Source organism: Barbus barbus, assembly GCF_936440315.1.
Source record: "Barbus barbus genome assembly, chromosome: 9".
NCBI classification, from domain to species: domain Eukaryota; kingdom Metazoa; phylum Chordata; class Actinopteri; order Cypriniformes; family Cyprinidae; genus Barbus; species Barbus barbus.
This window is the reverse complement of record NC_136737.1, coordinates 6,773,930-6,899,433: the sequence shown is the minus strand read 5'-3', so window position 1 is coordinate 6,899,433 and position 125,504 is coordinate 6,773,930. Positions and strand designations below refer to the sequence as shown.

The window sequence follows — 125,504 nt, the reverse complement described above, 5'->3', positions numbered from 1 at the left end:
ATACGCACATACCTGTGTATACTTACCTTATAGACAGTGTTGCCAATTTAGCTATTTTGTAGCTAGATTTAGCGACTTCCCCACCCCTTTTTAGGACTTTTTTTCAAAAGTTTAGGGACGAATATAGCAACTTCTTGGACAAACATTATCTAAGCTCTCATCTTGCCCACTGATCTCTATTCATCTTTTTATAGATCAGTGAATTTGGCATTATGATGTCATCTAGTGACATTTAGCTACCAGTTTTAGCTACTTTCAATTGAAAGCAGTTGGCAACACTGCTTATAGACTCTCCAGCGATTCTCCAGCGTTGACTCCTGTTTCCAAGACTCTCCAGCGACTCTCCTGAGCTCACGATTTCCATTGCTCTGTGGAAGAAACGCATATTGCCATTTCAGATGAAGTTGACAGTGTATAATAATCACTGACCAGCTTCTATTATTATCTGTTTAAATACCAAAAAAGATCCTCCAGCAGCTGTTGGTTTGTGTTTCAGGTGTTTCTGCTGCTGAATGAAATTGATTGAGACGTTATAGACTTTACATTTCACTTTACAATCTAGTCAAGCAAATAACACAAGATATTTAAAGACGTGGAACTTCAATGACATTCTCATCACTGAAATCATTGGACATCAGAATACAATCTGTACAGATGATCAGTGTAAAGAGAGATTTAGAGATAGACTGAAGATGAATCAGGAGACTGGATCTCTGACCATCACAAACATCAACATCACAGACTCAGGACTTTATGAACTAAAGATCATCATCAGTATCAGCAGTTTTTGTATCACCAGACTGAGGAGATTCAATGTCACTGTCTTTTGTGAGTATAGAATTCAGTCATTCAATGCGTTTTCCTTTGAGGAATCTTGTGAACATTGTTTCCTGTCCACTCTCAGACCTGTGATGTTGTTTTAACTGCTATTGCTAAAAACAACAGTTGCTGCCATTTATTGGTATCATGACCAAATTAGAAAGTTGTAAATATCAGTCCAAAATATTCTTAAATACTGGATGGATTATCATTCACTCTGTAGTAATAATGACTGACTGTCTCCAGTTCCTGCAGTAGGAATATGTGTTACTGTTGTTTTTCTGCTGATGGTTGCAGCTGTAGCTGCTGGTGTGATTTACTGTCGCCACATGAAATATAAACCACAAATAAAGAAAATGTAAGTATTACATACAACTGATTTAACAAGATATATGACTTACTGTTCATCAGTCCTCCTCATTACTTTTACCATTTGTGAATCTGTGTTTTCTTACAGAAGAATTATGTTAATTTGCCACTGATTCCGACTTGGTATGACGTTAAATCAGAATGTGGATGAGGATGCCATTAAAACAATGTAATGTCATTTATAATTTGAATAATTTCATTGACAAAGACACTAAAGAAAATTAGGAAATGATGGAGAAGAGCTAAACTGTACATTTGGAGAAATTAATTACTTATTTATAGCTGTTTTGAGTATTAATGTCAAATATTGTGTTTCTTGAACTCTTGGCAGAATACATAGGCATTCTCCTTTCAGTGTTCCTTACTTTTACATCAGCCATGGGAAAAAGTGTTGAAGTAAAACCAACAGAAGCACACTATTTTATGAATTTGAAATACCTTTGCATGTTTCTGTGATATTATTAAAAACATGACTCACTCATGACAGGTGGAGTCTGTGTTTCTAAAATGTGTGTGTGTGCGTGCGTGCATGTGTGTGTGTGTGTGTGTGCTATCAGAAATAACTAAGCTAATATTGAATCAGCGAGTTATAAATTATTTCAATACTGATGAACTGCTTTCAGTATGCTTTACTTGTTACATCCTGTGACATTGTGTGATGATCTGTTGACAACTAGTTTTTTGCTGTCTTTGCCATGTCCCTCTATATTGTTCTGGTTTCCTTTCTACTGCTGAGGGTATAAGGGGAAATTTCAGACACAGATAATATTAATAGAGGCCAACTGAAACAAAATTCACAGAGGCCTTTGAGAAATTTGAAAGAACTTGGCCACCTGGGGGCGCCAATGTGTTTTTTTCAGGTGTGTAAAATGATTGCATATTACACCTTTTTCCACCACACATGCACACTGTATTAATATCATATGATAAATATCCTCATTCTCAACAACTTCGCCTCTAGGATCACTGCTGACAATAGAAACATTTATTAAATCTTGGAGATTATTTATAGTCCTAGGTTGTCAACTCATCCTCATTCAAAAGCCTGCAGCACAGTTCTCTGGAGTCTTTAGGTCAATAATTATAAAGAAATTGTTGAACTTTGACGTTTGAACAGTTAGAAGTGTACCCAAAAGCTATCATTCCAAAGTGAAAACTCGAAATTAGGTTTTTTACATTTTTACGGAGATCAGACCATAGGTGGCGCTATAACTGTTAAAATAAAACATTGTATATCTACATAGAAGGTATGTGTTCTATGTAGATATCAGAGGACAATTTAAAATATTGTATCAATGCATTCTTAAATGTTTTTTTCCTGGTCTGACCGATTAGTACAGCCAAAACATGACAATAATTGACCATTTTCAGCAGCAATAATCACCAAAATATGCAAGTTTTGTTCGTTTCAGTGGCATTGTTTACGTTCAGTGCCTCCAATATGGCTGTTCAAAAAGGTAATCAATCACTGCTTTGGTTATGGTTTGTATATCAGCAGTCTAGTTTTGGCTTTGCTGTTTGAATGACAAAAATAGACTATTGATGCCATTTATAAAGTGTAGCAGATTCCTGAGTACCAATTTTTGAGGCATCTTTTTCTGGACTGACTGTTATTTTAGTTGACTTGAAGGTGACTTGTGGAGGCTTTTCTCAACAGTTAAAAGTAGGCACCAAAGCTGTTTGAGTTTGTCTACCCAGGCCACGTCAAAGTAAACATTATAAACGGATTGTCTTTCTGAACGGGTACATGATAATGCTGTAGCGAAGCATCCATTGTCCATGTTTCATTATAATGCTAAATTTTCTTTGATGTGTTTTTAACCTGTTTAATCTTTAAAGGTTTAAATACAGAGAATTTTGTCTTTCACTTTTATAACCACATCTGAATGTCTTTTAACATGCCAGACAGCCATGGTCCCATAGTGACTGAACAACCTCTGGCTCTGCCTTCTGCAGTAACCACACCCCAAACTCATGCTATCGGTTATATAAAGTGATTGACAGGTCTGAACGGACGGTCACAATGATTTGATGGTGTCTGGGAGGCTCAATGTTGGGGACAGAGAAACCCATAATAGTACAGACTTAAGGTACTGAATTAAGACTGTACTTCCGATACTGATAATATCACATATTTCTTTATGACTTACTATTCTGAAGTTTTTCTGGTCTGAAGTTTTCACTTGCAATGCAGTATGCTTTTTTTTGTGCAGCCCTAGATGTGTTTTTATATGCTGTACTACAACCATTATACTGCACAGTCGCTTCTCTTCTCTTATTTGCATTTTCTGGTTGCGCTGCAGGTGGTGTTTGTTTAGTGTGTTCTCTCTTTGTGTGTTTTCAGGGTGGAGTCCTGCTGCAGGGGCTGTGGGTTACATGTGATGAATTGACTAATAAAAAGGTCTTTGAGACCTCTTCAACACCAGGAGTTATCTTTGTCATGTACTGGGACATGCAACATTTTATTTATTTTTAATTAATTTCATTTGTATTTGTTATATATAGCAGCTTTAATTCATATTTAGTTCATTAGTTAGTTTTGTGTGTGTGTGTGTGTGAAGGGATATTTCCATAACATGGCATTAATAAAGAAAGAAAGGAAGGGACTTTTTTTTGTAGTCAGGGTGTGTAGCTACAACATAATGGACAGAAGAACATGCTGTTTTTCCCCCCTCTGGATTCAGATCATGTTTTTTTCCTTTATTCTTCACTTGAGCTCTGCCTTCCTAAACAATTGGCGTAAAGGTCATTCAGCCAATCTCAGTTTAATGTAATCATGATTTTTATTTCCACAAGACTACTCTCACATTTTAAAACCTCTTTGCTAAACGGGTGTCTTAAAATTATTTAAAATAATAGAATCCAGACTGACTGTTAGGAGCAAGCAATGTAATATACTAAAGCCATAATTACGTGGGCTATTTTGCAAACAGAAGATCATGTTTGCATATGCATCAGAAAAAAAAAAGGCAGGGACGTCACGTGATCGCGCTGCTACTTTGAACCACCTAGTTAAAGAACGGCATCGGGGTGAAAATGAAGCTTCTCTTTAATTTGCTCCCAGGTATCTTGTTTTTACTCGACAATGGTGAGAACTTTTTTTTTTTGTTGTTACAATCTCTTTTCCAGCTTTACACCGATTTCCGTGACTGTAGGCGCTGTAGTGAGGCTATGATAAGGTTATACACCTGTTAACGATCAAAACGAACCCAGTGGAGTGAAAATGCATCTCAATAAGGTCAAGCTATTTGGTATAAAAAAGTTGATGTAGTCAGTAAAGGTTGGTGTATTTTGAATCAGTGAATAAACTGATCAAATGTAGCTCGAATGTAAAGCGAGTTGTTATAAACAATTCTGCTGTTTTAGAGAGCAGCCGTTTATGTTGTTTCATTTTTTTCTTTTATATTAATTTATTTTTAATTAATTCATTTGCTTATTATAATTTATCATTATTAATAATCAGTTATTATTCAATTTAGTCATATAATCTTTTGAACCATTTATATATTAATTTCATTGATTCATTTATTGGTTTTATTATATAATTTTTTCCATTGTTGTTTAGTCTTATGATGTGTGGTTTCAAGGGATGTTTGTGTTCATGAATAAGAGATAAGAGGGAATGTTTATGGAAATGTAAGGTTTATAGGAAGCAGTAATTTTCCATTGCTTGTGGTTAAACAACACTTGCTGGATTTGTGCTGGTTGGAGGAAAGTCTGATCATTGAAACATAAGAAACTCAGTTTAATAAACTCTGCTTCTTTTGTAACAAATTCATCTCCTGCTTCTGCTCTTCTATGCTTTGCTCGGTTAACTTCTTGGCTGATAGTCGACAAGAAGACAAGACATACTGACTAGTTGTTCTGTCATCAGACAAAACGGTTATTTTCTGACAGGATCTGGCATCAGGAGTTGGATCTGATATTTCTGGTGTGGAATTGTTCAAGATCATCATTGTGTGATGAGTGAATATGTGAATCAATGATGTTCTTCCGTTGTTGATTTGCATGTGTTTTGAATCCAGGCATATTTCTCTACACGCAATCTTTGTGATGTATCGGGAAAAAAAAAAGTTTCCACAGCACTATTGTATATTTTGCTTGACTTATGCTAACTGTTTGTTCTTCAGGTGTGCCTGGTGTTGGATCAGATGTAGTCTCAGTGCCCGTGAACGATGGAGATTCAATCACTCTACACACTGGTGTTGAAACAAGCCAACAAGAAGATATTAAATGGTATTTTGAAGACACTCGTATTGCTCAAATCAGTGGAGATCTCATTCATACCTGTACAGATGTTAAGTGTGAAGATGGTGATGAGAGATTCAGAGACAGACTGAAGCTGGATAATCAGACTGGATCTCTGACCATCATGAACATCAGAACCACAGACTCTGGAGATTATGAACTGAAGGTCATCAGGAGCACCAGCAGCAGTGACAAAATCTTCAATGTTACTGTCAATGGTAAGTCATTAGTGCAGTTTATATACTTAAAGTATTGCTCATGTGTTTCTTGATTTTTCTTTTCCTGTATATTAATTTACACACAGTATTTTCACAATTCCAGGAGTGACAAAAGTCTGAAAATGGTTTGTGCAACTGCAGCGATGTTCACAAATCATTCATGTTGTGTATTATTTTTTTTGTTTTCCACATAAAGATCCTCCAGCAGCTATTGGTTTGTGTTTCAGGTGTTTCCGCTTCTAAACAAGATGAAATGCACAGGAAGTCAGTGGAAGAGGAAGAATCTGTCACTTTCAATCCTGGTGAAACAAAAAACCCAAATGATGTGATGTGGAATTTTAATGAGATTCTCCTTGCTGAAATCACTGGAGATCAGGGTAAGATCTGTACAGATGATCAATGTAAAGAGAGATTCAGAGACAGACTGAAGCTGGATCATCAGACTGGATCTCTGACCATCATGAACACCAGAACCACAGACTCTGGAGATTATCAACTACAGATGATCATCAGCGAAAGCAGTTTTAGTATCACCAGAGAGAAGAGGTTCAATCTCACTGTCACTGGTAAGTATAGAATTCAGTCATTAAATGCATTTTCCATTGAGGAACGTGTTGGGATGTGGACTTTTTTTTTAAAAAAAGGGAGCTTTGACTCGATAATGCTTTGACCAATGTTATTAACATGCAAAATGCATAATATCAGCCCGTTTTCCTTGCTGTTGCTAAAACAGATGCTGCCATTTCAATAGCATGCAACTGATGACCAAAGTAGAAAGATGTAAATGTCAGTCAAAGATATTGTGAAATACTGGATGGATTATCATTCATTCTCTTGTAATAATGACTGTCTGGCTTTAGCTGTTCCAGATTCAGGTCTGCCTTCAGCTGCTATAGCAGGAATTATTGGTGTTGTTGCTGTTCTGCTGGTGGTTCTGGCGGTAATTGCTGGTGTGATGCTCTGTCGTCACAGGAAATATAGCCAAGCACCACAGAATGTAAGTATTACAGCTAATTTACCAAAATAAATGAGATTTACTGTGTAAAAAAAAAAAAGTGGATACATTTTGAATATTATTATATAATTAGAATTCTGAGTGTAGCATAAATGTACACAATAAAAAGCTATTTGTTGTCCTTTATTTTTATTCTTAATTTTAATACCAGAGATACTCACTAAGGAGTGTCAAAACACTCAAAAATGCAATATTGTAATATATAGGGATATTGAAATCACATTACTTAGTTTATATTACTGGAATACAAAAAAATGACAATTTGATGCAGTATAAGATGTGTTAAATGTTTAGGGAAAGGAAACCTCTGTACAAACAACAGGAAAAACACAATTCCAACACCATTTATGAATCTGTTTTCTTACAGGACAAAGATGTTAAAAACTCACCACCTAATCCGAACAGCATTGCTTTGAGTGACACATAACATCCTTGAATCAGACTCCGGCCGAGGCTACAATGTAGAATATTTATAATTTATAATATATTGAAACGGACACTAAAGAGAATTAGGAAATGACTGAAACGTAGCAAAATGTTACTAGCAATGGAACAGCGAGGGGTGTTAAAGTGATCCAAACATCATCTGTTTCTTGCCTTTGCACTAGAACTGATCTGGTTTGACATTTCAATTATTTGGTCTTGCCTGCTTACATTCACTAATACCTGACAGAACTGACCGTGTTATCACATTATGACCAGGATTTTCCTCCTCATACACAGTCTCATACCGAAGGACAGTCTGCACGGTTACTGTAGGTGGTTTAACTGGTCTTATTGCTGTTTCTGAAAAAGATTGTATCATTACGTTGACATTGTGTATGGTTTAAACAACACTATCCCTTAGTCATCAGCCTTCATCAGAAAACACCTTCCACAAGTTACACTGGAACCAAAACCGGCCTTAATAAGCTTGGAAATGTGTTGATATATTTTAAAGTTGATGAAACACTTTGCTGAGAGTATGTTTAGTGCCTGTAACTGGACGCATACATGACACAGGCTGTGGTAAATTATGTTACTTAAGCTTGAAAAATATTTGTTGGTATGTTTGTCATGAGGAATGTGTGTATACTTGATAATTAAAGTGAAAGTGACATGATGTGGCCAAGTAATGCAATCTTCATCACTGAAATGTGCAAAACTATCTCAACATCCAGTCTTCTTACCTTACCTGTAAACAAATAATATGTGACATTTTATGAGGTGCTGATTCATTATTTAATTTTATTTATTGGCTGGGAGGAGATGTCTTCTTTTTCCATCCTGAGTATGTTCAACTGTGATTGTTGAGTGTCATTGATTTTTTTTTGTTTGTTTTTTTCAACTCAAGGAATTATTATATATAGCTGATGTTTGTTTTGTTGAATATTATAATTATTTGATGAAGACAATACCTTTCCCTTACATACTCTGCTTGGTCAGTCTAACCTTAAGCGTTAGTCTTACAGTTTTCAACACTTGGTTCAACACTTGTGTTCTCGTTTCTGTTTTTGGATTTGTCTTTTTGTCTGGTGTTCATTGTAAATATGATACTAACCTCAGTTATATTTTCAGAAATGTCACTGAAGTGTCAAAGCTAATATGCTAAACTCCTCTCAAAAGCCTGTACCACAGATTTTAACTAATATGACATGGAAATTAATGTTATAGTTTTCCAAACTCTAAAGGTTTTTGTTTTGTTTTTAATGAGTTGATTTTAGCATGACAAATATGGTGTGCCTTGCACTCTGCAAAATATTTTTATACATGTTCCTTTCTGCGATCCTTATGAAATGAATTTGAAAAATGTTTGTATGATTACGTGATAAATATTATTAAAACACGGTTTTGTGTCTCTCTAAAATAAGTTTGTGTGTTATCAGAAATAACTAAGCTAATATGGAATTGAGTAATATTGAATGATTTCAACACTACTGCACTACTTTCACTAGTAAGTTTACTGTGACCTACTGTAATGTGATAATCGGTTGACAACCGTGTTTGTTTTTGCTGCCAGTGCTGTCTACCTCTCTATAGTTCCATTGTATTTGGTGCTGCTGCTCTGACATGTTGTTTGCATACTGCAATCTATTTCCTGGTTATCAGCTATCACTCTATCCAGTGACTGGCTCCTGCAGGAAGAAGCCCAGCAATAAAAGCAGCCACAGCAACATAGTAACCCGAGACTTGGAGGTTTTTCCTCCCCATGAGGCTCCTGTCTCAGACAGTTCACCAATTGTTGCTAGTGATGGGAGTAATGAAGCTTTTCGAAAGTTCTAGTTAATTGAAACAATTACTTATTAAAATGATTGACTGTTTCGAATTGATCGAAGCGCCACACGCTGGTGACCCCTGCAGGAAGAACAGTGCAAATGCTGAGTAAACTCCCTACCACTATCTACTAGGCTACTACATTGTCCATAGCAAAATTTTGCTCTAACAATTAAATATATGTATATGAAACCACTGTTGTTGTAATTTTGGCCGCATCTGAAATAGGTCATACCATATTACCTGTGAAGCTGTCTTCGGAATGGAAATGGATAGGCCCTATTAAATTTATAAACATCATACTTTTTTTTGCCTATTTCAGTTAATGCCATAAAACTAGCAAGCAGAGCCGTGTTTCTAAGAAGGTGTTTCCCAATTTGAGGCCTATTTTTTTATTTTATTTTTGTATTAGGTATTTATCTCTTTCTTTTTTGTTTTGATTACCTTAACATCTACTTTTGGGTCAGTTTATTTACATGTGACCTGCTTTTATTTGTGATTCTGCCCTCAGCCAGGGGACTTATGTTCAAGGGTAAACTAGTTTTATTATTAGACAACAACAGACAGTTTCACTTCTGTAGCCTACATCATCACTATAGTTTCCATAGGGGTTACAGAATATTATTTTCACTTTTAACTTTGCTATGATTTATTGTTGATTTATTATGATTAGAGCAGAGGTGTCAAACTCAGTTCCTGGAGTTTGACACCCCTGCTTTAGAGTATACCATTATAAACCTCCTCAGGTGCAAGCAATCAACTTCCAGATTAAACACCAGGCTAATTGCCCCACCTGACATCAGTAGTAGTGGTGTTGATTACTTCAGAATAACACAAGCTGTTTCTTGAAGATTCCACAGGTAGTAGTGTATGGTACGGCAAAGAATTCACCATGGCTGGGAAAGTGCTTTCAAAAGATCTCCGGGATAAAGTTGTAGAAAGGCACAAGTTAGGAGAAGGTTACAAAAACATTTCAAAGGCTTTAGCTATTCCTCGGAGTACTGTATAGAGCACCATTAAAAAGTGGAAAGCGTATGGCACCACCAACACATGGCCTAGATCAAGCCATCCATCCAAAGTGGATGATAGGTATATATATATATATATATATATGATCTCACGTGTGGCCACCCTGTTTTTGTTATGCTGGTGGTTCATGTTTAAGGGTAAAATTGTTGAAATATTAGACAACAACAGCCAGTTTCACTTCTGTACATCAACATTATAGTTTCCATAGGGGCTACAGATTATAAGTGTCACTTTAACTAGTGAAATCACTGCATCGCCATCTGAGCAGAAGCGCAGAAAGCTTTTATGAATAAGAATCTGTGTTCGTGAGGGAAAAAGTGGTGAAAATGAAGCATCTCTTGCTGGCAGGGATCTTGTTTTTTCTCAACAACGGTAAGATTTTTATTTGTGAAGGATTATTTAAATATAGGATTAGGGTTCATGATGGGATTATGGTAAGGGTGACAACAGTATAGGACTAACAAAAAAAAAGCTCTTGTAGAAAAACAGTGGAAGGCAGTTTAGTGCTGTCAAACGATTAATCACATCCAAAATAAAAGTTTTTGTTGACACACACATATATATATATGTGTGTGTGTGTGTGTGTGTGTGTGTGTGTGTGTACTGTGTATATTTATTATGTATATATAAAAAACACACATGCATGTTTATATTCAAGAAAAAGCTGTTATATTTATATATTAAAAAATATTTATATACAATATAAATTATATGAATATAAATACATGCATGGAAATACATGGAAATATTTTCAAAATACATACTGTATGTGTGTATTTGGTCCCACTTTATATTAGGTGGCCTAAATTTATTTGTGTAATTACATTTGTAATTACACTGTTGACCCATACATTACACCTTAACCCACCCTTAAACCTACTCACACCACCCTAAACTGCCCCTAACCTTACCCATATCCCACCTCAATAGCAGCAAAAGTGTTTTACAATATGACCACAATAAGTACACTGTACTATTTTTTTTGATGTAAGTACAGAGTAGTTAAGACCACCTAATATAAAGTGTGACTGTGTATTTATATACATAATAAATATACACAGTATACACAGAAATATTACGTCAACAAAAACCTTTTGGATTAATCATTTGACAGCACTTTTCTGAAGTATTTTATGGGTAATATTCATCTTTGTAATTTTAGTTGAGAGTCTATAAATTGTTGATTATATAAATGCACAGATATATACATAGTGAAAGGAGGTAAAATATGCATCAGGATGTGTTTTGTTTGTTGTTTTAGATTATATAAGACTCATGAATGTTTGTCTGATGAGTGAATATGTGAATCTATAACGTTCTTCTGCTGTCTGATTGCATGTGTTACATTATGAATTTAGACAAATATTGGCTTATGATTTTTTGTTTTTCAGGTGTGTCTGGTGTTGATTCAGATGAAGTGTCAGTGATGGAGGGAGATTCAGTCACTCTGATTTATGCTGAAACAGATAAACAAGATGATACACAAGATGATATCAAATGGTATTTCAATTATACTCAAATTGCTGAAATAATTGGAAATCACACTAAGATTTATACAGATAAACAGGGTAAAGATAGATTCAGAAACAGACTGAAGGTGAATCAGACTGGATCTCTGACCATCACAAACACCACATCCTCAGACTCTGGACTTTATGAACTACAGATCACCAGCAGCAGCAGTGAAAAAAGCTTCAATGTTACTGTCAATGGTGAGTCATTAATGAATGTTTAAATGAAGTTTATATATGTGGTTATTGATTGATTTTATTTTTTTAATTTAGTTTTATTTATTTTTTTACAATGATCTTCAGAATTATTTTTGTTGCCTTTATCTCCCTTCACATCATTAAAGAGTTTGTTTTGATTTCAAAAGAAACCATTTCCATCTTCAAACTGTTAGTTTTAGATTTTTTTTCACAACAAACTGCAGTTGAGCTCAAATAAATATGACAGTGTCTAATCTTACCATCTCTGATCAGTTGGTAATCTGTTTAAATGAGGATTTGATATAAAATATGGATGTAAAATGTGTTTGAGCACAAACCAAAATGTTTCTTTCTGGATCAAAAGTCAAGAAAGAGTTTGTGCAATTGCATTCATGTTGACAGGTCTTTCATGTGTAGTTCTTTTGTTTCCCATTGGTTTGTGTTTCAGGTGTTTCTGCTGCTGAACAAGATGAAATGAAGAGAAAGCCAGTGAAAGAAGGAGAATCGGTCACTTTAGATCCTGGTGTAATAATAACCAAAAATGATACCATGAAATGGTATTTTAATGACATTCTCCTTGCTGAAATCACTGGAGATCAGAGTAAGATCTGTACTGATGATCAGTGTAAAGAGAGATTCAGAGACAGACTGAAGCTGGATCATCAGACTGGATCTCTAACCATCACAAACACCAGAACCACAGACTCTGGAGATTATACACTACAGATCATCAGCAGCAGATTCAGCATCATTAGGAGTTTTGGTATCACTGTTTCTATTAATGGCGAGTATATAAATCAATCATTCAACCTTTCATTATTTCTAAATCAACCCAATAACTGTTGGGTTATGGACCGTTTAAAAAAGGGAGCTTTGATTCAATAACATTTTGACATGTTATTAACATGAAAATGCATAATAGTACTCAGAACATGAGTACTATTATGAGTCCTGTGAACATGAATTGCTCTTGTGCTCTTAGTGATGTGATGTTGTTTTAACTGTTGTTCCTAAAACAGATGCTGCCAGTTAGCAGTTAAATCAATGTCATATAATATGGTTCAAAGATATTGTTAAATACTGGTTGGATTATCAGTCACTCTTTAGTAATAATGACCGTCTGTCATGTTCTGTTCCAGTTTCAGGTTTGTCTCCAGCTGCTGTAGCAGGCATTATCATTGCTGTTGTTCTGCTGAATGCTGTGTGTAGTGGTTTCGGTTTTCTGTTTTTCCAGTAACATAAATGTAAGCTGTGGATAGTCAACATTTATCCTTTATTTTTACTACCACAGAAGCAGATATTCATTGGTAAAGCAGTGGCAAAACAATCAAAAACATGAATAACCATCAAATAAACTAAATCAAATTTGGATGAATTAATACTTCAAATCTGTAATTCTGAAGTACTGGATAGGAAAAATAGGAAAAGCACTGCTCCACTTCTCTAGTATATTTTTGCTTGTGCAACTGAAACATCAATCCTCATTACTTTTATCATTTGTGAATCTGTGTTTTCTTACAGGATAATGATGTACTAGCCACCTGATCCAAATATTATTGCTTTGAGGAGGAGGAACCAGCTGTGTATCTTAAGTTATTTTGCAAGTAAATGTATCCTGATTTAAGAATGTTTCTGGATCAGCTGTGAATAGCATGGCTTTTAATATGTTGAGACAAACCAGAACCAAAATCAGCCTTAATGAGCTTGAAAATTAATTGATTTATTTTGAAGTTGATGAGTGACTTTATTGAGAGTAGTGATCATGTTCAGTGCCTTTAACAGGATGTATTCACAATAAAGGCTGTGTTAAATATTTCTCTGATTGTACCCAAAATTATGTTTTGGGTGCATAATCTTAACAAGATACATCATACGCTGCCACTATTTTGCGATTTATTTAATGTCAAATATTAAAATATCCCATTTAAAAACAACTCTGAAGTCCGAAATACTAATGATGTCCACCAGATGGAGTCACGGGATAATAAATCATTTTGTACCTCATATTGTAGTTTAAAACCTGTGCAAATTATATGTCAATTGACTTATATAGAAACCCACTGCAGTTTCATTCAAGTTTAATGTATAATCATTTTGAAAAGAAATCTGTGATCTCCACTTATTAGATCATTGTTAATTTATAGGCTATATCCTTATGTAGTGGTTCTCAACCTTTTTTTACTCCAAGCCCCCCTCCTCTCTGAATTAATACTGCAAGGTCCCTTGTTCACAAAACCTTTGTATTCTAGTGTTTTATATCTATGTGACCCTGGACCACAAAACCAGTCATAATGGTCAATTTTTCAAAATTGAGATTAATACATCATATGAAAGCTGAATACATTTCCATTGATGTATGGTTTGTTAGGATCGGACAATATTTGGTCGAGATACAACTATTTGAAAATCTGAAATCTGAGGGTGCAAAAAAATCTTAAAGAAAAAATATTGAGAAAATCACCTTTAAATTTCTTAGCAATGCATATTACTAATCAAAAATTAAGTTTTGATATATTTACAGTAGGAAAGTATAAAATATAAAAAGTATATATATCAAATATAAGTACAAAATATCTTCATCGAACACGATCTTTACTTAATATCCTAATGATGTTTGGCTTAAAAGAAAAATCAATAATTTTGACCCAACAATGTATTGTATGGGTCAAAATTATTGATTTATATATATATATATAAACACCCCTGATCCTCACAAATTTCTTTAAAACATGATTCTTTGGTGAGCATCTGTTTTTTTAAAACAGGCGCTGTATATTTTTGATAATCTGTATGACTGTGGATTTGTGGAGTCCAAATTCTTTAGAGATTGTTTTGTAACCTTTTCCAGCCGGATCAACATCTTTTTCCGAGGTCCTCAGAGATCTCCTTTGTTCGTGACATGATTCACTTCCACAAACATGATCAGACTTTGATAGATCCCTGTTCTTTCTATAAAACAGGGCAGGCAATGACACCTGATTGATGATGCCTGATTGACACCTCATTCCACTGAAAACACCTCTGAACAGATGGACTCTAATTTCACCTTCAAATTATCAGTTAATCCTAGAGATTCATATACTTTCGCAATGTACAGATTTGTAACACTGGATCATTTTTCTCAATAAATAGTGACAAAGAAAATATTTTTGTCTCATTTGTTTGACTGGGTTCTCTTACCTTCAGGACGTGTGTGAAAATCTGATGATGTTTTGGGTCATATTAATGCAGAAATATGTATGTAAAAAATAACTATATCATTGTGTTTTGTTTTTTTTTTTGGGGGGGGGGGGGGGGGGGGTTATGGGGAGGCCTAACTATACGTTAAATTATAACCATGATGCAAGATGAATTGGAAGATTGAGCATTCTCAACTATATGACTTTTACTCAAATATTTTGTACACCAACAATACAAAGATAACTGTAAAATGGCAAGAGTTGCATATATTTATTTAGGTCTCAGTGTTTGTATATGGAACTAAATCTGTCACATGGACTAAATAAATGTACAAAATCTGTCACATGGACTCTTTCAACAGGTACACATTTTTACCTTATTTTCCCCTAAATATATAGGTGCACATCAGAACCTGAAGCTAATGCTACACATTTGTACTTTTGAAAAGGTGATTCCAGTGACAGCTTTTTTACTTTTTCTCTCCTGCTACTATGAACGGATTTTTATTACTTTTTTAATCTATGAAAGAAAAGAAAAAAAAAACAAGATGAGGAACTGTTTGACAGAGAGAAACAATAACAAAATGATAATATTTAGATCAGCTTTAAAAGCTTCAGTGTTTCTGTCACTGATGAATATCATGCAGTCATTCACTGCATTTTCCTTTGAGGAATGTTAAAAAGGGGAAGTTGTGGCCTAATGGTTAGAGAGTCGGACTTGTAATCCGAAGGTTGCGGGTTCGAGTCCCCGGGCAGCAGGAATTGTAGGTGGGGGGAGTGAATGTACAGCACGCTCTCCACCCTCAATACCACGACTGAGGTGCCCTTGAGCAAGGCACCGAACCCCCAACTGCTCCCCGGGCGCTGCAGCATAAATCGCTGCCCACTGCTCCGGGTGTGTGTTCACGGTGTGTGTGTGTGTTCACTGCTGTGTGTGTGTGTTCACTGCTGTGTGTGTGCACGTTGGATGGGTTAAATGCAGAGCATGAATTCCGAGTATGGGTCACCATACTTGGCTGAATGTCACTTCACTTCACTAAAATATTGAGTCTTTTTAAAAGTTTAATATATTTTAAATCAGTCCAATAAATGAAAACCTGAGCTTTGACTCAAAACATAATAATTTGCACATTATGTCACATGAATCCTACAATCACCTGTTGCTGTGACGCTGATATTTAAAACCCAGCAGGTGGCGCCACTCGATACAGCAATGAAAGTGATAACAGTAGAAAGGTGTAAATATGAGTCAAAGATATTGGTCAAATCGATTATAAGTCAATCTATAATAATAATAATAATTTAATGTATGTATAATTACAGCTTCTGGTCTATCTCCAGGACCTCTTGCAAGAAATAAACAAACCTGTGTTTAATTGAGTTTTTATTATACAGCAGATTATCTACCTGAACAGCAGCATTTATTTATAGCGCTCCCTTTATTGCTGTTATTACATACATACATTATCTACTTTACACACTAACAATTATTTACATATCACATGTATGTAATACTGCACACATCTATTGGATATTTAATTTTGTTTATTTAAATAAGATAAAAAGACAATAATAATAAAAAATAATAAAATAAAACTATAAAAAATAATAAAATAAAATAAAACAATGTTACACAAAGAGGTGCGATCAAGGGCCCATATGAGTGCTACATTTAACCCAATAGATATGACAGCCTGTTTGATCACCGTTTCTTGGCGACATTTGCATACACAGGTTCCTTCTTTGATTTCTGCAAAGAAAAGACACAGTCATTATGATGCAACTGTGTTGAAACATTTTAAAACATCGGATCACTGTTTGCATCCCTATAGGTTACGCCCGTCATTTGCATAAAGATGCATTTGCATTGCCTGCTGACACATTCCCTTTTCGGCGGAAAACTTCAGCTTATCCAAATGATGTGCGATCGCATCGTCGATGGTAATCAGCCACTTGTAGCTAGAATTCAGCACTACAAGAATCTTTTTCACTTGCAAGTGCAAATGCATTAGGGCCTCCCAAATAAACACAGCTTTATTCACCTGGGGCCTGTACCATGATGGTAGATGTTACAGGATTAGTTTCGAGTTGACAAAACCAAACCACTCCAATCTGGCTTTGTTGGTACCTTGATGCTGATCATCAACTTTCTTTGTCAACTCAAGCTTTGATCCTGAGTTTGTGGAGCACGTGCACATGAATGTGTGACATCACTGGCGAACTGCCAATCACGAGCCTTGGTTAAAGGTTAAAAGTTTTGCTAAAGGTTAAGAGATTGAAGAATATGATGAATTTAATTGCATTTACAATGAAAAAAGTACTTGTTCATAAAAGAGAACAAATAAAAGAAACGATCTTGCTTTATCAGTGCAGTCACAAGTGAAACTTGTCAAGTTAGTTTAATAGCTGAAAATATACAGCGACAAAGACTCGATGTAAGGTCACGTAGTCATTTTTAAAGCTTTATCTATTGATTCTACAGCTTATTTATATTACATACAATCTGTATATTAACATTCATTTAAAATGAATGATTTATAATAACTGTTAAAATAAAATTGATTGTGTGTAATTGATTAATAATAATATAAATCATATAATTATATAAAATAACTAAGTAATTATCATTAAAGCCAGACCATTTTATTTTTAGTACTAGTGACCTTTAATTTGGAAACTGGGGAAGTTACTTTTTTGTGTCAGACATGTGTTACTTTGCTCACATCTGATTGGTCCAATTTCAGTTTGAAATTTCTAACTCAGAACATAACCTGCCCCAGAGCAGGTTAGCTGTGCAGTGTAAGTAAAAAGCCAAGTCACTTTCATGGTACCTAAAACCCAGGATTGGTGCAAACTATACTGAAACTTACCTGGCTAGCCAGCTAAACCAGCTTCATGGTACAGGCCCCTGTTTTCATGGGCTAACATAGACATATGCAACAAATGCCCATTAAACATTTTCACACACACTCTTTTTTTTTTTTTTCCTACGATGCTGCGTTTGATGAAGTCATTACACAAAATGTATTTGTGTCTTGCGAAGAGAAACCCGCAGTAATGTAAATAAATTACCAACCAAACAAAAACACATTATTTAAGCCCTTTTGTCGGGTTGTTGACTCGTCGGGACCAGATGTGAGATCCACTAATCAGAGAAGTTTCCGAATCTCAGTCGATTGTTTGATTGGCTTAAAATAATTAATAGAATTTTTATTGCTGAAGGTAATAACCAAGGCAGATCACCTGTCGACTGTCTGATGCATATTGCATACAAATAAATACATACATATAATGAACCAGCTTCAGTCAGCCTGACTGACTGCAACACATCTTGCAACACAGTGATAAATGATCTTACCATTTTTTGTGCTGTTGGATTACATGCTGAATCAGTTCTTGTCTCGGCTGTATAACAATAACAATAGTCACAGATGTGTTAAAACAACAAAGATTTCAATATTATACCAAAAATTGTGCCTTTAAAAGCTAAATATTTTAACATAGGCTATTACTGCTTTCTGTACTGACCTGTTATTCTACATTTTTTGCAGATGCAGACTGCAGCTACAATCAGCAGAGATCCAGCAGCAGCAGAAATCAACACTATGTACAATAAAGGTAGGCCCTGATCTGTAATGGACAATTCTGTATAATAGATAAAATTAGTCATTAACACAAGTTAATTTATTTGTCTGATCTACAGCAAACACTATAAAATCATAACCACTGTGTAACAGGTAAATCAATATTAATATCACCATACCTGAACATGTGTGACAGAGTTGACTGATTTCCAGATGTTGAGTCTGGTTGCTGATGGGATTGTTGAGCACACATCTGTAGGTGTTTTTATCCTGATATTCCACCTCCAGAGGTAGAGAGAGACTGATGCTGAGATCAGACACACTGATGCTGGACAATAAACTGTTTCCTTTGTACCAGGAGAGAGTCACATGACTCACATTCAACACTGAACACAGCAATGAACAATTCTGCTGTGATGATGGTGATGATGATGATGATGATGAAGAACATTGTGAAGAGTTACTGCTGATTACAGGATCAGGCAGATGAGCTGAAGACATGAGAGAATAAACAGGAACCTGGGTAAATCTGGTCAGCATTTCGTCTCAGTGTGTGTTTAGTGTGCTGATTATCAGTGAGAGTTACCTCAAACTATAATTAACTATATTATAAGCATTTTAATACTCTGTTTTCAGGAGGAGTTAAGCGTAATTTACAGCATTTGTGGCATAAAGTTAATTACCACAAAAGAAAATCCCCACTTTTCTAAAAAAAAAAAAAAAAAAAAAAAACACACAAAAGAGCCTGTCCATAAATGTTCAAATATTCTGTAAACAACGTGTCAAAAAAAAAAAATAACTTTTACCCTTTTATCAAGCTGAAATTTGCTGATCCACATTGACCTATAGGAATACTACGCTTATCTCAACATTCAGGACCTCCAGTATTATTGGCAGCTTTCAGGTTACTCAATAGCTAATTAAATGGCAAATTCGGCAGGCAAAACTCCATCATTTCACTAGGAATTGTGTAAGTGCGAATTTAGCGAGAGGAATTTGTTCCCCTTATGGGCTTCACCTGCATTTCATATTGGCAATGTGCGTTACTTATCTGTTGTCATTTGCAACATGCTTGTTGCTGCAACACCTATTAAGTCACGTCGACTTTATTTTTAGATCACTCTTCAGCACAGATTCAAGCAGTTTTGTGGTGATAGACAGGAAATAACATTCATGGTGCAAACTGAATCATTTCTGCTGTGGTGCAGCTCCAAAGAGAAAATGGTTAACGGTCTTTGCACAGCTGAAGGCAATTCAGTGTTGATTCTGTTTAAGTATCGAACATGCTTGTTGCTTAAGGCATTTAGATTTTCTGTATATATGAGGGGATATCTGCATATAGTTTGTTTTGGGTGGTTATCGCTGCTGTCCCTGGAGTTCTTGTCCAGAACAGAAATATACTGCCAATCAATTAAAACGGTATGCTAATTGTCAGTCATATTTGGCAGAATTATAACTTTGACACATTTACTCCTTAAACCCTAAATTAATAAAATAAATGTTTTTTTTTTGGTGACCATCATGCCACAAACACCACTGATGGAGCTCAACATGTACTTAATATTCCTTAAATAAAACAAGAATATGTGCATGTTTGGACAAATAATCTCTACTCACCATAGACAGAAACATTGAATGTTTTTGATGAGATTTTCGCTGCACTTATCCTTACTTCATAGAGTCCAGAGTGTTCAGTTGTGATGTTTGTGATGGTCAGAGATCCAGATTGATCGTCCAGCTTCAGTCTGTCTCTGAATCTCCCATCAGAACCATTAAATGTAAAGATATGCTTCTTTTGTTTTATTTTAGCTATGAGAGACTTTTCAGCTCCAAATTTCCACAGTATGTCATCATTTTCATGTATTTCAGCAACATCAGTGTATAGAGTAACAGTATCTCCCTCCATCACTGACACTGACTCACCAAACACACCTGAAGAACAAACACATTTTACACTGATTTTAATGCTTCTGAGAGTTTACAAGTTCTGAAATAAGCTGTAGTTTGTAAATACATGTGAACTGAAAAAAAACTGACATGAGCGTAAAATGAACATGATATTTATGGTGTAATAACTACATGAAACTACTACAGTTTAATTAACTTTTGACTAATGATTTTGTTACTTTTGTTGTTTTTCATGGTTACTACTGAAAAATAATTTCTAGAGAGAATCTGCATTTGTAATCTTTCAAAATAAGATAATACCACAGAACAATTGAAAATAAAATTTCAAAATGTCTTAATGGAGGATTTGCTCTGGTTTAAGTTACATTCTCTATAGCAATTTCCTTTATGTTCCATGACTGTTAAAATCTATATATTTTTATAACTTACCAATGAGACGCCACCAGCACAAACAGAACAGAACAAACATGTGGAACATTTCTTTTAAAAAGGCTAATGATGAATGTACTCTTACCTATATTGAAATGAGGCTTGTACTGGCAACCAGCCAATGTCTGAGCGAGCTGTTACCGCACTGCAGTAACCTTTAGCAGAGTAGCGTAGAGCAGCTGAAAGCCACATGGACTATTCATTCTTTCTTCACTTTATGGTGCATATATACAGTATCTCACATTTCGGCAATCAATTTAGTATATCTTTTCAAGGGACAATACTATAGAAATGAAACTTGGATATATTTTAGAGACGTCAATGTGCAACTTGTATGGCAGTACAGATTTACTGTCCTGACAATAACTCAACATACAGCCATTATTGTCAAAAAAGCTGGCAACAAAGTGAGTACACCCTAAGTGATAACAGCTATACATTGTTTAACCATGCAAAGCCACATGTCCTATTCATCATGTTCATGTTTTTGTCTGCTTGACAGGACCATACAAATTTGTGTATTTTGTTTTAGAGCAGTTAAATTTTGGTTCTTTAACAATACTCTCATACTGACCACTGGATGTTCAACATGGCAAAGAACTCTCTGAGGATTTGAGAATTAGAATTGTTGCTCTCGACACAGATGGCCGAGGCTATAAGAAGTTTGGTAACAGCTTGGAACTGAGTTACAGTACAGTGGCCAGGGTCATACAGAGGTTTTCGAAAATGGGTTTCACTCTGAACAGGCCTCGCAAGGGTCGATCAAAGAAGATGAGTCCTTGTGCTGTGGATCAGGTGCAGAAGCTAACAAAATGCTAATAACAGCATTTTGAACCATGTGCATCAATTTATTTAATTCTAATCATGTGTTATATTTAATTAATTATTTTTATTATATGCCACAGTTTCAAGCCACACACACCATTCTCCACAAAATTTTAAACTGTATTATATATGAACAATTAGATGAGTGTGCAAAACCTTCTTGATTTTATGCTAAAATGATCAAATTTACTTAAATAAATTATCAATTATTGCATATAAAAAATAACAAAAAATAGTTAATACTGTCTGTCTCACGCTGTGACTCTCTCAGCGCATCTGAGTCAAACTGAAAGCTGCTGTGGTTGGTTTTCTGTAGAGATGAGGTTTGATCTGGGCAAACAGCTTGTAGGTGGGAGGAGAATTCAGTGCGTGTGAGTTTAGTTAGTAGGTGAAGAGTTATTACCCTCACAAAACTGTTTTGGGGTAAAATAAAAAATGCTTAATTAATCAAAAAGAGTCAAATCTGAGTCAGAGGTCAAATTAGACTTTTGGAATGGTATTAAAGCATCTGGTTTGGTCTGCTACAGTAGCCACGCCCCAAACTCACGCTATTGGAAAGAGTTTGACAGATCTTAGCGGACCACTCTGAGTATTTTGAAGGTGTCTGAGAGGGTCAATGTTCACACTTTTGGGGGAGATAAACCCATGAATGAAAAACTAATTAATTAAGTTAAGAGGATGTATTTAAAAATGCTTCACCTTTAAGAAATTAACATTACTGGTATGGGTAGTACAGAAAGGTACTGAATTAAGTCTCCACTATGTCTTCATCACATTAATGCTTACACCGTACCTTATGTAAGCAAAGTACAAGATTTAAAAAAAGCATATATATATATATATTAAAACCAAAAATGTATTTATTTAATTAAATGTTCATTAAATGCTGTCCTTTCGAAAAAAAAAAAAAAAAAAAAAAAAAAAATCCTGACAGAGAATGTTCTAATGTAATATCCCTCATCTTATGCAGCTCACATAAAAACGGAGAATAGCAACTCTTCTCATCTGCTGTGTCATTTATTTTATTTCATTTTTATTTTTTTTAACACCATATATGATATTTCCTCACACACATACATATGCTTGTCTCTCAGCATGAGCAAACGTCTTTCTTTTTCGATGAAAAGAATTAGATCTAAAAAAATTTGAATATCGTGAAAAATTCACGATATTCAAAGTGGGGAAGTCGTGGCCTAATGGTTAGACTTGTGATCCAAAGGTTGCGGGTTCGAGTCTCCGGCCGGCAGGAATTGTAGGTGGGGGGAGTGAATGTACAGCGCTCTCTCCACCCTCAATACCACGACTGAGGTGCCCTTGAGCAAGGCACCGAACCCCCAACTGCTCCCCGGGCGCTGCAGCATAAAAAATGGCTGCCCACTGCTCCGGGTGTATGTTCACGGTGTGTGTGTGTTCACTGCTGTGTGTGTGCACGCGTGATGGGTTAAATGCAGAGCACGAATTCCGAGTATGGGTCACCATACTTGGCTGAATGTCACTTCACTTCACATCACATCACATCACATCATCACATCAAAACCGGGCTCTTCTGACCGGGAATATGAGCGAGTACAAATCATCGTGCTATGCTCTCCGACGCGCAGTAAGAGCCGCTAAACACCGATACAGAGAGAGAACTGCAGTCTCATTTCCAGCTCAATGACTCTCGACGGATGTCAAGTCAAGTCAAGTCACCTTTATTTATATAGCGCTTTTTACAATGCAAATTGTGTCAAAGCACTGCACAATATCACAAAAGGAAAATAATGTGTCAATAAGTTTAAATAGTGTCTTTGCAATAAGGTCGGCGATATCGCTCGAAATGAAGCGTCCCCAAGTAAGCAAGCCAGAGGCGACAGCGGCAAGGAACCAAAACTCCATCGGTGATAGAATGGAGAAAAAAACCTTGGGAGAAACCAGGCTCAGTCGGGGGGCCAATTCTCCTCTGGCCAACAAACCAGTAGTTCAGTTCCAAACCGCAGCAAGTCAGATTGAATGGGCTCAGCTGGTTCCAGTGGTCTTTTCCGATGGCTGTCTAAGTGGTGGGGTCCTCAATGGGGATCTGTCTCTGGCGTTCATCCAGGTGTTGGCCTCTGCCGACGATTAGGGACACATACGTCATCTCCCGGCGCTGATCCTCCATCTCAGGTGTTCGGTCATCTTAGATCATGTAGTGGTTGGATCCAGACTGAAGTTCTGTAATTCCTGGCTACCACGGGATGTTAATCCCGTGGCAGAAACGTAGAGACAAGCAGAGACATGATTAGCGTAGCTGCTGTTCCATCTAAGCAAAAATAAATTGTTCAACCCAAGCTAAAGAATAATAATAATGTACATTTGATCAGATATAACTGCAGTACAAGATTATAAAATGCATTATGTGTATGCTTGACTAAAGAGATATGTCTTTAATCTAGATTTAAACAGAGAGAGTGTGTCTGAACCCCGAATGTTATCAGGAAGGCTATTCCAGAGTTTGGGAGCCAAATGTGAAAAAGCTCTACCTCCTTTATTGGACTTTGCTATCCTAGGTACTACCAAAAGTCCAGAGTTTTGCGACCTTAGAGAGCGGGTTGGATTGTAGCGTGGTAGAAGACTAGTTAGGTACGCAGGTGCTAAATCATTTAGGGCCTTATAGGCAAGTAATAATATTTTGTAAATGATACGGAACTTAATAGGTAGCCAGTGCAGAGACTGTAAAATTGGGGTAATATGATCATATTTTCTTTATCTGGTAAGAACTCTAGCCGCTGCATTTTGGACTATCTGTAGCTTGTTTATTGAAGATGCAGGACAACCACCTAACAGTGCATTACAATAGTCCAGTCTAGAGGTCATGAATGCATGAACTAGCTTTTCTGCATCAGAAACAGGTAGCATGCTTCGAAGCTTGGCAATGTTTCTAAGATGGAAGAATGCTGTTTTTGTAACATGGGAAATATGATTTTCAAAGGACAAATTGCTGTCTAAAATAACACCCAGATTTTTGACTTTAGAGGACGTGACAGTGCATCTGTCTAGTTGCAAATTATAATCCAAGAGATTCTGTGTACTGTTTTTTGGTCCAATAAGTAATATCTCTGTCTTGTCTGAATTTAGTAGGAGGAAATTATTGGTCATCCAATCTTTTACACAATCTATTATCTTAGATAGTTGAGAAGTTTCATCTGGTCTTGTTGAGATATATAATTGAGTATCATCAGCATAACAATGAAAACTTATCCCGTGTTTTCTAATAATATTTCCAAGGGGCAACATGTAAATTGAAAATAGCAGAGGACCTAGGACAGATCCTTGTGGTACTCCATACTTTACTGGTGATAATTGAGATGACTCTCCATTTAAATGGACAAAGTGGTAGCGATCGGACAGGTAGGATCTAAACCATCTTAAAGCCTGTCCTTGAATACCAATATATTTTTGTAATCGATCTATGAGTATATTATGGTCTATAGTGTCAAACGCAGCACTAAGATCAAGTAATACTAGCAATGAGGTGCAGCCTTGATCTGAAGCAAGTAGTAAGTCATTCGTAATTTTAACAAGTGCAGTTTCTGTACTATGATTGGGCCTGAAACCTGATTGAAATTCTTCATAGAGATCATTTTTTTGCAAAAAGGAGCATAGTTGAGTAGACACAACTTTTTCTAAAATTTTTGACATAAACGGAAGATTTGAAATGGGTCTGTAATTTGCCAGTTCATTTGAATCTAGTTGTGGTTTCTTAATAAGAGGCTTAATAACCGCCACCTTGAATGGTTTTGGGACGTGACCTAAATATAACGATGAGTTAATAATATTGAGAAGCGGTTTTTCTGCTACGGGTAACAACTCTTTCAGTAGTTTAGTGGGTACAGGATCTAATAAACACGTTGTTGGTTTAGATGTACTGATAAGTTTATTTAGCTCTTCCTGTCCTATAGTTGTAAAGCACGGCAGTTTTTCTTTGGGTGCGGTGAATGAAGCTGAAATACTAGACGCAGTAGAATCTACATTTGATATTGTATTTCTGATGTTATCAATTTTATCAGTAAAGAAATTCATAAAGTCATGACTATTAAACTGTGGGGGAATATTTAGATCGGGCGGTGTCTGTTTATTTGTTAGTCTAGCCACTGTGCTAAATAAGAACCTTGGATTGTTTTGGTTTTTATCTATGAGTTTGCGGATATGCTCTACCCTGGCAGCTTTTAGAGCCTGTCTATAGCTGGACATACTGTTTTTCCACGCAATTCTACAAACTTCTAATTTAGTTTTTCTCCATTTGCGCTCAAGAATACGAGTTTCTTTCTTGAGAGAATGGGTATAACTGTTGTACCATGGCGCAGTGCGTTTTTCTCTAACCTTTTTCAGTTTGAGGGGGGCAACAGCTTCCAATGTATTAGAGAAGATAGTGCCCATGTTGCTAGTCATTTCGTCTAGTTCATGCGTATTTATGGGTACACAGAGCAGTTGAGATAAATCAGGCAGGTTATTTGTGAATCTGTCTTTGGTGGCTGGAACAATAGTTCTGCCCAGACGATAACGCGGAGCCATATAACTAATATCAGTAATAGGCAGCATGCACGATACAAGGAAATGATCAGTAATATCGTCACATTGAGGTACGATATCTATATCAGTAAGATCAAGTCCATGCGATATAATTAAATCTAGCGTATGATTAAAACGATGAGTGGGCCCGGTGACGTTTTGCTTGACTCCAAAAGAGTTTATTAGGTCAGTAAACGCAAGTCCTAACGCATCATTTGTATTATCAACGTGAATGTTAAAATCTCCGACAATTAGTAGTTTATCAACATTAACTAGTAGATCTGAGAGGAAATCTGCAAATTCTTTTAGGAAATCTGTATATGGCCCTGGCGGTCTATACACAGTAGCCAGAGCAAGAGATAGGAGAGATTTATTTTGCATATCTAACAGTGACACATTAAGCAGAAGTAGTTCGAATGAGTTAAACCTCCTGTATCCTGTTTTCTGAGTAACATTGAGAATATCACTATATATTGTTGCAACACCGCCGCCACGACCAGTCTGACGGGGCTCATGTTTATAACAGTAGCTTGGTGGAGTAGACTCATTTAGACCAAAATATTCATTTGGTTTAAGCCAGGTTTCAGTCAGGCAGAGTACATCAAAATTATTATCTGTGATCATTTCATTTACAATAACTGCTTTGGGTGCGAGTGATCTAATGTTTAAGAGTCCAAGTTTTAAAAATTGTTTTTGTTCATTTATTTTGCATTTTTCTGGTTTGATCACGGTCAGATTTTTTCTAGATCCTGCATTGAATTTATATTTTGATCTCGCTATTCGGGGAACAGACACAGTCTTTATAGATTGGACAACGCAATTACTTCTATTTTTTAAGTGGGTTGAACAAAAGTCATCATGGCAGTTATTTGAGAGTTGGCTTACTAGTCAGATGGAGCGTAGCATCCTGGAGATGTTGTCCGACAGGAGTTCCGCTCCGACTCTGCTGGGGTGCAGGCCATCAGCACGGAAAAGCCTAGGACGCTCCCAGAAAAGATTCCAATTATTAACAAAGAGCAGTTTCTGTTCTTTACACCATGACGATAACCATTCGTTTAAAGCAAAAAGTCTACTGAACCTTTCGTTTCCTTGTCGATACGTGGGAAGCGGTCCTGACACGATGATCGTCGCCGCGGGTGATGTGCTGCGTACCGTCTCGATCAGGCTCCTGTAGTCCCTCTTCAGTGTCTCCGTCTGCCGCAGCTTGATGTCGTTGGCCCCCGCGTGCAGCACGACAGCACCGATGTTCTCGTTGCCCTTCAGGATCGCAGGTATCTGCGCAGAAACATCGAGAACACGTGCACCGGGGAAACAGTGAGTGTGCACTTTACCTTCAGCTGACGTAGCACGGACGTGCCGGACGATGGAGCTTCCCACGACCACAGCATCGTGTTCCGTCTCGCGGAGGGGGGCGAAGCGGTTCCGGGTGGAGATGAAGGACATCTGGGAAGATCGCGTTCTGGGTGCACAGGGTCTGTGCAAAGAAACACACGGAGTAGGGGTGGTGGGGATGTTAGAAGCGTGTACTTTACCTTCAGCTAGCGTAGCACGGACGTGCCGGACAATGGAGTCTCCAACGATCACAATGTCGCGTTCTGTCTCGTGGAGGGGGGCGAATTTGTTCCTAGTGGAGATCTCGAAGACAGGGGGGGGGGGAAGTCGTCACCCGAGGCCTGGCTCGCGTCCTCCGCTGCTGCAGCACCCAGGGTCCGTGGCGTCCCGGCGCCGGAGTGAAGGACATCTGGGAAGATCGAGTCCTGGGTGCACAGGGTCTGTGCAGAGAAACACACGGAGTAGAGGTGGTGGGAGTGTTAGCAGCGTGCTGTATACTTACCCCGGACTTGTGAGCGTCAGCCCGGGATGTTTCCAGCGCGGCTCTCCGTTCCTTCAGCTGGGCCTTTTTCTCCAGCAGGTCGCGGATCTGTTTCTCCACGGCCTCCAGCTCCAGCTGCACCGAATGCAGCTCGAACGTGTCCTCACCTGCACTCAGAGGTAGACACAAATCCGCCATTTAAGCAAGTAACAGTGAAACGATAGTAATGTGTGTGAATAGAGGATTTGCAATGTAAGCGAGATTAGCGGTTGCCACGCTGCCGATGCTAACGGGCTATAAACTAATAGCAGATTCGAGAATCAGAATAAAACTAGTGATAAACAGGCGCTCTGATCGGATTTGTTATAGAACGCTATAGTGGATATATTCATACGTTATAGAAAAGCCGTTTGACTAAGGCAATCGAAGCCCCACTGTCGTCGTTAATGCAGGTTCAGTGGCAAACGGTTCAATATAGCGCACTAACTAACAACCCGACCAAACGCGCCAACCCGTTTGACTAAGGCAATCAAGCCCCACTGTCGTCGTTAAAGCAGGTTCAGTGGCAAACGGGATCACGTTAGAAAAAACAAAACAAAAAAGGCGAAAAGGGCAAGGCCCTGTGTGTGTGTGTGTGATCTCAGTCTGGGTGTGTCCCCGGAAGCGGAAGCGTTCTCTGGTGGCAAGCGTCCTCTGATCCCTGGATGTGGCAGGGACTGAGGACCATCTGTGCCTTCGGAAACAAATCCTCCGCGGAGGTGAGAGCAGATCCGTTGCTGGCGGACGAGTAAACATCTTCTACAGCCGCTTCGTTGGCAACGGCGTCCAGCGCGTCAGGAAGCAGCAGGTAGAGCAGCGATGATCCTGTTATCACCGTGTCGGAGGATGAGGTTCGGAGGCACTAAAGAAAGTGAACGTCAGGAAAGCATCCGGACCTGATGAGATAACCGGCCGTGTTCTGAGGTCCTGCGCTGATCAGCTCACTGGTTTGTTCACTTCAATCTTTAATGAGTCCCTTGCTACCTCCGTGGTTCCTACCTCATTCAGAAAATCTGTCATAATCCCTGTGCCTAAGAACAATAAACCCTCTTGCCTGAATGACTATCGCCCAGTTGCCCTCACATCTATAGTCATGAAGGTTTTGAGAGACACATTTGCTCCTCCATACCTGATACTTTGGACCCCCTTCAGTTTGCCTATTGCCCAAACAGATCTACGGATGATGCCATCTCTCACGTCCTTCACTCTTCCCTCACACACTTGGACAGCAACAATGGGAATTATGTAACGCTGCTATTCATTGACTATAGCTCAGCTTTCAATACTATAGTCCCCATCAAGCTGGCTGCTAAACTCAGAGACCTCGGCCTAAACTCCTCACTCTGTGACTGGATTCAAGACTTCCTCACCGGCAGACCTCAAGTGGTGAAAGTTGGCCAGTTCACCTCAAACTCCATCACCCTCAACGTAGGAGCCCCACAGGGCTGTGTCCTGAGTCCCCTGCTCTACTCTCTCTTTACTCATGACTGCGTGTCCTCTCACAGCTCCACATCTATTATCAGTTATCTCAGTGTGGTATGGAAACAGCTCCAATCAGGACTGCAAAGCACTACAGAGAGTTGTGCGCTTAGCTGAGCGCATCTCAGGGTCTGCTCTCCCCTCTCTGCAGGACATCTACCTCAAACGCTGCAAAAATAGAGCTGTAAAAATCATCAAGGACTCAAATCATCCTGGTAAAAGTCTATTCACTTTGCTTCCATCTGGTAAGCGCTTCCATAGCCTGATGGCAAAGACTGAGAGACTTAGGAGGAGCTTCTTCCCCCAGGCCATCAGGCTCCTAAACTCTAACTCTGTGTCATAACATCACATGACTCCATGTAAATATCACCATATCAATAAGCTATTCATAATTTTTCTCTACCTCATATTGCTGCTATTTAAAAACCCTGTACAACTGTTTTGCTTATATTACTATTTATGTCAACATATGACCTGCACTTTTATATTTATATTTTTATCTTTTATTTTATTTTATTCTTTTATTTTTTTTCTACTTTTCTTTTTCTTAATATTTGTACTCTATATAATTGCACTGTCCTTGGAGCGGACCTGACCTACATTTCACTGCTGGTTATACTCTGTATAATTGTGTATGTGACAAATAAAAATCTTGAATCTTGAAAAAACTGCATTTTTTTGTAACTTATTTCAAAAAGTGAAACTTTCATATATATTTTAGATTCATTACATGTAAAGACATTTCAAAAGTTTTTAATTTTTTTTATTTTGATGATTAGAGCTTACAGCTTATGATAGTCGAAATTCAGTTTCTCAAAATATTAGCATATTTCCTTAGATCAATCAAAAAAGGGATTTGCAAAACAGAAAAGTTCAAGTTCTTTAAAGTTTTTTAATTTATGCATTCAATACTTGGTTGGGGCTCCTTTAGCATCAGTGAGGTGTGGCATGGAAGCGATCAGCCTGTGGCTCTGCTGAGGCACTATTGAGCCTTCAGCTCGTCTGGATTGTTGGATCGACTGTTTCTCATCTTTCTCTTGAAAATGTCCCATAGATTCCATATGGGGTTCAGGTCAGGCATGTTGGTTGGCCAATCAAGCACAGTAATATCATGGTCAGCAAACCACTTGGAAGTGGTTTTGGCACTGTGGGCAGGTGCTAAAGTCCTGCTGGAAAAGGAAATCAGCATCTCCATAAAGCTTATCAGCAGATAAGTGCTCCAAAATCTCCTGGTAGACGGCATTGACTCTGGACTTGATAAAACACAATGGACCAACACCAGCAGACGTCACGACACCCCAAATCATCTCTGACTGTGTAAACTTCACACTGGACTTCAAGCAGCTTGGATTCTGTGCCTCCCCACTCTTCCTCCAGACATTTCCAAATGCAAAATTTACATTTATCTGAAAAGAGGACTTTGAACCCAGGGACGGATTAACGCACGGGATACCAGCCGAAATATCGCTACTCCTGGACCGCGAATTCCACCTCAGATCTTTGAGGCAAGTGGATTTTGAATGCAGCTTCCAAAAGACAATAAATTACGACGGCGTTTTTGTGCCACCTTAAAAAACAAAAAAAATATAAGATTACGAGAATAAAGTCGTAATATTTCGAGAATAAAGTCGTAATATTTCGAGAATAAAGTCGAAACTACGAGAATAAAGTCGTAATATTTCGAGAATAAAGTCGAAATGTTACGAGAATAAAGTCGTAATATTTCGAGAATAAAGTCGAAATTATGAGAATAAACAGTGACCCCAAAGTAATTGCAGACTACTACATTTCCACTGTAACCCGCATTGTCCCGAGCGACTGCGCGCCGACCCAGGAACAGAAAATGGACACGTCAAAGACATGCAGGTTTTCCTGCGCAGAAACCACACGGACAGTTACGCAGGAGAGAAAAGTTTTATGTATGGATGCAGCACGGCAAATCAACGCATAGAGGCATGGTGGGGCATACTGCGTAAACAAAGTGGACAACTTTGGATGGACATCTTTCAGACCCTCAAAGACGATGGGCATTTCTCTGGTGATTTCTTGGATAAAAATCTTATACAGTTCTGCTTCTTGAACCTTGTCCAGGTATGTAACAATTTATTAGGTATTTATTACGATTACGTCTAAAGGCTAATCATACAGTAATACCCACTTTGAACTGAAGTTCAAATACTAGATAAACAACTGGATTTAACTATTATGTGAAGTTCAAAGTGTTGTTTATGCAAGGATGTATTTTGTGCATATAAGTTGTGCAGTAAATAGTTATAGATAAAATGGTGAATCTTTGGTGACATTTTTAGTGTCACAATTCATGAACAATAACTTTTTTGGGGGGTTATATGTATATGTATGATGGTGATTCTGCAGCTCAGTCTACATCCAGTTTTAATAATGAATGTCTTTATTTGTCATGTAGAATGAGCTAGATGAAGTTGTGAGAACATGGAACACCCACCAAATAAGACCAGGACCAGGCCAGGGATTTCCCGCAGTTCGCCCAGTTCTGATGTTCTCTTTGCCAGAAATTCATGGTGCAACAGAAGAATCTGTTGCACCATGTTCTTCAGGAATCTGTTCTTCCTCAAGAAGTGGCTGCTTGCAAAGAGGAGTGCACCCCAAAGGGGCAGTACCCCTGTGACAAGACTGTATTTGAGCTCTGTGTTCTTCTTATGGAAGAAAAAGGATTAATTGCTCCTGTGGACCCATACCATGCAGCTGAACTGTACACTCTGTTAAGAAATGAGATACTAGAGAATATCTATAAAGAAAAACTTTACATGTTTGTATTTTAATGAAAGCATAATTAAATTTGAACTCAGATCTATATTACATTAGAGACCGTATTAAAATAGTATGTGTATTACAGTGTTATGCTAATATATTTTATTATTTTAAAATAAGAGCTAAGTGTAATAAATATTTTTAATGAACAGTTGTGGTGTATTCTTATACAAACAAAAAATTACAGTACACCAATAACTAACCATAATCAACGTAATACATGCAAAATATTTAATACATTTTTAAAGCTCATTTTTGGACGAGTTGCTACATAGAAACGCAAAATGGGGAGTTTGACAGTGTTGTAAATCATTCCAACTGAGACATCCTTGGGGAGTGGATTTAGCTTGAAATCCCAAACTTCAAATTCAAAATCAGACTCTTCTGACTCTTCAGTTTCCATTCTGAAAGAATAATGCCTTTCCTTCTTTTAGTATATCATCATATCTTGCATCAGCATTTATCTGTAGTTTTCTGGTCCCCCCACCTTGCCTTGCTCGAACCTGTTTTATTACACCATTTTCATCATGAAGCCACCCAATTTCAATATTTCATTTGCATGATTTTGCTTTGCAGCTTGCTTTTTTGTTTGATGTTTGTGGCTCCTCTTCATCCTCATTTGCCGCCTTTCTAATCTTCATTTTTTTTCTCTCAATTTGTCAAAAAGACCCAGCTTTCGCTTTGCAGATGGGGTCTGATGCCTGCAAAAATGTATCAGGGCAATCCTGTCTCCATACCCTCCATGAGGGAAGGTACTTGACAGGTCTGCATCTTCCATAAGCAGGATGACTTCTCTGTCAATATGTGAAAGAAGAGGGACATGCACGTTAACTTTTGGAACAAGAAAATCAATCATACTGTTTCATAACAGCTAAAAGGACATGTTATTAAAAAGAAGAACCAAATGTAAAATCTGGTCACTCAGATTTGATACAACTGTCAGGACAAATCCGGTCCTGCAGGGCCAATGTTATGCAGTGTTTAGCTCCATCCCTAATCAAACACATCTGAAAAATCATCAAGATTGCTTGAAAATTTTAAGTGTGCTAGACTTGCAAAATTTACATTTACATTTATTCATTTAGCTGACGCTTTTATCCAAAGCGACTTACAATTGCTATATATGTCAGAGGTCACACGCCTCTGGAGCAACTAGGGGTTAAGTGTCTTGCTCAGGGACACATTGGTGTCTCACAGTGGATGAGGTCATGCTGTGATGTATCAATCTTCTACTGGTCACACGGTTTCATATGAATTTGCAGGTTAGAGTTCACCAAACTTATGGTTTCCACTCTCTCGGATTTGCATATGAAATGTAAGTTAATGGAATGAAAAGTGTAGTGTGACTGCCCCTTAATTAGGTATGATGGAGGTAAACTCTGCAGGACAGTGCCCTCCAGGACTGATGATGCCCATCCCTGCAGTAGGCGCATGTTTAAAGGGATATTGGTTGTGACAGGGCAGAGAAGTTTAGTTAGAAGTTTAGAAGTACTGTTATTGTTTACATGACAGGAGGGACTTTCGCACTGCTTTAGTTCCAGAACTAAAAGTACAGTACTAAAGTACTCGGACGATTTTGCGCAAACTATTTCACAGTACCATTAAAAGGTTTCTGTGGTGCAAAAGGCCATAGGGACTGTCTTTTAACAGAAGGATAAAAGAAAATTGAAAAAAAATTGTATTCTTATTATTTGTGTTATGTGTTCATATTTTATTTTACTTGAACCATATTTTATTAGTTAGTTGAACCATATTCAATGTGCCTAATAACTTAATCAAATTAACCAAAACACCATACCTTTTGCTGCTTCATTGCTGTAATTTCTTCCTTAGGGATGCCTCGATCTCTTAGGAAATTGAAAATATCACTATTTTCCTCCATTCTTGGGGCTGCAAAGTAGTGCACAGGAGTGTTAAATTTACATTGGATAACTTTAATATAATTTATAAGACTAGTGGGAAGAAACAGTGATAATGCATCTTTGGACAAAATTAATCTTTATGCCTTCTGCATGTATTTACCCTTTAATTTTTTTAAACCTTCAACAAATCCTGAAAATGATATACAGTACAGTACTGTGCAAAGTGTTTGGAATGTTAGACTTTGCTAAAGGGGGGGGGGGGGGGGGGGGGGGTGGATCCTTAAAAAAACGTTAGCTTTAACATGTTTAATATGTCCAAATATTCATTAGGTGTAATATTCCAGGGACATTTTGTATGAAACAGCTGTCCGATAACAGGTCCACACAGAGATCTGATGTCAACTTCATTGAGCAAGTCTGGGATTACATTAAGAGACAGAGGACACTAAATCAAACCACATATGACACGCACATATGTTAACAGTTCTGCGCTGTAACGCATTATCAGAGGATAGGAAAAAAATCCATGTTTCGTGAACATGACTCGCACAAACGTTCACAAATTCAGCTCCGCTAACTTGAGTACTAAATTTCACTGCCAGTGTTTTCTCCTGATTATGATATTTACTGTATATGGTCAGTTAAGATAGTTAAAAAAAAACTCGATTGCTAGCATTAAAACTGCAATACTCTCGGTTTTAACTGCAACGTTATTGTATAGCCTATCTATTCAATTCCATCAAACTACATTAACAAATGTGTACTAAAGAGTTTTTAATTAAGCTTACCTTTTCAATGACCGCTGGTGTTTGCAAGGCCTTCCGTAGAACTAAGAACTAACTGGCTCAGATGACGTGCTTAAACATAACCCACTGCGCAATGTGACGTCGTAGTGACGTCTTTTCCATGTCATTTTGGACGTCAATTTCCGTCCATTGATGGGGTTGTTTTGTAACACCAGGTGACGTCTTTTTTCGACGTCTACCGCACGTCTAATGTGTATATCACAACTGCCATAGATGTCCAAATGACGTCCAAAAAAAATAAGCCAGATTAGGTCAAATGTTGAACGTCAAAATGACGTCCAAGTTGGGTCATGGTTGGACGTCCAAATAGTGGACCTAGTTTGGACGTCGAATAGATGTCCAGAATTGGTCATGGACCGACGGACCCAATATAGACATGATCTGCACGTCTATCCGACGTCCAATGTTTAGTGGGAACAAACTACAACATTCACAAAAAAAAAAAAAAAGACGACTTTATTCTCATAGTGTTTCGTCTTTATTCTCGTAACATTTCGACTTTATTCTCGTAGTTTCGACTTTATTCTCGAAATATTACGACTTTATTCTCGTAGTGTTTTGACTTTATTCTCGTAATATTTCGACTTTATTCTCGCAGTTTCGACTTTATTCTCGAAATATTACGACTTTATTCTCGTAGTGTTTTGACTTTATTCTCGTAATATTTCGACTTTATTCTCGCAGTTTCGACTTTATTCTCGAAATATTACGACTTTAATCTCGTAATCTTAGATTTTTTTTATTTTTTAAGGTGGCACTAAAACGCCGTCGTAATAAATAGCCGACTAATATTTTTTTAAGTTTAAGAAATGATCACACCGTTGTGATTAGTTCATTCAGTGCGCACATCATCAGCTGCTAAATTGTACGCTCATCTTCACTGGCTGGCACGTGTTTTTCTACAGCATTATGCATTATAACCAATCACACATGATTCTGTTGAGTTTATGAGTACAATCACCAATAAGAGGCATCCAGATGAGTCATCGCTGAAACAGCTGTCTTGTTCAGTGCGCACGCTCCTGAATGAATTCTGCTCTCTGACGATTTCTCTCATCAGAAACAACAAAGTGCAGAAGTTCGTACGATGTAAGCAATATATTAATTTCACAATGTAAGCAACTTCAGTGATTGATGGGAGTTTTTGAGCTTGCTTTAATTCTGTCGATGATAATGTTCTTTGATAATGTAAATTGAGTCTGTTTACAATTAGTGCAAATAGCCCACATTTTGGCAGAGACTATTTACACTAACTCCGCCCACCAACGTGTGATAGGGCCTGTCAAGATTATAAAAAATGGCTTTGAATCGTAAGATCCAGTGGCGCAGATGGAAAAGCACATGCTTTCGATGTGATTGACCAGGGTTCGATCACGCCTTTTGCAGAACTTTTTTTCTCCCTTTTCAAATCTCATATCACATAGTAAAAGCATTTATTGTCAATACAAATTAAAGAAATAACCACAAAGTTGAAAATAAAGTATGGGGTAGGGTTAGGGTAGGTGTCGGGAGGCCTTTATTGTACCAATAAGGTGGCATCCATTGAATAATTTGAATTATAATGATTAAAAATTTACACTCAATACGTTATTACTGCATACTGTTTTATAATGTAATACAATACTGAAGTGCAGATAATTGGCACTATTTTGCGACAAGTAGTATAAATAGCAGATTTAACATAGTGCAAATATAATCTATAGCTATTTGCACTAAGTGTAAATAGCATATCCCTAAAAATACTGCTATTTTCACTTAGTGTAAATAGAATCCATTACTATTTGAATTTAAGAAAAAATGAGGCCAATTTCAACTGAGGGGCGCCTTTAATCAGTCCGTGCCCAGGGCACCGGTGCGTCATAATCCGTCCCTGTTTTGAACCACTGAGCAACAGTCCAGTTCTTTTTCTCCACAGCCCAGGTAAGATGCTTCTGACGATGTTTCTGTTTCAGAAGTGGCTTGGTAGCCCTATTCCTGAAGATGTCTCAGCGTGGTGACTCTTGGTGCACTGACTCCAACTTCAGTCCACTCCTTGTGAAGCTCTCACAAGTCTTTGAATCAGCTTTGCTTGACAGTATTCTCAAGCTTGCGGTCATCCCTGTTGCCTGTGCACCTTTTCCTACCCAATTTCTTCCTTCCAGTCAACTTTGCATTTAATATGCTTTGATACAGCACTCTGTAAACAGCCACACCTTTCAGTAATGACCTTCTGTGACTTACTCTCTTTGTGGAGAGTGTCAATGATTGTCTTCTGGACCATCGCCGATTCAGCAGTCTTCCCCATTATTGTGGTTTCAAAGAACAAGAGATACCCTGCATTTATACTGTAGGGATGAAGCTCAAATATAAATATTGTAATATATTGAGACACTGGATTTTGACTTTCGTGAGCTGTAAGCTCTAATCATCAAAATTAAAACCAAAAAAACTTTTGAAATGTCTTACTTTACATGTTACGTTTGATAATCGGGAATACATCGCCGCAACATCGGCCCCTTATCGGAAATGCCTTCCGGCCAATGTTGGGACAATGCAGCTGCAAATACCGGCCACTCTGCTTGGGCGCGGTTCACCAGCGTTTTGCTGCCGCTGGTTTATTATAAAACAATACAAACCACTCTCAAGAACAGTTGCAACTTTATTAATTAATATTTTCATTTAACACATTACATATACAAATACATTTACATTTATCAGATGCTTTGATCAAAAGCGGATAACTCACTATTATTTACTTTACTTTTAGTCATTTAGCAGACACTTTTATCCAAACAGACTTACAAATAAGAAAAAGTAACTAAAACTACAAGTTAACATTAAGTATACTTTGGGTTACTTTCAAAGCGCTCTATAGCTCTAGCGCCATGCTTGCGCTCCAATGGCTTCCGCCATTGTTAAGCAACCTAGACCCCTGGTCTCCAAGAAGACAAATGATAAATGGATTTCCAGCACTAAAACTCGCTAGCGCTCTGCTACTAAATTTATTTAAAATGGCTATCGATTCCCTTATGACCAGCCTCCATCTCGGCCCCTAAAAGAACTTCTGCTGCAGCCTCTATCAATGTCCGTACGGCATTGTTGTGGATTATATATGTAGAATTCAGCACAGATACATCTTTTAAAGACACCAATCTCCGTTTACAACAATTGATCGAGTATTATGAAACCAAGGAATATGTAAGGATGGATATGCCGATGCTTATTTCGTGACTTATAAGCGCGCGAGCCATAGCCTATACTGTAGGCCTATAGGCAACTGATCACCTTATTTCATTACAGAACAGCGGCTATACATATCACATTAAAAATCATTAGAATTAGCCAAAGCTTAAACATTATTTACGAATAAGGCTGTATAGAAGGATTCAATTAAAGGTTTAGGGCAAACTTGTTGTATTAAATATAATGTTCACATTTTTCATGCGCTGACTTTATGATTTAAATAAAGAAATATTTCCAGCCATAGACCATAATTAAAAATAAGTTTGATCCTCTTAATCGAGTTATAGTCTCCGTTGCGTGCAACGATTGAATGTCATTATACTGTGAACAAGAACGGGAGGTTAACCACAATAAATATCATGAAAAATAAAAAAATAATAATATTAAAAATAAATCGGTCGGAGAGCCGCGTGCTCGTGTGGACGCGAGTATAAACCAGGCTTTCTGTCCTGCAGGCTATAAGCGCGCTGCTCTTCAGCTGCCACACGCCGAACAAACACTTGAAAATGCGTACATTTCATATTCACATATGACATTATAGCCTACATGTAATATAGAGCGGCCCCCTCATTATTTAACATGCCGCCCCAACATTAAAATTATGGCTACGCCACTGGTGTGGAATTATATTGTTTACCTTGTTTTATTATATATATATATAAAAAAAATGTAATATAAAAAAAGATATATATAATAATAAGCTATCATTAAAATCCGCTTACTCAGCAATAGAAACGTAGCCCATACTGTAGCCTACGCAAACGAAAAACATTTTTTGCATAGCCTATGCATATTAGAAAAAGACAGGAACGTTCACTACGTCATCGCTCTACCTTCCATAGGGAGCCTATCACAGGTTATAGTTTCACTTTAACTAATAACTCCCATCTGAGCAGAAGAACAGACCCAGCAGGCACACAACGTCATATGACGTTAATATTAGGTTGGATTTAGGTCGCGACGTCAGGTGACCAAAATTCAATGTCAAGCCAACGTCTAATGACAACGTTGATTTGACGTCCAAGACCGACGTCAATTGACGTTGATATTTAGTTGTTTTCAGGTTGTGTTGGGAAGTAACCAAAATCCAACGTCGAGCCAACGTCTAAAGCCAACGTCATATTGACGTCAAATACTGATATACAGTCGTCGGGTATGGCAACCAAAACCCAACGTCGCCTAGACGTCATAATGGTAACGTCCACACAACGTCAGATTCTAACATCATTTGACGTTGTTTTTAGGTTGTGGCATTAACTAACCAAAATCCAACGTCGAGCCAACGTCTAAAGCCAACGTCATATTGACGTCAAATACTGATATACAGTGGTCAGGTATGGCAACCAAAACCCAACGTCGGCTAGACGTCATAATGGTAACGTCCACACAACGCCAGATTCTAACATCATTTGACGTTGTTTTTAGGTTGTGGCATTAACTAACCAAAATCCAACGTCGAGCCAACGTCTAAAGCCAACGTCATATTGACGTCAAATACTGATATACAGTGGTCAGGTATGGCAACCAAAACCCAACGTCGGCTAGACGTCATAATGGTAACGTCCACACAACGTCAGATTCTAACATCATTTGACGTTGTTTTTAGGTTGTGGCATTAACTAACCAAAATCCAACGTCGAGCCAACGTCTAAAGCCAACGTCATATTGACGTCAAATACTGATATACAGTGGTCAGGTATGGCAACCAAAACCCAACGTCGCCTAGACGTCATAATGGTAACGTCCACACAACGTCAGATTCTAACATCATTTGACGTTGTTTTTAGGTTGTGGCATTAACTAACCAAAATCCAACGTCGAGCCAACGTCTAAAGCCAACGTCATATTGACGTCAAATACTGATATACAGTGGTCAGGTATGGCAACCAAAACCCAACGTCGGCTAGACGTCATAATGGTAACGTCTACACAACGTCAGATTCTAACATCATTTGACGTTGTTTTTAGGTTGTGGCATTAACTAACCAAAATCCAACGTCGAGCCAACGTCTAAAGCCAACGTCATATTGACGTCAAATACTGATGTACAGTGGTCAGGTATGGCAACCAAAACCCAACGTCGGCTAGACGTCATAATGGTAACGTCCACACAACGTCAGATTCTAACATCATTTGACGTTGTTTTTAGGTTGTGGCATTAACTAACCAAAATCCAACGTCGAGCCAACGTCTAAAGCCAACGTCATATTGACGTCAAATACTGATATACAGTCGTCGGTTATGGCAACCAAAACCCAACGTCGCCTAGACGTCACAATGGTAACGTCCACACAACGTCAGATTCTAACATCATTTGACGTTGTTTTTAGGTTGTGGCATTAACTAACCAAAATCCAACGTCGAGCCAACGTCTAAAGCCAACGTCATATTGACGTCAAATACTGATATACAGTGGTCAGGTATGGCAACCAAAACCCAACGTCGCCTAGACATCATAATGGTAACGTCCACACAACGTCAGATTCTAACATCATTTGACGTTGTTTTTAGGTTGTGGCATTAACTAACCAAAATCCAACGTCGAGCCAACGTCTAAAGCCAACGTCATATTGACGTCAAATACTGATATACAGTCGTCGGTTATGGCAACCAAAACCCAACGTCGCCTAGACGTCACAATGGTAACGTCCACACAACGTCAGATTCTAACATCATTTGACGTTGTTTTTAGGTTGTGGCATTAACTAACCAAAATCCAACGTCGAGCCAACGTCTAAAGCCAACGTCATATTGACGTCAAATACTGATATACAGTGGTCAGGTATGGCAACCAAAACCCAACGTCGCCTAGACGTCATAATGGTAACGTCCACACAACGTCAGATTCTAACATCATTTGACGTTGTTTTTAGGTTGTGGCATTAACTAACCAAAATCCAACGTCGAGCCAACGTCTAAAGCCAACGTCATATTGACGTCAAATACTGATATACAGTGGTCAGGTATGGCAACCAAAACCCAACGTCGGCTAGACGTCATAATGGTAACGTCTACACAACGTCAGATTCTAACATCATTTGACGTTGTTTTTAGGTTGTGGCATTAACTAACCAAAATCCAACGTCGAGCCAACGTCTAAAGCCAACGTCATATTGACGTCAAATACTGATGTACAGTGGTCAGGTATGGCAACCAAAACCCAACGTCGGCTAGACGTCATAATGGTAACGTCCACACAACGTCAGATTCTAACATCATTTGACGTTGTTTTTAGGTTGTGGCATTAACTAACCAAAATCCAACGTCGAGCCAACGTCTAAAGCCAACGTCATATTGACGTCAAATACTGATATACAGTCGTCGGTTATGGCAACCAAAACCCAACGTCGCCTAGACGTCACAATGGTAACGTCCACACAACGTCAGATTCTAACATCATTTGACGTTGTTTTTAGGTTGTGGCATTAACTAACCAAAATCCAACGTCGAGCCAACGTCTAAAGCCAACGTCATATTGACGTCAAATACTGATATACAGTGGTCAGGTATGGCAACCAAAACCCAACGTCGCCTAGACGTCATAATGGTAACGTCCACACAACGTCAGATTCTAACATCATTTGACGTTGTTTTTAGGTTGTGGCATTAACTAACCAAAATCCAACGTCGAGCCAACGTCTAAAGCCAACGTCATATTGACGTCAAATACTGATATACAGTGGTCAGGTATGGCAACCAAAACCCAACGTCGGCTAGACGTCATAATGGTAACGTCCACACAACGTCAGATTCTAACATCATTTGACGTTGTTTTTAGGTTGTGGCATTAACTAACCAAAATCCAACGTCGAGCCAACGTCTAAAGCCAACGTCATATTGACGTCAAATACTGATATACAGTCGTCGGTTATGGCAACCAAAACCCAACGTCGCCTAGACGTCACAATGGTAACGTCCACACAACGTCAGATTCTAACATCATTTGACGTTGTTTTTAGGTTGTGGCATTAACTAACCAAAATCCAACGTCGAGCCAACGTCTTAAGCCAACGTCATATTGACGTCAAATACTGATATACAGTGGTCAGGTATGGCAACCAAAACCCAACGTCGGCTAGACGTCATAATGTAACGTCCACACAACGTCAGATTCTAACATCATTTGACGTTGTTTTTAGGTCGTGGCATTAACTAACCAAAATCCAACGTCGAGCCAACGTCTTGAGCCAACGTCATATTGACGTCAAATACTGATATACAGTGGTCAGGTATGGCAACCAAAACCCAACGTCGCCTAGACGTCATAATGGTAACGTCCACACAACGTCAGATTCTAACATCATTTGACGTTGTTTTTAGGTTGTGGCATTAACTAACCAAAATCCAACGTCGAGCCAACGTCTAAAGCCAACGTCATATTGACGTCAAATACTGATATACAGTCGTCAGGTATGGCAACCAAAACCCAACGTCGGCTAGACGTCATAATGGTAACGTCCACACAACGTCAGATTCTAACATCATTTGACGTTGTTTTTAGGTTGTGGCATTATCTAACCAAAATCCAACGTCGAGCCAACGTCTAAAGCCAACGTCATATTGACGTCAAATACTGATATACAGTGGTCAGGTATGGCAACCAAAACCCAACGTCGCCTAGACGTCATAATGGTAACGTCCACACAACGTCAGATTCTAACATCATTTGACGTTGTTTTTAGGTTGTGGCATTAACTAACCAAAATCCAACGTCGAGCCAACGTCTTAAGCCAACGTCATATTGACGTCAAATACTGATATACAGTGGTCAGGTATGGCAACCAAAACCCAACGTCGGCTAGACGTCATAATGGTAACGTCCACACAACGTCAGATTCTAACATCATTTGACGTTGTTTTTAGGTTGTGGCATTAACTAACCAAAATCCAACGTCGAGCCAACGTCTAAAGCCAACGTCATATTGACGTCAAATACTGATATACATTCGTTGGGTATGGCATCCAAAACTCAACGTCGCCTAGACGTCATAATGGTAACGTCCACACAACGTCAGATTCTAACATCATTTGACGTTGATCTTCAGTTGTTTTTAGGTTGTGGCATTAACTAACCAAAATCCAACGTCGAGCCAACGTCTTAAGCCAACGTCATATTGACGTCAAATACTGATATACAGTCGTCAGGTATGGCATCCAAAACTCAACGTCGCCTAGACGTCATAATGGTAACGTCCACACAACGTCAGATTCTAACATCATTTGATGTTGATCTTCAGTTGTTTTTAGGTTGTGGCATTAACTAACCAAAATCCAACGTCGAGCCAACGTCTCAAGCCAACGTCATATTGACGTCAAATACTGATATACAGTCATCAGGTATGGCAACCAAAACCCAACGTCACCTAGACGTCATAATGGTAACGTCCACACAACGTCAGATTCTAACATCATTTGACGTTGTTTTTAGGTTGTGGCATTAACTAACCAAAATCCAACGTCGAGCCAACTTCTTAAGCCAACGTCATATTGACGTCAAATACTGATATAGAGTCGTCAGGTATGGCAACCAAAACCCAACGTCGCCTAGACGTCATAATGGTAACGTCCACACAACGTCAAATTATAACATAATTTGACGTTGATCTATAGTTAGTATTAGGTTGTGGCAAAAAATAACCAAAATCCAACGTCAAGCCAACATCTTAAGCCAGGTTCATATTGATATCAAATACTCATATACAGTCGTCAGGTATGGCAACCAAAACCCAACGTCTCCTAGACATCATATTGGTAATGCTCACTCAGTGTCAAACTCTAACATCATTAGATGTTGACTTCACAATCACGTCATACAGCCATCGAAAAATATTGGTATGTTATCTGATCAGAGTATACATTTGTTATTTGTGTGAGAGAAACCCTATATCTACTGAGAAATTTGAAATGAGAAAAAAACAAGAGCATAGAGAAAAGGGTCTGAGAGGACTGGAATGCATACATTCCATGCAATTTGTAGAAAACATACATTTAAATATGGAAAATGTAGAATCCTCAATTTGTCAAATGTGCATGTCTGCGTTATGGAAACACCTTGCTGTGAGGTGACTGCATAACCACGGAGTCATTTGCTGTTGCAAGCAATACAGTGATGAAATGAATAAGAGTACATTCATTATCATAGGCCTCAATTATTGTTGAATTAGTCGCACATCAACATTTCGTTTACATTTTCCCATACCACGAATGCTGTAACAGCATTGCCACTGCAGTCAACAGTGTAATCTGTAGACAAATGTTGCAATTATGACAGTGTTTTTAGTAAGTGTTACTGTGGACAAAGGAATAAACCTAAACCAACAGGTGGTGTAACACTTACAGCAAAGGGTCAGATATAGAAAATGCCACAGTTGTAGGCACAGCTGCATTTAGGCATAAGAGTTATACAGTTGAGGCAAGGGATTTGTTAAAGTTCAAAAGGGTCATCATTGGTCATGTGAATGAAACTGTAATTTACAAGTATAGCCAGACGTGTACACACCTTCTCTGTACTCCTAAACCTAACCCTATTTTAACTATAAATTCATATGGAAATTATAGGTGAATAGTGAATGGCACAGATGTGCCTGCCCCTGGTTGTGAGCATAAGTGAAAACACAATTTTACCAATTACTTACATGTAACAGCCTAAAAAAAAAAAAATCAATACATATTTGCTATCTTTTGTTTAAAACATTTTTTTCTACAGTTACAAAGTTGTTTGACGTCTCTCTATGTTGCTTTGTTCGTGATTGGTTAATCTGAATGTCATCCAGGAATCTGACCAATGACAGCAGGGCACGCCTCCTCCCGCTCAGATTTGAAAGTTCACCTCAGTCGTTACTGCAGCTCTGTTTATCTGCAGTCCTGCTCCGTTCAGTGCTCTAGGAATGGCTTTCACATGATTGTCTCATATCTGACAGATGAGTTATTATTTTGACCGATTTTGAGTTATGCGGTGTCGATTGAGAACACAGACACAATGGCTATGGACACATAATGGAAACACAGAAGGTAAGTACCTCTTATAATTGTTTTTTTGTTACTGTTAAAGTGATATGATAATCGCGATGACATAATCTGTTTCTGTGTTTTGTTATTATGTTTTAATACTGTCCAGATAAGGCTGTGTGACGATGTCTTGGGAATGATTAAAAGTGACTCGTTGTTGTTGTTTTTATATCGCGAAATGTAAATATATCCGCGTAGCGTTAGTACTACAAGTTCTGGAGGTTTATGTAATAGATACATATACATGAATGACAGAATAAATAGCGGGAGCTGGACCTTAATATGAGTTAAGTACTGAAGGCCGCCTTTTGCTGATCTTATTTTTAATAACAGAATGAAATAGTAAAAATAACAATATTGTTATTTTATTGTCAAATAAAATGTCTCACTCTGGAACATGAACAACTGACATGTGTTCAACAGAGAGATCATGAAACCACCTGAAGAATACTACCATGCTTTCGGATCCAATTTACTGCTAAGTGTTTGTATAAAGCTGGTGAGTAACGTTAGCCAAACTTTTTGTAAGCCTGTCTGTCTCTGTCAGTAAGTCAACAATTACTATTGTTTTATTAAACCTGTTAAATATTCGTGTGTGTGTGTGTGTGTGTGTGTGTGTGTGTGTTTCCCCTCTCATGGTCCAGAGGTTTTGGGATTGAAAATCTTCTGCCATATGATCTTCTGTAAAAGTGAGTATTCATAATACTTTAATGATCATGTGCCGTTATATGTGAACATGGGCAAAGCAGGCAAACTCTGCACCAAGGCACCACTCTGATTCAAACTTAATTCTTGAGTTTAGCTCACTCAAAATCAAAACTCCCTCATCATTTTCTAACCCTCATGTCTTTTTTAATCTTCTTTTGTGTTCCACAGAAAAAAAAAGTCAGTTATGCAGGTTGGAAAAGACATAAGTGAGTAAATGATGACATCATATTCACCTTATTCTTCACATAAAAATGGCCCATTTATAGATTTTATGGGTCTTGCTTCCAGATATTTTTACTTTTTTAGCTATACAGAACTGCTCGTTTTGCTGCTTGATATTGCAAATTGGTTTGTCATACCATATTATTTTAGTGTATTATCTTAATTATGAACACACTGGTTTGTAATACAAACAGTTTTACTATTTACTGCATGTTGTTATTGTTATTTAAGGCTAATGAACTTGAAGTCTCGCCCATAGGCTTACTTCTGCGTTTAGGAATAAGGTGGATGAAGTATGAAGATACTTGAGTAATTTAATGATCTCCTCAAGTACATTTGTTAGACATCACCGACGTGTGATAGAAAAGCAGTGTAAACAGATTAATAATTTTATTAGTTATAAATATACAGGTATTAGCATTTTAGCAATTGATAAAAATATTATATTTTTTTTTTTTAGTGTACTAATTGCCATTTTTTACATCTGGGAAAAGTTATTTGTTGTGAATACTCATTTCTTTATTTGTATTTCCTGTAGCTCAAATAGTAGAGCATGGCGCTAGCAACGCCAAGATCATGGGTTCGATTCCCAGGGAAAGCAAGAGCTGATAAAAATGTAGAAACTGTAACTTGAATGCAATGTAAGCCGCTTTGGATAAAAGCGTCTGCTAAATGTAAATGTGTTTATAATTACAAGTAGGTTTAACTTGTAACTTGCTCAAGGGTACCTCAAGCCCTGTTTACACTAGTGGGTTTCCTGCCAGGACTGAGACTCGAACCCATGACCTTCAGACTACAAGTCTGCCTCTCTAACCATTAGGTCACAGCTAAATAATTAAATTAGTCAGAATATCTCATAATGTCAAATGTTGTTTAAAGAAAAGGTACACAAATGGAATCCTCCTTTTTAAGGACTTTTCAATAAATCTGTTGTCTTTTTTTTTTGCATTTATTTAACCCCCAGATGCAGCAAGGATCCAGCTGATTACTTCAGATTTGGAGGACTGCTCTTTATCTACTGTGTCTGTCACTTCTGGTGCAGAATCATGGACCTTTATTTGTATGTTTTGATTTTACTTTTTATTACACTTGTGTAGCTAGTATTCAGGATTAAAATACAATGTAATTTTTTTCCACATATATTATCAGAGCTATATTGGAGCCCAAAAGGGTCAATAGAATATTGATAAAAACACTATAAACCTGATTGGGATAATACAAGCTAAAGTACAGTTCCCTGCACAATCTTTTTAAAATAAAAAAATTATGATACTAACCCTAATTTTTTCAATTGCTTCTCAAGAATTCCTCTTCAGGAAATTTGTTTACACAAATTTACATCTGAATAATGAAACAGTTTTAAAGAGATACTCCACCCCAAAATGAAAATTTTGTCATTAATCAATTACCACCATGTCGTTCCAAACCCATAAAAGCTTTGTTCGTCTTCTGAATACAATTTAAGATATTTTGGATGAAACAGCGCATCCCTGTGTCAAGGCTGATACAGAAGAGTGTATGTGTTTTGCGTCCAGGGCATAATCTCCAAAATGGCGCTGTGCTGATGCAGAGGAGACGTTACGGTGCCTAATTGTTGAATAAAGTCATTATTTTTGTTGTATTTCTATATAAAAAGTATTCTCATCGCTTCATAACATTACATAACATATTCTGACAATGTGTTTCATACTTTTCTGGACCTTGACAGTGTAATTTACTTGGCAGTCAATGGGACAGACACAAGCCTCCCGGGTTTCATCCAAAATATCTTAAATTGTGTTCCGAAGATGAATGAAGCTTTTACAGGCTTGGAACAACATGGGGGTAAGTGATTAATGACAATTTTCATTTTGGGGTGGAGTATCCCTTTAAGCCTGGAATACACTACACGACTTTTAAAAATCTGAACAGATTTTTAAATCACCAGGCATCATACACTTACCGATTTTGTAAATAATGACAAAGGAAAGCTGGGCATCATATATAATTAGGCCTGGAATACACTACACGTTTTTTGTCCTGATTTTCCGCCAATTTACAGTCTGGAGAAGTTGACACTAGTTGCCGAAAGTCAGAGCCAGTCTGTAGATTTGATAGTCACAGACTCCGGTTTTTTAGCTTCAGACTCAGATTCTATCCAGTTGGAGGATATCAAAAATGTTTGATATTTTCAGCCGATTTTAGAACGTATATTGTTTCCATTTGTCACGCGTCTCCAAGGCTCATGTTTCTGAGTGAGTTTGTTGTGCTCGGAACAACTTTAAAGTCTGGTAGTGTATGATCCTCGGTCATGTTGTGTATGATGCCCAGTTTTCCTTTGTCACGATTTACAAAGTCAGTATACAGCCAGGTCCATAAATATTGGGACATCAACACAATTCTAACATTTTTGGCTCTATACACCACCACAATGGATTTCAAATGAAACGAACAAGATGTGCTTTAACTGCAGACTGTCAGCTTTAATTTGAGGGTATTTACATCCAAATCAGGTGAACGGTGTAGGAATTACAACAGTTTGTATATGTGCCTCCCACTTGTTAAGGGACCAAAAGTAATGGGACAGAATAATAATCAAATCAAACTTTCACTTTTTAATACTTGGTTGCAAATCCTTTGCAGTCAATTACAGCCTGAAGTCTGGAACGCATAGACATCACCAGACGCTGGGTTTCATCCCTGGTGATGCTCTGCCAGGCCTCTACTGCAACCGTCTTCAGTTCCTGCTTGTTCTTGGGGCATTTTCCCTTCAGTTTGGTCTTCAGCAAGTGAAATGGATGCTCAATCGGATTCAGGTCAGGTGATTGACTTGGCCATTGCATAACAGTCCACTTCTTTCCCTTCAAAAACTCTTTGGTTGCTTTTGCAGTATGCTTTGGGTCATTGTCCATCTGCACTGTGAAGCGCCGTCCAGTGAGTTCTGAAGCATTTGGCTGAATATGAGCAGATAATATTGCCCGAAACACTTCAGAATTCATCCTGCTGCTTTTGTCAGCAGTCACATCATCAATAAATACAAGAGAACCAGTTCCACTGGCAGCCATACATGCCCACGCCATGACACTACCACCACCATGCTTCACTGATGAGGTGGTATGCTTAGGATCATGAGCAGTTCCTTTCCTTCTCCATACTCTTCTCTTCCCATCACTCTGGTACAAGTTGATCTTGGTCTCATCTGTCCATAGGATGTTGTTCCAGAACTGTGAAGGCTTTTTTCGATGCCGTTTGGCAAACTCTAATCTGGCCTTCCTGTTTTTGAGGCTCACCAATGGTTTACATCTTGTGGTGAACCCTCTGTATTCACTCTGGTGAAGTCTTCTCTTGATTGTTGACTTTGACACACATACACCTACCTCCTGGAGAGTGTTCTTGATCTGGCCAACTGTTGTGAAGGGTGTTTTCTTCACCAGGGAAAGAATTCTTTGGCCATCCACCACAGTTGTTTTCCGTGGTCTTCCGGGTCTTTTGGTGTTGCTGAACTCACCGGTGCGTTCCTTCTTTTTAAGAATGTTCCAAACAGTTGTTTTGGCCACGCCTAATGTTTTTGCCATCTCTCTGATGGGTTTGTTTTGTTTTTTCAGCCTAATGATGGCTTGCTTCACTGATAGTGACAGCTCTTTGGATCTCATCTTGACAGTTGACAGCAACAGATTCCAAATGCAAATAGCACACTTGAAATTAACTCTGGACATTTTATCTGCTCCTTGTAATTGGGATAGTGAGGGAGTAACACACACCTGGCCATGGAACGGCTGAGAAGCCAATTGTCCCATTACTTTTGGTCCCTTAACAAGTGGGAGGCACATATGCAAACTGTTGTAATTCCTACACCGTTCACCTGATTTGGATGTAAATACCCTCAAATTAAAGCTGACAGTGTGCAGTTAAAGCACATCTTGTTCGTTTCATTTGAAATCCATTGTGGTGGTGTATAGAGCCAAAAATGTTAGAATTGTGTCGATGTCCCAATATTTATGGACCTGACTGTATGTATGATGCCTAGTGTTTTAAAAATCTGTTCAGATTTGAAAAGTCATGTAGTGTAATCCAGCCTTTAGAATTAATAGTCGTTTGAAACTTGTAGATGTTTTGTATTTCTTGTGCTGAGAATATTTAATTCAACTCATTAACTTCTCATCAAACTGTTCTGTTAATTGGTGCAGTATTTTAAATGTTGAAATGTATTTGAAATGTATTTCCTTTCAAATTTGCACTGTTTTACTTCAAAAACTGAATGATTGCATTTTCAGTTTTGTACAGTATATGTAGAGACTTTGTATTTTGTCTTTCAAAATAAAACTTTTATTAATTTACAATTGTCAGCATCCTTTAACACTATAATTTTTTGTTTTTTAATAAGCTGTAAAATAAGAAGTGTTTCTCTGTAGAACGTTTAGGCTAGTATTTTACTTTTAGCACTTTATTGAATGCGTTTGATCATAATAATCTAGGAAAATCTGTGAAAGGACAGTGTTCCTCTGTACACGGTTTAGTGATATCACTTTATTTAATTGGTCAGTAAAAAATCCATAAAGTAAGTTTTACACTGTTAAAAAAATAAAGAAACGGTCAAATGACTGGCAGTAACGGTTGCCAAACAAAAAACATAAAACTGAAGTAAATAAAAAAATGGGACAAACCACGCTCATATCGATGTAATGTGGAATACCATTCATATGCCTTAAATACGGGATGATTCTATGTTAATGTCAAGCCTTGTTTGCAAATGTGTGCTAATATTGCCAACTTACAAAATAATGACAGACTGCTGATATTACTGAACTCATACTGTGAAATATCCCAAAACATTGCTTTTGGTACCATATAAGAGTCATAATTTGCTCAGTCAGTTGTTTGTTCTCTCACTTTTGTGTACATACAACAGACCCAAGTGAATGATTAGAGATTTTTCCTCACTGCCTTTTAGCATTAACACCAGGAAGGTTTTAGGTTTCGCAATATCAGTTTTGTCTTCAGAAGATAAAAGCATAGCAATTTGGGTGGGCCCATGATCTTCCATCTAGCACCACAGTACAACCAATGTGACATCTACATTAGATATGACAAACCTAACACAAACTATAACAAGCGGTTCATAATGTGTTATGTATAATTAATTATTTGGACATTTAACTCCTCTTCCTTTTGTATTCACAGGTTGATAACAAATGTGGTAATGGCCAGTTTCGATAGGGATGTAATGCAGTGTTTGTCCACTGTTGGAGGCTGACAAAAATCAGGTTGACATCAGAACTTAATGTAAGATTGACCTCAACCTCTAATGTTGGATAGATGTTGCATTTTTCATTTTCACCCAAAATACAACATCTGTCCAACGTTGGGTTCTGACGTTGGGTTCTGACATCAATTTGACGTTGGGTTCTGACGTCAACCTGATTTTCATTTTCAACCAAAATACAACGTCTGTCCAACGTTGGGTTCTGACATCAATCTGACGTTGGGTTCTGACGTCAACCCGATTTTCATTTTCAACCAAAATACAACGTCTGTCCAACGTCGGAGATTGACGTCAATTTGACGTTGGGTTTTGACATCAGTCTGACGTTGGATTCTGACGTCAACCCGATTTTCATTTTCAACCAAAATACAACGTCTGTCCAACGTCGGAGATTGACGTCAATCTGACGTTGGGTTCTGACATCAGCCTGACGTTGGGTTCTGACGTCAACCCGATTTTCATTTTCAACCAAAATGCAACGTCTGTCCAACGTTGGAGATTGACGTCAATCTGACGTTGGATTCTGACGTCAACCCGATTTTCATTTTCAACCAAAATACAACGTCTGTCCAACGTTGGAGATTGACGTCAATCTGACGTTGGGTTCTGACATCATTCTGACGTTGGGTTCTGACGTCAACCTGATTTTCATTTTCAACCAAAATACAACGTCTGTCCAACGTTGGGTTCTGACGTTGGGTTCTGACATCAATCTGACGTTGGGTTCTGACGTCAACCCGATTTTCATTTTCAACCAAAATACAACGTCTGTCCAACGTCGGAGATTGACGTCAATTTGACGTTGGGTTTTGACATCAGTCTGACGTTGGATTCTGACGTCAACCCGATTTTCATTTTCAACCAAAATACAACATCTGTCCAACGTCGGAGATTGACGTCAATCTGACGTTGGGTTCTGACATCAGCCTGACGTTGGGTTCTGACGTCAACCCGATTTTCATTTTCAACCAAAATGCAACGTCTGTCCAACGTTGGAGATTGACGTCAATCTGACGTTGGGTTCTGACGTCAACCCGATTTTCATTTTCAACCAAAATACAACGTCTGTCCAACGTTGGAGATTGACGTCAATCTGACGTTGGGTTCTGACATCATTCTGACGTTGGGTTCTGACGTCAACCCGATTTTCATTTTCAACCAAAATGCAACGTCTGTCCAACGTCGGAGATTGACGTCAATCTGACGTTGGGTTCTGACGTCAACCCGATTTTCATTTTCAACCAAAATGCAACGTCTGTCCAACGTCGGAGATTGACGTCAATCTGACGTTGGGTTCTGACGTCAACCCGATTTTCATTTTCAACCAAAATGCAACGTCTGTCCAACGTCGGAGATTGACGTCAATCTGACGTTGGGTTCTGACGTCAACCCGATTTTCATTTTCAACCAAAATACAACGTCTGTCCAACGTTGGAGATTGACATCAATCTGACGTTGGGTTCCGACGTCAATCTGACGTTGGGTTCTGACGTCAATTTGACGTTGGGTTCTGACGTCAACCCGATTTTCACTTTCAACCAAAATACAACGTCTCTCCGACGTTGGGTTCTGACGTCAATCTGACGTTGGGTTCTGACGTCAACCCGATTTTCACTTTCAACCAAAATACAACGTCTCTCCGACGTTGGGTTCCGACGTCAATCTGACGTTGGGTTCCGACGTCAATCTGACGTTGGGTTCCGACGTCAATCTGACGTTGGGTTCTGACGTCAACCCGATTTTCACTTTCAACCAAAATACAACGTCTCTCCGACGTTGGGGTCCAACGTCAATCTGACGTCATATTGACGTCCGGTGCCTGCTGGGGAAGCTTTTATGGATACGAATCTGCATTTATGAGGGGAAAAGTGGTGAAAATGAGGCTTATCTTTACTTGGCTCGCCGTGACCTTGTTTTTTCTTGACAATGGTGAGACCTTGTTAAAATCTCTTTTCCTCTGTTACATAGTTTTTTTTCTGAATCTGTATAAATGGTAGTAGCTATGGTTAGCGTGGCAACAGCGCCTACCGCGGTCACATAATTCGATGGGTAACACCTGCTAACGATTTAAAAAGCCGTAAATTGTGGGTCCCTAAATGATCAGGTCAACTGGCTTGATATAGAAACATAACATGGCATCATACCGTCAGTAAATATTGATGATATTATTGTACATCAGTGCAGACTGATCAAATGTAGTTTGAATGTAAAGTGAATCCCTTTGGATAAGCTTCTGCTATATTAATAAAAGTTATTTAACAGCGGCATATAGGCTATGTTTTATGGGTATTTTTTTGTGTAGGCTATGTCATATTTCTTATGAAAATGTTTATTTAGCCTATACGAATGTGCAAATGTATAGAATGTGGGCAGAAATATAAATCAGGATGTACATTGTGTGTATTATAAGATCACCCATGAGACATTCATTGATGTTTGCATGTATTACATTATGAATCCCATTTCTCTACAATCTTTACGGTCTATACTAAAGGTAATTCTGGAGGGCCGGTGCTGCAGAGTTTAGCACCAGCCCCAATCAAACATACTTGAAGAAGCTAATTAAGGTTTTACTAGGTATGCTAGAAACTTCCAAGCAGGTAGCTGAACAAAGTTTGTACTAAACTCTGCAGGACAGTTTTGCCCAAAAGAACCGAGCCTGGACACCTAGAAAAAAACAATTTCATGGTACTATTGTAAATGTTTGTTTGGCTTATGTTAACTTTCTTCTTCAGATATTTCTGGTGTTGAGACCGATAGAGTGTCAGTGTTATTGAAGAAAGGAGATTCAGTCACTCTACACACTGGTGTTAAAACAAACCAACAAGAAAAGATTAAATGGTATTTCAATGGCGTACGCGTCGCTGAAATCACTGGAGATCAGAGTAAGATCTGTACAGTTCAGTGTGATGAGAGATTCGGAGACAGACTGAAGCTGGATCATCAGACTGGATCTCTGACCATCATGAACATCAACTCCACAGACTCTGGAAATTATACACAACAGATCATCAACAGCACAGACAGCACAAAGATCTTCAGTGTTTCTGTTTATGGTAAGTCATGTAATGAATGTTTAAATTAAGTTAATATATTTAAAGTACATCGTTAATGTGTCTATTGGTGTTTTTAATGATATTCAGAGATATTTTCTTCATTTGTATATTAGATAGATAATTTCTTTATAAACTTGCTGTGCAAATGCAATATTTATGTTTACATCATTAAACAGTTAATTTTAGTTTGAAACTATGCCAATTATATTATCAAACTGGTAGTTTTAATAGTTAATTTCAATCATAAGAAGCTGCAGTTGAGGTCAGATGGAGATGACAGCGTCTAATCACACTGAACAGCTTCTATTATCTGTTTAAATAAGAGTTATAAAATAAATATGTAAAATTATTTTATAAGTACATTCCATACATAAATGTTTATTTTCAGACTGTAAGTCAAGAAAGAGTTTGTGTAATCACTTTCATGTTCAGAGTTATTTCATGTTCAGTTTTTTTTTTCCAAAAAGATCATCCAGCAGCTGTTGAACAAGATGAGTCAGTGAAAGAAAAAGAATCTTTTACTTTAGATCCTGATGAAAAAAAACCCCCAAATGATATGATGAAGTGGCATTTTAATGACATTCTCATTGCTGAAGTCACTGGAGATCTCAGTAAGATCTGTAAAGATGTTCAGTGTAATGCAGGTACTGAGAGATTCAGAGACAGACTGAAGCTGGATAATCAGACTGGATCTCTGACCATCACAAACACCAGAACCACAGACTCTGGACTTTATAAACTACAGATCATCAGCAGCAACAGCAGCTATAGCATCACCAGAGTGAAGAGATTCAGTGTTGCTGTTATTTGTGAGTATAATATTCTGTCATTCAATGCATTTTCTTTTGGGGTGTTTTGAAAGAGTTCAGTATTTTTGAATCAAGTTCACAGTGTGATTTAGTTTTGATTGCTTTTGCTAAAAACAACAAATGATGCTGCTTATTAGTAAAATCAATATGCAATTGATGACCAAAGTAGAACATATCAGCCAAAGATATTGTTAAATACTGGATGGATTATTATTCACTCTTTAGTAATAATGACTGTCTGTCTTTAGGTGTTTCAGATTCAGGTCTGTCTTCAGCTGCTGTTGTAGGAATAGTTATTGGTGTTCTTCTGGTGGTGGCTGCTGCTGCTGTAACTGTTGGTGTGATTTACTGTTGCTGCAGGAGCCATGCTGCAGTACCACAGAATGTAAGTATTACACGCAGCTGATGTATGAGATTTACTATGAAAAAAAAAAAAAATATATATATATATATATATATTTAACAATTAATGTTTATGTAATTTATAAAAATATACAGTGTAACTATGAAGAGTCATCTTCGTTTTTTTTTAACACCACAGAAGCAGATATTCACTGGTGATGTAGTGTCAGAACAATCAAAAACACAAATAACTACAAAATAAACTAAATAAAAATTAATATAAAAACAGTGCAGGTTGTTTCAGAGAGCAAGTGGCTCATTAGAAAACACCAATACAACAGTTCAAAGAATTTTGGATGAGGTATTGGAATCATTAATGCGTCAATTTTGTATCACTGAAGTACGTTTAATAAATGAACATTTCTGTATGAGCAACAGCAAAAAACACAATTCTGACTCTCTAGTATTTTTGTGTTTGTGTAACGTGTAACTGAAACTCCACATAATCAGCCTAATGCATCTCCAATTCAGATTCCTTTACGTGAAAGGAATCGGATTGAGGCTCATGAGGTTTCGCCTCGCCAGCGTCGTCAGTGATGGAAGTGGTGAAGAAGAGATGGAGAGAAGAAGATCTGAAACTGGCTTCAGAATAATTGTCACGATTAGGGATATGCACTACGACTAACTTCACGGATGTTTAAATATACATTTTATAACAGACTAGTTGGCCAGTCTAAAAGTAAGAAACCCTTAGAAAACAGTCCAAAACATTGTGTTTATATTTTAAATATGTAAACTACGAAACAAAAGTCAAGTAATTCCAGATACCTCATTATCTGAATTGTTCTTATTTTCCTTCAAGCGGTTAATTTAAAATACTGAAGGCAACAAACACAGCAAATGGGATGAATGAAAATGCAAATTCACTTTTTGACATGAGGTGACACGTTTTGGGCAAACAGAAATACAGCGTTTACCTCTGTAACCCTGATAGCACACGTACATCTCAGATGTCTATTTGATGTATAAGAATTTTTTTAGAGTATTTGCTCATCTACATGTCTATAGGACATTTCCTGCAAGATGTTAAATAGACATTAAAGACATAATCTCTTAAAGATGTCTATGATTTAGAATTTATGGAAAATTGACATCTTAAATGTTAAACAGATGTTTGTAGACAGCAGATGCTTTCCAGTTGAAATTCTCTTTAACAGACATCCTAGATATGTGTGTTATCTGGGAAGCAAAGAAGCGGTTCAGTGGTCAGTACCAATACCTGTCACATTTCACTTTTTACGTATCCATTTAAAGCTGCTAAAGTGATCTAGGACAGGTACAGTAAGACATTACCTGTTTCTTGTCTTTCACACTTTAAGACATATTAATGCTAACCTTGTTTGACAAAGCACTCATTTTATCCCATCTGTTCACATCCTTACTGATAGAACTGACTGCATTTTCCACAAAAACTCACCAATATATACTTTTATATACTAGTATATAAAAGTCCCTTAAAAACATCTAAAAATTATTAATTCAAGAATTATTTACATGAGCTTAATAATAATAATAATAATAACAAAGAAAGTGAATTTGTGTTTAATACAAGAATACAATACATCTGTCAGTGGGGTCAGAAAAATAAACTTCATTCAAAAAGAAAACCATTTTATTTTTTAATCCCATTGGCAGATATCTTCCCTTCTCAAAGTAAGAGAAGGGTAAAAAAAAAAATATATACATATATATATATATATATATATATATATATATATATATATATATTCCTGAGACACCCCCCCCCCAAAAAAAAGATTTGTGACTTTAGCATTTGTTCATGTCGTTACATTGTTTAGAGCAAGAAAAAAATGGAAAAATAACATTTATGAAAAATTTGATTTTATTAATATTTTATTCTTTGCCCTCTGTAGAGGACACTGGGACTCAGTTTTCAAAATAAATAAATAAATAAAATGTCATGAATATACATCAAAAAGGCAAAAATAATGTTTATTTGTTTTTGTTTTTTTTAATCACCAATCAATTTTTTAGTTTTCAGGGGTTTTTTATACTCAACTTTGGATTATTCTCAACTGTTTTATAAAATATATAACAAAATGATTTGATATACCATTTTGTTTTATGCAATATGTGTGTACAAATTTCCATAAACTGGTTTTCCCACTAAACACAGTGTATCTATACACTGTGTCTAATTTGCATATTAATGTGTTGCTGTTGGGACAGCATGTTGAAAAAAATAATTTTCATAATGGAAGTGATAATTGGCCAGATTTTCATAATAATGTCTAATATTTCATAAGAATATTTATATATAATGTATTTTCCTACTCAATTGTTATGTCTCCCAAAATGCATAGAAAACATGCTTTTAGTCATGGTGTCCTCTACAGTGGACATGTATGAAATTATGTCCTGTTTCATTACAGGAAGTCATATTTGAATTTGAAAACCCATAATATTTTCCTGAAATGTTGCTTTATGACAAATTATTTGAAAATTATTCAGATTTAAATGGCAATTACAAAATATAATCCTGTTTCCATAAGGATGTAAAAATGTTAATTAAATTAAATTTAGCCCTTTTTAAAGACCTAGGAGAGGGTGTGGCCATGGTCAAACTTCCAAACATTTAGTATCTCTACAAAGCCCTGAATGGGCTCTGTACAGGACATCCAGACTTACAACTGTGACATGTGAGGTCTAAGAGAAATTCACTAAAATATAATGTCCACTACAGAGGCAAAAACTCCATAGCTGGGTCTCAGGAGGATATACAGTATCTCACAGAAGTGAGTACAACCCTCATATTTTTGTAAATATTTTATTATATCTTTTCATGTGACAACACTGAAGAAATTATACTTTACTACAATGTAAAGTAGTGAGTTTACAGCTTTTATAACAGTGTAAATTTGCTGTCTCCTCAAAATATCTCAACACACAGCCATTAATGTCTAAACCGCTGGCCACAAAAGTGAGTACACCCCTAAGTGAAAATGTCCAAATTGGGCCCAAAAGTGTCAATATTTTGTGTGGCCACCATTATTTTCCAGCACTGCCTTAACCCTCTTGGGCATGGAGTTCACCAGAACTTCACAGGTTGCCACAGGAGTCCTCCTCCACTCCTCCATGATGGCATCACAGAGCTGGTGGATGTTAGAGACCTTGCGGTCCTCCACCTTCCATGTGAGGATACCCCACAGATGCTCAACAGGGTTTAGGTCTGCTTGGCCAGTCCATCACCTTTACCCTCAGTTTCTTTAGCAAGGCAGTGGTCGTCTTGGAGGTGTGTTTGGGGTCGTTATCATGTTGGAATACTGCCCTGCGGCCCAGTCTCTGCTTCAGTATGCCACAGTACATGTTGGCATTCATGATTCCCTCAATAAACTGTAGCTCCCCAGTGCTGGCAGCACTCATGCAGCCCCAGACGGTGACACTCCCACCACCATGCTTGACTGTAGGCAAGACACACTTGTCTTTGTACTCCTCACCTGGTTGCTGCCACACATGCTTGACACCATCTGAATCAAATAAGTTTATCTTGGTCTCATCAGACCACAGGACATGGTTCCAGTAATCCATGTCCTTAGTCTGCTTGTCTTTAGCAAACTGTTTGCGGGCTTTCTTGTGCATCATCTTTAGAAGAGGCTTCCTTCTGGGACGACAGCCATGCAGACCAATTTGATGCAGTGTGTGGCGTATGGTCTGAGCACTGACAGGCTGACCCCTTCAACCTCTGCAGCAATGCTGGTAGCACTCATACGTCTATTTCCCAAACACAACCTCTGGATATGACGCTGAGCACGTGCACTCAACTTCTTTGGTCGACCATGGCAAGGCCTGTTCTGAGTGGAACCTGTCCTGTTAAACCGCTGTATGGTCTTGGCCACCGTTCTGCAGCTCAGTTTCAGGGTCTTGGCAATCTTCTTATAGCCTACGCCATCTTTATGTAGAGCAACAATAATTTTTTTCAGATCCTTAGAGAGTTCTTTGCCATGAGGTGCCATGTTGAACTTCCAGTGACCAGTATGAGAGAGTGAGAGCGATAACACCAAATTTAACACACCTGCTCGCCATTCACACCTGAGACCTTGTAACACTAACGAGTCACATGACACCGGGGAGAGAAAATGGCTAATTTGGCCCAATTTGAACATTTTCACTTAGGGGTGTACTCACTTTTGTGGCCAGCGGTTTAGACATTAATGGTTGTGTGTTGAGTTATTTTGAGGGGACAGCAAATTTACACTGTTCTACAAGCTGTACACTCACTACTTTACATTGTAGCAAAGTCTCATTTCAAGTGTTGTCACATGAAAAGATATAATAAAATATTTACAAAATTGTGAGGGGTATACTGTATGCAATTTAATTTTTATATCAAGTAATTACAAAATGTCTCTGTTAAGTATGTAACCCTGAAGGAGGGAACGGAGACGTCTTGCCGGTGATCGATGAATTGGGATCTCGCTTAGAGAGACCAATCTACTTCGAGTGTAACTAAACAAGCCAATGCACATGTGATGATTGCCTCCAGCTACCTCTGATCACAGCCCAAGTGTAATTAGGCAGCAGGGCAGTGACTTCGGCTGCTCAGCGGTGGTACAGCAGCCGTGTCAACGGGACGTGACGTCTCCGTTCCCTCCTTCAGGGAATGAGGGTTACATATTTAACCGAGACGTTCCCTTTCAGTCGATCACTGACGAATTGGGATCTCTACCAAAGCGCCACGGGTGCTGCCCCTTCCAGTGTCCTGTGCAAGCCTCCTGCACCCCCTTTTCAGCATAGGACGGGGCACACAGTAAGAACACAGGCACTATTTGTCGTAGCACTACCCACTCAATGAGAATGGATAACACTTGAGAAGGAATAAGGTTGCGGAAGCTTCATCCTTCCCGAGGGAGGTTAGGGAGCACTTACACTACTGTAAGGTTAACCCTGCCTGCTTTACATGTTTGAAAATGATTAACAGTTGAAAACAATATACATTTAGAAAGGTAATCAAAAAGTAATCAAATGTAATTAGTTACATTACTTTAATAAAATAATTGAAAAGTTAAACTACTTATTTCATTTTAAGTAGGGTAACTTGTAATCTGTAACCTGTTACATTTCCAAAGTAACCTTCCCAACACTGCTCATTAGAAAACACCAATACAACAGTTCCAGAATTTTAGATGTGGTATCGGAATAACTAATACTTCAATGTTTTATTACAGAAAGTACATTTAAGAAATATCAATTTAAGAAAGGAAAACCTATGTATGAGCAACAGGAAAAACACAATTCCACCTCTCTAATATTTTTGTTTTTGTCTGAAACATCAGTCCTCCTAATTACTTTTACCATTTGTAAATCTGTTTTCTTACAGGAGAATGATGTTAATGCACCTCCAAATCGGTTACCTTTACTTGAACGGAATTGGAATGAGGCTCATGAGGCTGATGAGGATGGTGAGGCTCATGAGGCTGGTGAGGATGACGAGGCTCATGAGGCTGATGAGGATGGTGAGGCTGGTGAGGATGGTGAGGTTCATGAGGCTGATGAGGATGTCGAGGCTCGTGAGGCTGATGAGGATGGGGAGGTGAATGTGTGCTTAATACAAGACAAGACATCTGCCTGGGGAGTCAGACAAAATAAAGTGAATTCAAAAAGAAAACCTTTTTATTTTTCCAACCCCATTGGCAGATATACACATACTCATACACAGCCTCATACTGGAGGAAACAAGTGCAATTATCAGTTTACTCTACTCATGCTTTAGATGTTGCTATTATTGGAAAAGACTGTTATCATTATATGACTAAAGTTTATGATTTAACTACAAACACTAACCCTTAGTCAACCACCTTCATCAGAAATTCTTGCCAACTATGAATAGCGTTTTTTTTATATCTCCACCAGTTACATCAGAAATAAAACCAGCCTTAATAAGCTCAGAAATTCATTTAATTATTTTAAAGTTGGTGAAACACTTTTCTGAGTGTGTTGGTGATGTTTAGTGCCTGTAACTGGACATATACAAGACACAGGCTGTGTTAAATGATATTACTCTAGCATTAAACTTGAAAAATACTTGATGTGATGTTTGTCAGGAGGAATGTTATAGCACAATTCACACAAATGTGTCACAAATTTAATCACATGTTAAACTCAAATGTTTATTCAAGTCTCAAAATTCAAAACACGACAGGAGCAGAAGGCTGGAAGCCGTAATCCAAGGCAGGGGATGCAGACAGGAAGAGAGGGACAGTCCAAACTACCATCCAGACACTCCAGAGGGCAGAAAAAGGGAAGCACGGAGAGAAGAGGGCACAGAGTCCCAGCATCAGAGCAACCTCAGAGTGAAGAATTCCCCTCTGAACACACCAAGAGGGCCAGGAGCAGTGAAGCCAGAAAACACGACTCAGGTAACACCAAGGCAGGAACTGAAGATCAGAGATCTGGAGGAACAAGAGGCAGAGAGGGGGAAAGAAAAGAAAAGAAAACTAAAAAAGACAACAGAAACTAAATTGCTGTTGGAAAATCAGGAAACATGGTAAAACCGAGAGTAAGTCACAAGCGAAGCGTAGTGTGTACTGTACATACAACAACAGTCTGACACAAGAGGAACTTAAATAGACAGAGAAATAAGAGACTAACTAGTTCTTTGATTTTATTAAGAGGTGCTGATTATTTATTTGATTTATTTATTTGATTTAATTAAGAGGTGCTGATTATGTGTTTGATTTAATTAAGAGGTGCTGATTATTTTATTTTATTAAGAAGTGTTCATTATTTATTTGTGACCCTTGACCACAAAACCAGTCATAAGGGTCACGGTTTTGATCATCTGAAAGCTGAATAAATAAGCTTTCCATTGATGCATTGTTTGTTATGATAGGACAATATTGGGTCGAGAGACAACTATTTGGAATCTGAGGGTGCAAAAGAAACAAAAAAAAGGAAATTGAGAAAATTCCCTTTAAAGTTGTCCAAATTAAGTTCTTAGCAATGTATATTGCTAATCAAAAATTACGTTTTGATATATTTACAGTAGGAAATTTACTAAATATCTTCATGGAACATGATCTTTATTTAATATCCTAATGATTTTTGGCATAAAAGAAAATCGATCATTTTGACTCATACAATGAATTTTTGGCTATTGCTACAAATATACCTATGCGGATGTTTTTATTTTCTTAACAAAGGTGTTTTAATACACTGTTATTAAATGATTGTGTGCATTGCTTTCTGGGTGGAATATTGTTAGACATTTCCCTTTCTGTGTTCCTTACCATTACTTCACAAAACACTAAAAGTGCCTTAAAGTAAAACCAGTAAAGCGGTTTTCTTTTTATGAAACAAGGAAATTAACTTGATCAATCTTTGTATGTTTATGTGATAAATACTATTAAAAGCATATGATTCACTTATAATGTTTGGAATCAGTGTCTCTAAAATATTTTTGTGTGTGTTATCATAACCGGGGTCTAACCTAACAATGAATCAGTAGTTTTATTTAGATTTAGAGTGAAAGGGTAGTTCGTTGTATTTCGCTTTTGCTTTTTATAATTTTTTTTTAAACAAAAAGGTCATTTAGTTTTGCTAAATTTGGTCTTGCTCACCCTTGTGGTGATTATTTGTTATGCATGTTATGATCTGTAGATGGCAACTGTGTGTAAAATGTTAGGGGTAATGCAGTACAAGTAACTAGTTACGTAATCAGATTACTTTTTTTCAAGTAACTAGTAAAGTAATGCATTACTTCTTTTATCTTAGTTACTTTTTCAAACAAGTAGTTACTTTGTTTTCCAATTTATTGACTAACAGCTCTGCTGTCCCCATGTTGAGAGAAATCAGAAGTAAGTGCAGGGGTGTTGTGTGCGCTGTTTAAACATGATGGTTACTGTAGTTCTAAACTAAATATCAACATGCATTTACTCACCTCACTCGCACAAAAACAGATTCCGTATTCCTCAAAAAGAATAAAAACAGTGAAATGCAAACTTAGTATATGAAGCAAACCTGCAATGATTAAACATGCCAAATAGCACAAATATAATTTATGTAATTAATCACATTTTATTAATGCATCCAATTCAACTATATAAGCAGAAATTACTTTACATAAACATGACATTTGTGTGTGTGTGTGTGTGTGTGTGTTAATTGCTGAAGTGTATTGAACTTTGTCGTCCTATTGAAAGACTTGCTTGAGTTGTGTCCTCTACTGTACAAATGTGAATTTACATTTGCATAGGTTTATTCATTTAACTTTTGGTGTATAAGGGCTTTTAAATGTATTTTTTTATTTATTTATTTTTTTTAACTGAACTGAAAAAAGTAATGCAAAAGTAACATTATGCATTACTATCAATAACTATAAGTAATGCCATTAGTTACTTTTTTTAGGGAGTAACACAATAATAATTTGCATTATAATAATAATACTTTTAAAATGTAACTTTCCCCAACACTGGTTATGAAGTATAAAGACAAAAATGTGAAAAAATCCTTCATGTGACACACAGCAGCCACAACAGCACTTATGTTTTATTAGATTGTTTTACTTTTAATTCAAAACATTTCCAAACGCATTCTATATCATGAAATATCTTCACTATCACCTTTATAGATTGTGTTGATAGTGGGCAATGGTCAAAGTAATAATTTAATCTATTAACTATGCATAAAAACCTGTCTGTTTATGGGTGTCATGCCATAAAATATTTTAATACCACTGACTTTATATTTAATGTGAATTTAACATTAAAAGTTAATGTGAATAAAAACATTGCAAGTTAGGCTATACTAATCATAACACTTTCATTGTACAGAAAGAGAGCATTAGCTATATTATAAAAGAACATTTTCGCTGACAGTCTAGTTCAAGCACTCTCAAAAACTCAAAAATCACTGAAGCTGTTTACACTATGAAATTTATATCTTACAGATTCGTACCCACATTTGCACTTTGTTGTTTCTGATGAGAGAATTCGCCAGAAAGAGGTATTCAGTCAGTGAGGGAGTGAAGAAAACACCAGCATTATAGCGATGACTCATCTGAAAGCCTCCCCATACCTTTCTCCCCAGTCTGATTAAAGCCTCTGATTGGCCATTGTATTCATAAGCTCAACAGAATCGTGTGTGATTGGTTATAATGTGCGGTGCTGTAAAAGCACGTCTGTCTCTGGCAACATCGTATATATTTTAAGATCTTGCTAATTACCTATAAGGCCCTGAGTGGTTTGACACCTCAGGATTTGAGTGAGCTCGTATCACACTACAGTCCTTCATGTCTGCTGTGATCTCAAATCTCTGGTCATTTGATAATACGTAGAATATCAAAATCAACTGCGGGTGGGAGATCGTTTTCCTTTTTAACATCCAAACTCTGGAACAATCTACCTAAAACTGTTCGGGAAGCAGACACACTCTGTCAATTTAAATCTAGATGAAAGACCCATCTCTTTAACCTGGCTTACACATAATACACTATCGCATTTCTATAATTCAAATCCATTAAAGGATTGTTAGGCTGCATTAATTAGGTCAACCGGAACCGGGAACACTTCCCAAAACACCCAATGTACTTGTTACATCATTAGAAGAATGGCATCTACGCTAATATTAGTCTGTTTCTTTCTTATTCCGAGGTCACCGTAGCCACCTGGATCCAGTCCGTATCCAGATCAGATGGTGGATCAGCACTTAGAGATGACCTCTACAGCCCTGAACGCCAGCAGAGACCAGGACAACTAGATGAGCCCCAGAGACTGATCCCCAGTGAAGACCCTGTCTCCTAGACAGCAATCGGGACAAGACCACAGGAACCAGATGAGTCCTTTGCACAGTCTGACTCTGCTTTAGCCTAGATTTAAACTGCTGATTTTGTCTGGCCAGAGGAGAATGACACTATTTCGACACACTATTTCCCCGTCTAAATACTGACTTGACTTGATTTCCGCCACCTACTGAGCTGGAGTGTGGATCACTGATGGAATAAGAAGAAAGACCAAGCTGAAGAAAAATAAATAAATAAAACAAACAAACAAATACATAAAATAATAATAATAATAATAATTACAATTAAGATTTCTAAAACTACAAGAGAGATTTGAGTGTATCTTATTACTCTGAAATTTGAATAAATGACAGAAAAGTTTATAACTTACCAATCAGGCACTTGCAACACAAACAAGAAAACAAACACACGAAACATTTTCATTTTCAGCTGTTCAGTGAAAAGTCTGCTCTAATAAGACTATAAGTGAAAGCACAACTGATCTAAACAAACACAACAGATCTGATTCACTCTTCTTAATAGTGGAAAACATTTTGATCATTTAACATTGATAGCATTTAAAAGCTAGTTGCCTGACTGCTGAATATAAAACTGTAATGATTTTAAATCAGCTGTACGATTTCCTTTGACTCATAACATTCAATAATGTTTACATTATGTCACATGAATCTTAGGATGGCCTATTGCTTGGTGCTGTGATGCTGTTTTAGCAGCTGATATTAAAAAAAAAAAAAACACCAACTAGCAACTAGATACAGTGGAAAGGTAGAGGCTAGAAGGGATACAGCTAATACCGGAAGCTAACAATAAGTACATTTTTCTACCTATTAGATTGTGTTTTATTAATGTCCACACCTACATCTACCCCTTACAATAATGAAAAAAACATGTGCAGTGTGTACAGTGTGACACAAACAACACTATATTGATGTCTGCATGCCCAGTAGCTCCAGCTGTATCTCTTCTAGATTTAATATAGAAAGGTGTAAATATGAATCAAAGACATTGGTCAAATCGATTATCAATCTATGTCATCAGTCTATAATAATAATAATAATAACAATTTAATGTATCTATCATTACAGCTTCAGGTTTATTTTCAGGTCCTGTAGCAGGAAATAATTAAACACAGATTACTTTGGTTTAAGTTTTTATCATAAACAGGCAAAAGTAGGCAGTGAACAGGGATCCATTTTATTTATCCATTTAACAGGGAGTTCATTTATATTGGTTCATCAGTGGTTTATCTGAGAACAGCAGCATTTATTTATTGTGCATCATATTGGGTAAAAGTAGCGCTGTTATTACTTTCTTGTTAAGACAGTCATGATTTTCTTATCACATGTGTGTGATACTATATACCACTATGCATTTGATATTCAATTTTATGTTCATTTAAATAACTTTAAGTCAAACAATGTGATGCAAAAGAAAAGAAAAACAAAAACAGAGACAAAACATCTTGGCAAAAAAATAAACGTAATAGAAGTGTGATTTAAAGACCGTACAAGCTCTATCATTTATTCCAGTAGACGTGGAATTTGGTCACCGTTTCTTGGCGACATTTGCATACACAGGATCCTTCTTTAATTTCTGCAAAGAAAAAATAAAGTCAATCTGATGCAACAGAGCGAAGACATTTTTAAAAATTCACTCAGAGTGAACATTTACGAGATGTTTCTGTAAAATAGCTAATTCATTTACTATAGCTTAACAACTTACAGTACTAACAAAATAGTAGAACTGAACATAATTTGAGTAGCCTATCAGGGGTTGCCTTCCGTAATTTTTACTCCAGTCCAAATGTTTACTAGCAGGTGTTCACGAATCAGGCCGGATCACTGTTTGCTTCCCCTTGTGTTACGCTCATCATTTGTATCAAGATGATAATTTGCCTTGCCGATCGTCACTGTCCCGTATCGGAGGAAAACATCAGCTTATCCAAATGAATCAGCCTCTCGTAGCTAGTATTCAGCACTACAATCTTATTCACTTGCATGTGCAAATAGCTACATTACCAAACAAATACAAACACCGCTTTATTCATCCGTTTGCATATGTTGCATATACACAGACATATGCAACAAATTGCATATTTACTCAGGTGTTTTACTATACTATTTCTTCCTATTGTGCCGCGTTTGATGAATTCATTACACAACATATATTTGAGTCTCGCAAAGAGAAACACACAGCAAATACATTACCAACCAAGTAGAAACACATTCTTTACTTTGCACAAGTGTTGTCTTAAGCCGCTTTCTCACTGATATGCCTGATCATTTTGAGTTTTAATTGTGCAAAAACAAAAAGCGCAAGAACTTTTTGTCAGGTTGTTGACCTGCCAAGACCAGATATGAGATCCACCAATCAGAGAGGTTTCTTAATCTCAGTAGATATTTTATTGGTTTAAAGGAACAATTTTTTTTTTTGTGGGTGCTTGAAACAAGTGACCCTTGTGACACCAGGTCAAATGTCAACTCATCCTGGAATTGTCACTGCACACATATTTCCAACTGATATTGGTGGTAAATAAAAGAGTCGATTAAGGAACGACAACAAAGCACCACTTTCTCATCAAGTCTCTCCGAAGACATTTTGGATGAACTAATCATTGAATAGGCCTATAATAAAATATTATTGTATTTGAGGTAAAAATAAAATTGTGTGTGCTAATAGATTTGTGCAAAATTAATTTTAAACCCTTTGCAATATGGACATTTGTATACAATAAGATGCAAAATGTAACAAAAACATTTTTTTTTGGTACTGAATGTTATAACCAAGGCAGATCACCCTCATCTGTTCATCGACTGTCTGATGCATATTGCATACAAATAAATACATACATACATAAAAATAATAAACCGGCTTTAATCAGCCTGACTGACTGCAACACATCTTGTAACACAGTCATAAATGATCTTACCATTTTTTGTGCTGATGGTTTACACAATGCTGAATCAGTTCTTGTCTTTGCTGCATTAACAATATTCACATATGTGTTAAAACAACAACGTTTCCAATATTATACCAAAATATGTGCCTTACAAAGCTAAATAATTCAGCATAGGATTGCTTTCTGTACTGACCTGTTATTCTACATTTTTTGCAGATGCAGACTGCAGCTACGATCAGCAGAGATCCAGCAACAGCAGCAGAAATCAGCACTATGTGCAATAAAGGTAGGACCTGATCTGTAATGGACAATTCTGTATAATAGATAAAATTAGTCATTAACACAAGTTAATTTATTTGTCTGATCTACAACAAACACTATAAAAACATAAACACTGTGTAACAGGTAAATCAATATCAATATCACCATACCTGAACATGTGTGACAGAGTTGACTGATGTCCAGATGTTGAGTCTGGTTGCTGATGGGATTGTTGAGCACACAGCTGTAGGTGTTTTTATCCTGATATTCCACCTCCAGAGGTAGAGAGAGACTGATGCTGAGATCAGACACACTGATGCTGGACAATAAACTGTTTCCTTTGTACCAGGAGAGAGTCACATCACTCACATTCACCACTGAACACAACAATGAACAATATGATGATGATGATGAAGAACATTGTGAAGAGTTACTGCTGAATACAGGAAAAGGCAGGTGAGCTGAAAAAAATAGAGAATAACCAGAAATATGGGTAAATCTAGTCAACAGTGTTATTTTTAGCTCAGTGTGTTTAGTGTGTTGATGGTCGGTCAATGGGAGTCATCTCAAAATATAAAGTTGACTATTTGTGGCATAAAGTTATTCATAAAGTCCCTTCTCACCTATCATTTTCTTCCCTTCACTCAGATCACTCAGAATGGTCAATAGCATAATATAATGTTCTACATGGATTTCCTGCATCAGGTTAGTAACTGACTAAAATCCAGTAGAGATGGAGTATAGGGCACACCAACTGTATCTTTAGAGATCCGGCCAACACTTGGTATCAGTTCAAGTGGCTTATAATGAATTCCCGTTTAGGTCGACTGGATGTTGTTCGATCAACCTAAATAGGGTGAGCCTAACCTCTGTTTATTGTAATATTATTCTAGTTAAATACATGGCATGACCATACCAAAGCTACTATCAGGGAAAGTAATGTTGGTCGGCTTATATCTATAGTAGTGGTCGTGACCTCTGACTACTGTAGAAATAATGTTGCTTTATTCAAGTGTGTACAAATCTATGAGAGAGAGAATGAGAATGAGCTTTATTGCCAGATATGCTTACACATGTGAGGAATTTGTTATGGTGACAGAACCTCCACAGACAGGACACAGAAAATAAAAAGAATAATATACAAAATAGGCAATGTACAAAAAAAGCAAAAACACAATATATAAAAAAGACAGTTATGTATGTACAGGTATGATATGTGCAAATTTGAAATGTAAATAAGTATGTGTGATGAATAAATGATGAACAATAATCTATAGGGATTAATAATAATACTTTGAGAATGTACAAGCAGAGTTGTGACCGTCTAAAGTATTAGTCAGTTACCTCTGTCTAATAACCAAGACTGGTGACGGAGTATGTGACCGAGGTACGCTAACAGTCGATGCAATATCTTTGAGCGACACGAGCACCCGAATGAATGAGTAAAATAATATTAATAGACTGAAAATGCAGAAAACCAGCCACGATTGGATACCTCTGTTGGGCCAACTGGGTGAACCTTGAATTAATTAATTATTTAATGTATTTATTTATTTAAGCGAGGACCATCATGCCACAAATGCTGTTGAAGGAGCCCGTAATTAATAAAAGAAGAATAATGTATTTGGAAAAATGATCTCTACTCACCATATACATTAACACTGAATATTTTTGATGTAATTTTTGTTCCACTTATCTTTACTTCATAGAGTCCAGCGTGTTCAGTTGTGATGTTTGTGATGGTCAGAGATCCAGTCTTGTCATCCAGCTTCAGTCTGTCTCTGAATCTCTCATCAAGAACATCAAATGTGGACAACTGCTGCTTGTTTTTTTGTATTTTAGCAATGAGAGACTTTTCAGCCCCAAATTTCCATAGTATGTAATCGTCATATATTTCAGTAACATCAGTGTGTAGAGTGACAGAATCTCCCTCCATCACCGACACTGACTCACCAAACACACCTGAAGAACAAACAGATTGTAATGCTGCTGGTGGTCTACAAAGCCTGAAATCAGATGTAGTTTGTAACTAAAGTTGAACTGTTAAACAGTGACTTTAACATAACATGAGCATGATATTTATGGTGTACTTACAACATGACATGTTGAATTCCTCTTAATATTATCAGTGCCTTCATATTTGTGTATATGGGACATTTCCTGCACTAATTATTTTATTACTTTTAGTGTTTTTCAGCATTACTACCAAAGTATTGTTTAAAAATAATTTCTTTAAATCCTTGATATTAAGGTAATTATTACCACACACACACACACACACACACACACACACACACACACACACACAGGCCTCAAATTCTCAAAGTAGCTTAATGGAAGATTTTCTCTGGTTGAAATTACATTCACTAAAGAAATGTCCATTATTTTTCATGGCTGTTAAAATATTTGAAGAACATTACTAATAATATACTATATATATATATATATATATATATATATATATATATATGTTTATAACTTACCAGTCAGATGCCACCAGCACAAACAGAACAGAGCAAACATGTGAAACATTTCTTTTAAAAAGTCTAATGATGAATGTACTCTTACCTATATTGAAATGAGACATATACTGGTATCCAGCCAATGTCTGAGCGAGCTGTTACCGCACTGCAGTAACCTTTAGCAGAGTAGCGTAGAGCAGCTGAAAGCCACATGGACTATTCATTCTTTCTTCACTTTATGGTGCGTATATGTAAACCAAGTTAGTGGATTTAGGCATATTTTAGTTGTTTTGGTTAAACAATGTACAGTATCAGTAATCACAGTCTATACATGTTTTCTCACTGTTTAAGTGTTTTGGATTTTGGATTGCATTTGGGTCATTGTCTATGGAAGATCTCCCTCTATATTCACCATGTGTGTCTATTTATGTATTTCTAATCATGTGTCATAGTTCATTTATTATTTTATTATATGCCCCATTTTTGAACCGCACACACCATTTTTCAACTGTCTTTCTCTAACTGTGTTAAACATGAACAATTAGATGAGTGAAAATTGTGTAAATCTTTCTTAATCTCATGCTAATTTTAAATAATTCAAATTGATTTACCTCAATAAATCAGTTATGAAATATTTTGTATGGGAAAAAAAATTGTTCATACCACCTGACATGTCACATTGTGACACTAGCAGCATATCTTTTGAGTCAAAGTGAAAGCTGCTGTGGTTGGTTTTCTGTAGAGATGTGGTTTGAGTTAGGCAAACAGTTTGTAGGTGAGAGGAGGATTCAGTGTGTGTGAATTTAATTTATATGTGAACAGTTAATACTCTCAAAAAACAGCTTTACAATCAAAATAAAAAAATACTAAATACATCAGAAACATTTATGGTAGCTTCAGTCATGGTCTCTTAATGGCTAAACACCATTTGGCTCCTCCTGCTTACTATTACTATTAGTTACTATAACCTGTTTTTCTGGTCCCCTTTTCACTTGACAATTCACTGTTTCCAGTGAAAAGTATGAAGCATGGCATGTGATCATTGAATATTGTTTCTGCTGAGCATGTTTGAGCATTTCCTGGTAATGTGGTTGTTTACAACCAGCATGTACAGATTTGCCTAGCTTCTGTTCCCTCATTTGTGTTTTCTCCAGCTGCTGTTTGTTTTGTTTTTGTATGTTTTCTCTCTGTGTTTGCAGGGTGGAGTTAGGAGACAAGTGCTGAGGATTACATGTGATGAATTGACTTATGAGAAGGTCATTCTTTCCCAGTGTGAGATTCTCCGACAACCAGGAGTTCTTGCGGATTCATTATGCATATAATTATGTATTCCCTGTATTTGTATTATTTATTATCTCTTTATTTATTTATTTTTGTTTTAATGTTGCATGTTTAATTGATTTATTTATTCCCTTAATAAATATCTACTTTTGGGTAAATTTGCATGTTGTCCCATGTTTGTTTTATGCTGCCCTCAACCATGTGGTTTGTATCAGTTTTCAAAGCCTCACTGGAGCCCATACACACTTATTGTGACTGTCACTTTATATATACGTGCTTATTGAAAAAAAAAAAAAAAAAAAAAAATATATATATATATATATATATATATATTCCACCTTTTTCTTTTTCCACCTTCCTGTACAACTGGTTAGGGGTTATTATGCCAGACTCAATTTAATGTTTTATTATTTAAAACTGCTTTACAGAAGTTGTCAAATCTCTTTAAAATAATAAATTAAACTCCAGATTAAGTTTTAGGAATATGCAATGTAATGTACAACGGCGATAAAAGTAATCTATCTATCTATCTATCTATCTATCTATCTATCTATCTATCTATCTATCTATCTATCTATCTATCTATCTATCTATCTATCTATCTATCTATCTATCTATCTATCTATCTATCTATCTATCTATCTATCTATCTATCTGTCTATCTATCTGTCTATCTGTCTGTCTGTCTGTCTACCTGTCTGTCTGTCTGTCTACCTGTCTGTCTGTCTGTCTATCTATCTATCTATCTATCTATCTATCTATCTATCTATCTATCTATCTATCTATCTATCTATCTATCTATCTATCTATCTATCTATCTATCTATCTATCTATCTGTCTATCTGTCTGTCTGTCTGTCTGTATGCCTGTCTGTATGCCTGTCTGTCTGTCTGTCTACCTGTCTATCTGCCTGTCTATCTCCCTGTCTATCTATCTATCTATCTATCTATCTATCTATCTATCTATCTATCTATCTATCTATCTATCTATCTATCTATCTATCTGTCTATCTATCTGTCTGTCTGTCTGTCTGTCTGTCTGTCTGTCTGTCTGTCTGTCTGTCTGTCTGTCTGTCTACCTGTCTATCTGCCTGTCTATCTCCCTGTCTATCTATCTATCTATCTATCTATCTATCTATCTATCTATCTATCTATCTATCTATCTATCTATCTATCTATCTATCTATCTATCTATCTATCTATCTATCTATCTATCTATCTATCTATCTATCTATCTATCTATCTATCTGTCTGTCTGTCTGTCTGTCTGTCTGTCTGTCTGTCTGTCTGTCTGTCTGTCTGTCTGACTGTCTGTCTGTCTGTCTGTCTGTATGGAACATAGCGAATATAATTTTTTGCATATGCATATAAGAACGTTCACTACGTCATTGCTCTGTCTTCTTCAGGGTGACTCGCGGTTACTTTCACTATAAACAGTGAAACTTCCGCATCGCCATCCAGAAAAACAGAACACTTTCATGAAACAGACTCTGCATTCATAAGAGAAAAGTGGTGAAAATGAAGCTTCTCTTTAATTTGCTGGCAGTGATCTTGTTTTTTCTTCACAAAGGTAATACCTTTATTTGTTCAAATCACTTTTCTGCTGCTGCACTGATTTATGTGACCATGTATGGTAGGATGTATGGTGACTGTGGGATAAGTGTTGAGATTATGGTTAGGGAGCCAACAGTACAAGGCTAAAAACTATAGAAAAACATGGCACTATATTACCTGAGTCTTAATTCAATGGAAAATAACATACTTTTCTTAAGTATATTTTTTTATGGGTAATATTCATGAAATAGTCTGTGCTGTTGAAGTACATCCAAGTGATTAATGTATGTCTGATGAGTGAATGTGTAAATCAATGATGTTCTTCTGCTGTTTGTTTTCACAAGTTACATTATGAATTCACATAAAATTTAACAAAAATCACAAAATGTATGATATAAAATGTATGATTTTCACAGCATTTCGCTTTGGTACATTTCTCGGATCATCCTTGACATTTGCAAAACAATAAGTGCATTTCTCAAAACAACTCGTACAAATAGCAAAACACCATGGATTACCTGCAAAAGCCAGTCTCTTGCTCAAAATACTTAGTTAATCTCTCAAAAATAAATATCTGTGTCAGTGAACATGTCAGTGCCATCAGCATGACAAGTTATTGTGTACGGATAAGACAGTCAAATTGCTTAGTCATGTTGTCAATACAACAGTGTACTCTGGAGGGATGTTCTGATGTAAACTATGACAACAGTTTGGATGACAGTTACTGTACTAAAAAGCAGAAGGCTGTACATCTGATATATGCCATATTTCCTTTCAAAAGTACAAATTTACACATTACTGTATGTGGGATATTGATTGAAAGAGACTGTTTCAAAATGTTTGAATTATTGAGGATATGGTCAATCTCCCAATTTGTATCTGCACCCTTCAGCCATTGTAAGGCCATGATTGACAACATTATTTCATCTGATATGCACCTCTGTCCTTGGCCTCTTCTTCCTCTTCCTCTGTTTTGCTTCTGTACAATTCCATGCATCCTTACTCCTCTTCTTCCTCTCGGCTGTTGTCCCTGATCGTTTTCTGGATGTTCATCCATCGTCAGAATTTGTAGATTGTGTGTTGTCCTCTGTCTATATATGCTTTCCAATTGAAGGGTCATGAAATGCACCTTTGAGCTATTTCAGAGAACTGGTTTATAATTGGTTGATCTATATTCCCTTCATTAGTGAAAGTCAAGATTCACTTGCACAATTCATGGCAAATTTACAAAAAGTCTAACAGAGATGTGCAGAAAATATGTTTGACAGTTTATGACAACTAGAACAACCATTTTGCATTTAATGACATATGCGATGAACTAATGACTAGATGTTTTGAGGGGTAAGACAATAGCACAGAGATCTATATAACACATTTTGAGCAACATGACATAAGCAAATGATAATGTTGGAAACAGCAGAGAATTGTACATAATCATTTGCATGGCATTTGCAACTTTTGTGACACAATGATGTGAAGATTGAACAGGTAGCTTTGAGAATTTCAATTCTGATCTGAGAAATGTACCAAAGCGACTGAGAAAAACTGTAATGCACATATTTGCCTATGACTTATGTTTTTGTTTCTTCGGGTGTGTGAGGTGTTGAGGCAGATGAAGTGTCAGTGATGGAGGGGGATTCAGTCACTCTACACACTAATGTTACAACAACACAATACGAGATTACGTGGTATTTCAATAAACATCAAATTGTTGAAATCACTAGAGATCAGAATAAAATCTGTAGAAATTATGAGAGATTCAGAGATGGGCTGAAGCTGGACAATCAGACTGGATCTCTGACCATCATGAACACCAGAACCACAGACTCTGGAGTTTATGACCTACAGATCAGAAGCAGCGACAAAGAAAAAATCTTCAATGTTACTGTCAGTGGTGAGTCATCAATACATGTATTGAATATATATATATATATATATATATATATATATATATACAGTGGTGGAAAGAGTACTGAAAATGTGTACAAGTACTGTTACATTGCTGAAGTAATACTCAATTACAAGTAAAAGTACTGGTGTCAAAACGGTAAAAGTACAAATTAAACTACTCAGAATACTAGTTACTAGTTACTTTTTAGCGGCAATATTTAATGAATTACCAAAAAATATTAATTAATATCTTCACTTCTGGGTCCTATCGCTCTGCCAGATGCCCCAAGAAAACAACAAACTGTGCTAATATACACCCATGATGTCAAGTCAAGTCACCTTTATTTATATAGCTCTTTTAACAATACAGATTGTGTGAAAGCACTTAACAGTATCAAATTGGAAGATATAGGGTCAGTAATGTATAATAAGATTACACACTCAATTTTCAGTTAAAGGCATTTCATTATTGAATTCAGAGATGTCATTGTCTAGCTCAGTTTAGTTTAAATATCTGTGAAATCAAATTGACTATAATCGCTAGAAATGTAATACTGAAAATGTTTAACTCTATAACCTTTATCTCCATACTGAAATCCCAGATGGCCTGACAGTGATTCAGCTAAAATATTAATGTCTGAGACACTGTGAGCACAGAGACTGTAGTGTGCACAGCAAATTTTGAAATGCTTAGCTTAAATATGTAATATTAATTAAATAGTGCTCATAAATGGCTGTTGAGATAATATTAGAGATGTCAGACTTAACAAGAGGATTCTCCCCAAGCCTTCAAACTGATGTCCTCAGAGAGAGATCGTCATTCCAGAGCGTAAGCAAAATTTTCTGTTTTTGATTAAAGATTACGACGGCAGACTATTTTTTTCCAGGTGTATTGACTTGCATGGTTTAAGTATTCACCACAAGATTAGGCATGTGCACTAAAAAAAGTAAGTATTTTTTTGATTTCATGACGACTTCAATCATTTTCAATACCTTGGCAAAACTACCACATACTGTATACTGCCATATATATTTTAATATTTCAAATTGTTTTGTCCATCCATTTTTTCAAGGCAAACATTATTTCAAGCTTTGAGTGGTTTAATCCAAGTCTTCTAAAAAAGACACATTCGCTTTATCTGATGAATAGATTTTAATATAGGATTTATTCACATGGCCTATAAACATTGATTAATTACAATTACAAAAAATCTCAATCTTAAACATTTGCTCATTCTGTGTATATGTGTCTTTAAAATAGGATAACTGTTGCAAAAGCTTACAGCAAAGAAGCTTGATTTCAAACTGAACTGAATTTACAAAAAAAAAAAAAAGATAATTACACAGTCAGTAATACAATTCTAAAACAAATTACCTCAATTCAGTTGAGGTATTCATAATATGAAAAATAACTGCTTATAAAAATTCAGTGTTAAGAGCCATATGTTATTTATTTAGATAAATGGAACATCAGATGACTTGGACCTGTAATGTCTCTACAATGTAGTGATGCAGTTAGACAGACAAGGATATTTATATGTACAAATCATACAAATATCCCATTCCGAAACATTTCTAGCATAAACTTACATTGCAATGAAATTAAAGTTTCTTTCATATTGAAAGACTTGCTGGTGCATTTCACTAGCAGTCAATAAAATTCAGTTCATTTGTATACGTTCCCAGATAGCAAACGTACGTCTGCAAGATGTCTGTTAAAGATCTCTTGATCTGGAAAGCATCTGCTGTCTACAAACGTCTGGCAGACGTCTTTCAGATGTCAGTTTTACATACAATCTAAATCATAAACATCTTAAAGACATCTAATAGACGTCTATTTCACATCTAAAAGGAAACGTCCTATAGACGTATTGCAGATGAGCAAACACCCTAAATAATACGTCTTGCAGATGTAAATGCAGACATCAAATAGACGTCTCGGAGATGTACGTGCGCTATCAGGGTTAGGCCTATTTGAGAGCTCGCATCCAGTTTTCTGCGATTACATGACTGTGTTCTCATGTTACAATAAAGCGCTGGCCACATTTGCATGGAAATGATTAAAACTGTGCGGAATACCTGCAATCCCGCGCGGATATTCAGGCTTTGTAATTGACAGGAGGCGGATGCGGGTCAAACTCGCTGTCAAAGAGGAGAGAGCGAGATGCAGCTTGTAGCCTATCAGTGTAGGTAAATACTGTGGAAAATGAGTAATGGAACCATGTCAGATATTGCAGTATCGGTATCAAAATATAGACATTTATGATAACACTACCATGTAGTTTGTTACGCTGAGCTCCCTCACTGTCCGGTCAGCTCTTCACCTGCTGCTTTTCCCGGTTCAGATATCAGGGCATTGATCAGATATCTTTATTGGCTACTGAAATGCCGTCAAAGGTTTGAATATAAATTCAAATTGGGCGTACTCAGTAAGAAACTATGATTTAAATGTAACGAAGTAGACTATTTTGCTTAATTTGTACTTACTGCAAGTAACAGTAAGCCTACAACTTTAAAAATATACTCAAAAAAGTACTTGAAAAAACTACTTAATTACAGTAACGTGAGTAGATGTAATTCGTTACCTCCACCACTGATATATATATATATATTTTTTTACAATGATATTCAGAAATATTTTCTTTACCTGTATATTAATTCACATGCAGTAGATGTCTCTTTAAATTGAGGATTTGTTAATGTGTTTGAGCACAAACTATTTTTTTTCTGGATAAAAAGTCAAGAATGGGCTTGTGCATTTGCATTCGTGTTTTTCCCAAAAAGATCATCCAGCATCTTTTGGTTTGTGTTTCAGGTGTTTCTGCTGCTGCTGAACGAGATAAATTGAATCAAAAGTCAGTGAACGAAGGAGACTCCGTTACGTTAGATCCCGGTGAAATAAAAAACCCAAATGATGTGATGATGTGGTATTTTAATGGCATTCTCATCGCTGAAATCCCTGGAGATCAGATCTGTACAGATGATCAGTGTAAAGAGAGATTCAGAGACAGACTGAAGCTGGATCATCAGACTGGATCTCTGACCATCACAAACATCAGAACCACAGACTCTGGAGATTATAAACTACAGATCAACAGAGGCATAATTAGCATCAGCAGGAGCTTCAGTGTTACTGTTATTGGTGATTATATAATTAAGTCATTCAATGCATTCATTCAATTAGTTTTTTTAATATTTTTTTTTTAATAACGGTTCAATATTTTTAAATCAGCTCAATAACTGTTTGGTTGCGGATTTTTATATTTTTTTATTTTCTTATAAAGGATCTTTGATTCAGTAACACTTTGACTGATGCTATAAACATGCAAAATGCATAATATCACTCAGTTTTCTTGAGAACAATGTTTCCTGTCGAATACGGTTTCCTATTGATTTAACTACTTAATACCAACAGATGGCGCTATTTTGATTGATTTATTTGTTTCAGTTCAGTCAATATCATACAAATAATGACTAAAGTAGAATGATGTAAATATCAATTTTGATATTGTAAAATGCTGAATGGATTGTCATTCATTATTTAGTAATAATGATTTTATTCTCTTTAGCTGTTCCAGGTCTGTCTAAATTTGAGGTAGGATTAATTGTTGGTGCTGTTGGTGGTGCTGCTGTTGGTGCTGGTGTTGTTGTTCTGCTGGTGGTTGCAGTTGCATATTGCTATTCCAAAAAGACCCATGCACCGGTACAACAGAATGTAAGTATTACAAACAGCTAATTTTTTAACACTTTTTTTCCCCCTCATTAGTAGTATTATATAATTATAATTCTTATATAAGTATATAGTAATAATATGTAGGGTGTAATTGTAACTGAATAGTCATCTTTTTATCCTTTACTTTTAACACCACAGAAGCAGATATTTAACTGTGATGCAAAACAATCAAAAACACAACTAACTCCCAAATAAATTGAATAATAATTCATATAAAACAGGGCAACTTCCTTCAGAGAGCAAGTGTCTTATTTGAAAATGGCAATACAACAGTTCAGGCATTTTAGATGCGGTGTTGAAATCACAATATTTGATGTCGTTTTAAACACTGTGCTTATTAATATTTAAGAAATGAAATCACCTCTGTACGGATCAAAAACACGTATGATATATAGTATTTTTGTGTTTGTGTAACTGAAACATCAGTCCTCCTCTTTACTTTCACCATTTGTGAATCTGTGTTTTCTTACAGGAGAGGGATGATGATGATAACTTGCCAGCTGATCCGAACAGCATTGCTTTGAGGAGAAGGACACATAATTAAATCAAACTCAGGCTGTTAATCTTAAGTTATTTTGCTTCTTGATTTAAGAATGTCTGGGTATTTGTTAAGGAAGACAAGAACAAAAAAGTAAGCAAGTACAGAAAAAAAAGAATAATAATGCCGTGTATGACCATGATTTTACTGCTGACACACAGTCTCATATCAGAGAAGTTCAATTTACAGCCTGCACTATTAATATAGGACAGCATCAATAGTGTTACTGGAAATACTGTGTTGCTAATATGTTGCTAAACACTAATGCTAACCCTTAGTCATCCACCTTCATCAGAAATGATACGAGTTGACCAACTTTGAATAGTGTGGCTTTTTATGTATCCACTAGCTACACTGGAACCAAAACCAGCCTTAATAAGCTTGGAAACAAGTTGATTTATTTTGTTAGGTTGGTGACGCACTTTGCTGAGAGTATTTATGGCATTCAATGCCTGAAACTGGATGCATAAATAATAAGGTTGCGTTAAATGCTTTTACTCTGGCGTTAAACCTGAAAAGCACTTGATGTGATGTTTATCAGGAGGAAATGTTTCCGCAAAATGAACACACAAATATGTGTACACTTGATAAAACAATGCTGTTAAATTATTAGTAAGTCTTCATACAATTGGTAGATATATTTTTATCTTCATTGTTGAAATGTGCAAAAATGAGTCAATCTTCTTACCCGAAGTTGAGAACAGACATCTGCGACGTTTTATAAGGTGCTGATTAGTTCTTTGATTTTATTAAGAGGTGCTGATTATTTATTTAGTTTTATTAAGAAGTGCTAATTAGTTATTTGATTTTATCAAGGTGCTGATTATTATTATTATTTATTTATTTAGAGGTGCAGATTAGTTATTTTATTCTTCTCTTGCTCCCTTGTTCCTTTTTTTGGATTTGTCTTTCATACGGTGCTCATTATAAATATATAAATGGCCTCAATAGAGATGAATGGTGATTTTTTTATTTATATTTTTCAGTCAGGAAAATATTTTCAGGAGAGTAATTTACGTCTCAAAGCTAATATGCTGAACTCTTCACTAAAGCCTGTACCACATATTTTACCATGAATCAATAAGAAGTGGACATTAATGTTTTTATTTTCTATTTTAATACACTGTTATTAAATATTGTGTGCATTGCAGAATATTGTTACACATTTCCCTTTCTGTGTCCTTACCTTTATTTCTGCAAACATAAAAAGTGCCTTAAAGTAAAACCAGTAATATAATAAAACAAGGGACAAATAAACTTGATGTTTGAATATTTTTGTGATTAGCATTATTAAAATCAAATGATTCACTTATTATGGCTGAAATCCTTGTGTCTCTAAAATATTTTTGTGTGTGTTATCATAACCGTTGACTAAGATACCAATGAAACGGTAGTTTTATATAGATTTAGGGTGATAGGTTCATTACAGTTTGCCCTTTTTTCCCAGGTTATTTAGTTTTGCTCATGATGGTCTTGCTCACCCTTGTGGTGATTATTTGTTATACATTTTATGATCTGTAGTTGGCAACTGTGTGTAATATACCAGTAACCAACAGTGTTAGTAGTAAGTACTGTAATAAGTATTGTAAGTTACATAATCAGTAACTAATAAAGTAATGCATTACTTTTTAATTTGCAAGAAAATATCTAAGCTACTTTTCCAAATAAGTAACAGCAGTTAGTTTTTCTTTGATTGACCGACAGCTCTTCTGTCCCCATGTTGAGAGAAATCAGGAGTAAGTGCAGAGGTGTTGTGTGCGCTGTGTGAACATGATACTCACTGTAGTTCTGGACTAAATATCAATATGTATTTACTCATCTCACTTGCAACAGATGGAAACTATGGAAGCCCGTTTCCGCCACTGAATAAAAAATAAAACAAGGTGATGCACCGAGAAGAGATCCAGGCAGACGAAGTCTTTCCGTAAAAGTGTAGTTTATTAAAAATAAATTATCATAAGTATAAGTGGATCAACACACATATAACACTTAGTTAACTTAATATCAGACAAACATAAGGGCAGAACTGAGGTCTTATAAAGGAGAGGAGCAAACGAGGAAACAAGGTAATTAATAGAACACAACTGATGACGATAACTGATTAACAAATCTAATTTTAAAATTTAAATTTAAATCAGTACTAAACCCAATTAATTTAATCAAATAATTCATTTTTCCTGATTTTAGCATTAAGCAGGTTTCAGTCTCCACGTTGGTCCCGCTTAGGGGGCCTCTTCCAGGGTTAAAGGCATGCCTGGTGTGAAATCACTCAGTCAGGGTGTTCCACCTTTCCACAGCATGCCACTCAGATGGTCTTCTCCAGTGGTCACCATTAGATGTCATTTGGAACCACAATCTAGTTCTATGGAGAAGCCTCATGTAATCTCCTCATAGCATCTACTCGTACAGTACCTATTTAGAGATAAAAGATGGAACAGACAGAGACAAAAACAATAAAAGCACAACAAGACAAGAACATTTTCGGTTCAGTTTCCCTACAATACATCAGTACACGGATTAATAACATGAACATCCTCAGAGCTGCTTCTACCTGAGAGAGTTTAAAAGTAAGTCTTTTGTTATCCTACATTTATGATAAGATCAGTTTTGGTTGATGAAGTCCATCACGACGCCCTGTGATGAGGAGAAAAGTGAAGTTAAATGTGGGGAGACAGGACAAGCGTCCTTGTTCTGCCATCCCAAGTTATACACCGCGCAAATATGGCACTGTTTCTTTTTGCCACAATAATAACCCAGGCCAGGATAGTTAACCAAATTCATCCATGGACATTATTTTTGTTAGGCATAATTCACATTGTGAGCCCACTTAGAAAATTAAAAATTTGAACAGCTGTTTAGGGCCTTTTGTCTGCCTTGGTGCACCATCACTCACACACACTTCCCAACAAAATAACAACATAGACACAGCTATTCCTTATCAGGTTCACATCACAGCAACACCAAATTCATGCACATCATTCTGGAACCTACAAGGGAAGATAAGAATATTATTCATGTAATAATAATAATAAAAAAAAACAATAACAAAGGTTAGCAGGCATAATAGCAGCATTCATAGTCAAACTTTAGCGTTTATATTGTCCGTGTTAATAGAGCTTTGAACTTACATGAAATGCATCCATTGAGTCAAGCTGGGCTCTATTTCAAAAGGCACAGAAGTTGGATTTATCAACAACACTGGACAAGGACCTGTATAACGAGAGGACATGGGCCCAGTAATCCCAAATTTCTCAATAAAACTTCCTCCCCCACTTGTACAGATTTTGTGCTTTTAATTTAACATCTGTCCCTCCCGAACCTATAACAAAAGTTTCCCTTGCGGGTCAAAATGACCCGAAGGCCTTCAACGTTACACTTTTTTTTCAGTCCTGATTTTTTTTTTTATCTGTTTTTTTTAACTTTTTTTCTAATTATTTATGTAGGTTTTGTTATTATTTTTGGTGATTTTTTATTTTATTTTCCTTAAATTCTGGATTTTTTATGCAAATTAGCATATTTGCATACATTATTTCACCAAAAAAAACAAAAAACAAGACAATTTCTACTTTAAACATCATTATCCATTAGGAACTAGCTCACTGAGTGTCTCTGAGGCCATCTCGGGGAAGTCGTGGCCTAATGGTTAGAGAGCTGGACTTGTAATCCGAAGGTTGCGGGTTCGAGTCTCGGGCCGGCAGGGATTGTAGGTGGGGGGAATGAATGTCCAGCGCTCTCTCCACCCTCAATACCACGACTGAGGTGCCCTTGAGCAAGGCACCGAACCCCCAACTGCTCCCCGGGCGCCGCAGCATAAATGGCTGCCCACTGCTCTGGGTGTGTGTTCACTGCTGTGTGTGTGCACTTTGGATGGGTTAAATGCAGAGCACGAATTCCGAGTATGGGTCACCATACTTGGCTGAATGTCACTTCACTCACTCATCTGGCTGGGAAAAATGACAAAAAACTGCATTTATAGTTTCTGCCACTAGATGGGCCTATTGAACCCTATGGAGATTCTCAACTGAGCTCAAAAAGTAAAATCTTGAAAATTACACCAACTTGATTGACCCACGAGGGACAATTTTGTTACTTTTTTTCCACACCCACTTAACATCTTCGAATCCACTCAATGTTGTGTGTGTATGTGTTCCCAGTCCAAGTGTGACAAAAGTCAAGAAGTCTCAGATCATAATGATCAACGCTTGATTTTTATAAAATCTTTGAAAATCAGTTTCGGGTCGTTTTGACTTGAGGCGCGGATGATGGTCAGGAGTGAGTAGTGTCATCAGATTTATTCATGCAAACATTAGGCTACATCCATATTAATATAGATACATTTATATTAATAATACATTTATGCATCTTTTTCTCAACGTTTTGGCCTTCTGTCCATACTGCTTTTGCCCAGAGAAATCCTATAGTTGTTTCTGCATTGTTATTTTATGTTACATTCCTGAAAGTATGACAGAAAATGTACTTAATGCAATTATGTATTAAGACTCATATATGGAATGGCGTTTGAGTGTGAGCTGTGCTATAAGAAACCAATATCCACAGAAAAAAAAAACTGTGGATATTGTTAAGTTGGTTATTTTTAAGATCAATTTTAATTTAATATCTATATTTTTGTTGTTGTTGTTGTTAATTATATCTTATCTTATGAACCATCCTACCCTTAAACATAACCCTAACAAAACACCTCTGCAGACCACTAGATTTAAATAGAAACATGATTTGGCCTTTTTTTTTAGCAGTGAGGTCAGCTCACTAGTCAAAGTTCAACACTTTCACTTTATCAGTGAGGGCATTAACACCTCACGTGTAGTAAAACTAATACAATGGTACCAATTTCATTCCTGTTACGAAGTAGTTTTCTTGTTTACATATTTTTTAAACATGCTTTTTAAAAGACATTAGAGTTTTGGTAACAGGAATGAGAAATATGCATCCATCTTCCACTTAAAAAAAAAAAAAGTTACCTGAGATGGACCAATACCGATTTTGAATAGTTAAATATGTACTAGATTTAGTCTTTAAAAAAGAGAAAATACAATTTAAAAATTAATAAATAAAAATTGAAGAGTTTTGGATGAAAATTGGGGTGCCATATTCAGTGGAATGTCCCAAATGTTATTATTTTGGTGTGTATTGAGTTGCCTTAGAACATTAAAATTGTGAGGTCAAATTGACCCGGGAAAAGTACGAACGCAAAAAAAAAAATTGAGGACAGTCAAAAAACAACAGCTTGTTCAAACTTTGCATGAATGTTCATGACATTTCCAACAGCTCAAAAATCAAATCAGGTCAAATTGACCAAGAACAACACATGAGGGTTAATATTTGCAAAATCCCCCAATAACAAATAAGAGCGAATATTCAAGGTCATATTTGCATAGTCCAGTTTTTAAAAGTCAAGTTAGTTTTGCAATTAAAAAACTGCATCGATACTGATTGACAACACTGAAGTATAACTTTACTCAGCAAGTGTAAGATATAAGAAAGTTTGTCTTGGTGCAAATGAAACAAAGTACAGACAAAACCACTTTAACACAAATGAAATTGTCAGAAAAACATGCACATTGTTAAATTAGATTAAGATGTGCAAGTAAAACAAATGAAGGGTCCCATCAGTATTTTCTTAAATAATCACAGACAAATGACGGAGTTTTGATGTTTGTGTTGTTCACCGGGTCATGGAGATCCATCAGTCTGCTGTGACTCTGCTGATGGTTTTGGCTGCTTCTTTCACTGCTTTTGGTCAACAAGATGATGAAAATCCCCGTTATCAAAAGTTCCTCAATCAACATTTGGGTCCTCGTGTGAGTGAGAGCCAATGTGACCAAGAAATCAGAAACACCTCTGGAATGACCAAGAAATCAGAAACAGGCACATCACCTCTGGAATTGCAAATGACTGCAAAGAAGTCAACACCTTCATAAACGCGAATAAAAATGATATTAAAGCAGTTTGCAGCGGAGGAGGAACTCCAAGGGGTAATAATCTGTTTGTGAGCAACCAGCCTTTTCCTGTGGTCACATGTCATTTAAAAAGTGGGACGAAATACCCATTTTGTAAACATGGTAAAGGGAAGAAGTCCACATGTTATATTGTTTTGGGGTGTGCAGAAGGCTGGCCTGTGCATTATGACGAAGGCATAATTAATATCTATGTTCAAGATCTTTTCGCATTCTTGTCAAAACTTATCACAAAACTGTTAGGTTATTATTTTTGATTGCTTATATTGTCCTCATTTGTCACAAGCATCTGCTAAATGACTAAATGTAAATCAAAGACTGCATTGTTTGAATATGCAGCATGTCTTCATGCATGTTGCACTTTGAAAATAAATATCCATGAACTTAAATTGTTGTCTTTATACTTCATAACCAGTGCTGGCAAGTTACTTTTAATAGTAATGCGTTATAATATTGCATTACTCCCTAAAAAAAAGTAACTGAGTTACTTACTTATTATGAAAAGAAATGCATTATGCACTTGTGTTACTCATCTGGGCTGGGCTTGTTGTTTTTAATATAAAAACGTTTTTATTTTATTTATTTATTGTTTGTTTTTGTTTTGTTTTTGTCAATTTAAAAGCCTTCACACCAAAAGTGAAATGAATAAGCCTCAGGCTGAAGAAAATGTAAATCCACATCTGTATTATAAAGTAGTGACAAAGACATTGGATAATAATACAGGATCAAATACATAAATGATATCAGTGTTATTCAACATATTTAATTATTGAAGGTTTGTGCATTATTCTGAGTTTGCATTTCACCGCTTTTATTTATTTTGAATAAAGCTGAATCTGTTTCTGTGCAAGTGAGATGAGTAAATATATATTGATATTTAGTCCAGAACTACAGTGAGTATCATGTTCACACAGAGCACACAACACCTCTGCACTTACTCCTGATTTCTCTCAACATGTCAATCAAAGAAAAACTAACTGCTGTTACTTATTTGAAAAAGTAACTCAGATATTTTCTTGTAAATGAAAAACCCTTGTTACCCTCTTGTAGTTACTGTGTAAGTGTAATATTGCACTATTTTAATTATGCTACAATATATATTTTTTAAAGTTATTTACAATGAACTGTATTGGTTAATAGTAGTAGATAAGTTTTATTGAGGATTACACAGGCAGAAAAAGCATTTGCATCTTTCTAGCCTCATCTATTTTTGTACATTCAAAAACAGAGGGCTTACATTTTCATTAACATAGAATATTGCATTTAAGCACAATCACACACAGAGACATGCATGAAGACGTGCAGGTATATTCAAATGCTGCAGTCTTTGATTTACATTTACATTTAGTAGCAGATGCTTTGGAAAAGCGACAAATGAGGACAATTTAAGCAATCAAAAACAATAACCCAACAGTTTTGTGACAAGTTTTGAGAAGAATTCGACAAGATCTTGGAAAGAGATATTAACTATGCCTTCATCATAATGCACAGGCCACTTTTCCTCACACCCCAAAACAATAAAACGTGTGGACTTCTTCCCTCTGTATTCACATCTTGGGTGACTCTGCCCAGTTCTTAATGTACACGTGACCACAGGAAAACGCTGGTTGCTGATATGCAGATTATTGCCCATTGGTTGTCCTGCTTTGTCGCAAACGTCTTTAATTTGATTTTTATTTGCTTGTATGAAGGTGTTGACGTCTTTGCAGCCATTTGTAGTTCCAGGGGCAGTGATGCCCCTGTTTCTGATTTCTTTGTCACAATTTTGTTCACTCACACTAGGACCGTAATGTTGATTGAGGAATTTTTGATAACGGGGCAGTATATGTGCTGGCTGACCATAAGCAGTGAAAGAAGCAGCCAAAACCAGCAGCAGAATCACAGCAGACTGATGGATCTCCATGACCTGGTGAACAACACAAACATCAAAACACCTTCTACTGACATTTGTGTGATTATTTAAGAAAATACTGATGGGACCCTTCATTTGTTTTACTTGCACATCTTAGTTTAATTTAACAATGTGCATGTTTTTCCTGACAATTTCATTTGTTTCACTTTTTGTGTATATCTTACACTTGCTGAGTAAAGTTATAAAGTTCTTACCTTGTTGTTCTGGGTAAATGAATGAAGGCTTCTTTAGCCGGGAGGCTACAAATGCAAGATCAGACTTCACTGTTGTCAATCAGTATCGCTGCAGTTTTTTATTGCAAAACTAACTTGACTTTTAAACACTGGACTAAGTAGGTTATCTTTACTTTTTATGGGAAGCTTATCACCCTTATTTGTTATTGGGTGATTTAGCAAATATTAACCCTCATGTACTGTTCTGGGTCAATTTGACCCGATTTGATTTTTGAGTCATTGGAAACATAGACATAATAAATAATTATGGACTTTATCTGAAGAAAGCCTGTTCTCTGCACTTCCAAGAGACTATTGTTTAATGCTGATCATGTACTGTATGTGCATTTACACAAAAACTGTATCATGTAAATAGCCTAGAAATGAGAAACACAGGAACTCCTTAGTGAGTGAAGCTGCAATATCATGACAAAATCATTGTTTATTATTGCTCTTCATGTTGTAATAATGATTATTAAATTTGACTAATAGAAAGTTTTTTTTTTTGGGGGGGGGGGGGGGGCATGTCATATTCTGGTCTGTGTTTTTTATAACACTTAGTTAAACATAACTATACTTTGACATTTTGTTGTACAACGTAAACTGCACACACTCACACCCCAAACATTCATATGTAGTAGCATATATATAAAAAAAATAAAATAAACGACTGTTTCAAAATGTGTGTTTTCTGCATGGGTGTGTGTGATTTGCATTGTAGAGCAAAATGTCAAGCATCGTCAAGTTGTTTACATTGTTTTACTCATTAATTGATAAAACCCATTATAAAATATAGGACAATCTTGAGATAAGCAGTGGAGAATTAGTCAGATTTTGACATCACAGCTACTAATATATATATATATATATATATAAATATAAAATACTCAAGGAGCTCATTAAACACAATTTTGAATTCATAACCACAATTTTTGGCTTGTCATTAGTTGTCTTTGTTTAATAATTATTACACAAATACCATTATAAAACGTCACAATTATTTAATTTACTTTATAATTTACTATTAATATATTCTTCATTATTGTCTATTCTGTATTATAGCACTCTTGATATTACATATTCTACTTGCTATTATTCATCTATTGTTATTCATTTATTTATTTATTATGGTATTACACATATAATTTGTGCTATTATATTCAGTTATTGTGCTTTTGTACTCGCTTTTTATATTATTCACTTTACTGCAACTTGTACTTTATATACTTTTTAATATTACATATTACTTTTACTATATTTTTACTGTGCACTGTATCAGTGCATAATATTTTACCATTGTAACTGTAAGTTTTACTGGATCCATAAAGAATTATCAGTTACATTTGTTATTGTTTGTTGTGGAGTTTATATCTGTATAGAGTGCTATGAAAATAATAAAGCAGACTACCAGTGTGTCACTTTTTGATTTGTATTCGCAGTATTTCAAAGAGAATGAGCTGTATTCTGACCTGAGACACAATAAAAGCTAAAATGTTGAGGTTGAAGACAGAAAGCAATGAAACAACTTCATTTTATTTAATGTATATTAAAATTACATTATATATCACAGTTATACTATTAGAATTGTTAACCGAAAAAATCAACCCAATCAACACGAGTGTGAGCTTTCACAATTTCTTAAGAAAATTTATAATTTTCCAAGCCGAACTAAATAACTGGAGGCAGAGTTATTTTTTACTCCATGTAGCTCATAAATATCAGTTAGCTTATGAATGTAATGTATATATTAATTTCACACTGTTAACAGCTTCATTGATTTAAATGGGAGTTTTTGAGAGTGCCTGAACTCTGGCTAGACTGAATGAAAATCTTACTTGATAATGTAAATGTTCTTTACTCTCTGTAAAATAAAAGTGTATTTTTAGTAAACTTATAATATTGTTATTAAATCCACATAATATGAAGTTAGTCATATTAAACTCATTTTATGGCATGACACCCATATCTGGTACTTAAGTAAAAAGTCGGGGTTGTATGTGTAGTTAATAGATTACACTATTAGTCTACTTTGCCCGTCACCATTTATTGATCATAACAATCTATAAAGGTGCAAAATGCATTTACTTGCACATATTTGAGAATTGAGATATTTCCTAATACAGTGAACACAGTTGGAAATATTTTAATTAAAATTAAATAAATGAAACATAAGCCTATCAGTTTTACAGTGCTATTGTGGCTGTTGTGTGTCACATGACATGCATGATGCACCCCCCCCCCCCCCCACCCCCACACGTGCCCCCTCAAAAATCATGAGTGCATGACGCCCCTGCTTAGGGTCATGAACATTTAGGGTCATAAACATGCATGCAAAGTGTTTTGACATGTCCATGTTTCTTCAGGGTCAATTTAACCTGCCAATTTTAACATAGCCTACTAAGGCAACTCTACAGACCTGAAATAATAGCATATATTGGTTATATTTTGTTATTTTCGTTTTTTACCATCCTATGAAGCTGAAAAAAAGCTTTCCCCCACTAATTTCAATACAGAAAAATATTTTGTCAGCCAAAGTGGTAAATATGTTTTTTTTTATAAAAAAATATAGTTTTTAATCTAGATGATATAGATGATATACAGGGACTCTTGATTTCCATTTATTGTGTAAGTGTTTTGAACCAGACATAATTTTCAAAATATTTATGAAGTAGATATCCTATTCAGAAATAGTTTAGGCAGCCACCGTAATATTTTATTTGAATTCAATCTCTATAACACATAAAAACACATGTATGGAATTAGAGTGTGTTTGGTACCACATCACACATGGAGAATCTATTGCTATTTATCTACTGCTCTGTCATTCTATTTTTTTTTTTTTCAACAGTCACCAGATATGAAAACTAGTGTCTAAAACCTTTCAAATGGTATATAGTTTGTCAATATTACTTTAGGTTTAGACCAAGATATTATCGATAAAAAGGTGGGCGGGAGGGGCAATCAAAAATAGTAGTTGAAAATATTTTTATAAATTAAAATATTAATACATTAAAAAAATATATTATTATTGTATTATTATTATTTTATTGATTTATATCATAATTTTTGTGTAATTCGTTGAATCCAATACGGGTCAATTTGACCCGGTCGATACCGGAGGTCACCTGTTTTTGAACAGTACATGAGGGTTAAAAAAGGTAAACATTCATGATGTTTCAAAGTACAGCTTCTGCCACACCTGAGCTAGATTTCAAATGATCTAAAATATCCTGTTGTGATGGGATAGTCCTCTCATATTTTCCCGGTTAAATGCAGTTGTCCACAGTGCTTTGTTTTCCTTGAGCCTTCATGTGGCCATCGTGGGTCTGTCAAATTTTTTATAAATGTAAATTATTGTATTTTATTATTTTATTATAATTTTTTTTTTTTTCATAATTGTTTTTATGCCTGGGCCTGTCATTGCTGCTTGCAACTACTGTAATGTTGCTACGATAATGAACTTCTATACATTACTTCTCATCTATACATTAAAGTTGTGTTTTGGGAGATAATGAGTACTTTTGTACCTATTTACAAACAAATTTACAACCAAACTACACCATTAGCTTGCATGTGAAATATCATATTTTCACGAAAAAATCACTTAAATGATGATCTAAATTTGATTGAAGTTGTTTCTGGATATTGTACAGTTGTTAGGTGTAGAAATCTGCCATCTGCTGGTTAGAGAAAAAAGGTTTTTTGTTATTTGAGGTATTTTGAAGTGCGTTTTGCATTAATGCCACATACATTTGCAGGAACGTTTTGCAGAAAGTTGTCACTAAAACCTGATTGGAGGCACTTTTTTTCAATCTAAAAAGTAAAATCAAAACTATTTTATTTTATTTAAATGCGTGCGTGTGCGTGCGCGTGCGTGTGTGCGCGTGTGTGTGTGTGTGCGTACACGAGTGAACATGCTCATTCCACATTGCATTTGTGCTCTAGTATTAGGGCTTCGTTATTGTGTGGACATTTTCAGATTTAAGCAGGATTTATTGATTTTATTTGCCGGTTTCTATCAAAATACTCTTTGTTGCATTCACATGTATGTGTGTGTTTGTGTGAGAGTGAGCATGTCTTTTAAGAAGAAAGAAAAAAAAACTTTTATATACCTTTAGAACAACTGAATCTTTTTTTTTTTTTTTAGATAGAAAATGTAGAAAAGTCACAAAATCTTATTTCACTGAGATAAAGGGAAATATTTACATATATATTAACCAAGTAAATGTTGATTGAGATCATATTGACCCCAGGGACATATTGAGGTTTAATTAATCATTAACTACATTCAAAGAAAAATAAATTATATCAGATGGATAAATATATATATATATATATATCCAGAATCTGATTTTTAGCCATATAGACTAATAGTCTTGAGCTTGAGGTCTTAGTCTTGAGGCCACATTGGATTTGGATTCAGAACTTTGAGCCATGGTTTAGATCTGGATCTCAGTCTATTTCTAGCTGATTTATCTTCATCTCTCTTCTATACTCTTCTATTCTCTAAATTTTAGTTGGTGGATATTTATCTCCAATTTGGTGGTTGTTGAGATACAAGACAATCAAACAGATGAGTCGTAGAGAAGTTTTATTTGAAGATTACAGACAAGAACATCTTCATCTTTCTTATCTTCATCTGTTTTTGCACATTCACTACTCCCAGTTTTTTTTTTTTTTTTTTTAATGCTCAACAAGTGTTAACAGAGTGCTTAAAATTTTGCTAAAAAAAAAACCAACTGCACTTATTTTTACAGAAAAAGACAGAAAAGAAGAGGTGAACAAATTATTAGCAAAATATTGTAAAGATTTGTGGCTCTGTTCAGCCTGTCATCTACACATTAATTATGCCTTCGTCATAATGTACAGGCCATGTTCCATTACACCCCAAAACAATGTAACGACCGTAAGTGGACTTCTTCCCTCTATATTGGCAATGTGGGTGTCTATCCCCACTTAGTAATGTACACGTGACCACAGGAAAAGGCTGGTTACTCATAAACAGACCATTGGGCTGTGGAGTTCCTCCTCCGCTGCAAACTGCTTTAATATGATTTGAATTTGCGTTTATGAAGGTGTTGACCTTTTTGCAGTCATTTCCAGTTGCAGAGGCAGTGATGCGCCTGGTGCTGATTACTTGGTCACATTGGCGCTCACTCACACGAGGACCGTAATGTTGATTGAGGAACTTTTCATAACGGGGATTTTTATCATGTTTTTTACCATAAGCAGTGAAAGAAGCAGCCAAAACCAGCAGCAGGATCACAGCAGACTGATGGATCTCCATGACCTGGTGAACAACACAAACATTAAAACACCTTCTACTGACATTTGACTTACTAAAGCAGTTTGTTTTTACTTTCATATATCTTAGTTACTTTACGTTAATCTAGCTGCGCACATTTTTGTTCATAGACAGTCCCTTTGTCTTTCTTTGTTTGTACTTTTTTTCCATCTGCACCAAGACAAATTTCTTGGATATCTTATACTTGCTGGGTAAAGTTATAAAGTTCTTACCTTGTTGTTCTGGGTAAATGACTACTTGTCCTAACAGTTGCCTGGAGGCTTTGCAGTAATCAACAGCTGTGTTCAGTCTCGATGCTAGCAGTCAATAACTGTGGTGTGGAGCAGTCGCAGCGCAGGATCCCCGGAGAATGATCAAGCTGATAAAGAGAGACAGTGTGTTTCCATAACACTCTCAACTTTATTAAGGAAGATGGATCATATTTATATTCATACATCAACATATAGGATGTCCTGGGCATCCAATCAAAGTACTCAGAGGTCAAACAATACCCTATATGGATGTCAAGCATTTCTGTGTGTGTGCACTTAGTCATCATTTTCGTATAGAGTTCCCAAGGTCTAGTTCTTGTTTTGTCTGCAGGCATGTCTGTGCACATAACTGCAGGAAATTACCCAAGGGATGTCTTGCACAAGGATAATCAACAGTGAAGGGCAAGAAAAATCATTTATGATGTAGTGCTTCACTTTTGATGGAAATCTTTAAGGCTTAAGGTTTTTTTAAAGGAACAGTACCTTTCAAATAATGGCAATACAAAATGTTCAATTCAGAATTTAATACCGTCGTCTATAATGAACAGCAAAGCTTGTCTTAATCATTCCTTCCAAATACTGCAATACACATGGCCTGAAACATGATTTGCAGAATTATCAACACAGGTATAACAGCATATATATGTGGCCAAATTAGAAATCCATTGTCTCATGGCTTTACCCCAATCATATACATCTGGTGGGTCCACAATAATGTCTCGCATGTGATTGATCTTCACGAAAAGGTAAAATATTGACTTCTTTTCAGATTTGTGTTTATTAATTTTTGTACTTTTAATAAACATTTGAAAAATGCACAAATTAATATAGAAGAAATGCCGATTTTAACAGGTTTTCTCTGGACAAATTTAGTAAAGCTTCTCCCGCACGTTCAGATGAGAACTAGAGTCTGTGGAACAATGCAGAGACTTAATAAAAATGTGTTTTTTTTTTTTTTTTTTTTTTGAATAATAGACATAGGCAGAATCCCGGGAACTTTATTGTCATGAAATTATATACTGGGATGTAATTTTGTCCATTTTGTGTGCTGGGTCACGGTATCGGAGAGGACCATGCATGGCATGTACCTTACATCGTGTTAGAGCGCTACTCACGGTTTAATATATGGGGTAAAAATAGAAATATATAAAGTTGTAATCTGATACAGGCAGGCCGGTTCCTGAATCACTGAGGGTGCTTCTGAAATCAGTGACGGTACTCTAGCATTAATATACATGTTGGCATATTTTTGACCTATTAGATGTCACTCCTGAAACATTGCAGCGTGCAGCTGTCGCTGGTCCAGCAGCATCATGAAAAACAAAACTTATTCAATTCTGAATGGATTAGACAAGAAAGCACTCTGCGCTCCCTATAATAATCATAAAACTGTCATTAATTTCAGTTTATCGAGATCTCACAAAAATCCGTTATAATCAATGAAGATCTACACTGCACAATGAATCTCTTATGAAAGTGAAAGTGAAAGTGAAAGTGAATTGACATACTGCCAAGTATGGTGACCCATACTCGGAATTCGTGCTCTGCATTTAACCCATCCATCGTGCACACACACAGCAGTGAACACACACACACACCGTGAACATACACCCGGAGCAGTGGGCAGCCATTTATGCTGCAGCGCCCGGGGAGCAGTTGGGGGTTCGGTGCCTTGCTCAAGGGCACCTCAGTCGTGGTATTGAGGGTGGAGAGAGCGCTGGACATTCACTCCCCCCACCTACAATCCCTGCCGGCCCGAGACTCGAACCCGCAACCTTTGGATTACGAGTCCAACTCTCTAACCATTAGGCCACGACTTCCCCCCCATTTTATTTACATCATGTTACACTTTGTTTGTTATAATGAGAGACTCCTGGGGCCTGTTTCATAAAACAAGTTTACCAAATAAACCAGGCTTATTTCAGTTAGTTATTTTGAACCAAATCAGCTGACAGTAAATCAGACTATACTGAAATACTCCTGGTTTATTTGGTAAACTTGTTTTATGAAGATTGTACAGCACTGAACAAAACTGTGTCTTGGAGTTGATTCTGACTTAAAAGCATGGCCACTCAGGAAATCAACAGAAAATGTCAGTCATCCTGTTTCTAGATTTAACCAAAGTCCCTTTGCTTTAACTGGCCTACTCTTGCTTTTTAGTTTCATTTCCTCTAACACTCCCGTAGAACTTGCCCAGGATACAGTTATTTGCAAAGAAATATGTAATGAGTAGCCTATTTCATACATGTTTTTAGGCGTGAAAAATGATTAAGATCATAAAAATATCGAAGCTAAAGGTTTTCATAAAGCAGTTATGGTAGTAGCGCGAGAGGGCGCTAGTGTCTGTATAGAGACTCTAAAAAAGGTAGAAATTAAACTTAGCATGTAGCCTATATACATAAAAAAAAAAAAAACTTCATATCATTTTTATGATTTTTAATGAAATCGGAATTTTGAACAACGAAAATCTGTTTGTGCCTTCTATTCATCAGTTTTTGAACCATTAAAGAAAAAAAACGCATTTTCCGTATTTAATTTCTGGGTTAAAAAACGAAAAATGAATGGACGCAAAAGTACAAGGACCGTGAACGTCTAATGATTATCGATTTAAAAACAAATAATAAAAAAAAACTTTACAGCACTTTCTTGAAGGCTGTAATACTAAAGATGTCCACCAGAGTGAGCCATGGGATAAAAAAACATATAAAGTGATTTCTGAACTCTGTTGGAAGTCATTTTGAATCACATCTTTTGTGATTTTTCACACATTTTGTTTTTGAACAAAGAAAAAGGAAAATAAAAAATACATTAACAGCTCAAAAAAATTATAACAACAAAACTAGATACAGTTCGGATATAAACAATATCAAAGATCTTGAAAAATAACAAAAAAAAAAACTATTTAGCCAGGGGTAATATATAAATTACAATAAATTAAATTTGCTAAATCCCATATAGTCAATACCACAAATTAAATGTATGTTTTTAGTTTTCTCAATAATTTGTTCAAAATATAACTGACTCCTTTATTTTGCATTTTTACAAATTATTACACCTAAATATGTTAATATATGTTAATTAGTAAAAAACTAAGCAACATATTTCGAAATAACTGAGGAATTATCTACTAATTTGTTTTTCAAAATCACAGTTTCCAAAACATTTTTTTGTATTTTGTTCCCCTTTTTCTAACAATTTAAGTCTAGTTGCTCCTCTTGCTTTATCCTCATAGATCTTATCTAATTCAATTTGCTATAAATCCATTTTTCTAACTCACAATTAGTCAAAGATTCCTTTTTCTTTTTACACAAATTAAAAATATCCTCAATAATTGATTTTTCCTTAAAATATGTTTTTCCCAATTTTCTTTGATTAATAAATGCCGTTCTTATATCAAACTTCATTAATTGCCAATTCGTTCCATATGATTTTTCTAAATCTGCAATTGTTCTATATTTTTCATCATTTTTTTCCTTTAAACATTCATTTTGAAGCAAAGTGTTATTTAGTTTTCTAATAGCTGCTATGTTTTTTGACTGATGTTCTTGTAGCATATTTATTTTTTTATAAATACTCCTTTATGATCCGTCATTATGCAAGGTTCAATCAATACAAAGGTCACATTATTTGTTAAATCATTAAACACTAACCAATAGTTGATACGAGAATGACGAGTGAATCACAAATCATCCACGGGCGTGTCGACGTCCCTGAAGGAGGAAGTGCAGGTGACTGAGAAGCCTCGAACTAAACTTCAGTCATTTCAAGTAAATGAAAGAAAAACAACCAAGTTGCTTCGTGAACTTTCTCTTTCATTCTTGGTGCGGGCGCCTGTGGACCAAAATGGGCACAAAATCGGCACTAATTCTTCAACGGAAAAAGTGTTGAAAATGAATCTCTTTCTTTTGCTCATATTGTGTTTATTATTCGTTCCTGGTAAGTCGTTTAAATACATTTCCGTAAACGATAAAATCTGAGCTGGCTTAGTTTCATTTTGTGTCAGGTCTAATTAAAGCTGCGCAGTCGGGTAACTTTTTGTGTTCATAACTTACTAAATTTATATAATAAGTGAGTACATCATTAATTAAGTCCCAAACTATGTTTTTTGGTTTGTCCTATAGCACTACGGTACACCTATGATAAGTTGTTATATTCGGTCTATTTCAGACTGCTTCTGGTAGGAAGTAGCCCCTGCAGCATAGATATAAACAGAGAGAAGTAGCTCCAGCTGTAGTGTTCTTCCGCAAGACGCATGCAGTTCTGTTTATTAACCGTGAGAGCTCCTGAAGTTATTGACTGCAACTAGACAGAAATGTATTAGTTCTCTACCTATAATCATTATTATCTTTAGAAAAAAAAAAAGTACATCTTTTGTATATTCTTATCCCTCTCTTCCAGCAGTGCTTTATAATTAGGCTATTTCTTTTTCAGGTAATGATGATGATGATGATAAATATGAAGTGTCAGTGACGGAGGGAGATTCAGTTGCTCTACACACTGATGTTAAAACAAACCAACAAGACAGAATGACGTGGTATTTTAATGACATTCGCATCGCTCAGATCCGTGGAGATCAGAGTAAGATCTGTACAGATGATCAGTGTAAAGAGAGATTCAGAGACAGACTGAAGCTGGATCATCAGACTGGATCTCTGACCATCACAAACACCAGAACTACAGACGCTGGAGTTTTCCAACTTCATGCAATCAGCAGAAGAATCATTCAAAAGATCTTCAATGTTAGTGTTCTTGGTGAGTCATGTAACATTTTAAAGCATGATAAATATGCCTAAATCACTTAATTTGTTGTTGTTATTTTTTTTCATAGTTTTTTTGTTATTTTTATCGGTTCAAGCACCAAAAGTTTGTTCTACATTACTACATTTTTTTTTGTCTTCATTATGTTTCTACTTTAAAAGTGTGTGGGCATCAGAGACTGTAAATCACAGAGACCCCAACTTGGCAAGAGGGTCCCAAGTGTATTCATTCACACACCTGTTGTTGGACTCTAGTTGTTTAGTTTCCAAAAAAAGATCCTGCAGTCAGCTGTTGGTTTTTGTTTCAGCTGTGTCTGGTGCAGAAATGGATAAAACAAATACCAAGTCAGCGATGGAAGGAGAATCTGTCACTTTAGATCCCGGTCTAGAAAAAAATACTAATGATTCAATGACATGGTTTTTTAATGACAATCTCATCGCTGAAATCACTGGAGATCAGAGTGAGATCTGTACAGATGATCAGTGTGATGACAGATTCAGAGACAGACTGAAGCTGGACAATCAGACTGGATCTCTGACCATCACAAACATCACAACTCAATATGCTGGACTTTATAAACTACAGATCAACAGCCGCATCCACCCTCATCACAGTATCATCAGTATTAGAAGATTCAGCATTACAGTCACTGGTGAGTGTGATTTAATTAGTCAGATTTAATTAGTCTCTGATTTGCGATAACAGCACTGCCTAGTGCATTTGTTGGTGTCGTTTTACAAGTGAAAGTGAAAGTGACATATGGCCAAGTATGGTGACCCATACTCGGAATTCGTGCTCTGCATTTAACTCATCCAACGTGCACACACACAGCAGTGAACACACACACACCGTGAACACACACCCGGAGCAGTGGGCGCCCGGGGAGCAGTTGGGGGGTTCAGTGCCTTGCTCAAGGGCACCTCAGTCGTGGTATTGAGGGTGGAGAGAGCTGTACAAACTGCTGCGTTCTCACCTAAAAAACTCTTAAAACTACATTCGGTGACACAACAACAGTAGTAGTTCTAAAATGACAATGGGTTTGGGTGTCCACCTTGACACTCATCGTGAGAAATACTGAAGCAGAGTGATACAAATGGTAAAAATGGTTCCTGTGGAGATATTGGGTCAATATTTCATGCATGAAAAGACTCCTCAGCTAATCAGATTCGAGGACTAGAAAGAACTGTGGTATATATAATTTATCACATTTACAAGTATGTCAAAGTGATACAATTTTCATACATGAAACAAACACGCTTATAATAAATTTAATGTAGGAACATGAATGGTGCTTGTCTTTTATTTCGTAATTATTTTAAATCAATGTGAAATTCAAAGTGCTGAGGAGTTAATTTCAGCAAAATATTTAATTTTATGCATTGATTTATTTCTTCATTGGGAATCACAACGTGTTTCTGCTGATTTATTAATACAACGGTCAATTAAAGGTGAAGTAAAGTGAATAAGTATGAAAGTATGAAGTACTCAGATTATGAAGGAGTGAAAGGCTCTCAACTTTTGAACAAGAATGTCCCTTTTTGTTTGTTGAATTTAATTAACTGTTTATTTGTTCTTCAGGTGTGTCTGGTGTTGAGACAGATGGAGTGTCAGTGTCAATGATGGAGGGAGATTCAGTCACTCTACACACTGATGTTGAAATTAACCAACAGGACACAATGAAATGGTATTTGAATGACTTTCGTATTGCTCAAATCATTGGAAATCAGAGTAAAATCTGTACAGATGATCAGTGTAAAGAGAGATTCAGAGACAGACTGAAGCTGGATCATCAGACTGGATCACTGACCATCACAGACACCAGAAACACAGACTCTGGAGATTATAAACTACTGATAAGCAGCATAAAAATTATTCAAAAGATCTTCCATGTTGCCGTTTATGGTGAGTCATTTAACTAGCAGGTTAAATATGCTTGAATCACAGCATTATTATTGTGTTTATTATAGTTGTGACTAGGGGTGTGTGATAATGACAAAAAAAAGAAAAATCTTTTTTTGATAACTATAATTTGACAATATTTTGAAGACTTTTTTTGTGCTGGTAGAATAACACGCTCAGCAAAATATTTTGCAGGTTTAGGACTGCCGTGGACAGCTGACCAAAGCTTTTGATATTTCTCATATTCTGTGAGGTGATTAGTTTGCAGGATCTTAAATTTTAAGTTAGAAATTAACTTTTACGTTACTTAAAATTAAGGGAAAATGTATTTTAAATATAAACCGAAGATCGCCAGTAGGTGGCAGCAAATTACTGTACGAGTGAGTCATTCATTCAACAATTCATTCATCAAATCAACATCACATTTGCGGTCTTGCTGATATTTGGAGAAAAAAAAGTCACTCTTTCCCCTGGTTTCACAATCAAGGTTTAGGCCTAATCCCAGACTAAGTCTAAAGCCCTATTCGGACAGGACTAGTTTTCTAATCTACGTTTGAGTTTCGATTCTTATCACCTGACGTCTGTGATTTTTCATGTACCAGTTCGGACGGGACTAACGTCTCCGTGTTTATTACAGAGGTGGTCATTTTGGACATCTGGGTGTTTCAGAGATCACACGCTCTGTATACGTGCATTGCGTATCATTCGGATTGATTACCATTAGTATAATCACACAAATACCATGGTGAAGCTAAATGGCTATAGCAAAACCATGTTAAAGTGTGGTTACTTTACTTTTATGTTAGTTATTTATTTGTAGTAAACCCGTGTTTAATTTTCATAAAGGTACGTAATTAAAACATTATGTAATTGAGTGCAGAAATGAAAGCAAATAATTTTACCTGACGCTGATGTTACAATAGCCAGTCTGAACAGTTTATGTGATCTGCCTCTTGATTTTATTATTATTTTAATTTTAATTTTCCTTTGCCGGGAGGTAAATATATGAAATGTGTGCACAGTAAGAGCGTCTACGGTAATTCACATTGGCCAAAACACACAAGGAAGCGGGTTGTAAACAAAAAAAATTCACCGCCAATCCCAGACATCACATTCGGATGGGATTAGTTTTCTCAGAGGATCACTGAGTTTGCTGAAAAACAGTAGGTAATTTGCTTTGGAATTATTACAGACGTGGAAGATTCGGACGGGATTAAAAATCACCAAGTACGTCTGTGAAACACAAATTTATCTAACGACCTCCTGTAAAGCTAGTCCCGTCCGAATAGGGCTGAAGTCTGAGCTGTTTCAACTGAAAGAAACTTGCACTAGCTGATCTTAAAATATGGCAGTGCCTTTGTTTTGTCTCAAGATGCACACCAGTATTGTTTTTTTTTCTAAGGCATGTTTATAAAAACTATTTAAATGTCCTAACTGAACTATTGCCTAATCCTGGTTTAACGTAAGCCCTGTCTGTGAAACCGGGCCTTTGTGTTATATTAACTATAGCTACAATCAGCTGTTGGTTTGTGTTCCAGACGTTCCTGCTGATGAACGAGATGAAATTAAGAGAAAGTCAATGCAGGAAGGAACATCTGTCACTTTAGACAGTCAAGTAATAAAAAACCCAAATGATTTGATGATATGGTATTTTAATCGCATTCTCATCATTGAAATCACTGGAGATCAGAGTAAGATCTGTACAGATGATCAGTGTAAAGAGAGATTCAGAGACAGACTGAAGCTGGATCATCAGACTGGATCTCTGACCATCACAGACACCAGAACCACAGACTCTGGAGATTATAAACTACAGATCGTCCGCAGCATCCGCCATCGTCACAGCATCAGCATCATCCGCATAAAGAGATTCAGCATTACTGTCATTGGTGAGTGTTATTTTCATTTCAGTTTCGTGTAATAGTCAGTTGTCCTTTCAATGCTGCTGCTCCATGTTGAGCTCTCAGTGGTGATGCTGCTTTAGCAGCTCTTCTTCAAAAGAACACCAGATGGTGCCATTTATCAGTTAAATCAATATAATACAGTTGATGACCAAAGTAGAAGGAAGTAAATATTAGAAAAAGAAAGCAGTAACCTTGATTATCAGTTGATCTCTTGTAATAATAACTGTCTGTCTTTATCATTACAGATTCAAGTCTGCCTTTAGGAGTTATAGCAGGAATATGTACAACTGTTGTTCTGCTGGTGGTGGTAACTGTAATTTGTGTAAAGTGCAGGAGGGGCCATAAGAATAATGTAATTAATGATGTATTGTAACATATATTGTGTAAAATTACTGTCTAAATTAACAGTGGTGTGAATTAATTTTTGTATCAGCAGTATGTTGTGCCCCCACTTTAGTGTCATGGTGTAACATAAACGTACACTGTTAAAGAGTTATCCTCACTGTGTGATGGAGATGAGTAACCTTCCCCAGTGTTTCAATGGATCCCAATTTTTTTTTTCAATTGATTTATTTAATTTAAGGGCATAAAAAGTCTTAAATGGTAAAAGAATGTTTTCAAGTGAAGGTTTTCTCTTTCACTTTCACTTTCTGAAAAGTCTAAATTACTTAATTATTTCAAGAGGTTCTAAATTTGAGGAATAGGAACCGTGATATGGTTTAATGTGAGTAAACTTTATAAGGCTATGATTTCATTGAACGTCAGCGCTCCTGGTTTGCATTTTGTCACTTATTAAGTGATAAACATGAGATACACATTTAGAGTCAACACCATGATACTGTTCTGTCGAATGTATATATTATAAATAGTTACAGCTTCAACATTCACTTATGAATTCATTTAAATTTCAGGATGTTTTCCAACTGATTTTCAGCTACTGAAGAATATCTAATTGGATGCTTATGGTGTTGCAGCACATTTATGTGAATGTATCTCTAAGGAGACTTGACTGTCTTCAGAAAAGTATTGATAGCATTTTTGTTTTGTCTTATATCTATAATGGCTAGTAGCGTTTATAAGTGCAGTGCTGCTTTTACAGCCGTTACCATGGAAAAGTGCCACCTGCTGTCAGAGAATGAAATTTGCATTTTCAATCAGCCCGTCTGCTGTTTCTGTTCAGAACAGTGTGAAAATCGACCCATATTTTTACACAGTTGTAAATATAAACCAGTGAATCAAGAAGAAGCTGCTAATATACGAATCTAAACAATTAAGACACTAAGATATATTTGTTTTAATTTTATATAATAATTAATATTTCTGATTCATTCCTTTTCTTCAAAAGTTAAGCATTTTAGAAAGCTTTTTTCTTTTTGGGAAAACCTGTATCTGATTTTTTTTTTTTTTGAAGTCATTTTATGGTTTAATAAGCTCATACGGTTTTAATTCTAAATGTGCAAGTCTTAAAAATAGCCTTAAATTTGATTTAAAAAATCCTGCAAAAATACATTTTTCACATGAATACTCTGCTCTGCAAGGCACCAGGGTTATTATAGTAGATTAAAACTGAAACTAAAATTACTTCATTATTAAAACGAATAAAAATAAATGTTAACTGAACATTTTTTTTAAAAATCACCTTGCTGCTAAATCAACATTTATCATTAACTTTGAGATTAATTTGAAAGTACTCATTGTAAATAGCCTCAATATAGGTACATGATGAAGCCTATTATTGTGATAAATGTTTTAAGAAAATGCATTACAATTTTAGAGTGAGTTTCTAAAATAGTGTCACATACAGCATTTTAGGATATTACATCATAACTAACTGGACATGGATGTTTTAGTTTTACAAAGGTTTCTTTTTCTTTTCTTTTTTTTAGTAAGCTGCTTAAATATTGTAAATGATCAGTTTGTGAGACATTTGTATTTTTTGTCATATTTAACTTTGTATGTTTTCTGGGATTTCCTGATTATTTACACTACTTGTCAAATGTTTGAAGAATATATATATATTTTTTTTTTAAGAAGTATGTTCTGATCATCAAGGCTGTGTTTATTTGCTGAAAAATAACAGTAAAAACTGTATTATTGTGAAATTTTATTGCAATTTACAATGACTGTTTTCTATGTGAATATATTATAAAATATAATTGATTCCTGTGATCAAAGCTGTATTTTCAGCATCATTACTCCAGTCTTCAGTGTCACACGATCCTTCAGAAATCATTCTAATAAGCCGACCACTTTCAAAACTCAACCACAGACTCAGACTCGGAGGGTTTTGTACACGTTTCCTCTCTTCTAAAGGTAACAGATGTATAGTCCACGTGCTCTTCCTCTTCATCTTTCTCATTCTGTTAAACAAAACAACAAAAAAATATATTTAAAATCAATATATTTTAAATAAAGTGACAAATTCAAAATCACTTGTAGTGTGTGTGTTTGTGTGAAAAATATGAATTAAGCTTTATTTACGTATTTATTTAGGCCTATTTAGAAAGAAAAAAGTCACTTATACTGACCAGGGTGGATTCATTTGATGAACATTACCAAACGGTAATATTGTGACATATTATTACAATTTATAATAACTGTATTCTGCTTTAATATTTTGTAAAATGTAATAAATTTCTGTGATCAAAACTGATTTTTTTTGGCATAATTATAGCAGTTTTAAGTGCTACATGTTCCTCTTACATGGTAGTTTGTTCACAAAAAAGCATATATATTTTGTACTGTCTTTTTTATGTAAGTGATGTTAATGATAAAAAACAAGTTATTATAAAGGGAACGGTCATTGTGTGCTTTTGTAAATCGGTGCCAATATCTGACAGAAAACGTATTGGAGACATATTGCAGATAATTAATCTTGCAGATGAAAATGCCTACATCAATTAACTTCTCTGTGATGGCTGAAGTGTCTCCCCAATATCTGATAGTCTTGCCTTGCTCTGCTGCTCCCCATAATGTAGCTCTTTTTGTTGTAAAGACGACAAAAAAGGTTTAAGACTGACATTTTAGACTGGTACGTTTCTGCGGTCTAAGTCTTGTTAATGTCAAAATGATTAAGACGGCCAATCAAATCAAAGTGTTCACAGAAGCAGAGAGTGAATGTTAGTTTTGATGTTGAAAGGTAAGATTTCATATTTCGTATTCAACTGTTTTTTGGCTGTAATATCCAAGGATGAATACTACTCGAAAATTTAAAGTTTTATAGCCATTCAAACTGATGAAAATGGATAGAAAACAAGACTCTGAAGTATTTCTAGTCCTAGTGGACGGCATTGGTAATACAGCCTTCATATGTCAGTTGAAAGTTTTGTTCACAAGATATAGGCATGTTAGTCATAACAGGCAACACTCAACAAATATATTGAATTGTACAGAATATTTAATGAATTATAAAATAACGTGGCCTAATGATAAAAAAAGGAGGCTTTTATAATTATCGGATGTTTTTCTGGTGTGTGTGTAATGGATCATTACAGGCAAAAACACAAGCGCGCACTGATCGAAATCTGACTTACTGCTGAAATCATACAGACACACGACAGGAATAGATGATCTTACCGATTTATGTGCATTTCTTTTGTAGAACACTGGCTCAGTGTAAGTAATCTCGTCATCATGAGTCTCAACTGTTTCAACAGCAATAATAGATGGATTAAAACAACAAAACGCAGTCTTATCTAGATCTGTTTCTTCAAAACATGTTACTAGGGCTGTTAAAGCTAAAATGTTAAAGCAAACAATTAGTTAAATGTTTAACGCTGCAGTTTTTAAAAACGACATTTACAAATTTAATTTGATATTTTAACTTTTTCTTTCACAAAATCTTATGTTAATGATTAAATGTGAAGCGACATTACTTACAAATAATTAACCAACAAGTGAAGTCATTTGCATTCTTTGTATGATGGAATGTCTTTTTTTAGTGGAACATCATTCATAGAGGAACACCATGCATCTTTACACAGGTAAGATTATGCTAGTAAAGTGTGGGGAAAGTTGTATTATTAAATTGATGCAAATTTTCATTCATGTGTTTTGATGCAGTTTGTGAATTGCAGAATTAGTTTTTGTGCTAATGAGGCGAGTAAAGATAGCTGCCCAGTGCCATTATATAGATATGGATATGTGTTCTGACATGACTGCAATCCATAGGAATCGCCAAACCTCACAACTGCACATTATTATTTTTATTTTTTTCCATTTCCTTTTATTAAAAGGAACTAGACAATGTTAGCTACAAGAATTGTGAGAATAATTGTGATTAAATGATAATCGGCGCTATCAATTAATCAAAATATTTAAAGAATATTTTTAAAGTATTGTTTTTTTGTAACACTTGCCTTCTTGATCAGTTTTTATATATTTCTCGTAGATCCAGAAGATCACGACTGCGGCGACAATCAACAGAGATACAGCAACAGGAATAGAGATCAACACTAGATAAGATAAAGGTAGGCCCTGATCTGTAATGGACAAAATGAGCTTTTAGTGTACTGAATATGTTTGTCTGATCTACAACAATCACTATCATACAATAGCACTCTATAACCGTGAGATATCAGCTTAGTAAATCAATGTTATGTCAACATTAGCATACCTGCACATGGCTCACAGAGCTGAGTAATGTTGAGATGTTGAGTCTGGTTGCTGATGGGATTGTTGAGCACACAGCTGTAGGTGTTGTTATCCTGATATTCCACCTCCAGAGGTAGAGAGAGACTGATGCTGAGATCAGACACACTGATGCTGGACAATAAACTGTTTCCTTTGTACCAGGAGAGAGTCACATGACCCACATTCACCGCTGAACACACCAGTGAACAATATGATGATGATGATGATGAACAATCCCGGGTAATGTTAGGAACAGGTAGATGAGCTGGAAAATATGAGAGAATGAGCAGAAGAAACAAAAATGGATTTCCACTTTTTCCTCATTTTCATAAATAAGATCTCTTGGTTACAGTAAGCTGCTTACAGTGGCAGTGAATGAGGCAGATCCAGAAACATAAAACACTCATTGTTTTAATACTAAAGCCACAAGACATGAACAATATATGTTAATATGATTTTAGTGTGAAAAATCACTTGCTAACATTTTATGTGTAAATTTATATCTAATTTTACAGCTTTGATACATTTTAGAACCATAACACCCTGACTGGAAAAATTTTGATTATGTAATAATCCCAACTGCTTTGCTGAAAGTTAGTCTTGAGTAACTCAACTCTTTATTGTGTAAGTACATAACATGTTTAAAATTGTGACTCACGTGTTTGTTAAATGTGCACTACGTGATATATGTAAAGTATGCTGGGGGGGAAGCTATCGTAATTTCATTGTATGCGAGTATAATGACAATAATCATTCATTCACAGTTCAAATAATACACATTTTAAGAGAACAATTAAAGTAAGTGTTTTATATCAAATCACAGGCTTCACATTTTTTACTTTTATATACTCTAAATATTGACACCATTAACTTCCAAGTCCCTCACCTTTTATTTATGTATTTATTTTGTGACAATTGTGTAAAATTCATTCTTGTATTATTAACATTATTCCAAAAATGCTGTCAACTGAGCTTAGCTTGTATTGAATCTAAAATATTATTTTAATAAAATGTGAATCTTTGAAACATGATCTTTACTCACCATAGACAGAAACACTGAATGCTTTTTTTGTAAGTTTCGCTCCATGTATCTCTAGATTATAGAGTCCAGCATGTTGAGTTGTGATGCTTGTGATGGTCAGAGATCCAGTTTGTTTGTTCAGCTTCAGTCTTTCTTTGAATTTCCCATCAAGAACATCATCAAATATGGAGAAGATTCCAGCCCCTCTATTTATTTTAGCTACGATAAACTTGTCAGCTCCAAAATTCCACAGTATTTCATCATCCTCATGTATTTCAGTAACATCAGTGTTTAGAGTGATAGATTCTCCCTCCATCACTGACACTGAACCACCAAACACACCTGAAAATATTAAATGGTTTGTGTCACAGATTAGGTCTCCTGATAATTTACAAAGCCTGGAATCAATTTGTAATGGTTTTAAATGTGAATTGAAGAACAGCAGCGAGACAGAAATTATTTGAACACAGCAGATGAAAATACTCTAATTTAGCAATATATACTCTTAAAAATAAAGATGCTTCAAAAGGTTCTTCAAGCGATGCTATAGAAGAATAATTTTTGGTTCCACAAAGAACCATCCAGTCAAAGTTTCTTTGAAGGACCATCTCTTTCTTACCTTTTTATAATCTGAAGAACCTTCTTTCACCACAAATAAGTTGTGAAACAGAAAGACTCTTCAGATGTTAAAGGTTCTTTATGGAACCATTTAGACAAAAAGGGTTCTTCTATAGCATCGTGAAGCACCTTTATTTTTAAGAGTGTACTAACAGTAGCGGCAGCTTTATTATTGTGTAATGGGGAAAAAAATGAAGCCATAAAAATACATTTGTAACTTACCAATCAGGCACCACCAGCACATACAGAACAAAATAAGCATGTGAAACATTTTATTCAACAGTTCAGAGTCTGATCTAATGAGACTGTCTGCCGAAAAACAGCAGAACGGTGTGAATCCTCCCACGACTGTTTGACCCTCCTAGTTCACACACACATTGAACGCATGTTATATATAGATGAAATGACTTGAAATGTTTATATTAGTAAAAAACATTCTTCATTTTTTTTTAGCATTTTGAATGTTAAATTTTAAATTTGTTGCCTGGCTGTGTTAAGTAGCTAAATGTATTACAGCATTGTTTGTATTTGAAGGAAATTGCATTTCAAAGTCAAATAAAGCCTAACTCTAAAAAATAAATAAATAAATAGATTTTGAGTGTGTGTTTATATATATTTTTTCTCAGATTTTGTGTATAGAATAATCAAAGTACACTGAAAAACGGTAACCTAAAAACGTTAACACGGGTATTACCAAGTTTTAGTCAAGTTTAAAATATTTTAAGATCATTAAACCAACCCAGATGCATTCATTTTTACAAACGACCTCATTTTAAATCAGGGTTAAATCAGATGAAAATATCTCTTGAAAGTAAGAGTAAACAGTTGCATGTTACCGCTTTTTACAGGGAAAAATGTCTCTCATCTTACATACCCTGGTTTACTGAAATATACACCGGCACTCACAGCTCAGCCTCTGACTAAAACTGAAACCTGCTGTGGTTGGTTTTCTTAAGAAACGGGCTTTGATCTTTTGGGTCACAAAGCATCTTGTGCATGACATTGGGCATTGACAGCGTATGTGTTTAGTTTGTAGGAGAGGGGCTATTTCCTGTCCTGCTTAAGTCTACGGTAGCGACACACCAAGATGATAAACTGAAATATCATATTCCTCCTCAAAGCATGCAGGTGCATTCAAGTTCAGTTTATATAGAGACTTAGGGTTCTAGACTCAATTTGTATGCCCTCTTTATGCCAAAAAGGTTTTATAAAAAGAGATGTAGGCTATATTTTATCTTTATAATGTAACAACAACAATATATACACTCAAAAAAAACAAAAAAAAAACATAGGTGATTATAGTTATAACAAAGAAGAAGAAATAACATAAGATAACTTCTAAAGCTTTTAGTCATGAATCAATTTTCCAGCCCTGAAAGGATATTCAGGAGGGTCTAGAGTCTATAAAAATATGCTGTGATCACTACTTGTTGCATGAACGCACCTGCATATGCCTTGAGTGGGAGTGAGTGAAGGATGTGGGTTGTGTGGTGTTCATGAAGTTGCACAAGCATGTCCATGACACTTTGCCTCTATACTCAAAACAAAGTGTCCATTTGTTTTAACCAGTTCACCCCAAATGACTTACTTATGGGGTGTGAGGACACATTAGCTGAACTTACTCAAGTTTTATGCATATGAACTGATTTTATTGAGCTTGTGTAGAAAAGATACATGTGTTAAGTAAATTGTTCCGACTGTTTGACCGTTGTTGCAGGAGGAGGTCACTGAAAGGTCTCTAGAAACCTCACTCACATGTGCTATTGTTTGTGCAGTATAACTGAACAATGATTTTAATGCGGTGTAATTACTGAACCAAGCAATCATAGTTTCGTTTTAAAGGCACAGACTGATTCAGTAATACATGGCAATATATTTAGGCCCCGTTTACAAAAGTGCATTTTCGTTTTAAAATGCATAATTTTTTCCACGGTTACACCTATCGTTTATTTTACTCTCAAAAGAGGTTTGAGGTTTTCCACCCTCAAAAATTGAGACTTTTGACAATGCTGCAGACCCCGTTTTAGTTTGAAAACTCCAGGGTTGCATTTCAGTGTAAACGGACCAAAACGGAGGCTTTTGAAAATGATGGCATGACTGCCAGTGTAGTTTAGACAGTATAGTTTATTAGGAGCTGCTCAGAGCACAGGATGAGCTCCCTCTGCTGGCCTCACTAACACCTCTTCCAGCAGTAAGTGAATCTTCCCAGTAAGTCTCCCAACCAAATATTGACCAGACTCAACCCCTGCTTAGCTTCAGTGGGCATGCAGGTGAAAGTCTTGTGCAGCCCATCTCCTCAAAAAGTCCCAGAGCTTTCCAGCCTTAGACCAGCATCACTGTCTTTGAAATGTTGTTCATTGGCATTTAGTAGTTCAACTTTATCTTCTCATCCTGTCCTAATACATATTAGCCCCATTACTGATGCTTTAAAGTCCTAGAAATGCACCTGAGCGCTATGGTGCTGTTTCAGCTGCTGTTTCCAAAGTACATAGGATTTTAAACAAACCATTTGCTTGATTTGTTCAGTTTTTGTGTCATGAACTCTCCGTCTGACTTCCAGTCTAGATAAAACAGTTTTACAGTGAAATGAAGTTCTGAATCAATCCATCAAACCTAAAACAAAGTTTTATATTCTGAAATGTAAGGTTTATCTTTAATCTTTAGTTAGGCTACATTTATCATGTTTGTTGGCATATGTAACTGATATTGAATCTAATTCCCAGCATGCTTTCCTTGATAATAACAAAATAATAATAACAAAATCAAAATCTCAAATACACTGAATTATAGCTAATATATAACTAAAAAGAAAGTATTACTGGTTAAATAATCAATTTATGCAGTGGTCTCTTACTCTTTTGTTTGTGTCTGTGAAAGCTTAATAATGTTTTAATTCATCCATAATTCCAGATAAATAATGTCCATAACCAAATACAATAAAACGGCAAATTATTATATATGAATTAAAGAAATATAGCCTAGCAGCCACCAAAAGCAAAAAAATTAAAAATTTAAATAAAAATAGTAAACTATAACATTAAGAGCTCTTTTGTTAAAAAACATTCAAATTTTTGGATGAAACCAATTATGTACTAACACTATCAAACAGCATTTACACACCTTACAAACAGCACTAATGCAGATTAAAGAACGTGATGACATGTCTTGACTGGTTCTCTCCTGTATCGGTAGCCAATGAGCTCAGCATTCAAATATATGACTAGTGCTTGCTGTAGCAGTTTTGCAGCATGCTTCAGAACAGCTAAATAAATGTCTAAAATAAGTGAATGCTCATCTAATCCATATCGCTGTGTGTATTGCGTGGCCTGCCTAATTGAATCCAAAAATGGGCAACCATAATCAAGTTTTTAACTAAGTGTCATGTTAGCAGTTTGCATTGCATGCAGGAGCAAAATATTAAGCATATTAGCAGCATCTAAATGCAATTAGCAACTAAATCCTAAATGCATCTGTGTTTATACAGCTAGAGCAAAATGCAGTTTAGAGCATATGTAATCACTGAAGACAACAGACATGAAACAGGTTAAATGAAATAAGCATTCTTGTGTTTGCATTTTAAAGGGGGTTCGCCATATACATCTGCGTTATCTCAATGTTCACGTTGTTATTTCTTAGGTTGATGTTTCATTGTGATGAGTGTGTGGTTGATTTCAGCTGTGCACAGTGTCAGAAGCACGCGCTTATTGAAGTTCAAGTTTATTTGTATAGCACTTTTTACGATACAAATCGTTGCAAAGCAGCTCTACAGGAAATTGAGATTCCACAATATATTTATATATTTCAGAAAATTAATATATTTAATTTATGGCAAAATTTGGTAATTCTGTATGTTGTCTGAGCGTTGGCATCCTCTGAGGTCCTCTGAGGGGTTGGCATCATCTCTTCTCAGGTGTTTGGTCATATCAGATCATTTAAGGGTTGGATCCAGACTGAAGCTTCTGTAATTCCTATCAGAAACAGAGAAACAAATAGATACATAATTAGCATAGCTGCTGTTCCATCTAAGCAAAAATGATTTGTTCAACCCAAGCTAAAGAATAATAATAATGTACATTTGATCAGATATAACTGCAGTACAAGATTGTAAGATGCGTTATGTGAATGCTTGGCTAAAAAGATGTGTCTTTAATCTAGATTTAAACTGACAGAGTGTGTCTGCTTCCGAACAGTTTTAGGTAGATTGTTCCAGAGTTTGGGTGCTAAACAGGAAAACGATCTCCCACCTGCAGTTGATTTTGATAGGTATTATCAAATGGCCAGAGTTTTGAGATCACAGCAGACGTGAAGGACTATAGTGTGATAAGAGCTCACTCAAATACTAAGGTACCACTCAGTATTTAAAGGTAATTAGCAAGATCTTAAAATATATACAATGTTTAAAATGGCAATATAAAATGATCAATTACAAGAAGTTTGCAGCAGTATTAAAACAGTGCAAATAGCTCAGATGTGCAATGCAGCATTAACCTAAACAGTATAAACAGAAGACAAATTGTAATAAAAAAACCTTTATTATTCCATGTACACTTGATGTTAATAATATGTGTACTGGGCTACTTTTTAGTTATAGCAGCTATCACTGTGTTGTTATGAAATCAGTTATGCCAGACAATTTTGGAGGCAGAGACACTAATAGGGAAAAACTTAAACTGCTGGAATAAAGAGTTGTAAAGGGTTAGTGATGGATTTTTTTTTTTGATTGTCTTAAGTTGTCTAAGTTTTAAAAAATATGATTTTTCTTAATAAAACCTGTATATTTAATTTGGTTGGATGGATTGTCATTTTTATTTTTATTTATTTTTTGTCTATTAGATCTATATTATGTAGCCATTCATTAGCTGTCTGTTTAGTCTATTCTTGGGCTATGATTAGGCGTCTATTAAATTTTCACTGACAGCCCCAATTCAGTCTTGTTTTAGCCTAAACCCATATTCACTGTCTATTAGACGTAGACCTTTTAGTTTTCACTGACAGCCCAAATTCAGTCTTGTTTTAGCCTAGACGTCTGGGCTGTGTTTGAACGGCTAATAGACATCTTTTAAAAGCTAAATTGGTTGATGGGCAGCTAGAGGTAAAAAATAAATAAATAAATAGATAAACAAACACACAGTATATACAATGGTATATAAACAGAGCATTGAGACCCAAGATTTCAGATGTGTGCTGCTGAACATCTCGGATTTATTGTTTGCCAATGCAGGAGTTATCCTGTCCATTCAGCCCTGCCAGATAATGGTAAAAAACTCGGCTTGCATTCCAAGAAGGCTAGGCTCGAGCTCTGAATAAGCCAATTTATAAGAGTTTCTGATAATTAATGTCTATAATCAAAATAAAGAAGCGAATAAATACTATATTTATTCATTTAAGAAATATATAGCAGCCACCAAAAGGGAAAAGAAGGTGATGACAAGCCTCTGCGTCATCGCGCTGCAGTGCATAGGGAGCGTCCCGAATTACATTTTCACTTTTCATTCTCTTCATTCTTGACGCAACGGTCTGTAATACATCAGTACGCTGGATGCAAACCGCAGTAAAACAATAATAATAATAAGACACAATGGTTTCGGGTTTACTGAAGAGGAGCAACATAGCACTATTATATATCAAAATCTGCGTTTATTTTTTAGAAAACCTGCTGAAAATGAAGCTTCTATTTATGTCGCCCTTATTATTCTGGCATTTTCTCCACCATGGTAAGACATTGTCTTATATCTCTCTTGCAGTGTTCTGATCGCTAACCGAAATTTGCGGTGTTTTCTACCAAACATACTGCGTGGGACACAATAGGAGATTTACGTCAGCATCAGGCTGCTTTGCTATAACGGGCTACAATATTCGTGACTAGACTAGACTCATGCAGAGACAGCAGCCCATTGTCTTCCGTATTGACTGTATTCTGTAAACCCAATTACAGTGCGTCGTATAGATGTAGCGAAGTATATTGCTTCGGCTGCTCATTTACTGTGATGACCATAATTTTATTTATTTTATTTACAAATGAAAGTGGAAATAACTCGAAATGGTGAATTGATTAAAAACTGTGATTCATTTCTTCTTCAGGTGCATCTAGTGTTGATATAGATGGAGTGTTATTGATGGAGGGAGATTCAGTCACTCTGCAGACTGGTGTTGAAACAAAGCAACAAGACAGAATTAGATGGTATTTCAATGACACTCGCATCGCTCAAATCACTGGAGATCTCAGTAAGATCTGTACAGATGTTCAGTGTAATGAAGGTACTGAGAGATTCAGAGGAAGACTGAAGCTGGATCATCAGACTGGATCTCTGACCATCATGAACATCACAAGCACAGACTCTGGAGATTATAAACTACTGATAAGCAGCAGCAACATCGACAGTGAAAATAGCTTTAGTGTTATTGTACATGGTGAGTCATGTTTGAAATGTACTGTCATACATGTAAATCAGTTCATGTGTTATTAGTTATCATTTTGTTGTGAAATTTAGAGGTGATTTTTCTTCTTACCTGTATATTAATTTACATAGAGTATATAGATTATTTACTCAAAAACAGATTTACTGTTAAAGTGAAATTTGGAGGCTTGAATATAAATTTAGTTCAGTGTGATTTACATGTTTTTCCCCATTGGTTATTAGTTTTATCAGTTACTTTCTACTAATCATCTATTTAATTCCATCTCTTTTTTTACAGACATTTTTTTTTCTCCCACCAAGAGTCCAAAGTGCAAAGTATTTGGTTTAAAATGAGTTCAATAGCACAAAATGTGAATAAATGTTGCTGTTCAGACAAAATGTATTTTATATTACTTTCATTTCCACAGTTCTTTAATCGTATATGACACAAAAAGATCTCCAGCAGCTGTTGGTTTGTGTTTCAGGTGTTCCTGCTGCTGAACAAGATGAAATGAAGAGAAAGTCAGTGAAGGAGGGAGAATCTGTTACTTTACATTCGGATGGAGTAAAAAAAAATAATAATTTAAAGATGTGGTATTTTAAAGACACTCTCATCACTGAAATCACTGGAGATCAGAGTAAGATCTGTACAGATGATCAGTGTAAAGAGAGATTCAGAGACAGACTGAAGCTGGATCATCAGACTGGATCTCTGACCATCACAAACACCAGAACCACAGACTCTGGAGATTATAAACTACAGATCAACAGCAGCAGATTCAGCATTATTAGGAGCTTCAGTGTTACTGTCACTGGTGAGTATCCGTTTAGTCATTCAGTGTTTTTTCACTTGAACCATTTTAGAAAACCGATACATTTAAATCGACCCAGTAAATGTTTTCGTTGTGTTTGAAGAAGTGAACTTCAATTCAATATATAACTGACATCAAAACTGTTTCAATATATAACTCTGAACACTGCTGTTTCTTGTTGCTGTTTTAGCTGCTGTTCCTTACAAGCCCACCGGATGAGACCTTTATCAAATAAATCAATGTCATACAACTTTCTACTAAATATCAGTCAAAGGTTTTGGTATCGTTGTTTATCAGTCTGTCTCTAGTAAAAATATTTGTCTGTTCCAGGTTCAGCTGTTGTTGTTGTTGCTGCTGCTGCTGTTGCTGTTGTTGCTGTTCTGCTGGTTGCAGCTGCTGGTGTGATATACTGGCGATCTACACAAAGAGAACAAAAAGGCAAGTAATGCATACAGATGATCTGACAATAACTATAACTAACTAACTAAATAAATTAAAAAATCTTTAAAAATACGAAAAAGCATGCAGTTTTATTCTAATTGACCAAAGTACATTTTTGTTATTGTTCAAGCAGAAAAAAGACCACCGCACATGGTTCAGGATCCGGTAAGATACTATGTGCACAATATCTGTTAAACACCTACACTATGAATTTAAAGTAAAGTAAAGTAAAGTAAAGTCGTGACGTATTGTCAAGTATGGTGACCCATACTCGAAATTGGTGCTCTGCGTTTAACCCATCCAAGTGCGCACACACAGCAGTGAGTAGTGAACAAATGCACACACACACACCGTGAACACACACCCGGAGCAGTGGGCAGCCATGCTGCAGCGCCCGGGGAGCAGTTGGGGGTTCGGTGCCTTGCTCAAGGGCACCTCAGTCGTGGTATTGAGGGTGGAGAGAGCGCTGGACATTCCCTCCCCCCACCTACAATTCCTGCCGGCCGGGGGCTCGAACTCGCAACCTTTCGATTACAAGTCCGACTCTCTAACCATTAGGCCACGACTTCCCCCAATAAAACATATTGAGTTCTTTGAAAACTGTTAAGGCTCTGATAAACTTCAAGCAAAATTGAATAACTAACTGGTATTGTCATTTTGAACAAAATTAAGCAAAAACAACGTTTGTTTTGTTGGAGTTTGTTTTGGGAATTTGAAAGGACCATTGGTCTGTGGCGATTACACAGGTGTGGCTCCTGTGCTCCACCTTCTTTGATGTAGAAATCTTCTCCAGTTGATTTATTCTGTTCAGACCTTTGATATCAGGGGCTGTATGTATAAAGCTGCTCAGTGTAAAATTTTTGTCCTAAGTGTGTCAAAATTCTAAGAATGACGTAATTTTACTCTTATTCCTAGACTTAGAATAAGAGTGATCCACAAAGGTTCCTAAGTGTTAAGACTAGGTCTCAACTATTAAATTATTTAAGAGAGCTGAAGAGGTCTCCTAACCTAGTTAGGAATAACAAGATTGCAGTAAAGAGGAGATGACAATGAAGATATGACATATTAGAGTTATATACTGCTCCGGGTGTGTGTTCACGGTGTGTGTGTGTGTTCACTGCTGTGTGTGTGCACGTTGGATGGGTTAAATGCAGAGCACGAATTCCGAGTATGGGTCACCATACTTGGCCGTATGTCACTTCACTTCACTTCACTTCACGTATATGATGATATGGTGTTGATAAAACGATACAAACTTGATTGTCAAGATCAACATTTTTATTTTATTTTTTTACTGACAAAGTAAGAAATTTAATAACCTCTTCCACTTAACAATTCAATATTCTAACTGCAGAAATGAAAGTAGTAATTACATTTTTCTTTTTGATTGGAAAATTGGAAAAATGCAGCAATGCGCTGGTGATGACACTGTAAGCAGGGTCTTGCATATTGTGGCACTAACACCACCAAACACAACAGTGGCCAAAAGTGATGTGTAGATTTTTTTTTTTTTTTTTTTTTTCATGACCCCACATTTCACTTATAAACCATTAAAATACAAAGGACAAAAAACACTGACCAGTGTTGACAACTGCTTTCAATTGAAAGTAGCTAAAACTGGTCACGTAACGTTGCTAGATGACCTCATAAAGGTGAGTTCAATGATCTACAGTATATTTATATTTATATAGATCTCCTATAGAAATCACCTTTACAACGTCTCAGAATGTAGATAAGGTTTGTGCAAGAAACTGATTTTGTTGCTAGGCTTTTGAAAAAAAGTCTCTAAATGGATGTGGAAGTCACTAAATCTAGTGACAAAATCACTGAATTGGAACATTGACTACAGCATAAGATATTAAAGTGTCATTGGTCCTCTTCTTTGCATGTGTTCATAATTTCTTTGTATGACAGCATGGCCAAAAATTATGACCGCACAATTTGGCATGTTTCATTGCATTATTATCAGAAATAAAACATCTGACTCTAAACAATTATGCAACATGCTTACAAAATCTTGCACTTTTTTTTTTTAATTAAAGGTGAGCATGTCAAATTTACTAGGCCGGACATCGCTTTGGCCACTACAGTATGGCAGTTTATTGACTTTCCAAACCAAACCATATTGCAAAAACAAAAAAATTTTATGAGGATTGTGGGCTTTTCTGGAGTTGTTGGAGCCACGTTCACATCATTGCTCCAACTAATGATGATACATACCAATAGAAAATGAAGCATCAGTAATAATTTCTGATAATTTTGCACAATAAAAAGCATTAAAAAATACATTGAATGATTGGTGTTGTGCTGCTGTGACTTCACATGAGCAGGCTCACTATTGGCTGGTCAAGGGCGGTCATTTTGTGTTGACATCATTGTAGTCCTTAGTTCACAACACTTAAGTGTCACCTCAGTCAACACTTAAGAAGCAGTCTTAGACTTTACTGAAAGTTCCATTTAGTTTCTTTATAAAAGTCTCCTTCTCTTAGAAAAGTCTCTCTTTTTACTAAGAATTTTTTGACTCTTAAGTCAAAGCTTAAGACTAATCTTAAGAGCATTTCAGAGAAGTTTTATACATATGGCCCAGATGCCCGTAAGTAAAAAGTTGAATATTCTGGAGAGCTGATTTATAGAAACTGAAGAAGTTATTCTTATTTGTAAGGCTGTAAGAACCTCACATACTTGATACTAGAGAGAAGATGTGGGAAAGCCTCTTTCTCACCTATATATTTGTTCCTTCCCCCCCCCCCCCCCACTTCCTTCCTTTCACTTACTTAACTCAGAATGGCCAATAGAAAAATAGATTGTTCTACATACATATTCATGATATTCACAGTCATATATCATTTTGAATGTCTCAATCTTACAATAAGTACACTAAAAGGTAATACATACTCTGAGTTTAGAGATATTTTGATTATTGTAGAGTGAAAAATGTGTTTGTGTAACTGAATCATCAATGTTTTTTCACAATCATTTGTTTACCTTCTGTGAATCTGTGCTTTTCTTTCAGGAGAATGGTGATGAAGGAACACTCCTTATTCAGGCTGAGAATCCACAGAAGGTTGTTACTGATCAGACATACCTTAATCATACTGGAACGACAGAGAAGGATCTTGCTGGAAAGAAACTAATTGATAATACTCACAACACAGAGAAGGATCTTGTTGTAGTGGAATCCACTGATAAAAATGACTCCGCAAAGAAGGATCCTGTTGTAGCGGGATCCAATGATAAAAATGACACCGCAAAGAAGGATCCTGTTGTAGTGGGATCCAATGATAAAAATGGCACCGCAAAGAAGTATCCTGCTGTAGCGGGATCCAATGATAAAAATGACACCGCAAAGAAGGATCCTGCTGTAGCGGGATCCAATGATAAAAATGACACCGCAAAGAAGGATCCTGCTGTAGCGGGATCCAATGATAAAAATGACACCGCAAAGAAGGATCCTGCTGTAGCGGGATCCAATGATAAAAATGACATCGCAAAGAAGTATCCTGCTGTAGCGGGATCCAATGATAAAAATGACACCGCAAAGAAGGATCCTGCTGTAGCGGAATCCAATGATAAAAATGACACCGCAAAGAAGTATCCTGTTTTAGCGGGATCCAATGTTAAAAATGACACCGCAAAGAATGATCCTGCTGTAGCAGAATCCAATGATGAAAATGACACCGCAAAGAAGTATCCTGCTGTAGCGGAATCCAATGATAAAAATGACACCGCAAAGAAGTATCCTGCTGTAGCGGAATCCAATGATAAAAATGACACCGCAAAGAAGGATCCTGCTGTAGCGGAATCCAATGATAAAAATGACACCGCAAAGAAGTATCCTGTTGTAGCGGAATCCAATGATAAAAATGACACCGCAAAGAAGGATCCTGTTGTAGCGGAATCCAATGATCAAAATGACACCACAATGAAGTATCCTGTTGTAGCGGAATCCAAGGATAAAAAGGACACCGCAAAGAAGGATCCTGTTGTAGCGGAATCCAATGATAAAAATGACACCGCAAAGAAGTATCCTGTTTTAGCGGAATCCAATAATAAAAAGGACACCACACAGAAGGATCCTGTTGTAGCGGAATCCAATGATAAAAATGACACCGCAAAGAAGTATCCTGTTGTAGCGGAATCCAATGTTAAAAATGACACCGCAAAGAATGATCCTGCTGTAGCGGAATCCAATGATAAAAATGAAACCGCAAAGAAGTATCATGTTTTAGCGGAATCCAATGATAAAAATGACACCGCAAAGAAGTATCCTGCTGTAGCGGAATCCAATGATAAAAATGACACCGCAAAGAAGGATCCTGCTGTAGCGGAATCCAATGATAAAAATGACACCGCAAAGAAGTATCCTGTTGTAGCGGAATCCAATGATAAAAATGACACCTCAAAGAAGGATCCTGTTGTAGCGGAATCCAATGATCAAAATGACACCACAATGAAGTATCCTGTTGTAGCGGAATCCAAGGATAAAAAGGACACCGCAAAGAAGGATCCTGTTGTAGCGGAATCCAATGATAAAAATGACACCGCAAAGAAGGATCCTGCTGTAGCGGAATCCAATGATAAAAAGGACACCGCAGAGAAGTATCCTGTTGTAGCGGAATCCAATGATAAAAATGACACCGCAAAGAAGTATCCTGCTGTAGCGGAATCCAATGATCAAAATGACACCACAATCAAGTATCCTGTTGTAGCGGAATCCAAGGATAAAAAGGACACCGCAAAGAAGGATCCTGTTGTAGCGGAATCCAATGATAAAAATGACACTGCAAAGAAGGATCCTGCTGTAGCGGAATCCAATGATCAAAATGACACCACAATCAAGTATCCTGTTGTAGCGGAATCCAAGGATAAAAAGGACACCGCAAAGAAGGATCCTGTTGTAGCGGAATCCAAGGATAAAAAGGACACCACAAAGAAGGATCCTGCTGTAGCGGAATCCAATGATAAAAAGGACACCGCAAAGAAGTATCCTGTTGTAGCGGAATCCAATGATAAAAATGACACCGCAAAGAAGTATCCTGCTGTAGCGGAATCCAATGATCAAAATGACACCACAATGAAGTATCCTGTTGTAGCGGAATCCAAGGATAAAAATGACACCGCAAAGAAGGATCCTGCTGTAGCGGAATCCAATGATGAAAATGACACCGCAAAGAAGGATCCTGCTGTAGCGGAATCCAAGGATAAAAAGGACACCGCAAAGAAGGATCCTGTTGTAGCGGAATCCAATGATGAAAATGACACCGCAAAGAAGGATCCTGTTGTAGCGGAATCCAATGATGAAAATGACACCGCAAAGAAGGATCCTGCTGTAGCGGAATCCAAGGATAAAAATGACACCACAAAGAAGGATCCTGCTGTAGCGGAATCCAATGATAAAAAGGACACCGCAAAGAAGGATCCTGTTGTAGCGGAATCCAATGATAAAAATGACACCACAAAGAAGTATCCTGTTGTAGCGGAATCCAATGATAAAAATGACACCGCAAAGAAGTATCCTGCTGTAGCGGAATCCAATGATAAAAATGACACCACAAAGAAGGATCCTGCTGTAGCGGAATCCAATGATAAAAAGGACACCGCAAAGAAGGATCCTGTTGTAGCGGAATCCAATGATAAAAATGACACCACAAAGAAGTATCCTGTTGTAGCGGAATCCAATGATAAAAATGACACCGCAAAGAAGTATCCTGCTGTAGCGGAATCCAATGATAAAAAGGACACCGCAAAGAAGTATCCTGTTGTAGCGGAATCCAATGATAAAAAGGACACCGCAAAGAAGTATCCTGTTGTAGCGGAATCCAATGATAAAAATGACACCGCAAAGAAGTATCCTGCTGTAGCGGAATCCAATGATAAAAATGACACCACAATGAAGGATCCTGCTGTAGCGGGAGCCAATGATAAAAATGACACCGCAAAGAATGATCCTGCTGTAGCGGAATCCAATGATGAAAATGACACCGCAAAGAAGGATCCTGTTGTAGCGGAATCCAAGGATAAAAAGGACACCGCAAAGAAGGATCCTGTTGTAGCGGAATCCAATGATAAAAATGACACCGCAAAGAAGGATCCTGCTGTAGCGGGAGCCAATGATAAAAATGACACCGCAAAGAAGGATCCTGCTGTAGCGGGATCCAATGATAAAAATGACACCGCAAAGAAGGATCCTGCTGTAGCGGGAGCCAATGATAAAAATGACACCGCAAAGAAGGATCCTGTTGTAGCGGAATCCAATGATAAAAATGACACCGCAAAGAATGATCCTGCTGTAGCGGAATCCAATGATAAAAATGACACCGCAAAGAAGGATCCTGCTGTAGCGGGAGCCAATGTTAAAAATGACACCGCAAAGAAGGATCCTGCTGTAGCGGGAGCCAATGATAAAAATGACACTGCAAAGAAGGATCCTGTTGTAGCGGAATCCAATGATAAAAATAACACCGCACAGGAGGATCCTGCTGTAGTGGAATCCAATGATAAATGATAAAAATGACACCACACAGGAGGATTTTGTTGTAGTGGAATCAGACTAAGACCCTGTGGATGGGTTCTGCTAAAGGGGCACATGTTAATCAGGCTGAGACCAAAAGGATAAAATAAAACATATTTTGTTACATTTTGAATCTTTAAGGTGTTCAGTTTGAGCAGATAATTTTAGCATCACTGTCATTGTAAGAGCGCATTTCCTTAGTACATTCAACATCTGGGCCATATACGCCATCTCAACCATATTCTCAAAACTGTCATTTTCAATGTCTTCAAAATCAGTATTGTGATTGCTGTCATCTTATTCACCACATCCACCATCAAATCACAGTGACACTTATAGTTGATTGCAAACAATAATTGCTCTGTAGTAAAGCCATTTAAGCTATTTCAGGTTTTGCTGATGGTATTCTCTTGCTTTATACCTGTGGTAATTATGAGTAAATCATCATATCATAATTGTGTATCAAATGTTGAAGAATAAAGGTGAATTACACTCTTTGAGTCATCAGATATTTAATTACTGTTGCAGAGAAAAGATATGCTTAAACTATTGCGCTTTCCTTTACTCTTTTGTCTTTTTTAAACAAAACGTTAATTAGAAAACACATTCTTTTACAGTTTTTCTTTCTTGTTATATTGTTTACAATTAATAGATTGAGGAGTACTAAGAAGGTTGATGTGTAATTTTAAAAATTTAATGAGTGGGAGGGTAGTGAATGATGTCCCGGGTTGCTAAAGACCCGAGGTATGCGCTTAAGGGTCAATCACTAGCATTTAAACTGTAAGACCCCATAACACACTAATCTCTTTTCACAAGATTCTTGCCAATGTCATAATGCAAGATGCAAGCACTCTTCACAGACCATATGCACACATGAGAATTTGAAGGGGATGCTGATGTGAATGATTCTGGATACAAACAAAATAACTGATAAAAAAGAAGAAATTAAATATGGCTATCATTGTTTTTGTAGTAAAAAACTTAGGCTGCTGTTGTTATGTATTACTAAAAAAAGTTGTATATGTCATTAGGAAGCAAAGCACTTACACTTGTTTTGTTTTTTTAAGAAAGAAACATGCATGAATGAGAAAATAAAGTGTGTGATGTGCTCAATTTTAAAGAGTTGTTAAGCACAATAAGCCACAGAAAGCGCACAAATCTGAAGTGCACACACAGAAAGCCTCCTCTTTATGACAGCATGCAATCCCAAATTCAGTCTTTAGTGGCATATTGTGCTTGAATGTTCAGATAAAATTCAAAATACGTGTCTTGGTGAGTTTTATAATTGAATTGTTAAACTCTGAATTGTAATCGAATCATGAGGCGGTAACACTTTAGAATACTGATCCTTTGTTAATGAACTATACAGGAACACATGACTAATGCACTATTGACATTGTAGTAACTGCAATTACCTAACAAGAAACTCTGATTATTGGTTTAGTAAGTATAGCACTCAGTTGAAACTGGTAGTTCACTATTAGCTAATCAATAACTACTATTTTTTTTTTCATATATCCTGGAGAACTACTAAGAACTGCTGTACACAGGTAATTAATCATCATAATTAATTATTCATATTAATTATGAACCTGTATACAGTAGTTATTATAACCTGTATACAGTAGTACAGACTTTATTATTCATTAATGAAGGAACAGTATTCTAAAGTGTTACCCATGAGGCAAGTGAAGATTCCCACCTCTAGTTTATACCCCTTATTTAACCAGCAAGCCTCACTTGTTTTGTCAACTTTAAACTAGTGTTTTTAAAATTCTGACACCTATGCTTAGGCTTTTGGCCCACATGTATGTGCACAACCATGGCAAGGACGATCACAGAAACAAGCGAAGATGACACACAAGCATATTCAAATAAAAGCCTACACGGATACATTTTGTGAAACGAAGAAAAATCAACGTTACTCCCCTATCAAGAAGAAACAACACAACCTCGGCGTCAAATTCCAGGGCTGCGTTCAGCCCTGACAAAACGTTGAAAAATGTTTTTTAAACGGAAACGGTGGTGCGTTGAACACCCTGTTCTGATGCCGCAAGAGTTGCAACTATGGCAGCTGAGAGGGCCATTCTTTGTGTTCTGTTTGAAGAATTTTCAGAGCCTGATGAGATCGGTATAAATGCCCTTGCTGTCCAGAATAAAAGAGAACATCCCAATTCTTACTTTTTACTACCTTGTATTTAAAGAGTTTGGTTCCAAAACACGATAAATGCCATTTAAAAAAAAAAATGCAATATCCACTGTGTTATTCTGTCATGTTTTCTCCCTATTTTTCCAAAACGCAACAAACGCCAATCTCCCTTCTCGGCAGAATGCAATACATCCGCTCAACCAATCACAGCGCACCATTCCACAGTACCAGTAATAGTGGGGCTTTGAATACACCCAATATTGTAGTTTTCATCATCTACTTTGTACTTTGTGATCAAAAAAATAAAAAGTAATCAAGCATGTGATTGTCATGCATATCTCATCAGTAAAGCCGGTTCTGTGATTAGTAGTAAATCTCCATCACGTGCTTTCAGATGGAGCTGCATTTAAAACGCAGATCCGTAGATCACTGACAAGCATGCAATAAGTGTTCATAATCGCAGATGAATCACATTCCATTATAGACGCGATATTGTGTAGTGTCACTCAATTCCCACTCAAATATATTAGAACCACTGAAATTCAAGACCCAGGCTCTAGAAGACAGTATCTGTGAGTCACCACAACAACACGTGTGTAATACTTAACAACTGCACAGCTTTATTGCACCATTCCTTTCAGAATATGAAAGTGCAATTTGGACTAATTAAATGAAAATACAATTATAGTTCCATAACAATAAATAAACAAAATAAAACTTGGGCCCATAAAAGAAAACCAGAGGAATAAGGAAAAATAG

The 125,504-nt window shown here is 36.4% G+C and overlaps 7 protein-coding genes and 1 long non-coding RNA gene across 11 annotated transcripts; 5 read left to right on the top strand and 3 right to left on the bottom strand.

Annotated features, from left to right (window-relative positions):
* Positions 1 to 4,161: 4,161 nt before the first annotated feature.
* On the top strand, positions 4,162 to 8,511 carry LOC306875365 (uncharacterized protein). The gene is made up of 5 exons (XM_079425874.1): positions 4,162 to 4,276; positions 5,319 to 5,654; positions 5,882 to 6,220; positions 6,515 to 6,651; positions 7,037 to 8,511. Exons 1-5 carry the CDS (start codon positions 4,225 to 4,227, stop codon positions 7,094 to 7,096), a joined length of 924 nt encoding a protein of 307 aa, XP_079282000.1. The 5' UTR covers positions 4,162 to 4,224; the 3' UTR covers positions 7,097 to 8,511.
* A 1,653-nt stretch (positions 8,512 to 10,164) lies between these two features.
* LOC306874978 (uncharacterized protein) lies at positions 10,165 to 14,796 on the top strand. Its single transcript, XM_079425317.1, has 5 exons — positions 10,165 to 10,323; positions 11,343 to 11,663; positions 12,109 to 12,444; positions 12,800 to 12,904; positions 13,182 to 14,796. The coding sequence occupies exons 1-4, from the start codon at positions 10,278 to 10,280 to the stop codon at positions 12,895 to 12,897; spliced, it is 801 nt and encodes a 266-aa protein (XP_079281443.1). The 5' UTR covers positions 10,165 to 10,277; the 3' UTR covers positions 12,898 to 12,904; positions 13,182 to 14,796.
* An 8,934-nt stretch (positions 14,797 to 23,730) lies between these two features.
* LOC306874809 (uncharacterized protein) lies at positions 23,731 to 28,092 on the bottom strand. 2 transcript variants are annotated; one of them, XM_079425073.1, is made up of 2 exons: positions 27,001 to 28,092; positions 23,731 to 23,791 (listed from the first exon to the last, which is right to left on the bottom strand). In XM_079425073.1, the coding sequence occupies exon 1, from the start codon at positions 27,556 to 27,558 to the stop codon at positions 27,004 to 27,006; it is 555 nt and encodes a 184-aa protein (XP_079281199.1). In that variant the 5' UTR covers positions 27,559 to 28,092; the 3' UTR covers positions 23,731 to 23,791; positions 27,001 to 27,003. The 2 variants fall into 2 exon arrangements, with proteins under 2 accessions (XP_079281199.1, XP_079281200.1); XM_079425074.1 differs by lacking the exon at positions 23,731 to 23,791 and having other exon boundaries at positions 26,848 to 27,091; positions 27,194 to 28,092.
* A 10,901-nt stretch (positions 28,093 to 38,993) lies between these two features.
* On the top strand, positions 38,994 to 62,957 carry LOC306875383 (uncharacterized protein). Its single transcript, XM_079425897.1, has 7 exons — positions 38,994 to 39,039; positions 53,138 to 53,235; positions 54,042 to 54,362; positions 54,830 to 55,171; positions 55,420 to 55,556; positions 60,912 to 61,124; positions 61,734 to 62,957. Exons 2-7 carry the CDS (start codon positions 53,163 to 53,165, stop codon positions 62,049 to 62,051), a joined length of 1,404 nt encoding a protein of 467 aa, XP_079282023.1. The 5' UTR covers positions 38,994 to 39,039; positions 53,138 to 53,162; the 3' UTR covers positions 62,052 to 62,957.
* Positions 62,958 to 73,641: 10,684 nt separating this feature from the next.
* Positions 73,642 to 81,258, top strand: LOC306875211 (uncharacterized protein). The gene is made up of 5 exons (XM_079425674.1): positions 73,642 to 73,802; positions 75,387 to 75,680; positions 78,492 to 78,818; positions 79,246 to 79,391; positions 79,882 to 81,258. The coding sequence occupies exons 1-5, from the start codon at positions 73,751 to 73,753 to the stop codon at positions 79,951 to 79,953; spliced, it is 891 nt and encodes a 296-aa protein (XP_079281800.1). The 5' UTR covers positions 73,642 to 73,750; the 3' UTR covers positions 79,954 to 81,258.
* Positions 81,259 to 92,624: 11,366 nt separating this feature from the next.
* On the bottom strand, positions 92,625 to 93,837 carry LOC306875550. Its single transcript, XR_013784754.1, has 2 exons — positions 93,564 to 93,837; positions 92,625 to 93,336 (listed from the first exon to the last, which is right to left on the bottom strand). It is a non-coding gene; the product is annotated as an uncharacterized lncRNA (long non-coding RNA).
* Positions 93,838 to 97,348: 3,511 nt separating this feature from the next.
* On the top strand, positions 97,349 to 103,442 carry LOC306875549 (uncharacterized protein). The gene is made up of 6 exons (XM_079426202.1): positions 97,349 to 97,538; positions 98,034 to 98,354; positions 98,668 to 99,012; positions 99,939 to 100,262; positions 101,798 to 102,148; positions 102,409 to 103,442. Exons 1-6 carry the CDS (start codon positions 97,493 to 97,495, stop codon positions 102,534 to 102,536), a joined length of 1,515 nt encoding a protein of 504 aa, XP_079282328.1. The 5' UTR covers positions 97,349 to 97,492; the 3' UTR covers positions 102,537 to 103,442.
* An 809-nt stretch (positions 103,443 to 104,251) lies between these two features.
* On the bottom strand, positions 104,252 to 109,356 carry LOC306875548 (SLAM family member 9-like). Of its 3 annotated transcripts, none has more exons than XM_079426199.1 (6): positions 108,657 to 109,356; positions 107,838 to 108,158; positions 106,779 to 107,060; positions 106,522 to 106,644; positions 105,740 to 105,807; positions 104,252 to 104,523 (listed from the first exon to the last, which is right to left on the bottom strand). In XM_079426199.1, exons 1-6 carry the CDS (start codon positions 108,703 to 108,705, stop codon positions 104,416 to 104,418), a joined length of 951 nt encoding a protein of 316 aa, XP_079282325.1. In that variant the 5' UTR covers positions 108,706 to 109,356; the 3' UTR covers positions 104,252 to 104,415. The 3 variants fall into 3 exon arrangements, with proteins under 3 accessions (XP_079282325.1, XP_079282326.1, XP_079282327.1); XM_079426200.1 differs by having other exon boundaries at positions 104,257 to 104,523; positions 109,309 to 109,356; XM_079426201.1 differs by lacking the exon at positions 105,740 to 105,807 and having other exon boundaries at positions 104,257 to 104,523; positions 108,657 to 108,747.
* Positions 109,357 to 125,504: the final 16,148 nt, after the last annotated feature.

Bases quoted from the DNA above. Each gene is read 5' to 3' on its own strand.
- LOC306874809 (XM_079425073.1), bottom strand. From the start codon at position 27,558: ATGTCCTTCATCTCCACCCGGAACCGCTTCGCCCCCCTCCGCGAGACG.
- LOC306875549 (XM_079426202.1), top strand. From the start codon at position 97,493: ATGAATCTCTTTCTTTTGCTCATATTGTGTTTATTATTCGTTCCTG. The intron at 97,539-98,033 runs GTAAGTCGTTTA...TTTCTTTTTCAG, and splicing joins GTGTTTATTATTCGTTCCTG to GTAATGATGATGATGATGAT. The intron at 98,355-98,667 runs GTGAGTCATGTA...TTTTTGTTTCAG, and splicing joins CTTCAATGTTAGTGTTCTTG to CTGTGTCTGGTGCAGAAATG.
- LOC306874978 (XM_079425317.1), top strand. From the start codon at position 10,278: ATGAAGCATCTCTTGCTGGCAGGGATCTTGTTTTTTCTCAACAACG. The intron at 10,324-11,342 runs GTAAGATTTTTA...TTTGTTTTTCAG, and splicing joins CTTGTTTTTTCTCAACAACG to GTGTGTCTGGTGTTGATTCA. The intron at 11,664-12,108 runs GTGAGTCATTAA...TTTGTGTTTCAG, and splicing joins CTTCAATGTTACTGTCAATG to GTGTTTCTGCTGCTGAACAA.
- LOC306875548 (XM_079426199.1), bottom strand. From the start codon at position 108,705: ATGTTTCACATGCTTATTTTGTTCTGTATGTGCTGGTGGTGCCTGATT. The intron at 108,159-108,656 runs GTAAGTTACAAA...TAATATTTTCAG, and splicing joins GTGCTGGTGGTGCCTGATTG to GTGTGTTTGGTGGTTCAGTG. The intron at 105,808-106,521 runs GCAAGTGTTACA...CTGTTGAAACAG, and splicing joins TATAAAAACTGATCAAGAAG to TTGAGACTCATGATGACGAG.
- LOC306875383 (XM_079425897.1), top strand. From the start codon at position 53,163: ATGAGGGGAAAAGTGGTGAAAATGAGGCTTATCTTTACTTGGCTCGCC. The intron at 53,236-54,041 runs GTGAGACCTTGT...TTTCTTCTTCAG, and splicing joins CTTGTTTTTTCTTGACAATG to ATATTTCTGGTGTTGAGACC. The intron at 61,125-61,733 runs GTGAATGTGTGC...AAAACACGACAG, and splicing joins AGGCTGATGAGGATGGGGAG to GAGCAGAAGGCTGGAAGCCG.
- LOC306875365 (XM_079425874.1), top strand. From the start codon at position 4,225: ATGAAGCTTCTCTTTAATTTGCTCCCAGGTATCTTGTTTTTACTCGAC. The intron at 5,655-5,881 runs GTAAGTCATTAG...TTTGTGTTTCAG, and splicing joins CTTCAATGTTACTGTCAATG to GTGTTTCCGCTTCTAAACAA. The intron at 6,652-7,036 runs GTAAGTATTACA...GTTTTCTTACAG, and splicing joins ATAGCCAAGCACCACAGAAT to GACAAAGATGTTAAAAACTC.
- LOC306875211 (XM_079425674.1), top strand. From the start codon at position 73,751: ATGAAGCTTCTCTTTAATTTGCTGGCAGTGATCTTGTTTTTTCTTCAC. The intron at 75,681-78,491 runs GTGAGTCATCAA...TTTGTGTTTCAG, and splicing joins CTTCAATGTTACTGTCAGTG to GTGTTTCTGCTGCTGCTGAA. The intron at 79,392-79,881 runs GTAAGTATTACA...GTTTTCTTACAG, and splicing joins ATGCACCGGTACAACAGAAT to GAGAGGGATGATGATGATAA.